The 144,179-nt window shown below is 42.9% G+C and overlaps 2 protein-coding genes and 2 long non-coding RNA genes across 6 annotated transcripts; 2 read left to right on the forward strand and 2 right to left on the reverse strand.

The window, feature by feature from the left end:
* The first annotated feature begins 24,655 nt into the window (after positions 1-24,655).
* On the forward strand, positions 24,656-57,400 carry FAM234B (family with sequence similarity 234 member B). 2 transcript variants are annotated; one of them, XM_023643147.2, is made up of 13 exons: positions 24,656-25,025; positions 33,825-34,223; positions 36,841-36,939; positions 40,045-40,233; positions 41,281-41,411; positions 45,237-45,384; positions 45,738-45,879; positions 46,907-47,050; positions 47,227-47,308; positions 49,811-49,966; positions 52,401-52,515; positions 54,073-54,293; positions 54,871-57,400. In XM_023643147.2, the coding sequence occupies exons 1-13, from the start codon at positions 24,989-24,991 to the stop codon at positions 54,874-54,876; spliced, it is 1,869 nt and encodes a 622-aa protein (XP_023498915.1). In that variant the 5' UTR covers positions 24,656-24,988; the 3' UTR covers positions 54,877-57,400. The 2 variants fall into 2 exon arrangements, with proteins under 2 accessions (XP_023498915.1, XP_070126031.1); XM_070269930.1 differs by lacking the exon at positions 24,656-25,025 and adding an exon at positions 25,202-25,530.
* Positions 57,401-58,066: 666 nt separating this feature from the next.
* On the reverse strand, positions 58,067-74,513 carry GSG1 (germ cell associated 1). Of its 2 annotated transcripts, none has more exons than XM_014740552.3 (6): positions 74,000-74,513; positions 63,773-64,091; positions 62,345-62,515; positions 61,522-61,674; positions 60,731-60,842; positions 58,067-58,556 (listed from the first exon to the last, which is right to left on the reverse strand). In XM_014740552.3, the coding sequence occupies exons 1-6, from the start codon at positions 74,045-74,047 to the stop codon at positions 58,211-58,213; spliced, it is 1,149 nt and encodes a 382-aa protein (XP_014596038.1). In that variant the 5' UTR covers positions 74,048-74,513; the 3' UTR covers positions 58,067-58,210. The 2 variants fall into 2 exon arrangements, with proteins under 2 accessions (XP_014596038.1, XP_001501583.2); XM_001501533.6 differs by having other exon boundaries at positions 62,468-62,515; positions 74,000-74,350.
* LOC102150077 (uncharacterized) lies at positions 71,889-102,558 on the forward strand. Its single transcript, XR_001380958.3, has 6 exons — positions 71,889-73,786; positions 76,453-76,684; positions 77,223-77,320; positions 77,752-77,876; positions 80,692-81,290; positions 98,527-102,558. It is a non-coding gene; the product is annotated as an uncharacterized lncRNA (long non-coding RNA).
* Positions 102,559-117,489: 14,931 nt separating this feature from the next.
* Positions 117,490-129,062, reverse strand: LOC111773927 (uncharacterized). The gene is made up of 3 exons (XR_002808649.2): positions 128,733-129,062; positions 124,305-124,352; positions 117,490-117,824 (listed from the first exon to the last, which is right to left on the reverse strand). It is a non-coding gene; the product is annotated as an uncharacterized lncRNA (long non-coding RNA).
* Positions 129,063-144,179: the final 15,117 nt, after the last annotated feature.

A 144,179-nucleotide genomic window follows, 5' to 3' on the forward strand; every position in this document is an offset into this window, starting at 1 on the left:
GACTAAGTATTCCAGATGGGAAGTGATCCATCTTTCTGAGGAGCCCCGGTTTCTTGTGAGAAATGGCATTTAGAGATTATAGTGTGAGCATTAGGGATCCTCATCAGCTTGGTCATTGCTTCCAGGCTTTTTCCCTGGGCGGAGCTAGAATATGTATTCTTGTGTGAAAAAGAAAGATACTTCATGAGTTAATACTCATATTTCCAATTCAAATAAAATATTATAGCTTTTTTTTGCCTAACTTCTTTGATTTTATATTTGTATTTCTTTACTCTTACTTATTAAGATAACTAATTTACTTTAACTTATTCTGTGTGTATATAATAATTTCAAAGCTTATTAACATATTAAATATTTGCTTTATCCTATTATATGCATGTGTATAATAGTTTCATACTTTTGTTATTAGCAATATGACCTGGAATAAGATTTAAGGTTTCTTTGCAATTCTATTTTTTCCTTTAGAATATATCCCACTGGGAAGTTACAGTCAAACTGCTGTATTTTGAAGCTATTGAATTAATATTTCCTATATAGTTAAGACATCAACTTGACATATTTGATATTTTGTTTTCAATTTTCAGGGAATTATATTTTCCCATCTTGATTTAATTTTGTTTTACAATTATGTAAACCGTTTACATGGTTTCTAAGTTAGAAATATAAAGCAAAGTAGGTTCGAGAAGTTCAGCTTCTCACCCTGTTCCCTCTAACCTGCTTCTTCTTTCCTCCTAAAAATAACCATTTTTCCATTGCATTTTAATTTATACTTCCATTTTTGAAAATATACGCATTTTAAAAATATTTCCTCCATTTTTAGGTAAAAGGTAGAATACTATACACTTTATCCTGGGCCCTACTTTTTTCACTTAACTGTACATCATAGAATTCACTCCATGGTGGTACACAGAAATGTTATTCCTTTCCACAGCTGCATAGTTCTCTATTGTGTGAATTTGCCCAGATGTAGATTGAAGGTGGCACCAATAGATTTGGAGTCAGTAACTAGAAGGATAGAATTATCACTTATTGCAGTGGGGAAAACTGCAAAAGGAACATGTTTTGGGGGGAACGTCAGGAGTTTGGGTGAGGACACATTTTGTTTGATGTGCCTGTTGGACATCCAAGAAGAGCTATGAGTAGATAGTTTTGTCTATATGAGTCTGGAGTTCAAGAGGGAGGTACTGTCTGGACATATGTATACCTTGGAAGCGAATAGCCAGGGAGTGTGGTGAAGGAGTGGAGGAGTAGTTGTTCCAGGCTGGTCCGTTCTCCTCTGTTTTCATTAACTCTTAACTCTAGCTGAGATTTTGATTGCCTGATTTTACCCCCTGGACCTCTATTTCACTGATTTTCCTGGTGAACAGGAAGGCCATCATTGCCTCAAAGCAGAGTAGGGAAGAGGCAAGAGGAAACGGCAACTTGTTTTCACTAACCTATTTCTCCTTGCCAGTCTTCCGCCCCAGCTGTAGCCAACCCCACCGCCTTCAGGTGCGCTCTTTCCAGCTCCCCGGAGGTTTCTACTGTCGCTGTCGTTAGTTCCTGGAATCATGCTCCCTTTAAGCTTTTCCTTGGCTGATTCTGGGGAAGGGTGCCAGCATCTGTGCCAGGTTTCCCTCTTTGCAGGAACTTGAAATTCGATTCGATTTTTAAAATTAAACAAGGGAGGGGCTGGCCCCGTGGCCGAGTGGTTAAGTGTTTCCTTGGTTTGAATCCTGGGCGCGGACGTGGCACTGCTCATCAAACCACGCTGAGGCAGCGTCCCACATGCCACAACTAGAAGGACCCACAATGAAGAATATACAACTATGTACCGGGGGAGCTTTGGGGAGAAAAAGGAAAAAATAAAATCTTTAAATAAAAAATTAAACAAGGGAAAGGAATATTTATTTTTTTAAGAGACGAAAGATGAGGAAACTCTGGTTTATCATCTCTTTCAAATATCCTGCGAAGACATCCCAAAGAGACTGAACCTGATTGGAGTCAAGCTGAGGGAAACAGGGATTCCATAAAGCCTGGAACTGCATCCTGGGTGAGAAAATAAAAAATTGACTGCTGCTAGGAAAAAAAGTAATCTTTGTGAGGGAATGTTATAATATAAACACTCTGAAATTTGACTGTGGGTCAGCCTGTGTAATGTCTCCTTAAGGGGTATTTCCCCAGTCTGTAGTAAGCAAGGAGGAAGCTAGCAGAGTTCATCACGAACAATTACATAGGAAAGTTATAATCAGTGTTAGATATAATCACCATTAAAATAAACAGAAGGGGGAGATTGTAAAATTAAACCAGATGACATAATTTGAGGTTAATAAAATTTAAATAGATATTATAAAAGTATTTCAATGGAAATTCATATCTACATTTTATATAATTTCTCTTGATGGACTATGTCCTTAATATGTTTTCTTTTTTCCTTTCTATTTCTGTTCTGGTGGCAACTTTAAATTTTTCTATGAGAAATGCACACATTATCCACTAATACAAGTGAATATGGAGTTGAAAGTGAACGTTCTCCTATAACAGCACTCTCCTTCCATGGAGACAACACAGCACACCTCCCAGAGATAACCGCTCTTGACGGTTTTGTATTTATCTTTCCTGTCTTAGCACTGGGTGGCTTATAAACAACAGAAATTTATTTATCACAGTTCTGGAGCCTGGGAAGTCCAAGATCAAGGTGCCAGCAGATTTGGTGTCTGGTGAGAACCTTCTTCCTGGTTCATAAATGGCTGTCTACTTGCTGTGTCCTCACATGGCAGAGGGGTAAGGGAGCTCTGTGAGGTCTCTTTTATTAGGGCACTAATCCCATTAGGCCCTCATGACCTAATCACCTCCAAATATCATCACATTGGGGATTAGGTTTCAACATGTGAATTTTGGGAGCACACAAACATTCAGTCCATTGCACCTTTTTATATACATTAAACATTTTTTACATGTACACAGATATACGGACATACACCCACAAGATTATACACACACACATCTCTCTCTGAAACTTTTGATAGGCATGTTCCCTTATTAGTACATTTAAGTCTATGTCATTATTTTAAGTAACTGAAATTCCTTTTTTACATATACTAATAAATTACATTTTTATTTCATTGAAATGACACAAAAAGATAAAGTTGAAAGAATCATACCTTATTTTATTCTTTTAAAATGAAAACATTATAAGGATGGTTCAACATCTGCAAATCAATCCATGTGATATACCATATTAACAAAATGAGGAAGAAAAACCACATGATCATCTCAATAGACACAGAGAAAGCATTTGACAAGATCCAACATCCATTTATGATAAAAATGCTCAATAAAATGGGTGCAGAAGGAAAGTACCTCAACATAATAAAGGCCATATATGACAAACACATAGACAGCAACATACTCAGTGGAGAAAAACTGAAAACCATCCCTCTGAGAACAGGAACAAGACAAGGTTGTGCACTCTCACCACTCTTATTCAACGTAGTACTGGAGGTTTTGGCCAGAGCAATTAGGCAGGAAAAAGAAATAAAAGAAATCCAAATAGGCAATGAAGAAGTGAAACTCTCACTGTTTGCAGACAACATGATTTTATATATACAAAACCCTAAAAAATCAATCAGAAAGCTACTAGAAATAATCAACAATTACAGCAAAGTTGCAGGGTATAAAATCAACTTACATAAAAATCAATTGCATTTCTATACTCTAATAATGAACTAACAGAAAGAGAACTCAAGAAAACAATCCCATTCACAGTTGCAACAAAAAGAATAAAATATCTTGGAATAAATTTAACCAAGGAAGTGAAAGACCTATACAATGAAAACTACAAGACTTTCCTAAAAGAAATTGCTGACAACAGAAAGAAATGGAAAGACATTCCATGCACATGGATTGGAAGAGTAAACATAGTTCAAATGTCCATACTACCCAAAGCATTCTACAGATTCAATGCAATCCCAATCAGAATCCCACTGACATTCTCCACAGAAATAGAACAAAGAATCCTAAAATTCATCTGGGGCAACAAAAGACTCCAAATTGCTAAAGCAATCCTGAGAAAAAAGAACACAGCTGGAAGCATCACAATCCCTGACTTCAAAACATACTACAAAGCTACAGTAATCAAAACAGTATGGTACCGATACAAAAACAGGCACACAGATCAATGGAACAGAAATAAAACCACACATCTACAGATAGCTAATTTTCGACAAAGGAGCTGAGAACATACAATGGAGAAAGGAAATTCTCTTCAACAAATGGTGTTGGGAAAACTGGACAGCCACATGTAAAAGAATGAAAGTAGCCCATTCTCTTACACCATTCACAAAAATAAACTCAAAATGGATCAAAGACAGAGGTAAGACCAGAAATCATGAATTCTAGAGGAAAATATAGGCAGTACACCCTTTGACATCAGTCTTAAAAGCATCTTTTCAGATACCATGTCTTCTCAGACAAGGGAAACAATAGAAAGAATAAACAAATGGTACTTCATCAGCCTGAAGAGCTTCTACAAGGCAAGGGAAAGTAGGATTGAAATGAAAAGACACCCACCAACAGGGAAAAAATATTTGCAAATCATATATCCAACAAAGTGTTAATCTCCATAATATATAAAGAGCTCACAAACTCAACAACAAAAAATCAAACAACCCGATCAAAAAGTGGGCAGAGGATATGAACAGACATTTTTCCAAAGAAGATATGCAGATGACCAATAGGCACATGAAAAGATGCTCATCATCACTGATCATCAGGGAAATGCAAATCAAAACTCCACTGAGATATCACCTTATGCCTGTTAGAATGGCTATAATAACCAAGACAAAAAATAACAAATGTTGGAGAGGTTGTGGAGAAAAAGGAACCCTCATACACTGCTGGTGGGAATGCAAACTGATCCAGCCACTATGGAAAACAGTATGTAGATTTCTCAAAAAATTAAAAATAGAGATACCATATTACCCAGCCATCCCACTACTGGGTATCTATCGAAAGAACTTGAAATCAGCAATTCCAAAAGTCCCATGCACTCCTGTGTTCATTGCAGCATTATTCACAGTAGCCAAGATGTGGAAGCAACCTAAGTGCCCACTGACTGATGACTGGATAAAGAAGACATGGTATATATATATAATGGAATACTACTCAGCCATAAAAAATGACAAAATCGTCCCATTCACAGCATGGATGGGCCTTGAGGGTATTACATTAAGTGAAATAAGCCAGATAGGGAAAGACAAACACTGTATGATTCCACTCATATGTGGAAGATAAACACATGGACAAAGAGAACAGATTAGTGGTTACCAGGGGAAAAGGGGGAGGGGGCAGGGGGTGGGCACAAAGGGTGAAGGGGCCCACCTATAAGATGACTGACAAATAATAATGTACAACTGAAATTTCACAATGTTGTAAACTATTGTAACCTCAATTAAAAAACATTGTTGGTGAAACATCTGTTCCCAGCAGGCTGAGAAGAGCAGATTGGTGAGCTCTGTCCGTGACTAAGGACAGCTGTAAACATACTTATAAACCCCAGATAATTTAGGGGGGAAAAAATCTCTTCTCTCTAAGGAATGTGAGGCTTGATTGCTGGAGAAATTAATGTTAAAGGAAACGCGTTGCATTGGGAGACAAAACTTCATGTACTTAAGGCAAAGGGAAGGGGGGAGAAAAGAAAACATATTTTTGATAGAAAAGAGGAAATAACTTCAAACAAGATGTCTTAAGAAGCCTGCCTGAGTATTTCCTGCATTTTAAGGATCACCGTGGGGAATGGGGATTAGGCCTTGTTCCCCAGGCTTCAGAAGGGAGAGTTAGAATTGCTGGGTGGTGGTCACGGGTCACCGTCACAAAGTTACCCAACAGTGGATTATCTGCTGCATGCCATGAGCTCTCAGGAGCCGATCAAGCCCAAGCAGAGATGAAACGACCGAGGATTACAGAAGCAATTCCCACTCGGTGGGGATTAGATTTGCAGACCTCTGAGAGACCTTCCAACAGTAAGATCCAATGTCATTACAAGAAACAACTACACACTCAAATTCCCTTCAGCAAGGCTGACACGTGACATGTGGGTGGGAGTGAGGTGGGGCGGCTCTGTGTGGTGGGGAGACTGTTGGCGGGCGTGGAGGGCCTGGGGGAATATTTCTATCAGGGCCTCACCAATATAAACAGTTTGATTGAAAATGTATTGCAAAATTCACGGGTGTTGGGGGGAGCGGGGTTGCAGAGCTCCCCTCAGGAGAGAAACAGGAGCTGGCAGGGGTATGTTTTGCCTGAATGGCACCTCACCCTACTTGGTCCTAGGTGCAGGAGGGGACTCAGAACATTGCAAGGAAGACACTTTAAAGCCTGGTGTGCCCTGAGGCATAAGGCCCAGAACAGGAGCTCCTTTTGCCCTCGTGTGAAGGCTGTGCTGCCCTTGAGTCTGAAATGGTCATTCTGGATTTACTTAGAAAGCACGAAATTAAAGTTGGTAGATGAATGATATCTGAGGCAAATACATTGAGTGTGATCAAGGTTAAAGAAGATTTTTTGTTTATTATTCCATTTTAAATTTTTGCCAAATTTTCCCCTTCATTTAAATTAAAACTTAAGAACATGTGGTTTACCATGTACCAGGAATGTAAAGAGATGATATACCATCAATGAAATTAATATTTTAAAACCTGGATAATGGTGTAATGGAAGAGAGATTGAAAATTAAATTGTTATTCCACTTGGAAAGAATTATATAATATTCTTCAGTATCTAATATTTCTAGCTCTAGTTTCAAGGTGAAAGAGAGATGTACACAGATTTTCTCAATAAGAGAACTCGATCGTAAAAAAGGCTGAGAAAAAAAGACGTTTGTATTATTAAAGAACAAGTTAATGTTATGTGAATGTCCTCTACCAGAAATTTATTTGTCTTAAAGACTATTAGTGAAGGAGAAAGTAGTTTTATGTTAATAAAAATCTCTGGAATAAGACAAAGGATTTCACGACTTTAAGGCCAAGGTATTAAAAGGAAACATAAAAATAAATGTCTTTCACAGGCATGGGAAAGTGGCTTTATGGACAATCTCCTGAATAAAAACATAAAATGTTACCCCTGGAGGGCAGTAGAATGAAAATAAAGTGTTTGTGATGGTAATAAGAAAATAGCTCTAAGAATCCTACCTAATAGTCTTTAACGCTATTGACAAGGCAAATGACAACAAAAAATTTCAGGTCTTCAACTCCAAGGTAAGAGAGAAGGAAGAATAAATACGTCTAATTTTATGGAAGAGTAGCCGCTTGCAATGTCATTTCTCTAAGAAATCTTCCTCGGTTTTGTTTTTAGGCTCTTCCAAAGTTTGGGCAAATGCCCTTTATCAGCTCTGACTGAACCTCGATGCTTTTGACCCTGAGAGAGAAATTTCAGACAGCAAGAGCTAGAGGCCAGTAGAAGATTTCCTATCATCTTTATGACCTTTCTAGCTCCTGTCCTCTGCCTGAGGATTTCTTTCTTTTTTTTAAAAAAAATTATTTTGTTGAGGTCATATTGGTTTATAACATTGGGTAATTTCAGATGTGTGTTATTATATATCAGTTTCTATATAGACTGCGTTGTGCTCACCACCAGTAGTCTAACTTTTATCCATCATTTGCCCAATCCCGACCCCCTTCCCCTCTGGTAGCCACTAATCTATTCTCTTTATCCATGTGTTTTTTATCTTCTACATATTACAGAAATCATACAGTGTTTGTCTTTCTCTGTCTGGCTTATTTCCTTAACATAGTACCCTCAAGGTCCATCCATGTCACAAATGGCACAATTTTTTTCCTTTTTATGGCTGAGTAGTATTCCATTGTATATATATATACCACATCTTCTTTATCCATTCTTCAACTGATGGGCACTTGGGTTGCTTCCACGTCTTGGTTATTGTGAATAATGCTGCAATGAACATAGGGGTGCATAAATCTCTTTGAATTATTGATTTCAAGTTCTTTGGGTAAATACCCAGTAGTAGAATAGCTGGGTCATATGGTATTTCTATTTTTAATTTTTTGAGAAATCTCCATACTGTTTTCCATAGTGGCTGCACGAGTTTGCATTTCCACCAGCAGTGTATGAGGGTTCCCTTTTCTCCATATCTTCTCCAACATTTGTTATTTTTTGTCTTGTTAACTATAGCCATTCTGACAAGTATAAGGCGATATCCCATTGTAGATTTGATTTGCATTCCCTAATAATTGTGAAGTTTAACATCTTTTCATTGGCTTGTTGGCCATCTGTGTATGTTCTTTGGAAAAATGTTCATATCCTCTGCCCATTTTTTGATTGGGTTGATTGTTTTTTTGTTGAGTTGTATGAGTTCTTTATATACTTTGGAAGTTAACCCCTCGTCAGATATATGAGTTGGAAATATTTTCTGTCAGTTGTTGGGTGGTCTTTTTGTTTTGTTCATGGTTTCCTTTGCCTTGCAGAAGCTTTTTAGTCTGATGTAGTCCCATTTGTTTATTTTTTCTTTTGTTTCTCTTGCCTGAATAGGCATGGTATTTGAGAAGATGCTACTAAGAATGATGTCAAAGAGCCTACTGCCTGTATTTTCTTCTAGAATTTTTATGGTTTCATGTCTTACCTTCAAGTCTTTAATCTATTTTGAGTTAATTTTTGTGTATGGTGTAAGATAATGGTCTACTTTCATTCTTTTGTATGTGGCTGTAACAATTTTCACAACACTATTTATTGAAGAGACTTTCCTTTTCTCCATTGTATGTTCTTGACTCCTTTGTCAAAGATTACCTGTCCCTAGATGTGTGGTTTTATTTCTGGGTTTTCAGTTCTGTTCCATTGATCCATGTGTCTGTTTTTGTGTAGTTCCATGCTGTTTTGATTCCTATAGCTTTGCAGTATGTCTTGAGTTCAGGGACTGTGATACCTCCAGCTTTGTTATGTCTTCTTGGTGGAAGGTCCCTTTTATCATTATATACTGCCCTTCTTTGTCTCTCAATGTCTTTTTTATCTTGAAGTCTATTTTGTCTCATATAATCATGGCAACACCCGCTTTCTTTTGCTTGTATCATCTTCCATCCATTCACTACGAACCTATGTTTATGGAGCTGAGATGTGCTTCCTGGAGGCAGCATATTGTCAGGTCTTGTTTTTTAATCCATCCAGCCATTCTGTGTCTTTTGATTGGAGAATTCAATCCATTTACTTTAGAGTGATTATTGGTATATGAAGGCTTAACATTGCCATTTTATCTCTTGTTTTCCAGTTGTTCTATATTCCATTGTTTCTTTTCCCTTGTATTTCTGACTGCCATTTCAGTTTGGTGGTTTGCTGTGATGGTTTTCTCAGTTTTCTCTTTATTTATGACTTGTGGCTCTGCTATGATTTTTTGTTTAGTGGTTACCATGATGTTTGTATAAAAGATCTCATAGATGAGGTAGTCTATTTTCTGATAACCTCTTATCTCCATTAGCCTAAGCAGGTTCCATCCCTTTCCTCTTCTCCTTCTGAGTTATCATCCCCCATCTGAGAATTGTCACAAATTCTTCTTTCTTGTGTTGTGAATTTGTGACTAAATTGAAGCATTTATAATTGCTTTTGATCCTTTCCTTCCCTTTATCTTTTATTTCATAATTAAGTATTTACTAACCTATTCTAATATAGAGCTGCAACTTTCTGATTCTATCTGCCTGTTTATCTCCTTGCTCAAGGGTTTGCAAGCCATTGCTTTTTAGTTTCAGATGGGAGGGCTCCTTTAAATGTTTCTTGTAAGGCAGGTCTAGTGGTGATGAACTCCCTTTTGCTTATCTGGGAAAGCCTTTACTTCTCCATCATATCTGAAGGATAGTTTTACTGGAATAGAGTATTCTTGACTGATAGTTTTGGTCTTTCAGTATTTTAAATATATCATTCCAGTCTCTCCTAGCCTGTAAGTTTTCTGCTGAGAAATCTGCTGAAAGCCTGATAGAGATTCCTCTGTAGGTTATTTTCTTCTACCTTGCTGCCCTTAATATTTTTTCTTTGTCATTGGCTTTTGCCAATTTTAATATTATATGACTTGGAGAAGGTCTTTTTCATTGATGTAATTAGGAGTTCTATTGGCTCATGTAAGTCCAGTTCTTTCCCCAGGTTTGGGAAGTTCTCAGCTATTATTTCTTTGAACAAGCTCTCTGCTCCTTCCTCCTTCCCTTCTCCCTCTTGAATACCTATAATGCTTATGTTGTTTTTCCTAATTGAGTTGGATATTTCTCAGAGAATTTCTTCTTTTTAAAAAAACTTAGTTCTTTGTCCTCCTCTACCTGAGCTTGTCTATATTTCTATCCCCTAAATCACTAATTCCTTCCTTCATAATATCAGCTCCATTTTTATGGTTTCTAGATTATTTTTTATCTCATTAATTGTGTTCTTCATATCCAGAATTTCTGTTTGGTTTGTTTTTTAGAGCTTCAATCTGTTTGGTGAAGTGTTCCATCTGCACATTAATTTTAATCCTGAGCTCATCGAACTGTCTTTCTGAGTTTTCTTGTAACTTGAGTTTCTTCATGACAACCATTTTGAATTCTCTGTCATTTAGATTGTAAATTTCTGTGACTTAAGGATTGGTTTCTGGAGACTTCTCATTTTCCTTCTGCTCTGAAGTGTTACTGTAGTTCTTCATGGTGTTTGATGAATTGATCCTTTGCTGGCACATTTGTGGTAGTATCAGATTGCAGATTCCACTTGCCACCACCGGAGGGGGGCAGGAGCTATTTTCTGATTCTGCCCCATCTGCTGGAAGTTGTGCCAGTAGGGCTGCTCTGCATTTGCATGGGCTGGCCTCAGCTGCTTGGTGCGTCATGCACACATACGCAGGCGAGGCCTCTGTGCTCCACTGACAGGGTGATTTTGTGCAAGCAGAACTGCTACACTCAGCAGGCGACTGGTGAGCTGCTGTGCTAGAGGGGAAGGGTGCTTCCTTTTTTGTGGCTGGCTCTGTGCTTGTGGGTGGCTTGCCCCAGCCACTGTGCTTGGTGAGTGTGGCTTCCTTGTGGGGGCTGCTGCTGCCGCTCAGCATGGAGTGTTCCTACAGGTGGGGCTACTGCCGCACAGTGGGTGCTCCCATGGGCTGGGCCGTCACTCCAAAAGTGTTCGTGATGTGCAGGCTTGGCTGCCCCCACCTCCTCTTACAGTTTCCTGGCTTCTGTGTGAGGACCTGTGACCTGGATCCCTGCCTCTGGGGAGAGGTAGGGGTCTGCTCACTCAGTTCCACTGCTTCCTGGGGGTCCGGTCCCCTTCCGATGTATGGCTGCGTGGATCTCTCAGGCATCCTGTTGTGCTGTTTAGGGAATCCTCTGTTGGTTAATGAATGTCCATTTAGTTGTAACTTAGAGGGGAGAGACAAAGAGGAACAACTCACTCTGCCATGATGCTGATGTCTGGATATCTTCCTTAAAGCTCCCAATGGCCCTCCGCCCAGACTCAGTGTGTCTCTGTCCAGACTTGGTATGTCTTTGTCCATCAGGATATGGATGAGAGAGGGCAATTGAGTGTCTGCTGGCATGACCTGGTGACTTTTCTAAGGAGTAGGATTGTTTTTGACTCCATATATGACTTTGCTCAGAGCAGATACTGTGGGCTCATGGAGATATTCCATCATAACCTCTACTTCATTTGGGTCACCAAGGGTCAAGTTTATTCCTGTCGCTTAGAAACATGAAAACATACAAGCATGGTTTCTCCATAACGAGAGACTTTTAATAGTAAAGCTATTAAAAATCCACCTTCTGCTCCCGTGCGTCAGATGTACAGCCTGGCTTCTGGGAAGAGGTTTATGCATCTTCAGTACCTTGTTTAAGAACAATAATTAGGAATGGTCTGTTAATCCCATCTGCTTCCCATGAGAAGAAAGAATCGCTACATGGCTGGATTAGGGTCTCTGATTCTATCCATGTTGAGATACATGCAACAACTAGGATAGGTGTTAACAGTTGGAGTAGAGAAGAAGAAAGTAGCTTGGGGGAGAATCTCTTTAAGACAAGGCAAAAATAAGACAAAATAATATCATTGGGAAAACCTGGTGTATAAGAGAACAGAACTTCACACCTATCAAGCAGAGACACACAAAAAGAATATCTATGATAGGTTGAAGGTTTAGGGGGCGAATCAATCAATACCCATCTTCCCTGCATACCTCTGACTGAACCGAGAATAAACTGAAGAGATGGGCGGATGGAGATAAAAATATCAGCTTCGTTATGGAAAGAAAGCTAGACTGAATGACATGGCTTAGATCTGTGGCCAAAAGGGCTTGCAAATTCTTTCTTTGAATTAGAGAGTTACTCAGTCTGCCATAGCAGGACAACTAAAAGCCCCTAAGCGACAGCAGAGAGTAGACCAAAATGCATGCTCTGAAGGTAGGCAGACCAGTCCTGGTCTTTTATTCCTTGATCTCTCTGCAGCATTTAAAACAATTGATAACACTGTCACCCTCAAACACTTTTTTCTTTTGGCTTCCAGGGTACCAAATTCTCTTGGTTAGCCTTTGATCTCACTAGCTACTCCTACTGGTTTCCTCTGCTGGTTCTTCCTCTCCTCCATGAACTGTGGGTGTTGAAATGCTGCAGCGCTCAATCTCCCGTCCCCTCTCCTCCTCTCCCCTATCACACTCACTCTTTTAGTGATCTCATTCAGATATGGTCTACATCCTCATGACTCCCAAATTTATATCTCCACCTAGGACTTCTCCCTGACCTCCCGATTCTTACATCCAACCACCTAATCACCATTTCCACTTACATGCCCAATTGGATGTCCAGTTTAGCACATCCCAGACAAACCTTGATCTTGCCTTGCTAGCCTGCTCCTCTCTGTCTCCCCTTCTCTAGTTTTCTAGTTGCTCGGGTCAAAAGCCTCAAAGTCTCCTTGATTCCTCTTTCTCTCACACTTCACAGCCAATTCATCAGCAAATCCTGTGCCTCTACCTTCAAAATAAATTAAGAATCTTACCACTTCTCCCCAACTCCACTGCCACAACCCTCATCTAAGCCACCATCAGTTCTCACCTGGAGTAGCCGAAGCTGTTCACCACCTCTACTACCCCATGGTGTAGTCTCAAAACAGCAAAGTTATCCAAAAGGATCCTTTTAAAATCCAAGTCAAATGTACAACTCTGTGCCCAAAAACTTTCAAAGGTTTCCTATTTAACATAGACTAAAAGCCAAAGTCTTTACTTATGCCTACAAAGTCTACATAACCTATTTCTGCTCTGGCCATATCTGACTTCATCTCTTGCTAGTCTCTCCCTAGAACCATCTTTTCCAGCCACATTCTTGCTAGTCCTCAAACAGACCAGGCGTGCTTCTACCTCAGAGGTATTCACTTGCTATTCAGGCTGCCTCGATGAATCTTTGTTCAAATGTCATCCTTTTACTGAGGGCTTCTCTAAGCACTCTATTTAAAATTGGACCCCCGCCCCCACACACACATCACCAGCAACTTCCACACTTCATTTCCCCTCCCTATTGTATTTTCCTCCATAATGTTTATCACCTTGTGACACAGCATATATATATATATAATTTTTTAAAGATTTTATTATTTCCTTTTTCTCCCCAAAGCCCCCCGGTACATAGTTGTATATTCTTCGTTGTGGGTCCTTCTAGTTGTAGCATGTGGGACGCTGCCTCAGCGTGGTCTGATGAGCAGTGCCATGTCCGCGCCCAGGATTCGAACCAACGAAACACTGGGCCGCCTGCAGCGGAGCGCGCGAACTTAACCACTCGGCCACGGGGCCAGCCCGACACAGCATATATTTTATTTACTTATCTACCTTCTCCTCTGCCTGGCTCCACTGCTCCCACAAACATATACACCACAAGGGAAGGGTTTTTGTCTGTTTTGTTTGATCTTACATCCACAGCATCTAGAATAGGTCCCGGAAGGTAGCAGTCACTCAAATGTTTGTTGAACGAATAATTTTAAAAAGGAGGAATGAATAAATGAGTCCCAAACGGAAAGAAGCTTTGCTAAGCATGTCCTCCTTCCTTCTTCTGAATACATCAGTCAGAAAACTCACTGCTTCCATGATGCTGTAGTGGGAATCCCTCCATATAGAAATCTGTGGACTGGGAAATAAGTGTTCCCCCAAAAAGTGATGGAGGGAAGTTAAAAACCCATTACAAAACGTCTCCTCAAATAAGACCAGTGCTGCTCTTCAAGACTGGGGAAGTGGAGGACAGATTAGCTTCATACAAAATTTCTTCCTACAAAAAAGGTGAAGAACAAAACTCAGATTTTCTTTATTAAGTCAGCAAAAGAAAGAAAATGAGACATTTGTGATAGAAAGGAGGCAACACCTTTATGCAAAATCTCATTTCTAACCCACCTTTGGTCTTTAAGACTAGGGCAAGAAAGTCAGTAGGAGGAAGGAAATAATAAAAATGAGAGCAGAAATAAATGAAATAGAGACTAAAAAAACAATGGAAAGGATAAATGAAATTAAGAGGTGATTCTTTGAGAAGATAAACAAAATTGGCAAACTCTTAGCAAGACTCATTAGGAAAAAAGAGAGAAGACAAATAAATAAAATTAGAAATGAAAGAGGAGAAATTACCATGGATACCACAAAAATACAAAGGATTATAAGAGAATACTATGAGAAGCTATATGCCAACAAGTTGGATAACCTAGAATAAACGGACAAATTCTTAGACTCGTACAACCTCCCAAAACTGAATCAAGAAGAAATAGAAAATCTGAATAGACCAATCACAAGTAAAGAGATTGAAACAATAATCAAAAACCTCCCAAAAAACAAAATTCCAGGACCAGATGGCTTCTCTGGTGAATTCCACTGAACATTCAAAGAAGATTTAATACCTATCCTTCTCAAACTATTCTGAAATATTGAATAAGATGGAATGCTGCCTACCTCATTCTACAAGGTCAACATTACCCTGATACCAAAACCAGACAAAGACTACACAAAAAAGGAAAATTACAGGTCGTTATCACTGATGAACATAGATGCAAAAATCCTCAACAAAATATTAGCAAATTGAATACAACAATACACTGAAAGGATCATACACCATGATCAAGTGAGATTTATTCCAGGGACATAGGATGGCTCAACACATGCAAATCAATCAATGTGACACATCACATTAACAAAATGAGGAATAAAAATCACACAATCATCTCAATAGATGCAGAGAAAGCATTTAACAAGATCCAACATCCATTTATGATAAAAACTCTCAATAAAATGGGTATGGAAGGAAAGTACCTCAATATAATAAAGGCCATATATGACAAACCCACAGCCAGCATCATACTTAATGGTAAAAAACTGAAAGCCATCCCTCTGAGAATAGGAACAAGGCAAGGGCGCCCACTGTCACCCCTCCTATTCAACATAGGACTGGAGGTAGTGGCCAAAGCAATTAGGCAAGAAAAAGAAATAATAGCCATCCAAATTGGAAAGGAAGAAGTAAAACTCTTGTTGTTTGTGGATGACATGATTATATATATAGAAAATTCTAAAGAATCCACCAGAAAACTATTAGAAATAATCAACTGCAGCAAAGTTGCAGGGTACAAAATCAACTTACAGAAATCAGTTGTACTTCTATACAGTAATAATAACAGAAAGAGAAGTCAAAAATACAATCCAATTTACAATTGCAACAAAAAGAACAAAATATCTAGCAGAAAATTTAACCAAGGAGGTGAAAGACCAACATACTGAAAACTATAAGACGTTATTGAAAGAAATTGAAGAAGACAAAAAGAAATGGAAAGATATTCCATGTTCATGGATTGGAAGAATAAACGTAGTTAAAATGTCCATATTACCCAAAGCAATCTACAGATTCAATGCAATCCCAATCAGAATTCCAACGACATTCTTCACAGATATAGAACAAAGAACACTAAAATTTATGTGGAACAACAAAAGACCCTTAATAACCAAAGCAATCCTGAGAAAAAAGAACAAACCTGGAGATATCATGATCCCTGACTTCAAAATATACTACAAAGCTATAATAATCAAAACAGCATGGCACTGGCAGAAAAAAGGACACAGATCAATGGAACAGAATTTAAAGCCCAGAAATAAAACCATACATCTAGCGACAGCTGATCTTTGACAAAGGAGCCAAGAACCTTCAGTAGAGAAAGGAAAGTCTCTTCAATAAACGGTGTTGGGAAAACTGGACAGCTGCCTGCAAAAGAATGAAAGTAGACCATTCTCTTATACCATACATAAAAATTAATTCAAACTTGATTAAAGACTTGAAGGTAAGACCTGAAACCATAAAAATTCTAGAAGGAAATGTAGGGAGTACACTCTATGACATCATTCTTAGCAGTATCTTTTCAAATACCATGCCTATTCAGGCAAGGGAAACAAAAGAAAAAATAAACAAATGGGACTACATCAGACTAAAAAGCTTCTGCAAGGCAAAGGAAACTATCAACAAAATGAAAAGACAACTCATAAGTGGAAGAAAATATTTCAAATCATATATCTGACCATGGGTTAGTTTCCAAAATATATAAAGAACTTTACAACTTAACAACAAAAAAAAACCCAATCAAAAAATGGACAGAGGATATGAACATTTTTCCAATGAAGACATACAGATGGCCAACAGGCACATGAAAAGACATTTAACGTCACTAATTATTAGAGAATGCAAATCAAAACTACAATGAGATTTCATCTCACACCCATCTGAATGGCTATAATTAACAAGACAAAAAATAACAAATGTTGGAGAGGATGTGGAGAAAAGGGAACCCACACGCTGCTGAGGGGAATGCAGACTGGTGCAGTCATTATAGAAAACAGTATGGAGATTTCTTCAAAAAATTAAAACTAGAAATACCATATGACCCAGCTCTCCCACTACTAGGTATTTATCTGAAGAACATGAAATCAACAATTCAGAGAGATTTATGCACCCCTATGCTCACTGCAGCACTATTCACAATAGCCAAGATGTGGAAGTAACCCAAGTGCCCATCAACAGATGAATGGATAAAGAAGATGTGGTATATATATATATACAATAGAATACTATTCAGCCATAAAAAAATATACAATAGTGCCATTTGTGACAGCCTAGATGGACCTTGAGGGCATTATGCTAAGTGAAATAAGCTTGGCAGAGAAAGACAAACACTGTATGATTTCCTTCATATGAGGAAGATAAACACGTGCATAAGGAGAACAGATTAGTGGTTACCAGAGGAGGAGGAGGTCAGGGGAGGGCAAAGAGGTAAAGGGGCACATATGTATGGCAATGCAAAAAACTAGACTATTGGTGGTGAGCACGATACAGTCTATATAGAAACTGAAAAATAATAATGTACACCCGAAATTTACACAATGTTATAAGCCAATATGTCCTCAATAAAATAATTTTAAAGAAAAGACTGGGGCAGAGAATAAAAAGTAACTACTCAGATGAAAGAATAAAATTTCCAAGTCTTGAAGACTAATATATAAAAGGAGAATATTCATGGTAAGAAAGAAAAAAGAAGAAATGAGTGGGATTTTCTGAACTGTATAAGTAAAAAGCAACTTTATACCTAATTTCTGGAAAAATGTCCTAGAGACTTTAGTTCTTTAAGGACAAGCTCTCGGAAGGAAAACAAAATAAAAGAAAAAATAATGAATGAAGATATTTAGTGGCAAAGGGAGAGTAGATTTATTTGTCTGACAACCTTTGCATGGTTTGTGGCTATTACATCCTTTCAGCTCTGCCATTGTGATTGCTCCTCTCAAAACCTCAAATAACACCCTAGACATGAATTAAGAATCACATCAAGTACTGTGTCATGTTTAACCCCAGGCTGATGAACCCAGCTCGTTGCCAAACCCAGAAATCCAGCCAGAAGTAAAGGGTGATCAGGTTTTATTAGATTACTTTAGAGGCAAGATTATAATGAAAAATCTTTAAGAAATAATTTTTTGGTTTAATGTAATTCATAAAATTACATTATAACAGTGTACTTCAAATAAGGAAAGCTGAAAGTATTAACTGTATAGGAATGAGAATAATGGATAGTATCTACTATAATTGTGTGTTAGGGAGAACTTACTTTTATTCAGTATATCTCATAAGATGGCCATTTACCTTCCCCTCATCACAGACCAATATAGAGGGAAAGAGTTCATTTCCATACATTGTGTGTTGGGCTGTCATTTAAGGTGCAGTTTCCACATAGCCCAGTGGCATCGCTCAAGATGGAGAGAGCCAGGGAGCCTCAGTGTCTGTGTAAGATTTGGTCCAGTCTTCTGATGAGATGCTGAGCTCTGGCTGCAGGGAGACTGGCTGCTGGAGGGGCAGGTATGCGTCAGGCCGGGCATAGGTAACTGTTCCACCTATGGTCAGGCTCACAGGAGAAGAAATATAAGTTCTGTAAGGTTTAGTCGTTCATATAATAAGAGGAAAATAAACAGCACCTGTATTTTTTTTCTTGCCAGAACAGGAAATCAGGTGAAAAGTCAGAATTTGTGCATTTATTGTGTCTGAGAGTCAAGGCATGAGCAACCTAACGCATCATGACCTCTTTGTTGTAACTGGTCTCCCTGTCTCCACTCTTGTTTTTCTCCAATTTATTCTCCACATAGCAGCCAATTAGATCACATCACTTTTTGATTAAAGTCCTTCAATATCATGGCCTTCCATGTGTCCGCATGATCTGGCTTCTGCCTACCTCTTACTTCTCAGCACCAGCTCTTTGCAACTATCCTCCAGGCACAGTGGTTTCCTCCATAGAACCAAAGTCTTTTCTGACTTGGGCCTTCACACACTCTGTTCTTCACTCTCTACACAGCCAACTTCTACCCATTCTTCGGGTCTCAGCTTGAGCATCGGTTTCTCACAGGGCCACTTCCTCGCCCACTAGCTAATCTATGTTCTTATCACACAGATTAGTGAACAGTGCTTATTACAATTTATAATGATATATTATTTACTACTTGCTTAATGTCCGACTCCCCGACTAGATTGCAAGGCCTTCGAAGGCAAGGATCTTGCTGGCTTTGTCCACTATTTTATATCCAGCTCTGCAGAAAGAATTGCCTAGGAGTGGCCCTTGAGAAGGACATAGCCAGTGGACTCCAGGAGCAGGGCACTTGATGTCAAGGGTCAACGTTTCTTATTCTGTGTTATGATTCCTTATGGAGATACAGAGATGAGATGACCAGAGGTAATTATCAGAAAAGTTGAGTCCACCTAACTGGAGGGGGAGGGGAGAAGTGCCAGCCATGAGGCATGTGTGGAATGTGTAAGCACCGTTAAGGGATAAACATGCAGAGGGCCTGGGTTTCCTGACGTCGTGCAGGCTGGGTGCTTGGACCATGGTGTGGGTGTGAAGAGCAGCAGTGAAAGAACTTGAGATCATTTGGATGACACGACTCAAGGAATGTGAACTTAGAAGAAAAGTTTTATTAATTATAAAAAGTCCCCCCTCCTTTTTTAAAAAACTATTTTTCTAAATTGATTTCATCTTCTCCCATAATGTGCTAGTCATTCATTCATGAATTCTCATTTATCCAATAAACATCTGCGGCAATGTGCTCTGCATTGTATAGAGCTGAAAAAGATACAGAAATCTCACTTCTACTCTTTAAGAACTCAACATTTAGATTTAGACATATATTCAAATCATTACAATACACAGCCATCTGTGATAAATACTCTAAGAAGGGCAGAAGAATGAAGTGTTCCAGTATGTCAGTTAGATGACCAGTGGTACCCTAATTTATTGACTTTTAGAACATTACTTACGACTTAACCAGTGAGCTAGAACTGCAGAACTAAAATGACTCAATAAAGGGTGTAGACTAAATATTAAAAAATCAGTTCTGCATAGGTCCTGCCCAATCAGAGCACTCTGACTAATCCGCTAGGACTCCTGGCCAATTAGAACAAATGTTGGCCAAATATCAGCTACATTCAACACTGAGCACCTTCCATGAATCAGGTACTGCCCTAAAGGGGTTTTTAGTCTGGTTACCATGCTATAAGTGAGGCAGGGGTTTCAAATAGTCTTCAATTTTTAGGCCAAATCAAACTGATAGGTGGCGGTACCTTGGATAGCTGAGGTGAGGACTCTAAAGCTGAGTGCAGGCTCACCGTGAAAGAGTGTGGTGACTGACCGTTGCCATGATGAAGAAAGGACAAATTGTAGCACACGTACCATATATTTGATGTCCTTGCTTGTGATGAAAAAAACAGACAAACCTGCATTCCTCCTTCAAGCATGTAGGAACTGTGTGACTTGAGGCAAGTGGCTTTATCTATCTAGTTTATATACCCTCGTTGTAAGATTGGGGTAGTAATACCTATTTCACAGGACTATTGTGAGAATTAAACAGGACAGTATTGGAAGGACAGTATGGCGAACATTCTGTGAGAATTCCATTGTATGAAGTGACAGCTTCAATGAAAAGATTCTGCCCACTGTAGGATGGAGGTGAGATTCCAGCCTCACAGTGAGGCTAACAACAGAAGGAGGAAAGAAAAGGAAGAGGAGAAAGCTTAAAAGTGAGGGAGACCCAAGAGGGTCCTGGTGGAGTAAGATGCAGTGATGGAGCCCAAGAGCAGAGAGCTGGGAGAAGAGATGTGTCCAACAGGTTTTTTTGGTGAAATGCTGTATGCCCTGTGACCCCTCCCCCCAACCCCTTGAATCTTCAGGAAAACTACACAAGTCACAATATGCTTGGTTCACTGGATTGTTTTTGGAAGTTGGTGAAGGGTTGAATTTTGGATTATGGTTGGCTAGGGTCCAAAACAGTGTCTTCTCTTGTGAGTGAAGGTGGTAGCTATGGCCACCCCCATTACAACCACAACTGCTTTCGTAGACACACAAACAAGCTATGATGAGAGCCTGGAGGAAGGAGAGCTGCGTTGTCCTGGGTGGGTCTGTCCTTAATTACACTCTCATTCTTAAACACATGTTCCAGCCAGAGACTTGTTAAGAAGAAGCCTTTGTTTAAATCTCAGGGCCCAGAAAGCATTTTATAGTCTAGACTCAAGAAAGTTCCATAATCTAAACTGGATGAGTCCTTATGCTTTATTAAAGGACGCTCTGGGAACACAAACCTGTTTGTCTTCCTCATAAGCTATGCAACTCCTGGCCAGAGAGTCAAGTTTTCTGTAAGGAGAAGTGAGTATGCCACTTGTAAAAGCCCTTTTCCATCTTCCTGATTCAAATGCAAGGCCGATTTCATGGGATCCTTGACATTTGCGTCTAACTCCAAAATAATCTTTGCTGAGCACTTCTTCTGCTTTTCTCAATCTCCCTGCTCTTGTTGCTATTTGCTACAGTACTTTCTTTTTGCTCTTTTGATCTCACACTTATTATTGCTTCCTGATTCTATCTCTTTGGCACCAGGGTAGCAGAGGGTACCACTCTGAGCCTGAGACGGGTCTGCCAGTGAGTGCAGCTTGTCCTATGCCCCACTGACAGATGTAGGAATGGCTCCAGAAATCTGTGGAAGGGCTGAGGACCCTCCAAGGAGAGCTTTACCTTACACATAGTGACAGGTCCTAACTCAGGACATCAAGCTTAATTCAGGAACAAAGCTTTAGTCTCTAGAGGAGAAAGGCAATTCTAAGACCAGTGCTGGAACCCCCTCCCACCACCAAGAACTCAGCTCTATGTCCCATAAATGTAGGGTGACTAGTATAGCAGAGACTGGCTAGATGCTCCCAAACTGTTTCCTTTTCTTCCTGGCACATACCTACCTGGCATACACACTCTGTGTCTGAGTTCTGGCCAAATCTATGTGGGCAGAAGTCACAGATACCACCTCCAGGCTTGGCCCGTAAAACTTCCTGCATGATCAGGAGATGCAAATGACCCAGTGGAGGACTCCAAGGCCCTAAGGATGAAGAAGCCTGGACGACAGGAGCCTGGGTCTTGAATGACTGGGAGGAATAGAGCCCCAGTGCTGCTTGTCTCTGTCCTCACCTTGACTGTGACACAAGCAGATATGAACTCTTATTCTCTAAAACCACTGAAATTGTGAAATTATTATAGCAATAACTTTGCTCTGATTGACTTACTAAGTAAAAATGGAAAGCTCTGTTTAATGAAAATACTGCATCTGACCTTGAAGAATAGGCAGCATTGTGTTGGTATTTTTCTAATAAAGAGTAACATAAAGAGAAGGGAGAGGCAGTCTTCTCTAGTCGCCATTCTCTGAACAGCTTTGACATTTTAACAGCACTAAAATATGAAGTGGCATTGACTAGTGGGAGATATAGGAAGAAGTCACAAGTTTTGAAAGGAGGCAGAAATGGCCACGAGGCCTGGCAGTCTCAGTGGTACCAAGAGGGGGAGGTGGCAGCTGCTGGTGGACACAGTGGTACTTGTTCCAAGAGGAAGCGGTGAAAGCTAGTAGCAGGGTCAGGAACAGCAGAAGTGGCCACGGTGTCCAGGGAATTGTAAGTATTAAATGACCAGACTTGATCATGAGCCCATGTGGGACGCTTAGAGATTTTAAGCAATACTTGAGATATCACAATGGTGGTAAGAACCAGCGAATATGGGATCCCTCTATAAGGTTCTGGAACGAGGGAAGGGTGGGGAAGAATACTCCCACTGCAGATCAATGTAGGAAGAATAGAAGGGGCTCTTCTGGTTTCAGCTGTGATTTTCGTAAACAGAATTTCTTCTCTTTATAGCAGTCAGGCAGGTTAGACTGTCCACAGGCGTCCCTCCCCAGCCACCCTTGTCTCACTTCTCAGGGAGGCAAGCCAAGCTGGGAAGCCAGGAAGCCCCGGGCATTTGCTTTTCCCACAGTGATCTCAGTAGGTGTTCGGGCAGTGAAGCCACTTGCATTCCACCAGGTAACTAGAGAGGAATCTGCAGATTTTCTTCATCTAAAGGGCAAAGTTCCCTATTCATTTGGTGGCTGCTTTGAAATTTCTCCTTTAATTGGAAGAAAAGATGTTAAATTTGAGAGACACTGTTCTAAGCTGTGGTTCCTGTGGTAAAATGGGAAAAAAATGTAGAAGGATGGGAGAGATTTCCAGAGGTGGCAAGGAAGACAAAGAGGAAGAAACCCAGGGAGGTGGGAGGGGGGGATTCCTCAGCAGCTGCTTCCTCCTGAAAATCGTCTGGGCGAAACTGGGGGGACTATGGGGAGAGTGGGAACGCCGTAAAGATTAGGCACGGAGAGCTGAGAGCTGCAGATGCCACATCTATGGGATGTGTATGCACTCACAGACGTTTATATGCATACACATAACCGTGTGTACACACACAGGTATTCTGGATGACTACACAGTCTGGAGCAAAGTTTTAATGAAACTTTAAACTGTACAATTTTATTTTACTTCTTCTGTGATTTTACAATCACATAAGAAGGGACTCTCCTAGAATATACCCTTTTACTAAGAAAAGTGGACATATTTTCTCCTTTTTCCCTATCCTGTGTAACCTGACTCTTCCGGTCCACCTGCACCCTCTCCTAGAAATGCAAGTTCCAGTTCTTCTGCAGCAAAAACAGACATGTCCTACATCCTGCTCGCCTTAAAGCTTATTTTTCTCGGTTTTCATATCTCAGGAATGTGTCCAGTTAGCTAATCTGATATCAGGCACGCCACTACTGGCTTATTGTGACTTGTAGTCCTTTTCCTCCTAGATGACCTACATAGATGTACAGTATGGTTTTTAACCATACCTCCAGAGAAGTGGCAAACAGTAGAAATTTTGGGTATTGTTGAATGCTGAAAGAATAAATAAATAAATTACGAACTCATCAAAATATTATAAAATTTATCTGTTATTAAGTGATTAAATTGTCAAAAATTAATAAATTATTAATATAAAGAAGAGCTAACACTTATAAAACACCAGGTGCCATGCGCTGTTCTAAGTACTTTGAATGTATGGACTTAATTCTCAGGACAACTCAGTGGAATTGGACCTATTTCATCCCCATTTTGCAAATGAGGGAACTGAGGTAGACAGAGATTAAGTAACTAGTCCTAGATCTGGAGGCTAGGAAATGGTGGAGCTGGGATTTGACCTCATGTGGCCTGGCTCCAGAATTTGTGCTCTGTCAGAATTGGTCACATTTTTTCGTGGGGAAAAGGGTGGTGGGGATGGCTGTTATAGACTCTCTGATTACACCCACGAGATAGTCCTATTGATGGGTTCTCATGGGAATGAGGCGGCATCCTAGCGAGAGGTATCTTAGAGTTTTTGTTTGACACTAAGTTGTCACATCACCTTTCTAGATCTCAGTTTTCTTTTCAATAAAACGAGGGTGGACTAGATGGCATCTAAGGTCCGTTCTAGTTCTAAGATAAATAACATCTTCAGCATAACTAAAATGCTGATCCCTTGGTGCCTGTGGGGAAGAGGCAGGTGAGTTCTTGCTTCCTAGACCCTTCACGCAAGAAGCTGAGGGGTAGGGTGCTGAGCAGACACCTGGAAAGAACTGGTAACAAGAGATGAGTGTTAGTGCTCCAGGAAACCTCCATCTTTGCCTAAGAAACATAAATTCTCACAGTAAGCTTGCGAAATAGGTAGTACAGTCTCCATTTTAAAAATGAAGCTGAAGCTTAGTCATACCAAGTGACTTGTCTAAGATGGCCCAATGAGTAAAAGATGCAGGCAAGATTCAAATCCCGTCTGTTTGACTCCAAAGCCCAAGCGCATTTCACAACCCGAGCCTCCGTTAATATCCGTCTCATTCCTTTCTCCCTGCAAGCCTAGGGGCTAGTTTTTATTTCCCCATTTCACTGAGGAGGAAAGCGAGACTCAGAGTGGCAAAGCTACCAGCCAAGCAAGGGGTCCGGCTCGGAGTGGGCGGGAGAAAAGGCTGCAGACGCTGGCACGTGGCTGCGGATGCCGCAGCCCGGCGCCTCCTCCCGGCCCTCCTCGGCTGCGCGGCTCCCACCTTTCCAGGTCCCAGACGCGCGCACGACCCGCGCCGAACTACACTTCCCGGCAGGACGCGGGCGCGCGCACGCGCACTGGGACCTCAGCCATGGCGACCGTGCTGTCCAGAGCGCTTAAGCTCCCGGGTAAGGAGGCGCAGCCTCGCGACCACCCGGCCCGCGCTGGGCCTGGGGAGACAGGGAGGCCAGGCTCTGGGGGCGAAGCCGGTTGGGGCCTGGCTCCAACCTGGGCGGAGCTGCAGAGGCGCGGAGGCGACGCGATGCAGCCCCCGCGGGCTAGGGTCCATGCGCCACCAGGGGGCGAGACGGGCGCCCGGCGAGTGGCGGGTCGCGGGCGTGGGGCGAGCCTGGGAGACTCGGGGCGAGGGGCCGCTGGAGGCGCGCGGGGCAGGTGACCGGGAGCGGGTGGGCGCGCTGGCGCCGGCGACTGTCAGAGCGCGAGTCGCCGCCGTCCCAAGGGGTGGGCTGGTGAAGGGAGCATCCTTTCCCGAGCGCCGCGAAGGATGTACCGCAGGGTCTCCAGCTCCCGCTGTCTTGGGCTGGACCTGGGCGGGGGCAGGGAGCGGCAGGGCGACAAGAGACCCTCGGGAGTAGCCTCTGCACTTAATAACTACATTGACGCAGCCATGAGGTAGGTGGGACAGGGACTTCTCCTTCTAGTTTACAGAAGAGGAAAATGAGAGTTATTTGGCTAATTGACTTGTCCAATTGGAAAAGCCTGGACTTGAACACAGAGGGTCTTTTGACTCTACATCCTGGGCTTTTGATTCCACTTGGTCAGCCTCTGGCTGTCGAGGCTAAGCACTTATGAGAGAAATGATTTGGCACCGCATGTTGCAGATACTGGACGGAATATTCTTTAAGGAGGCACTGGTGGTGATGACAGCTTCCAGAGCTAATTCAGGACTTTGGGCAGCAGCTCCAAGTTTTTTTTTTTTTTCCCTTTCTCTTAAACCTCCGGAATGGGACTGTGCTGCTAGAAACTTGCTATTTTAATAAAAGTATATGTATTCTGCCCAAATAAATTTTAAACGTTATGGCTTTAAAAAATGTTATGGTTCTACCTAAATAAATTTTAAACATTAAACTATAAACACTTGTTTGCTGATAACTTAAGATGTCAGTGGGAAAAGCAGTTCCTTTCACTGACATGTTAGAAAGGGCTCATTGGGTGTCTGGTGGAGGTCCAGTATAAGGCTGCCGAGATCGCAGCGTCCTTGTTCTCAAGGAGCGTCCAGGGTGCTGTATTGTGCCATGGATGACACTGGGTTGGATATGAATTTGATATGAATTTGCATTTCTGTCCCCAGACTTCATGACCTCAGACATTTTTTTTTTCACATGCACTCATGAGAACATTGGAAGGAACATTGATAATATCTATCTTGGAATGTGTATGTAACTTGCAATGAAATGTGGGACATGTCCCTTTACCTGAGGATTAATTAACTTTGAAGAGTGTAGTCCAGTGTATTCTAAGTAGGATGATCATGTTTAGCTTTATTTCTTTATTTCTTTTAGATTCCCAGTTTTTTTTTCAGCATACGGAATTGGTATTCTCTGAGGATGGGAATGCAGGAAAATCTTGCTTTTGAAACTCTTGAGCTCGTTTGCATTGTCAGATCCTGAGGCTGTGTGTTCTTACTCTCTGGAGTATTCAGTTGCAGTGACGTGGGCTGACAGACAGGGTAGGGAAAGCACAGTCTGGGCCTGGGGCCTGTGTGAGGACAGCAGCTTGGCCCTGAGCAGTCAGGTGTGTGTGATACTGTTTTTGGCCCAGATAGGACAGACAACCATATGTTCTTTTATGTAATGTGGTCGTTTTTTTTCCTTGTCTCCCTCTTGCCCTTTCTCTCCTCCACCCCAAATAAAATTTTTAGCTTTTCTATTAGGGAGAAGTTGTTGCTTTCTCATAGCTCTTTTTAGATATCTTGTCATTGGGACTGTGAGGCTGCTGTCCTGTTTGGCTACTGTGTTGTTACCTTAGTTAATCCTCACTGGTTTTTTTTCAAATTAAGGTATAATTGACATATAATATTACAGTATATTAGTTTCAGGGGTACAACATAATGATTTGACATTTGTGTATATTGAGAAATGATCACCACAGTGACATCCTCACTATTTTTATGTGTAAGGAAGCAGACTAGAATGGTGACTAAGAGCCTGAGACAGGCTTGGGTTCAAATGCATTCTTTACCAGATGAGTTACTTCATCTCATTCAGCTTTAGTTTCTTCATGTGTAATAATAATGTTTTTATGGAACATTCACTCTGTGCCACACACTCTTCTATGTATTTACCTCATAGGGTTATTTGGCATAGTGGGAGAGATGGATGTGCGTGAGAGGTTTGTTAACCTTTGGCTCGGTAATTATTCAGTAAGTGTTAGCTGTTGTTATTATCATCATTAGCACCGTGATCATTTGTGAATGTGATACCTGAAGGGAGGCCTGAGGTAACCGGGCTGATGACAGATGTTGTCAGCCTCATGAAGAAAGAACAGGTGCTGGGAATGTATTTCAGCCTTAGAGCCTTCCAGAAGCCCAGGATAGAAAGATGTTTGGCTCACATGCATAGAATGAGGTTAATTAGTAACAGAAGGACAATGTAACATTCATAAAGCAGCCTGTGGGACAGCTTATCTCTTAAGTATATATTTTTTTAGTCTCTTTTAAAGTTTGAAGGTCAAACACTGAAGGGAATATCAGAGCACAGTATTATTATAATGGTTTGTTTTATTATGTGTAACTTGGATCAACTAATCCATGATGTGAAATCTTTACCTTTAGTTGTGGTAAAGTGTATGGTATAGTCTGTGTATAGTATAATACTGTTATAGAATAGTATATCATAGTATATTTCCCTGGAGCCATTCGAGGGTGGCACACTTGCATCTCCTGCCTATTTATGTTTTCTTCTATATCATTTTGGGAATACTATTTAACCAGCATCTTTGGTCTTCCCAAGCGGAAAAGTGATAGCCATGGAAAGCTCATTTATATAGATGTATTATGAAATCGCTGTCCTCACTTTTATTCTTGAGAGCCTTTCATTGACTAAAAAATCTGAGTGGTGGTTGAAATCAGCAGAGAAGTGAGCTGTGAAGTGTGAATGTTTCCAGCTCCTCAGCTCAAGTATAACTTCAGGCCAGTCACTGTACTCTATACGTCACTCTCTCTTGCTGTCTTCTGTAAATAGATTGAAAAATTGTTGACTTAGGAGTTCTCTCATCAAAACTTGCAGTCCGTAATAATTAAGCTGAAGTTTGTCTTTGCACTATCTGAAAAACTATATATTAATCAGGTAACAGTAAATATCCTTCTCAAGAGTTAGGTCAAGAACTGGCCCTACTCTTCTATGATCTTTTAAGGAAAGACTCGAGAGCCTGGTAGTCTCTGAGTTCTCGCATGCTTGCCTTTATACTTCAAAGATGTCCTGTCTGGGTCAGAGGTCTTAAACTTTGTACCCTGTGTTCTTTCTCAGAGGACGTTTTACACATTGCTGCACTATATTTTGTAATGTATGTAACTGTGGAGAAGTCAGCCTGATATTTGTTCCTATCATTAGTGTCTCAATTCTTTTTCCCTTAGCTGGGCTGCTCATAGGATTCTTTCTCTGTTTTTGAAGTTCGGTGCCTTTACTAGGACATGTTTCAATAGTGATTACGATGCATCAGTTTTTCTTGGGACTCAGTGTACCCTTTATTCTACAGTTTTAGGTCTTGCTTTATTGCAGGAACTTTTTGGATGTATCTTTTAAATATTGTTTTTGGTTCCATTTTCTTTTCTGTTCTCTTCTTCGGTTATGCGTATATTGGGTCACCTTTGTGCTATCTGTCCCTTTCTTTTCATTCTTTTTAAATAAAGCCTTGATCTTTTCCAGAGGAGGCACATAGCTAGTCAGTTCAGACCTCGAAGCCAGGCTGCCTAGGTTTGAATCCTTGCAGTGTTACTTACTTGCTGTTTAACTATGGGCCAGTTACTTAAACTTCCAAACTTAAGTTTCCTCATCTTTATTTATTTATTTATTATTTATTTTTTTTCCTAAAGATTGGCACCTGAGCTAACATCTGTTGCCACTCTTTTTCCTTTTTTTTTTCCTTCTTCTTCTTCTCTCCAAAGCCCCCCAGTACATAATTGTATATTCTAGTTGTGAGTGCCTTTGGTTGTGCTATGTGGGACGCCACCTCAGCATGGCCTGACGAGCTGTGCCATGTCCGCACCCAGGATCCAAACCAGCGAAACCCTGGGCCACCAAAGCAGAGCATGGGAACTTATCCACGCAGCATGGGGCCGGTCCCCTCCTCATCTTTAAAATGGAGGTAACGATGTGTCTACCTCAAAGAGCTGTTATGAAGATGTACAAAGATGAGGCATTACCAGGGCTTGGAAGAGTACATAGTAAATGCTCAGAACTGCCAGCCATTGTTATTTCCGTTTCATTTTGCTTGATTTTCTCCAGTCCACCGTTTATGGCTCTGACTCTGTTTTCAGCCGTGTCTGTTATTTTTGCTGGTCCCGATGAGGATCAGCCCTGTCTGTTTACTTTTCATCTCTATTGAATTGTCATTCCTTCTTAGAAAGGTTATGCTTTTTCTTTGAGCCCTTATTTCAGAGAAGCCTATTTTCTTTAATTTCTTGGATCTCACCGGGAAGTATCTGTTCATTATTTCTTCCATTTCATGGTATGGTTTGTCCAGCACTTGTTCTTGAGCTGATTTTGTTTGCTATGTTTTGCTGTAAATTCTTTCTTGAATGTAGAACTGTTTAGTATCTTACAGAATGAGTTCTAGTGATGGCTCCTTTTTGATTATTAATCATATTTAAATGGGCAGTTGTTTCACAGCTAGCTGTTGGCTCAGATATGGGCTGAGCCTGGGGCCCGGGGAGTGCACCAGGGCAGCCGGAAGCTGGAATTTCATCTCCACCTGTTAACTCAGGTCCCTTTCCCACCAGTGCTCTCCCTCGTGGATGTCTCTATCCCGGCTAGTGGGGCTGCTGGTGTGTCACAGGGCCTGAGAGTGCTGATACAACATTTACTTCTCCTTGTTTCTTGTGCCGGTTTTCAGTTTATCACCCCTGAGCTCCACCTTCCCCTTTGTTGCCTGAGCTCTGAAAGTGGACCTGGGCCCTTTAAATACCAAGTTTCTCCTTCCTTGGATGCAGTCTATCTATCCTAGCTACCTGGTAGAGTTCCCTTGCCATCTATTTACTCTCCTATCATTGTTTAATGTTTGTTTATATTAAACCTGTCCTCGATGCTATCTAGTTTCTGTCTCCTGATTGGACCCAGGCTGTCAAAAAAAAAAAAAAAAAAATCCATCTCTTCAGAACTGATTGTGCTTCCAGTTGCTTTTCTAGCCCACTCTGCTGACCGCCTAGCTCACTTCTTGTAAAGAGAGAGGCTCATGCTTTTTCTCACTCAGTCTTAACCTCACTTTGACTCTCTGGTGTTGAATGGGGCTCATTGGTGCTTCTGGGACCCCACATTTTGACTTTCCAAGCAAGAGGTTACTGGTTTAGCTATATATCTGTGGAACAAACGTGGTAGTATAACTTAGTGGTTAGAACGGTGGACTCTGTAATTCAATTGCCTGAGTTTGGATCCTGGCTCTTATTTCTAGTTCTGTGATCTTAGGGCACTTACCTCTCTATATTTTCGAAAAATTTTCTTGTTGATAAAAGGGGGATAATAATAATACCTACCTCCTAGGGTTGTGAGGATTAAATGAATTAATACATGTAAGTACTTGAACCAGTGCCTGGAATGGTAGGCGCTCAGTGAATTTCCAGTTATCATCATTGTCATCATCGTTGTCGTCGTCATTGTTACTTCTGTGAACTCTGCTGTTGCTGGAGACCTGAGATATATGTGTCTATTCTTCCTGTGCTTTGTCAATTGGATACCAGTTTCACTGCACTTGGCAACAGTTTTTCATAAGTTGTAGTTTGGGAATGTGGCTGTTTTCTATTTTTTTCTATTTTAATCCCCTCCTCTTGGTTTTAGGGAGGGGACTGACAGAAATACCTTCCTTTGCCATCATGATGTAGAAGCATCTAATCTTTTTAAAGGACCAATTTAACAGCAGCTTTGTTTTTTAAAGAATGCTCTCAAATTATTTTTATAGGTTTATTAAAGATTTTATAATTTTCTGTAGCATATGCAGCCAGTTTTCTTCCTGCCTGTGATAGTCTTTGGTACAATAAAAATGCATTTCCTTTGAGCTGAGTGACTGCTTGGTGGGTGTTTGTAAGGAGTTGCGAGTTTGAAATAGGGGTGGGGGCGGATTATGTGATCCTCAAAATCTCTTCCGACCCTGAGGTTTGGGGCTGCTGGGTATGTGTGTTCCTCTTTGTCAGGTGTATTTATTTTTAAAATTTTTAAAATTGTGATAAAGTACGGATAACAAAATTTACTATCTTAAACATTTTTGAGTGTACGGTTCGGTATTGTTAATTATATTCACACTGTTGTGCAACTCATCTCCAGAATTCATTCATCTTGCAAAGCTGAAACTTTATATACCTTAAATAACAACTCCCCATTGACCTCTACCCCAGGGCCTGGAAACCACCATTCTACTTTCTGTTTCTATGAATTTGACTACAGATAAGCGGAGTCATACAGTGTCTGTCTTTTGTGACTGGCTTATTTCACTTAGCATAATGTACTCAGGATTCATCTGTGTTGTAGCGGGTGTCAGAATTTCCTTACTCTTTAAGGCTGAATGATATTCCATTGTATGTATATAGCACATTTGTTTTTATCCTGTCAGATGTATTCTTTTAGTTCAAAAAAAACAATTTGAAAAGTATTAGAGTTAATTTTATTACAACCACCTGTGGTTCTGTTTGCAAATTATTATAAATAAAGTTACCTGGGATGGGTAGGAAATGATATGCCCTAATTAATAAAATAATTTGGTTCATGAAGTAGGTGTATAAATTAGAGGTTATCTTGAATCTGTACTGACTCTGTGGCATGTCCTTGAAGTACTATTTTGAATTAAATTGCTAATAATTGGTTTATTTCTTACAATTTATGCCTTTAAAAATCAGGTCCTTGGGGCCGGCCCGGTGGTGCAGCAGTTAAGGTCGCACATTCTGCTTCTTGGCAGCCCCGGGTTCGCCGGTTCAGATCCTGGGTGCAGACATGGCACCACTTGGCAAAAGCCATGCTGTGGTAGGCATCCCATGTGTAAAGTAGAGTAAGATGGGCATGGATGTTAGCTCAGGGCCAGTCTTCCTCAGCAAAAAGAGGAGGATTGGCAGTAGTTAGCTCAGGGCTAATCTTCCTCAAAAAAAAAAAAAAAATCAAATCCAGTATTTATTGGACAAAATGAATAGCTTTGAAATTGAAAGTACATAGAAATTTCTAGTTAATAGAATGCTAGATTACTCAGTATCTTCTGTGTGTTTTTTGCATAGTACTTAATGTTTAAAATAATTCTCTGGAGTGTTCATTTTTTAATCAAACATTTATTGACTTTCTTTGTACCAAACGCTAAACTTCACACTAAAGATTTTAATTCCCATATTGATCTCAGTATAGTGTTTTATTGCTTCATTTTGTGTCTTAGAGCAAACTGAGACGTATGTATGGAGTGCCATCATTCCAGATCACAGTGAGCAGAGGAAGAGACTGAGCATCAAGAATTCTTTTTCCCTTTTCTTTAAAGTTTTTTTTTTTTTGAGGAAGATTAGCCCTGAGCTAACATCTGCTGCCAATCCTCCTCTTTTTGCCGAGGAAGCCTGGCCCTGAGCTCACATCCGTGCCCATCTTCCTCTACTTTATATGTGGGACGCCTACCACAGCATGGCCTGACAAGCGGTGCCATGTCCATACCTGGGATCCGAACCGGTGAACCCTGGGCCGCCGAGAAGCAGAACGTGCGAACTTAACTGCTGCACCACCAGGCCGGCCCCTTCTTTTTCCCTTTTTTATTAGCTGGGTTGTATATTCTTTTTTATATTTCTTCTTAACAAAAGATTTAACAATAGAGTTTACGTTAGTAACAGGTGACCAGATAATTTCAAAAAACAGAAACTTTTTCTTGGTTTTTACTTGGTTGTAGCATGAAATAAAGGCGTAAAATCATCCAGTCGTTGGCAGTGAGGGCCAAGGGGTGGCTAGGGCGGAGGCATGCTTAAGCCCTCGGGTAATTTCCACCTCTTCGCCACCCTAAATAAGCACAGGTCTAAGTAAAAACAGGGTGCCTGTTGTGTAAACCAGCTTCAATACAAGTCCTCTGCTTCTGCATCCCTGCTCCATCCCGCCCCTCCCAGAACACGTGGGCAGAAGGTAAACACCGGTGACCGGGACATGTACTAAAAGGGCACTAGAATCACAGGAGGGTTCTCAGAAGGGAGTTTCATTAAAGCATCTCCAGGTGACATTTAATGTTTGACGGTCTAAGTGTTTCCATAGAGACAATGGGGAAGCCACGCAAATATTGCGCTGTGAGCAGCAGTGTACAGAGAGCAATTGTTCTCAAAGTTTAGGAAATCCCAGGAAAGATTGGAACATCACAGATCCAAGAACATGGCAAGAAATATGCACAATATGCACATTAGGCACATGGAGGTTTGATACAAGAGCTGTGGTCTTTTTTGTTAGTGAGATGCAAACAAATTGAGAGGTTTTTTTTTTTAACTAAAAAGGTATTTGAAATTTGCTACTTTCTTTGTTTCTTTTCCAATTTTTTTACTCATTTGAAAGCAGTAATTCGAGAACACTGTGATTTTCTTTTTTCCCCCATTCTTCATCCCCTTTGCCGGCATCTGTTTTATAGGTAGCCATGCAGGTCCAGACTTGAAAACCTAGATTCGTTGTTTTCTCTGTTCTCCTAGGTGTTTGCAGTTGCCGTGTGTTTGGAGAGGGTTTCTCCTTCCTCATTCTCCTTGACTCTATCTGTCTTTTCAGGGAAGAAGAGCCCGGACCTGGGGGAGTATGATCCGCTCACACAGGCTGACAGCGACGAGAGTGAGGATGATCTTGTGCTTAACCTGCAGCAGAAAAATGGAGGGGTCAAAAATGGGAAGAGTCCTCTGGGAGAAGCACCAGAGCCCGACTCGGATGCTGAGGTTGCCGGGGCTGCAAAGCCACGTCATTTGGAGGTCACCGCAGAGGGCTACCCCTCGGACCCACTTGGGGGCCTGGAGCAGAAGGCAACCTCTTCCATTGTATCTTATGTGCGCACATCGGTCTTTCTGCTGACTCTGGTGATCTCAATGATCCTGGTGCTTGTGTGTGCTTTCCTGATCCCCTGTCCTCCCAGGGATCTGCATAGCACTTGGAGCCGCCACTTGGGCCCCCAGGGAGGTGAGTTGCAGGATTTTCTGGCCCAATTCCGTAAAACTTCATGATTACGCGTAATCCTGTAAGATTTCTGATTACACTGAAAATTTCCTCTGAGTCTTTAAAGATTAATGTGTGTCATACAGCATTTTTTCCCCCTGTGTGGGGAGGTAGCTAGAAGGTTAAGCTTTGAAATAAAACAAAAAGATGGATTGATCCAGCTTTCAAAACTTGGGAAGATCACTGCTTTGTTGTGTGTGTTAGCCTTGGTCTTAGTGAGATGCAGAGAGGGCAGAGCATTGGTTTGGTGGGTCCTGCTACGTAGCTGGCACTAGGGGAGAGCAGAGCTGTCGGAAGGGCTGTTGGCAGAGAAGGGTGAGGCTCCAGGCCTGGCCAGACCAGAGGCCAGTGCTCTTGTAGGACCCTCAGGCATTTGTTAATTATAGAGGCCTGACCTCATTTGAATTTTAACATAATTTCAAGTACATACAAGAGAGTTGCTTTCTTGCAGCAACTTTTCTGTCTTGCTGCTAATGGTTAGCGTGGTGCTACTCAAGTAATTCTAGCCATTTTGTCTCATTTTGGAGCAGGTTTCTTTAAAACAGCTTGCTCTGGGTCGGTCACGGGGACTAGGTCTAACCTGTCAGCGCTCAGCAGTCCTGTCTCTTGTGAACTGCATCAGGCTGAAGGGGTTCAGAACACATCACCCCGAAACATGTCACTTTGGCACGTTGATTATTTTGAGTTAAAGGCAGTTGAAAAAAGCAGATGCAAGAAGGGCACTCTGACCTTCAATTTGTCCTGAAAGCAGGAAATGAAACTGTCATGTGAAAGATGTCCTTCCTGTACCAGGAGGAAAGAAACATTCTTCTCACCAGAGACGGGGCGTTGAGGCCAAGGGAAGTCTGTGCAGACAGACCCCTTATCTTCCTGTCATCTCCTCATGTATTGTAGTTATTTTTCCACGGTGCCATTCTGTTCAACCTAGGATATAAGCGCTTAGGTCTAGACGCTTCCTTGGGTCTTCATTTTCCTGTGGGGACTCCCATGTGTATGTACGTATCAAACGAAATTTGAGTGCTTTTCTCTTGTTAATCTGTTTTACATCAGTCCCAACTAGAAACCCTAAGAGGGTAGAGGAAAGATTTTCCTTCCTCTACGATATTCCCAGACCCCTGTATCATCTCGGCCTAGAACTATTTTATCTCTGACACTTCTCTGATCTTAGTTGGATTGTCTTCTGATGAGTTCTCTGTTCTCGTTTTTGCTTTCTCTTAAGGCAAAACTGGGTGGATGTGGCTTATGATATGTTCCTACCACGCAGAATGTCTCTCCTTCTCTTCCTTTCTTTTTTGATTTTTCTAACTGAGCTCTTGTAATATATATATAGAGTGTAAAGACTAGTAACAAATTGTTGGCATATCCTCCACCCAGTTTAAGAAATAGGACGTTATAAAGGCCTCTGAAATCCCGTTTTCCTCCTTACCATATCCTCCTCTGTCCACCAAAGGATTCCACTCTCTTGAGTTTTTTGTCAATATTTCTTTACTTTTCTTTAAAATTTTACCACATAGATATATCTCCCTAAACTATATATTCTTTGATTTTGCCTGTTTTTGAACTTTACATAAATATAATCATATAGTCTTCTTTGACTTGCTGGTTCTTTATTCTTTGAGGCTCATCCGTATTGATGTATTGTAACCGGTTTATTCATTTTCACCAGTCTAATTTTCCATGGTGTGACCATCCCATGATATATCGATCCATTTTACTGTAGATGAGCATTTAGATGGCTTTTATTTTTTAAAAAATAGATAATGCTGCTGAGAAGATTCTTATGCATGTTTCCTGATACAACGTATAAGAATTTCTCTAGGGCATAAACCTAGGAGTGAAGCAGTCCTAGTGGTTTATGTTTAATTACTTTCTATAGCGTTTGTACCAGTTTACACTGCCACTGGTGAGTTCTCTCCACATTTGGCAGGCATCCTCTGACTCGCCACTGTTGGGGGTCGGGGTGGCACTACCTACCTTGTCACTGCCAGGTGGGGATGAAAGTCCTGGCTCCCCACCTGGCCTTCTCTGGGGTGGTGGGGAGGGTGCCTTGTTACAGGCAAGGGTGGAAGTCTAGGCTCCCACTTGGCCGTTGCTGTGGGGTAGGGGTGGGGCTGCCTCTTATCTGTGGTGTTCAGTTGGAGTAGAGCAGTTTTCATCTAACATTTTTCTGTCTTGCTGTGCTGTGCCCCTCCTGGTCCTTTGGCCAAGGGAGCCAGCTTTTCTTGGGGCTTTTGTCTGTACCTGTTGGCTTCTGCAGCATCCTGGCTGGGATATATGAGGCCAAAAGAAGACCCAGGGAATCATCACCTTGTCATTCCTTGGGTCTTGCAGTCCCTAGCTAGTCTGCCTTCTCTCCACCGAGTCTTCTCATGTTTGTTTTATATATAATGTCCAGGGATTTTAGCTGTACTTAGTGAGAGGAATAGGCAGAATTGTGTCTACTCTATCCTACCTGGGAAACAGAAGTCTGCCTGGTTTTTATGGAGGTGCTGGCAGCGCTCTGCATCCATTGCCTTTTTAACCTAGAGCAGAGAACTGGTTTGTGGTAACTTGCTAAGGGTTTTTTCAATGTGTTTCTCAGGTGGGGACCTGTCTCCATTGGAGTTGGCTGATGTGAATGGAGATGGCCTGCGGGATGTACTTCTCTCCTTTGTAGCTTCAAGGAATGGGAGTGCAGTCGGTAAGAGATGTGTCTTCCATAGGCTGCAGTGGGAGAAGCTCATTGTTGGGGGGTGGGGGGGGCTGTGAGCTAAGAAAAGGCATCAGGTTTGTCTCCTGAGGGGCATGTGGAAAAGGGTCTGCAGTGAATTGTCATCACAGATCTGCCATACACGATAAATCTCATCAGAAAACTCCTGCGTGTAAGTAAAGCTCCTTTCAAGAAATTGTGGAGAGCTCTAGCTGGAGGGAGCTTTTAGTGGTCACCCAATCCAGTGAAGAACTGGAGATCCAGAGAAGTGGCTTGTCCACACACCTGCCGTGAAGAGCATTAGTACTTAGGGTCTTGAGTTTTCTCCAAGTCAGTTTTCTGTTGCCTCTTAGATTGTAATAAATGTTGACTCTATCCTACCTTCCCATCCCTGGCAGGAAGCTTTTGTTCATGTTCTAGCATACCTTTACACACATACGTCTTGATGGGGTGTTTTCCTTTTACTCCTTCTGTTTACTCCTCTATCTCTTCTCTCTTTCCTGCTCTCTGCAGGATGGGAGGCTGGCCTGTATACATCACATCAGCAGGATCCCCTGCCTGCAGACTTCCAGTTTGGTTTGGCCAAGGGGAGCATAGGCAAGAAACTGGAGGCAAGGAGGAGAGTGAGGAGACAGTATGTATTCCCCTGGCTTCCTCCTTGCTGGGGTCACCTCAGGCTGGCTGCATCCTTCATCATAGATCACAGCCTCTCTCAAGGTGGTCCTCTTACAGGACTTTCTTTTTCTGGATTCCAGGAATTGCTTCCTCCACTGTCTCTTTGGGCCTGTGAGTGGTAACAGTTTTGAGGGACTGGACTCCCTTGTGGTTCCTCTACACCCTGACCACATCTTTGTAAAGGCTTATTATTGAACCTTCCACAACTTACCCTAACTGAGCCTGCTGTTTTCTGGAGCCCCAACTAATGTACATGTCAACTGCAGAAAAAAGTTGCATTTTGTGCATTTTGAGCTTAGGTACATAGGGGCTTTTGGTTTGTCCTGCAACCTCCGTTAAAGGGGATTCGAACTGCAGTCTGTAAACTGATACAGGAACTCTAGTTTGAGACGAGGCTGCCCTCGTAACTACTTTTTAATCATTCAGGCCCTGGAATAAACATCTAAGTATGTTTTAGAGAATTGTAGGCTGCGTGCCTCTCTGATGTTATCAGAAATACCTTTCTGGGGCTTGTGCAGTAGGTGGAAGCAGTTTGGGCATACATCTATTACAGAGAGAACCTCCAGCCAAGAAACTGACTTTTATAGGATGTTGAATCTTAATTAGATTTTTTTCCTGCCTATGACTCATTAGTCTTTGAAGTAAAAATTTCCCCCATCCACTTTCAGAATTAGAGATTTTTGTTTTAGTCATTTGGTATTTTGCATGGTTTGCTACACATCAGGACTCATAATGACAAGGTCATGGGTTTTTACTCAATATAGACTGGCCTGATTTGGCCACAGATTGTAAAAATAATAACATAGCTAACATACGGTACTTTCTATGTGCTATTTACCATTGTGAGTGCATGACATATGTGATGAATGAATTTATCCCTCAACACAATCCAATGAGGTAGTTTATATTTTATCCCATTTGCAGATGGGGAAACTGAGACATGGTGAGGTGAAGCAACTTGCCCAACATCCCACAGCTGGTAATTAGTAGAGCTGGGATCAAAATCCTGGGAGGCTGGTTCTGGAATTCCTGTCTTTGACCCTTATGCCAAACTGCTGTGCCCATAACCCCAGCCAGTGGGTTCAAAGACCTGTGCCACTGAGCATAAGAAGGATTTAGTTTTTTAATTTGTTCATTTGTTCATCTCTTCATTCAACAACTGTGTGTTGAATGTCTGCTGTGCATCTTATATAGAACTGTGGTGTTTATATTGAGTTGAACAAGATGAGCATGGTTTCTGCCTCAAGGAGTCATGGTCTAGTGGGGAGGGGATAAGCTATCACCACCTGGAGAAAGATGAGTCTGAGAATTGAAAGGGAGTAAGCAGTGTCATTAAGTAGGAAGAACAGCACAGTATATTAATCACAGCATTCCTGGGAAGTCTGGAAGTTAACATCTATGACTGATTTGTCATATGTGTCACTGCGTCTCGCAACAAGCTCTGAAACGGTGAGCCACAGTTTGTCACTTGTTTTTAGGTTGTATATTTAGATGAGAGTACTGAGGAGTAAGTACAGTGACGCTCTAAGGCTCACATTTTCTTATCTGTATTAGTTGTTGCTGGAAGTAGAAATTGTGTGAGATGGGTCATTATCCCTCTTCGGAAAGTGAATGTAAAACTGGCAAGAGAGAAAGTCATTACTCTGATGTGTTAATTAAGTGACATAAAGGATTATTTATTAGAGAGCTGAGCTGCTCTAATCCTTTACCAGCTGTCCTTGGACCTGGGTATGAAGTTTTCCCAAGTATTCTTTCCTGACTGAGACCAAATCAGCTGATTCCATGGAACTCTAGACCAGGAAGACCTGCTGATCATTGCTAAGTGTAATCTTCGGATTTATTTTTAAAAAATATTTTTTTCTGCTCTCAGGCAGCATTTGCTAGTGGTGATTAGAATCTAGGTATTTTATGTGTTCGGCACATATTCTAGATCAGTGTCACTTTGCTGAACATACCTTTCCCTCCTGATTCTTTTGTTCTCAACAACTGCTTTCCCATATTCTTGATTTTGCTCCTGTCTTTATTCAGCAGACAGTTGGTTGCTGTATGTGCTAGGCACTTTGCAAGGCACCAAGGATACAGAAATTAATGTGACAGTCTTTATCCTTAAGGATATCACTCTAGTGGCGGCTGAGGGGACAGAATGTGGACAAGTGTGTTGGCAAGGTGCAAGAGTGGAGATGCATACAAGGCAGCCTGGCAGAGGCCCACAACCTCTCGTCTTACATGACGATGTGTTGAGCAGCTGTGACAAGTGCTCTGCTTTCAGACCTTGTTGCCAGAAATATGGGACGGAGCTGAATACACAGGTGTGGGTTGCTGCCTTCCACCATTTACTTTTGGTTTCCTGGCTGCCTGCTCATCTCTCCCTCCTATCTCTTCTGCCTCCTTTCCTCTCTCATCTCTCTTGTGTGCTTTTAGGTGTCTCAAGGCCAGCTGCTGTTCTTGTGTGCCTTTCGGGGATGAATGGCAGCACGCTCTGGTCTACTCCCCTCCCTGAGGAGGCCCGAGATGTTACATGTATGGATCTGATGCCAGGAAGCGTGGCTGAAACCATCTGCCTCGTAACAGGGACACACAAGATGCTCAGTGTATTCAATGCGACATCAGGTAAAGATCATTTGCCGCAGAAGATCTCTGCTCTAAGGAGCCATAATCTCAGACCAGAACAATCTGGTGGGGAAGGGACCTTTCCAGTCTCCTGTGGTGGAAAGTCTGAGTTCCTTCTCTGGAAGGTGGATATTAAGGGAAGCAAGAGAAATGGTTTGAGGAGATTGAGTAATAGATCCACGGCTCAACCTGTTTGGTGATAGGATGGGGCTGACCTGAGTTACCCAAACAGAAACTGCCCTGAGGCCTTTGGTTTCCAAAGAGTTTCCCGACCCTGTTCTTTGTACCAAAGACAGCTGAGCTCTCTCTCTTCATATTGGATATGCATGGGGGCCATGTGTAAACTTGGGCATTAATACGTAAAAGCATGTCAGTGAAGAAACCAAGGTTTGTTGAGGCGTGTTGATTTAGCCTTTTAACTTCTTATTGCATTCAGACACACATGGCAAAAGGAGGGAAAAAGAGTTGAATGCAATGTTCCTACAGAACCATAAATATACTGTCAGTATGCTTGTTAACACCTTGGACTCGAGTGCAGTTGAATAAATAGCGTCCTTCCCAGTTTGAGAGGTTGGAGTTTGGTGGTGGGGTACTTCTGAGTGAAAAAAATTGGAATACAAGTTAACTCTAGAACTGAAGTCATTTTGGAAACCTATGATTTCTTTGCTCTTGTGAACATATGGTAGAAGGAGAGAGGGTTGGTCGCCTGTGGATGGTTCCTTAATAATTGGAATAATCTCTAACAGATCAGTTCCTCTGCCCCAGACAAATAAGCTCCTCTTTCTTGAAGAGACTTCAGCACCTCCATTTTATCTAAAAACTCTAGGTGTGAAATTATTACATGGATTTGTTAGCCAGATACTTGAGGATTTCAGCTCATACTCCCTGCTTCCTTCCTCCCCATTGAGATAAAAACTAAAGGAAAGAAGTAAATGAGAGCTGCCATCTGTCTTTCAGCTCACTGAGTTTCTCTTTTCTGGCCTTGGAGCATTGTGTCTGCCTTCTCCGGAGGCCATAACTGTGACCATCCTGTTTGTCCTTCCCTAGGGAAAGCCATTTGGACTTTAAAACCAGACTACTTATCCAACGGTACCCTGGCCGCCCCAGGCGTGGTGCTGCCGGACTTGGACGGAGATGGCGTTAGAGATCTTGTGGTTCTGGCCATTGGAGATTCGCAGGTACGCTCCACGTTAAATGGTCCTCGTTTCTTATAAGGAATGCTTCAACTTTAGTTGTCCCACTTCCTAGGATTGTTATTATAAATGCTGCTTGAAACTTTCTTTTTATGAGGGCTTAGGTTTAAATAAATTCTCCTTGTGAGAGTAAGTGAGTAAATTACCATTCTGAACCCATTTTCCAGGGGGTCTCATTATGTTTCTGTTGACTGTGGTATAGTTGGGCTTTGGAGCCTGATAGGCCTGTGTTTGAATTCCTGCTCTGCTGCCTGTAGCTCCGTGGCCTTGGGCCAGCCGCACAACCTGCCCGGGCCCTGGTGTCTTCATATGTGACGTGGGAATGTTATATCTCCTTGCACGATTGTTATGAAAGTTAGACCAACGTATTTAAAGGGCCTTGAGTAGGGCCTAGTTTTCACCATGTGTATGTATTATTGGTTTTATTATATTACATGTATTTAACTTTTATTTCAACAGTAAACCAGAAAGACAGACTGATAGAAAGTTCATAAAATACATATAGAAAAAGTTATAAGTTGGACAAGAAATAACAACAATGACCAAAGAAAGGAGAGTTGCAGTTTAGGCTGTGACAATACAGACTTTGACTCTAATACAGTGGTCCTTGAATTACGCTTCTCAATTTTGCTTTGCTTGAACTACAGTATACTGGAACTAGTTATCCTCTGCACAGATAAAATAGTAGTAGGTTTTTCCTTGAATCACAGGAAAGAATACATTAATGAACAGAACTATCTCAATTTTGTTTTTATTCCTGAAGCGTTTCTCGGAGCTTATGTCAAAGGTTCTCTAAAACTTTTTCTCAGACTTCGCAGCGTGAGTCTGCCAGGAAATCCTTGTAGACAAAAGAATTGAAGAGTTGGCAAAGAATGTTTGTGGAAAAATGTGAATAAGGTTATCTTGCCTCATTTGATAGCTTATTTTCATTTTTATGGACCATGTGTTTGCTATGGTGATTTTTGTAGTGCATATATAGAGGGGAGTTATAAAATCTACCAGTAACATTCCTTAGGATAGAATTAAATCTATCAGTATTTTATGGTTTTCTGCCCAAGAGCATCGTAAACCAATTCAGAGTGCTCCACCCATCCCGAGTTTTGAGAAGCTCTGCTCTAGTGCACCAGGCCGTACTTTCTGTTCATGAGATGAGAGGAAAGAAGGTAGACGCTGAGGTAAATTTCTGAAGGCTACTCAGTTTTCAGGGTTGTTTCTGTTAGTTTTTCTTCAGCCAGCCAGTTGGTCTCGAAGTAGACTGAACCAAAAATTCAGGAACTATTCACATAATCTTTTTTTTTTTTTAATGAGGTAACCTTGGTTTCTAACATTATATAAATTTCAGGTGTACATCGCTGTATTTCAACTTCTGTGTAGATTTGTGACAACATGGATGGACCTTGAGGGTATTATGCTAAGTGAAATAAGTCAGAGAAAGACAAATACTGTATGGTTTCACTCACATATCTTTTTTATCCCAGTCACTGTGAATAAACAGACGGGGTCCAGGGAAAATGTCAATGATTATATCCATCAGGGAGTGATCCAAAGTGGAAAGTAAGGGACTTGCTTTTTAATGGAGGTATGGTTAGCAGAGGCATAGCAAGACATTGAACAAGTTTATATATCCCGAACACGTTTAAAAATCTTGGTCTTCATACCCCTGCTGGCTGCGGCTTAGCCAGCGGTGGTTGATGGGAGGGAGGGCCAGGCCTTCAGGGACTCTCTATGGTGGGAAGTCTCTATTAGAGGAGTTGGCTTCTTGCCTGCTCCTACTCTGTCTTTTTTTTTGTCTCTACCAAAAACCAAAAAACCGTTTATTGCCAACTTGCCTCACAGAATGTGCTCATTTGCATAACAGTGTACAGACATGGAATAGTCTCTGTTCTGCCTGAAAAGTGATAGACAGTAGTAGAAACACCTAGAGAAGCAATGGGTTTAGAGCAGTAGCTTCACATTTATACATCTTTTGACCTCTATACCAGCAACAGACAACCTGAGGAACCTGTTTCCTCTGAGCCACAGGTATGGAAGGCTCTCTCCTCACAAGGAATGAAACGTCTTAGGTCTCTGAGTTAGAGTGATTGCATTCTTAGATCTGGGTTTAGAGTGAGGTGGGCTTGGGAGAATGGGACCTGGTTTGGGGTTAGAGAACTGATCTGGTCTAGAACATTAGTGGGAGGGGAAAAGCCATGTGGCTGACGCTTTCCCACCAAGCAGTAATCTCTGTTTCAGTATTCCAGACACATTGGCACCCACACTCTCCTTCAGTACTCAGGCTGATGGGAATAATGTGTGAGACAGTTCATTTCATTTTTGGTCAGCTCTAGAAACTTCTGTCATATTGGTGAGAAATCTGCTTTCTCATAGCTTCCATTCATTGTGCCGGCCTCAGCCCCATAGTGCTACTCTGAATGAATCTAATCCTTTTTCTACATGAAAGCCCTTTAGCCATTAGCCTGGACCCTCCAAGCCTGCTGCTCTCAAGGCTAAATATCCCCAATTTCTCCTCCCGTTTCTCCTGCAACATGAACGCCAGACCCCTGTCTTTCTTGATTTCTTTCCCTTTGTACTCCTGTTTGTCCCATGTCTCTTTTAAAATGTAGTACCCCTATCTGAAAACTGTATTCCGTTTGTAATATAACCAGTTACATCAACATAAGGAAATTGTTACTTCTTTTGATATATAGACTCTGTATTTCTATAAATGCAGCCAAAGATTGTGATAGCCTTTCTAAGATTCAGTTTTGTTTATAATCAAACACCCACATCTTTTAATTAATCAATTAATTAATGGCCCAACTTCTTCCAGAGTTTGACCCATCTTTCAGCCTAAGACTTTTTTGAATTTTGAGTTTGTCCTACAGCATATTAGTTATCTTTCAGCTTTGTGATGAGCCTGAATTCCATTCATTCGAGTCTTTGATAAGAATGGTTATAGGCGTGGAGCAATAGCAGAATGCTGTGACATTCCACTGAAAACTTCCTTCTGGGTTGGCATTGACCCTTTCTCTGGGTTCGCTGAAAACCACGTCTCTTTATCTTATCCATGAATTTTGTCAAACTCTTTACTGAAGTCAAGATATCAGTACAGACCTTATATTTCCCAACTGGTGACTCTATTCCCAAAAGAAAATCTTGTAGAGCACAGGTTGGCATCTGTGGCCTGTAGGCCAAATTTGGCCCACTGCTTATTTTTGTAATTAAAGTTTTATTGGGACACAGTTATGCCTATTCATTTGTGTATTATCTATGGCTGCCTTCATGCTATAGCGGCAGAGTAGAGTAGTTGCTGCAGAAGCCATCTGGCTCACAAAACCTAAAATATTACTGTCTGGCCCTTCACGGAAAGTTTGCTGGTCTCCGCTTGAGAGTAAGGTTGACAGTAGCCAGGCCAGACAGGTATGTTACCATGGGAGAGCGCTGCCTGCATTGGTTCTTGTTGGGACCAAATATGCCTGGGGATTTCGGGGTATGAGAGTAGAGAGCCGGGGGTCAGCTGTCTATATTTAGCTCTTGGCTAGAATTCTGTGCCTCAGGGGACTGTTCATCAGCAACAACTATGTTTCAGAGAAATTGCCTGCGCCACCATCGAGATGCCCTTTGCACGTATCTAACAGGAGAATGGGAACTTCGCCTCACTTTGTTACTTCTAGGGAAATAAGTGAAGCAGGTTTGGCTTTGTGCTTTCCAACTTGGGGACGTGTTTCTGAACCTTTAGTTAGTGAGGAAGCAATGACTGTCTGGAAAAACTATTTGATTAGGAAAAGATAGGGCTTCTCTTGACCTGACCCGCTTCTTTCACTTCTTCAGCCAGATCTGTGCTTTCTGCTGGTGTCTGGCCGGACGGGGCATCCAGTGGGCCGACCTGTGAAGTACAACATCGTGGGAGTGGGGAATCTGATTGGTCCTCAGGTTTACATCACTGCAAATGGGGCTGTCTACATCCTGTTTGGCTTTGGTAAGAAGCAAGGCTTGTTTTTGCTAGTATTCCCTGTTGATGTAGGTAATTAGGCCTCCTTTGTGAGACAGTGTGAAGGCTCAGGAATTGCTGACATCAGGTCTCTCATCACCTCCTATTGCAGGGGCCTCTCATTCTCCCCCACCTATTGCTTTACCAGCTGCCTTCTCCAAAGAGAAGACTCTTTGTCCAGCATCTGCTTAATCACTTCCCTGTTCGCTCCATGTTGGACCGGTCTGGGCGGGCTGTATTAGAGGCATCTGATCAGGCTCTGTGTCTCTCACTCAGATCCTCACCCTGGGAGAGTTCTATTAAATTCCACTTCTTGGTGTTGGTTCTTCCTGTGGTGCTAGGAAATATCCAGGCTGTCGCCCTGAGGGACATTTTTGTTCAGGCCCAAAATCGAGACAGCTCACCGCCTTCTCTGCAGATAGAAGAGCCAGAGTGGGAGAAGCGAAGAGCCATCAACCTGTCTGAGCTCATTGACATTTACAGGTAGGGTACACGTCTGACCTCGTCACAGTGAGAGCTCCTGAGATGTCAGGTGCTGTGGCATCTCTGAGTTTGGTTGGGCTGCTGAATGTGTTGGCAGAGGTTTGGGGAAAACAGTGTTCGCCTTAATATGCCATCTTCCTATCTGGTTAACGTGAGTGAGGAATTTTCTTCTCTTGGTAACATAATGTGTTGAGATCTATGTGTTGGTGACCATGATGTGTGATCACTTTGCACAAGGAAGGGTATTTGTCTAGGGTTCCGAGTCAGGGTGGGGTAGGGTGAAGCTGGGGAACTTTCAGGTAGAGAGAGAGAGATTTTTAAAAAACAACTGTTTATAAAACTGTACGGAAGTGTCTGCCCTACTCTTCTGCTGTATTTTTCTCTTAGTTGAAGAATCATTTTGGCAGAAGCAAGGATGGCATCCATGAAATCTTATTTTTTATTCTTGTTTATTTCTTAACTAAAAGCATGCAGTTTGTCATATGTGGTGGATTTTATGCATTTAACTCCAGGCCTGGGTAATAATTGTCTTCATTCTTTTCTACCAGAAGTTTCCAATTATTTTCTAGCATTTTCTTAGGCAATCTCATGTTATTTCAGTGAATCTGATAGATGTTAAATAGAGTGGTCCCAGGTGTACAGAGAAAGAAATAATTTGAGGAGGTGTCTACCAAGAGTTGCTGTCCAAGCTTAATGAGAGTTTCAAGCTCCTGTGCAGATCTCCATCTGCATTCCCTGCCGCTCTGCTTGGCTCTGGTATCTTCCCCAGAGGATCCAGCGTGAGAGATGTGGCTCTGCGGCACTTCTCCTGTGAGCCGCTTTAGAACCTGCTTGAATGTTCTAGGGATCTTGGTTTCTAAAGGTCAAGAAAATGAGATTCATCTGGAATGACAGAGTGCCCCACTGGATAAGATAGTGGTGGGAGGTGAATTATACAAACATGTACATTGAAAGAAAAAGCCAAAATAAGTGAGTCAAGAATCCTGTCCAAGCCGGAGACTAACTGTTGGGGTCTTGTTTAATTCAGTGACGGTGTTGAGCTACTCCAGATGGTGAAGGCACCGGACGCCAACTGCAGCAACCTCCTGATTACCACCGGACAAGGCCTCGTCCTGCTTCGGGGGCAGAATCTTACACCGTACTGGACAGTGAGCCTTCAAGGCCTGCGCAGGTTCGCGGTGTGCTCCTCCTCACGTTTGCTGTTTTGATCCACTTTCTCACGTTTAAAAGTTGCCCAGAGTCCTTGTTTGATATCTGCGGCCAATGCTGGAGGAGCGGGGGAAGGAGGTCCTTGTTTTCCTATTTTTCTTCTTCACTGTTCACTGCCTTCTTTGTTCTGATCTGTAGCCAGCCTACTCCTGGGTATTTCACTGACGATGAGACGTTAGACTTCCTTCTGCAGATCGAGGATGGAGTTGGGATGAGAAAGGTAAAACTTTGGGACTCAAATCAATCAAAACATATATAGAGTATATACTTTGTATCCAGCCCTGCACTAGGCATTGTGAGAAATGAAAAGAACCTAAACTATGGTCCCTTCCTTCAAAGAACTCAAAGTCTGGCTTAGTGGAGAAAATGAAAACTCACAATTCAGATTTAAAATCTATAGCATTGGAAGCTTTTCTACCTAACCTCCTTCCTGTGCAAGAGTTCCTTCTTCTGGATGCTTAACTTACAATTAGGCAGTAGGAGCCTTCTGAAGTCTCTTGGTGGGGAAAGGCAGGTGTAAATCAGTTTAATGCTTCAATACGTATATTCCTAGATTCAGGGAAGGTGGGATTCTGGGGCGGCTGGGTTGTTATGGAGGACTTAGGGAAGCAGGGAAAGACGAGTTGTATTTCTGTGAGGAGGGGTGGGTGGGAAGGCCTCCCAGGTCAGGAACACCAAGATCAGGGGCCCAGACGCAGAGTGTTCCAAGGACCCTGAATAGGTCTTTCTGATCTTACGTGAGGTTGCAAATTGTGAGGCTATGATGATCAGATAGACAATTTTCATTCCTTTAACGTTACAGGCAGAATTAGAGTTTTTAAAATTTCTTTTTTATGATTGACCAAGCTTTTTGGTTAGTCTTCACTGTAAAATATGTGTTTATATATTGCACACTGTTCCCTGAGAGCGAATCCAACAAACACTTAATCATCACCTCTGATGTGTGCCAAGCTGTGTGCTCGATGCACAGATGATGTCTTTGGGGACACAACGCTAACGAAGACAAGACCACTGTCTTGTGTAGCTCGTAGCCGTTGGGGTTCCTGTACACACGCAGCTCTACCGCATCGTGGTAAGTGCTGTAATGGAGGTTCACACAGTGCCGCAGGGATGCAGGGAGCCGAGAGAGTGACGGGAGTCAAGAGGTGCTTCGTGTTGGTTGGGGTTAGTTGTGCAGAATCGTGAGAGCAGAGAAGAGGTTTGCTGGATGGATAGACAAGGATGGGCTGACGGGCATTCCCGCCGGAGAGATCTGAATGAGCTCAGCTGGCGGAGGGCCCCGAAAGGCTGCAGGATTTGGATGAGGGACTGGAGGCAGCAGGGTTATTGTTCACGAGCAGAGGACAGAGCCGGTGACACAAGCTCACTGCAGGGAGAGTCTTCCAGCAGTGCCATCCAGGACAAAAGCAATGTCTGATTGCATTTCAAAGAAAATTCAGCTAGAGTTGGAAATTTTCATTGGCATTCCTAGCAGGATTAAGGGAGAAGGGTAGAGTATACAGGTTGGTTAAGAGCTGAGGTGCTGAGGGTTCAGACCTGGGTTTTAATCCTGGCTCCACTACTTCTTGGTGACCTTGGTCAAGTTTCATAATCTCTCCTAGCTGCAGTTTCTGTATCTATAAAACGGGAATAATAATACTGCCTACCATCATAGGGTTATTGTGGCAGTTAAATGAAATAATGTGTGACTGGATAAAACTATTTAGTGCAGTGTCTCTAGACTTCTTTTCTTCCCAAGACTACCTACCAAAGGGAATCCTGAACTGCCAGCCTGTTTTCCCCCCTGCTTGGTCAGAGGAGTTTTTCTCTCCAGCTGGTTCCAAGGCCTTTTGTGAGGCAGAGTCTGAGTGTGGACAGAGAAGGGTGGGACCCGAGAGAGTGGAAGAATAGGGACGTGATGGTCTGAAGAGGTGCAGTCCTGCCACTTAGCGCAGAACAGAGACACTGAGGAGAGAAGCTGTAAAGACACTGCAGCTGGAGGTAGACAGGGGAGGTCCTTGATTTTGGCAAATGAGAGGCTCTAGAACTGCGAGGTATTTGGGATAAGAAGGAGATATAAGTGCTGCAAGGGGTTATGAATTCAGTCCCCTTAATTATCCTTTGAGAGATGCACCCAAGGAGTGAATTTTCTCCTAATTTATTTTTTTGCCTGTTTCAACTATGCTTTTAAATTTGAGACTACCCGCGGGCTGAGCTGTATCTGTCATGACATCAGTAGAGTCAAACACATAAAGCTTTTAGCACAGGGCATAGGACAGAGTATTCGCTTAGTCACCGTTCCCTGAGTGGTTGCTGCAGTTGTCAGCGTGAAGGAGCAGGAATGAGGCGCTGTTGGCAACTGGCTTCAGCACCACAGCTTCTGAGGGGCGGCTCTCTCTGTCCGAGGACTGTCATAGACACAGAGCAGTCTAAGTCACTTCCTGTCCCTGAGCCTCCATTTTCTCATCCGTAAAATGAGCGGTCGACTAGATGATTTATTCCCACTTGAGAATTCTACAGTCCTGTAAACTCTACGGATTGGGAGCAAGGGCCGCAGAGAATTGGGTCCTGGGCCCTCGTTGGTATTTAGTGCTCTTGGACACCCAATTTGTTCACCTCTAGGAAGCTCAACCTGTCAACGTACGTATCATTTGCATGTCTGTGGGGTTTTGTTCTGTGCTGTGTTGTCTCGGCCTGCTGCCTTTCTGAGGATGGGCTCTACTCACTGTCTTCTCTCTTGCAGATGGTGGTGGTGGATGGGGACTCCGGCTCCATCACATGGAGTTACAGTGCTCCGTGTCACATGAGAGAAACACCAACCACCTCAGCAGTTACCTCAGACCAGAAGTCTGTCTTCCTCTTCTGGGCTGAAGCGCTGTCAGCCGCACCTCCCAATTCAGTGAGTGAGCCTGGGAGGGTCCTTTTGTCGCTTTGCAGATGGCAGCTGCTCCGCAGGGCTGGCTCGGTCTGGAGGTATTGTTGGACCAGCCACGCTCCTGAGTTGTCATGGGTAGAACAAAACAGCGGGCCAAACAGGAACCTGTGTCATCCTGAGCTGTGCTTCCTGCCTTTGCCTTTCAGCTAGGCGACCGCAAGCTGGCAACAGCATCTGGCTCCCGGTTGCTGATGCTGGGGGCTGGATAGAGGATAAAAAGCCCTCTCAAGACCCTAGGTCCACATTTACAGATAGTTCACACGTGCTGCGGTTGTTGAAGAGAAATAATTAGGACTGGCCTGGAGTGGGCAGGGAAAGCTTCATGGAGCGAGACTCTGGGCTTTGAGGTGAATCAGCTGAGACTGCAGAAATGGGTGTGGGGGCAGGAATGGCAGAGCAGTTGGAGAAGGACACTGACTACACTGAAGTTCAAAGTTCAAAGTTCACCCAGGGAAATTCGGGGAGAGAGGGTCAAACACACAGAAGGCAGATTTTAGAAGGTCTTACATGCTGTCCTGCAGTATTGTAACGGGGTTGGTGAGGCAGGGTGCCAGCCATAATAGATACCTGGGAGTTTTCAGTTAGACCCACCCTGATTTAGTTCAGTTAGATACATGTTGAGCAGCACCTGCTGTGTGCCAGGCTCCGTGTCCTCTGTAGGGCCCTACGGATGAACTGGAAACAGTGCTGGCCCTCTGGAGGAGAAGACAGATGGCCCCACGTGATGGGGCAGCCCGAAGGAGAAGAACCCTGAATTCATCAACTGTGCGCTCTGGGACAGGTCGCTTCCCTTTCCTGAGCCTTGTGCTCTTTATCCATTAATGAAAACGCTAATATATTCCCTCCCTTTGAGGATCAGATTCACTCAAAATCTAGATTGTAGTCCTCACTCTGCCATGCCCTCACATGTGACCATGGGCAGTTGACCTAACATTTTAGCTTTCTGGTCTCCTCATTTAATAAAATGAGGGGATGGGACCAGATGACTCTTAAAAGTAAGCGTCTATAAATAGCCACTGAACAAAGGCCTGTTACGGGTGCTCTGACAGGGCTACAGATAGGAAGTTTAGATGGAGGCACAAAAGGAGGGGGAGATTAATTTTGTCTAGGGCAATTAGGGAGCTTTTCACGAAAGAGGTGGCATTCAAGTTGGGGACCCAGGGACGAGAAGTGTTTTAATGTGTGGAAATGGGCTAGAGAGGATGGTTAGACAGTGTAAGGGGGAAATAAGATTGGCAGAGGTTAGAGACAGCAAAGAGAAGCATGTGTTAGGTAATAATCAGACATTTTTGAAGCATGGGATGGGCAAGTAAATAATTTTAGGCTGGAGAAGGCTGGAAAGGGCAGATTTGGGCTAAATGGTGTAAGACCTTGGTTTCCATGCAAAGGGATTTGGGCTTCATCCTGCAGGCATCGAGGAAGGAATGTGGCTATTTTCTTGTCATGTTAGCTGAGCCAGAGATCTGTCCCGTCATGCCTGGGGTCCTCAGGGCGTGTGGACAAAGCCGTCTTCTGCTTTGTGGGCATGTGGTAGGGGTGCGGCTACAAGCTTCCTGCCCATGTCTCGCCTCCCTTAGTGAACTTCTTCCCATGCTAAGGACATAGAAGGAAGCAGGGGTGATATTCATCTCTTGGGATTCCATTCCCTTCAGTAGGGGAGGCCCAGGGTGGTCCCAGGGAAGGGGAGGTGTTCGGGAGCTCAGTAGAGCTGTCGTTTACTAACCCGTATATGCTATTTCTGTGCTTGAACTGTACAGCCGCACACGTGTGCCAGGTATCACCCTTGCACAGAAGTCATGCTGATAAAGTTCCAGTGTGCATTTCGTCTTCTGTAGGGACATTGGAGACTGACACTCAGGCCTTGGAATTTTTTGTTTTATAATTAATGACTTGTTTCTGTCTAGTTAATGTTCTGTTTATTTTAAGAACTGATAAGGTTTTCGTAATTTTTCGCTTGAGACTTGCAACTGGCTTTAATATCCAGTGAGAGGAGGTGTCTTTGGCTGTGTTTTCCTCCATAGACTTTTTCCTGACAAAGCCCCCTCTACTGCAGAGGATGAACCAGTGTTCTAGTACGCCCTAGGCGGAAGACTGGGAGCTCTCTACATCAAATTTCTCTCCTAGGACATGCACATTTTTTCTCTTCCCTTTTTTTTTTTTCTTATAAGAGAGAAAGCGTTTTCTAGCTACAGTGGTTTGAAGAAGTTAGTGATTAGTCAGCATTTTGAGCTCTTTGAAATATGTCTCTTGTATATGGGAGTTTCCCTCAAACACATGGGTCGTAGCGTCTGAGAGGAGTGGGTGATCGCCACTGTCCCCTCTGCCCTTTTCATCAGAGGACCATCTATGTGGGCGTGTAGAGTTACCTCTGCCCTTCCTTTTTGCTTCTCATTGTCAGGATGTCCAAGGAACTGAGCCACCCAGCCTTCACCACCTTTATCTCCTGCATCCAGCATTCCCCTCGATTCTTCTGGATCTGGCCAATGCCACGGGCACAGTGACAGCTTCAGAGGGTACGTCCCAGTGACGGTGGGGGTCTGTGCACACAAATGAGGGGAGAGGATGGCCGGCTGTGTGTGAGGATACCGTTGTCCTACCAAGGGAAGGATGTTTGCTTTCAAACGACAGTGGGACGTGTGTGTGAGCCACTCTCCAGCATTTTCCCTGGTGTCCCTGGTCCCTGGGGCCATTGCCGTGGTGCTCCCTCTGGGAGGAGCGCCAGGCTCACAGGTGAGGACCCATACCTCTGAATATGCAAAAAGCTGAGGGGACAGTGCCATCTCGTTCCTTAAGCATTCTAAGGTGGCAATGATTCGGGCAGCCTCTCATTCAGCAGACATTTATTGAGCATCAGTTGTATGCCAGGCACTGCGCCGGGGCTGGGAATACAAAAAGACTAGTTTCTTCACGCTATGGGAGCTTAGGACTTGGAATTTACTGCAAGGTGTATGATGGAGGTGGGATGTTTTCTCAAGGCATTGGTTAGGGTCAATGGAGACTCTCTGGACTAGAAAAAGTAAACATGCATAGGAATTGGAGCCAGAAGAAAAATTGAAAAAAGAGAAATCGCCCATAGTCTGACCACTCCTCACCAGTGTTAACATTTTGGAAGTATTCTTCTACTTTGTGTATGTATCTAAATAAGATCATATAATAAAATTAGGATATTAGGAATCCTTGATTCAGGAAACCAGAGTCCTGGAAACTCAGCCACTGCCACCTGCTTGTCCGAAGGTGTCTGGGGGGGTCTCCTCCTCAGGGACCCCTTGCCTCAGGCTGGCCTAAGGGAATCGGCTCTTCCTGCTGGGGGAAGAGGGGGAGAGGGAAGACGAGACTGGCCACTTTTCTTTTCTTCTTTCCATATCCTCTTGCCATTCAAAGACTTGCTCTTTCCTTACAAACTCATTTGCCCTGAAATTGAAGCTAGTGCTCATGACTCTAATTTATTGGGATACGTTGGGAAGAATTGCTCATCTGGAATTTGCAAGTACACCTGTCCACTGGCTTTGTGTGTGGTGGGGGCCGGGGTGGGGGAGGTATCACCTTGCAGAATCCTGTGATTGGATCTAGATGAGCTATTTTTCAATATTAGCATAACATATTACTTGGTGAACGTTAAATAATGGTAATTAAGAATTGAGACCATTTTTATTGCAACATTTATTTTAAAGATGAAGCAAAATAAACATTGACTAGGTCAATAGCTTATGTGACCATGTAGTGACAGTTTAGGAATTCTTAGAATTTCTAGTTTTTCGTGCTCACTTTTCTACTGAATTGTTACCATAGTTGGCATATCCTCTCATTTCTTGATTTAGGGCTTTCTTAGAAGTGGCTTCAAGAAGGAAAGTTAGAAAGACCGAGAAGGACGTGCTGCTTCGTCAGCATCCATTCGTTCACCACTATGCACCACTGTCTAGCTCAGTGCCTTGCATTCATTAGGTGCTCACTAAACTTCTTAATGAATTAGTGAATGAGTTAATGAATGAATTTAATTGCTGAACCAGATCCCTCTCCTGTTACTGGAAGTTTTCTGTCCTTAATTGCTCTTTTTTTTTGTCCTTCCTCAGTTGGAATTAACGACCTCTGGAAAGATGCCTTTTATGTTACCAGGACAACAGGACCAAGTTCCGAAGGCCACCCAGCACCGCTGGTGGTCAGCAAGCTTAGTCTACGGTGGGCAATGATGGAGGGCCAAGTGGTCCAGCTAAAGGAGTCCACCCCCAAAATTGGCCGTGGGGAGCTGCGAAGATTCTTCTCTAGGATAAAGTTTGTTGATTCCCCCTACCAGGTGAATAGCTTCTGAAAGAAATATTGGGTCACTGTTGAGGGTTTAGGACAAGTACTACCAACTCCAGCTTTGCTCTATAGAAATTAGGGAGAGTGGAGCCTTCTCGAGTAGCTGGGTATCAAGAACCAGTTGTTTGAGACCAGCGCTGTTTTCTAAGGGTGCTTCATGACCATTAAGAAATGGTAGCATTTCCCTTGGTACCTACTTCCTAGCGGACATTTGGAAATGTGGGGTCATGGTTTTTATTGTCCCAGTGACTGAGGAGGGTGGATGCACTGGATTTTCTGGGTAGGGGCTAGTGATGCTAACGTCATGCAGGGCTTGTGGCAGTTACATCTTACAAAGAATTATCTTGCTCAGAATGCTAACCCTCCCTGCCCCCTAAACACTAGGGTCTAGTTCAAGAGATTATCATGGAAAAAGATAAGTCTCTGGATCTTTCTGGAGGGACACTTACAAACTGGTGGGGCTAGATAAAGGACAAGAAAATAAAGGAATATTCTGACCTTTAGGTTTCCTCCATGTGTCTACCATGAAGAACACTGAAGTCACTGATACTTGCTCCTTTTCCCCCTAGCTCTAGCCTGATGGGATCCTCAGTCTCAGAAGTGAACAGAATGGTACTGTCTCTCTCCTGTGTAAAATCTGTTCTTTGGAGAGAAGACTTCTTCAACCTCACCTCGCCACCTCTGCGTGATGGTTGCACAGCACTTTGGAAGGCATGCTGGACTTGATGACGGCACGATCCCCTTGGCGGGGATGTCTTACCTGCCTTTTCAATCCCTGCATTAACACCCCCTAAGCACTCTGTATGGATAGTTTGGAAATGTGAATCTTATAAGGGTTTTATTTTTTTGTGTCTAATTTATAAACTCTTGCTGGGAAATTCCAGTGGAGTTCACTGGAACATTTTGTTTTGCAATATGCCATGTGTGTGTATTTTTTAGTGTCTTGATGAGAAATATTTTCTAGATATGTCCTAAGCTCCAGGGACCCAGTTTCTTGTCCTTCTGAAATATATCTGCTTTGTTTGGTCATCTTGATTCTTCCAGATGGCCTTCCTTGGATTTTGAGGGCCAGCCGTCATTTCTCTCCTTATCCTCTGCCCACCTGTCCCTTGGCTTCTTGCCAACCAGAGCAGCAGTGAGAGAGACTGATAGTGGGGGCCAAGTTCGCCCTCCCAGCGTCTTCATCTTTCTTGTCTTATGCATCCTGTCTTTTCACACCTTCCATCTCTATGTATTTAGTGACCATAGATATTCCTATGAGAAGGGGACGAGCAAGAGAAATATAATTTATATGACCCACCTGTGACAAGGTTGTATGTTATCATGTGTTTTGATTGTTCTGCCTTTTTACTGCAGTAACTTCAGAAGTGCTTATGTGTGTGCCCTCCTCAACTTGGAGAACTGGGAGTCAGGACCGTTGAGGCAGCTGTCCGTATCCTGCTTCGTCTCTGCTCTGCTTTCTTAGCGTCTTATCCTATGGGGCATCCTCCTTACCTAAGCCTCTCATTTTGCTCTCTTATTCAGGGATATTTTTGCTTTGCTTGCATGAGAGCAGAGCTGTTTCTGGATTTTACTCTTGCTCCTTAAGTCCAGTATGCAGCCATTTTGCCCTGGTAGAGCCTTTGAAGCATTGTATTTTGAGAAAATTCCTCTGTAACTACTATAACTTTTACAATTGGTTGAGTTCTTTAGAATGATCTCCAATGCTTACTTCTTCTGTATAAATATGTTACTTCTATTAAGTTCTCTCCTAAACTTCCAAGTCATTGTAGCAGAAAATCCCACGTTAGCTGGTGGAGAACTGCTTTTCTTCTTGAATAATTTTGATATGTCATCTCTGAGTGCAACTCAGGTTCTCTCTTTACTTGAGCCTGTATCTTTTTAGCTTGTGTTAAGTAAAGGAATCCAGGAAATTTCAAGATTACAGAAAATTAGGGATCCCAAATTGAAAGGGCTATAGTTGAATTGCCCACTGGAAGGCTTCACCACATAGTGAAAGGTTGGCAGCAATAGCTCCTCGCAAGCCTGTTGCCTGGCCTGCAGGTGGGCCTTCCAGGTTTCTGGGCACCCCCGCCTTAAGTCCCTGAAAACAAATTTGGTTTCAACACCTTGGAAGGCATGTGTGGGTCCAGCTCATTGTAAACTTGGGGGGAAAATTAGAGGATGCCCGAGTGTGGGCATGGTTCCAGTTTCACTTCTAGATTTGAAGCTCCCTGGGCAGAAGAGCCTAGGATCTAGTTTGCTCTAGTAGAGAATTCTAAGGACTAATTTGTAGTTGAGTGAATACCTGAAATGTGGCTGCTGGTGCTGCGGCCTGGGCTGAGCCATCTAGGCTTAAAGCTGGTTCTCTGCCACGTTGAGGCTTTCTGGGAAGCCAGTTACTTTCGGCAGGAATAAAATGCACAGTAAAACAATGCCTGGTTTCGGGGGATTGTTTTGGGCAGAAGACTGTGTTTATGCTGAGTCCCAGAATACCTAAGAAGCTGCTAGAAAAATATAGTGTCCCTGAATTCTTCATGGTGCGTTTGCAAACTAAACAACATAGATTGTTTTGACTATGGTAAATTTGAGTCGCTCCTTCCTAGACACGGTACACGCTCTGGGTTTCTTCTCCCTCTTGCAGGCAGTACAGAGGGTGTAAGTGGTGGCTGGGGACTGCGGAAGCTTCGTCTGACTAGTGTGGGTGCTGCGGTCTCTTGTCAAAAGTGTCCCTAAACTTCCTTCCCTTCTCAGGCAACCGCTCAACCAGATGTCTGAGGTAGGAAGTGCTCCTTTCTTCCCACTCCCAACATGGGTTGCCAGCAAAGCCAATATGACCACTACTTAGAAATAGTCATGGCTTCTGCAAATGCAAGGGTCATCCTCCTCCCCTCTCTCCTCTCTCCTCCCCTTAGAAACTCCTCTGCCCTAGACAGCATCTGCCCCCTCCCCCAGATGGTCTCTCCTCACCCTTCTAGTGTGGTATGGGGATACCAACCCCCTTGAATGTGAATTGCTGTCCTTACTGCCCATATTAAAGAAGAGCCTGCTGGTATATTGTCAGGAAGCACTATTTAAAATGTGAATTGTTACAGAACAAATAAATACTACACACAGGAACATGCTTGTGCCATTCTCATTCTTCTTAGTCATCTGGGATGGCTTGTTTTCCCTTATGGAGCAGAGAAAGGGCGAGTGGATGGATGAGAAGGTGGGGACCCAGAAAGGAGTGCGTGACGCAGCCTTGTTCCCTGGGGAGTCTCTGGTATGGTTCTCCACCGGGGAACCCCAGTCCCGTCTGAGTAGCCTCGGTGGGCCATTTCTGGACGTGGACCTGTCCCTGCGTGCTCTAGGGGCCATCTCATGTACAGTAGCCTCCTAGTGGCTTCTAGGATCATATTTAATTAAACTTGCATCAGGTACCTACTGTGTGGATGCAGGACACTAACAGGCAGTGTGGAGGACATCTGTCCTCCGTGTCAAAGCTCCTACTGGTAGTGCCTTCATCTTTCATTCTGTGACTTCCAGGAAAATTCAGGTACACCATGGAAAGCTGAACCACAGTCAACTACCATTGATTTGCCCACCTCCATTCCTCCCGATCCCAGACAGGTGACCAGACTGAGAAGCCCCTGAAGGGCAGAGACTGTATTTTACTCCTCTTTTTATCTCCATTGCTTATCCCAGAACCCGGCTCACAACAAGCAATCCATAAAGGAGGGAGAGGATTTTGAACGTGTGAGATATGGGGGATGGCGAAATGACACAGCCGTGGGGCAACAATGGTGCCAGGCACACACCCCTTTACCGTAAGATACCCTTGTTCTTAGCCTCTAAACACCATGCTCAAGAAACAGACTTCGGCTTAAGCACATGTTGATAACACACACGTAAGGTTGGGCTCAGCCTGCTCTCCAAACACACTTACTCCTAACACTGTTCTTCCTCTACAGATGACCCAGGCACCTCTTCTTTTAGTTCCTGGCTGGTCCCTTGTCGAAATCCCTTGTTGTGTAGCTCTGAGTAGAAGTCAACGCCTTCAGAGACAGAGCGGATGGGCTGATTGTGATACTGGTGGTAGCCGGTCAAAGGCCCCCCCGGGTGGGCTGCACTTGACAGTTGCTGAAGGCAACACTGGTGGTGATGTGGGAGGGCGCTCAGGTTTCCTTTGAGGCTCTTACTGTGCTTGCACTTGAACTCCAGCACCAGCCTGGTGTATGTGTTGAAGGTGGTGACAGCCGATGCCATGCAGCAGGTGAAGGAAAGCCAGGCCATGCTAAGGACAAATGCACACACACACAAAACGCGCAGTAAGAATCTGACTTTCTCACAGGTTTGAAAGAAGAATACCACGATCCCTTCTGACTAGTAAACTAGGCTGATTCTCTTACGGATTTAGGACTTGAGTGTGCTCTTGTCTACCATGTTGCAGGTAAAGAACTGTGGACAAGAGGACTTAGTTTGGTCTGTCTCAGGTTCCATTTGGAACGTTCCAGAGTAAAAGAGAGTGACTCGTGTAGTGTTAGTCAGACTAGGAGTTTAACGGATTTGTTTTCACTGAATTGATTAATTATCAGTGCTGTGTGCTCTTTGATCCCTGGTGTGCGTGCACACAATTCTTTGGACCACTGTTTCCCAAGCTGCAGTTGCCCAGTGTAATCCCCAAGATTCCAAGACCTGTAGCTCAGCCGTGAACAGTGGACACAGCCCAGTGTACTATCATCTCCCTCCCCCCTCTTCAAGGTTATTCTCCTTTGCTCAGGTGCAAGGAGTGAAAATCCCTCTTCCATCTTTGTTTTAGGGTTAGCAGTCTTAGGGTCCACAAAGCTGAGCCCGAGAGTCGTTCAGGAAACATTTACTACAAATATGAAGGTATAGTTTGTCCAAGTAGAATTTGCCTATTATGAAAACAATGTGGGCGGCCAGCCCGGTGGCGCAGTGGTTAAGTGTGCACATTCCGCTTTGGCGGCCTGGGTTCGCCAGTTCGGATCCTGGGTGCGGACATGGTACCACTTGGCACGCCATGCTGTGGTAGGCGTCCCACATATAAAGTAGAGGAAGATGGGCACGGATGTTAGCTCAGGGCTAGTCGTCCTCAGCGAAAAGAGGAGGATTGGCAGCAGTTAGCTCAGGGCTAATCTTCCTCAAAAAAAACAAAAACAAAAACGAAAAACAATGTGGTTCTTGGCTTCAGGGAGTTTATAATGGATGGAAGAGAAGCCGGAGATTAAAGAGACACTGGATGGATTCAATCAAGAAAACAAACACATTCCTAAACACTTGGAAAGTCAAAGCCCTAAATCTCCCCATGATTCTGGGAAGCCCAGGAAACAGGAAGTGGTGTGAGGTTAGTGAGGGATTTCATGAGGCCGAGTGATGGTTAAAGCCAGGCCACAGGCTGGTACTGCGTGTTCCTATCTGCTGCCTCTGACAGACTACGTAGGCGCAGGCTGAGGAGACTTCTGAGGAGAGTTTTATGGTCTGAGCGTTGCAGTTGCAATGCCAAGAAGGGCCTGAAGATAGATAAAAGGTGAGAAATGATGAGTCTGGAAAATGAGCTCAACTGATACAGTGGCTGGTGGAGGAGATCAAAGGCCCCTGAATCAAACAGCACATATTATACCATGAGAAAAGGGGATGGGGTCTCAAAACTGCCGTGTATTGCCTCTGTTAGCATGGAGACTCCAGGCCAGCACTGTCTTTTCTGCACGTCAAAGTACTTAGCACTTATCCCAGGCAGTTAATATAAGTCCAAGTTGGCACCTATGCGGTGGAGGGAGTGGGGCCCTCAAGGGAGCAAGTGAGGAACTCTTAAAGGGCGTGTCTATCTTGAATGTGTTTGTTTTGTCATGGTTGTCGCTTCTGTCTTTTTAAGAGAAAATATAAAATAACTGGTCCCTTAGTTCTTGAAGGGTTAGAGAATGACTGGTAGGGGAGGTTTTATTTCTAAGTTTATTTCTTATTTCAGTGGAATGAGAATGGAAGTAGGTGGAAGTTACTCTTTGTTACAGGGGAAGAGTAAGACATTCACAGGCAATAGAAGTCAGTCCAAATTTCAAGGCTAATTCTCCATTTCTCTGTCCTCCAATACCTTGAACCATAAAATCTATAAAATAGAGAGCATCATTTTAAGCCAAACAAAATCAGTCTTGTTTCCTGACAGCAACTACATAGCAGGTGAAGAAGCAGTTGCTACAGCTGTATCAGCAGAAAAACTGGAGACAACCTCCTCACAAAACAAGCCAAAGGCATCCTCTCTGCACCTCCTCAGAAGGTGGGGAAAGAGTGGTGGTGGCCTGATGGCCCAGCCCGCTGACTGACTGACAGACTCCTGAGATGAGGGGTGAAGAGAAGGCAGAAGAACACAGAGCCAGCATCTAGAGAGTACCAGATCTAATGAAGGTTGGCTGGGGAAGGGGCGAAAAGGTTCAGGAGATGGCAAGCACTTACTAGAAGGCCCAGCCATAATTCCAAGAGTGTGGCCTCCAGTCTTCTGGACCCAAGTTGGCAGTTGCCTGGAATACTTGTGAATACATCATATGGGCCACCATTCCCAGAAGACCTAAGGAGGGAACAGGAAGGCAGTGCCCTTAGAGAGAGGCTGGCATTGCCATTGACAGGGAGGATGATTTTGGAGCAACCTCCTCATTTTGCCTCAGGTACAGGCTGCGTTGAGGCGTCTCATGACCCATATGCCACCATTCCCAGGGAGACAAATCTGCAGTGGGGGCTTCTCCTTGACTCCAGAGCTTTGCAATAGGGTCCCCCAGACTCCAGGTTTAGAGCGATGGAGCAAGTTCCTGAGTCAATGCTGCACCCAGGGCTGCTGCTCCCTCTGACTTCTTCCCACCCGTACCCACGGTGTGAGCCTTATTCTTGATCTTTCATATGTATCATACTTTATCCAACAGTGTGTTGAAAAGCTGTGGGTGTGTCACAACTGACAAGTAAAACTGTATTTTACCTAGGGCGAAAACTTGCAAATAAAAGGAACCTAGAGATAATTTTTTTGCAAAGTACATAGTATACTTTGCAAAATATATATATATATATGATCTAATATAAAGTTTTCCATGTTACTTCAATTTAAAATTAAAGATGCTATAATGTACTTCTACCTCCATTCATTTTACTGCCTCTCGGCTTCTCCTTCCTCCCCTGGGGACAGAGGCTCAAGCCATCCCGCTTGGGCTTCAAAGGCAGCCGAGGAAAGCCACTCTCTACAGCTCGAAGGTGCTCACCTGACAGGACAGAGGAGATGGCCGCAAAGGCGCTCAGCTTGAGGCCGCAGCCAGGGTTCCTTGTGAACAGCAAGTCCGTTAGTAGGAGGAGGAAGCTGATGAATTCAAGTCCAATGTAGGTGAACTGGGCTCCCAGTGATAACCATAGGATCTCTGTCAGAAACCAGAGGAAGAAGAACCCGCACCCTGACAGTTAACAAACGGGGAACAAATGATGGCTGTGAGAAGTGAAAAGCCTTCTGAGCCAGAGAAGGGGAGAATGAGACAGAGCTGAAAGCGGCTGGGGGCGTTCCTTAATTTGGGCTTCTTTCTTCTCACCCCACAGCTCCCACTCTGCTCAGTATCCAATATATCATCAAGTAACCTCGGTGGACTATAAATACTCTTAGGGAGACTTGAGAAGAAATCATCCAATTGTCATAAAATCTGGCAGGGATGTAACTTTGCTATTTATCATTTTTGTTTCTCTTTTTCCTTATTTAACTTTGGAACAATCAGTGTTGTTTCCTTTCTCCCTCCCTCCCTCCCTTCTATTTTACAGAAAAAAAAAAAATTATTGGAGAAAAAAAAGGAAAAACTAAGCTTTCAACATGGTTCCTTGGCAACAAGAGGAGGTTAGAGCTGTCGGTGGTTTTCTGTTTGTGAACTGTATTTGTCCCTGCTGTTCCTTTTTTGCATCCCTGCGTATGAATGAAAGTCAGCTCTGGAGGGAGTTTGTGTCACCCTGTGGGGCTCAGAAGAGAAAAGCAGGAGATCACAGTACAGTTTAGATCCAGAGAGGCCCAAGTCAACAGTAATGAAATTTGTTATCAAGCCCACATACTTGCCACAAGCCCCAAGGGAGGGTGGGGGAGGAAAGCCTTCTCCATCAACCGCTTCCCTCCAAATCGGAGAGCGGCGTGACGTAGGCCTTGCAACGTGGCAAATTCCAGTAGTCCCTTCTCACCTCTCTCGGTTGGTGGTGTGAGTTCATTGAAACTTCGGCACCTCTCCCCTGAAACACAGACAAGGTACCACTTCATGAAGGCGCTTCCTGGGACAACGGGGATGAAGACTTTCCCCGATCCCATACCTGGCGCGGCTCCGTTTGTTGTGACACAGTGCCTGCCCAGCATATAGCAGGCAGACAATAAATGGGTCTTTGAAAGCAGGAAAGAATGCGTGGATGAATGAGTGGCATCAGCAAGAGTCATCCAAGATTAATTTCTCTCTCCTCAATTCCTGATAACGAAGGAGATCCCGTTGTCCTGAGTGTGCCTACACAGGGAAACCTTCCAGTTCCTGTGTCGGGAGGCGGTAACGGTCTTAGTGATCACCAATACCTTCTGCTGCCCGCACCACTGCTCTGAATGGCTCGGAAATGGTTTCCGGGACTGGGGTTGGAGCCATGCTAAGTGGCACAGTAATAACTTAAATCTGAATCTAAATACACACGCATTTATATTCCTTTTCCTCCTTTTCCCCTAAGCCCAAATGGGCAGAAGTAGCAGATCACAAATGGTACATGATTCTGGGCTGCAGAAAACCCTTACTACCAGGTGACCTTTGAAGGCTTTGAGCAGGGAGGGGTTGTCCTCAGTCCAGTTGCTCCTAACCTGAGGACTGCACGGTAACTAAGGCACACTGACCCAGTGCAGGAGAGCTGGGAGGGTCTGTCTTAAGCTCCTGGAAGACGTCCTCACCGATCTAGTCGCCCTCTCTGGGCTTCAGTTCCCCTCCCTTTGAAAGTGTAACAATAATACTTTGAATGAGAAAACCCTTTTTATGGGAGGGGGAGGGGGAAGAAGGGTGATCTGCTCTGATCCTTTCATCTCACAGATGAGAACCCAAGGCCTGTAGAAATGAAGTTCAAGGTCACAGCTGGGCGGAAACAGGGCTTTTTCTCTCATATTCATCTCTCCTTGTTTTGTCTCTAAACAGTAATGCTAGCTCACTAGAATGCAAATTCTCCTAAGGTGAAAAGTCTAAATGAACCCCTTTAAGGATAATGCTATTTTAAACCAGTGAGTCTACTACACAGTCAGGAGGTGAAAAGCCATGGAGACTTTCGACTTGTTAAAAGGGAATCCTATGGAAAAGAACGCAGTGCAGAGGCAGGAGGAATCCTATGGGAAAGGACACGATGCAGAGGCAGGAGGTGCTGAGCCTCGGGAGAGGCCCCGTGGGCTGTGCAGGAGGGCTGTACTCCCCTCTGGTTCTTTGCCTGCATCAGATCCCTTGGGGAAAAATAAATCAGGAGTGAGGCGGCTACCTGGTTCTTCCACGATTTCCTCACAGGATAGCCACATGCCACTGCGGAAGGTACGGAAGGAGAAGCGGTCATCCCCAGCCTCCCAGCTGTATTGCACCACCTCCTGGGATGATGCGTTGGTGTTGCCTCCATCCAAGGGCAGTGGCAGGTCAAGGCACCTGGCTGCCAGACCTTTCCCGCACAGGGGCTTGGGCACCTTCTGTGTGCCCACAAACCAGTAGTTGCTGAGCAGGGATGTTGTGGAGAGGCTGAGTGATAGCATGTTGAGGATGGCAGATAGGAATGTCCGTTGGCCAGAGAAGCCCTTCGGGAGCTCCATCTGTAACAGACAAACACAGGGGGACAGCCTGATTTCAGTGTCTTCTGGGACGTCTGGACACCCTTCCCTGAGGCTCCCTAAGCTCAAGCCACTTTCCTCCAATATGACGGGCACGACCAGCCGCTGGGTGTTTTCTCCCAGGAGGCCTGAGGAAGCTTGGCTTCAGGAGTGGCCTGGAGTAGGCATGAGAGCAATGATGTTTATTTAAGCTGGACCCTATTATACTAAAATGCTTACTGAGGATGATCTGAGTAAGCATCAGATAATAACTTCAGTCAGAATGTGATGAAGCCACCGAGGCTAAGATACGTCAGGCTGAGAAAAAGAATTAGGAGTAGTCCAAATGCTCCTGCTGGTGATTATTTATGGTTTTGTCTATATTGGAAGGTAGTAGCACTGACTGACTGAGGTATTTGTTAGTGTAACAATGTGAGTTTTTGATGTCACCTTCAGTAAAGGGGGATAGGTCCTATCAACGAATGTTAAACTAGATCACCCAGGGAGGGTGGTGCAGATAAAGGCTTTGGGGCCCTGAAGATAAAAGAGGGCAGTGGACTAACTGGGATGTGGGGCTATTGAAATCCCTGGGGAGGAGATGGGCTGAGTTCTGAGAGAGGTGGTGATCAGGTCCAGCTTCCATCCACTGCCACTGAGATGTTAGAATCTCAAATGGGAGGCGGCTGCATGGTGCCCACAGAGGCTGGACACCAAGTGTCGAGGCCATGGAGCCATGGGGAGGGTGCTCTTGGCTGGTGGAGAGGAATGTGGAGGGACATCTCCACAGCTTGATACCGCAGTGGTGCTTGTCATAGTGGGGGGACAGTGTATGGCAACAGAAAGCTTTGTGGCCCATGTGGCTCTGGTTTGAGCCCCTGACCTTCTTGTCATTTTTAGCCTAAGAGACAAGGAGCGTGAGCTGAAAAATAACTCCTATTAGATGTTTCAACTTTGATGAGTGATGGCTTGGAGCCAGATTTAATTCGATTTAGAAAAATAAAGAAATCTGACAGGTCTTGCACTGTGTGTTATAGAGAAGTTTATACTGTTATATTAATACGTGCTGAACGGAAAAGAGGCCCATACTTAGTTGCTGACAGACGCTTCTTAAAGTAAACCATCTTGAGCTTTCCGGGGGATCTCTTATATCAGAATTAATCAGACCTAAATCTGCTTAGCTTAAGAGATGTAAATAAAGCCACAGCTAAATGGGACAGGCCCATAAATCTGCCTCTCTCATCATCTCCGGCTTAACATTTCTACATTTAACAGAGAACTTTATCTTAGAAATATAACAGTTTGTTCTTCAGAATTTCCAGAGATGAAAAGCATGCATACCACAGACAAAGCACAGATTATTTATGGCAATAAGAAATATACAAGGTTCATATGTATATAAAAACCAATATACAAAACATATGCTAAAACAGCTTCTGGAAAGCAATCTGCTAATACGACTTTTTTTTAAAGCACTCAAGAAATTAACTCCACCAAGAATTGTCAGTCCGTGCAAGACTCTGGGTGACCTTGCTAAGGACTGAAAAACCACAGCATCTGGAAGGAGGAAAGATCTTATATTGCCAGATATGGGAGTCTTCTGTTGCCCCTGTCCCCAAAAAAGAATGTTTTCACCTTGAAAATCCTACTGGTTTTAGTTATTACCACATAGTTCTGTTACTCTGAGTTATCCTTTCTAATTATTTTTACATCGATTGCCTGAATAGGGAATGGACTTCAGGTAAAACACCTTCACTAATCATTATAAAGATTAAACTAAGGCTTTAGGTAATTCTACACGTTCAATAATTTTATTTTCAATCTTACATGGCTTGGAAATTTGTCTGCTATCACATCACATCACATCACATCATCACATCACATCACATCACATCATCACATCACATCACATCACATCATCACATCACATCACATCACATCACATCACATCACATCACATCACATCACATCACATCATCACATCACATCACATCGGATTTTCACTTTACTCTCAATCCATTTCCAATTACACATGTTCATAAGTTACTCTTCAGAAATAAGAATAATGAACCCAAAACCATGTACAACCACTTTGTGGTGGCATCAAGGTGACAACCAACTTAAGGAGAGGTGATCTGAGAAACAAAGGGTGAAAAAGAGCTTGAAATGAAGCACAATGAGGCTGTTTCCTGGAGGAGTGTGTACCAAGGAGAGACTCAAGGAGCCTCATTCAAGAATTATCTTGATAATTGAATGAGAATCCATTCAAGAGCCTTCTCAAGAATTACCTTCAACACATATAGTGCCATGCCTTTCATTATCCACTGCCCCGCCCAAAAATATGCCTTTTCTCTCAGGATCCAGATACTTCTGGAATTGGAAGAAAAAATCTAAATTTGCAATGGTTTCCTTAAGGTGATCATGAAGAAGTAGCAGCCATAAGAGAAGTTCTATCTTTGCGTATGCTGACAAGCTGCTCGCCTAAGTGGCTCTTTATAGAGAAGGGACAAAGTGAGGCTTCCCTGACACTCGGCTCACATCATTAGGAAGTGCATAGGTGCCAAAATGTCAGTAATTCTTCTATCAACAAAGGCTAACAGAAAAACTTGGAATTAACATAGGCAAGTAAGGACAACAAGTTGATGAGACAGGCACATCTCTTAAAAGAATCAGGTGCAACACAGCTATGGGATGTATGTTCTGAGCAATAAAGGGGGAAGCTGGTTACCTTGGCCATGGTCAGCGTCTTGCAGTTTGTCCCGGAGGACCGCAGGATGCCATCTGTGCACCAAATCCCTTTGGTTTAGTGTTGAAAGAATGCAAACTGCCTTCCTGCCCTCCTCTTTCCCCTCCCAACCCTCCCCTTCTGTCTTCTGTTTTGGAGGGCCTCGTGATTAAATGCCGCTCTGCGGGGAACTTGGGCATTTAATAATTGACAATGCAATCCTGGCCCAGCTGTTCTGGGAGATTAAACAGGAGAGTTTGCCAATAGGGATAGGGGATTAAGCACAGAGAAGTAAGGACTTGCCTTTGCAGAGAGAAGTTTCTTTAAAAAGTAAATGATGATTTCGTTTCCATCTAACTGCCCTTCCCTAGGTAACTGGTGTGAATGGATTGGGCTTGATTTTACGGCAGACACAGAAAATATGAGAGGGTCACCACTACTACAAAAGTTCCCATTCCCTTGAGTAGGGTTTCCATCCCTTTTATAAGCTCTTCTCTCTGCAGTGTCAAGGCCTCCGAGCCACGGGTATAGCTTCTTTGTGCCCTGGTGGTCTCCACCTTCCAGTTAGCATCATTAGTAAGGATTATTAAGTACCCCCCTCCACATGGAACACTGCAACACAGTGAGACAGTGTGGAGTGGGGATGCGGGTAAGGATACAGATGGAGAAGAATGGGAGAGGAATAGATTCCAGGGTCAGCAATGCTATGGCTCTATCCCATTTCTCTCCCAATCTTCCGGCAAAGGAATGAAAATTTTTTTTAAAAAAGGTTTTCTAAAACTTAAAGTAATCTGACAGATCAATGAGGGGTTGATTGCATATCTTCTTGCCGCCAGTCACTTAGAAGGACAAGTTGTTCTTTCTGTCCTCAAAAATCGTACCAATTAATTGGGGTGACAAGGCGGGGAGCCATTCTGCAGCTGCTGTGGTTCCCTAAACACCTCATGGATCATCCCCCAGGCCTTCACGGACGCTCTTCCTTCTGCCTGGACAATCTCTTATTGCCTAGTGATCCGCCTCTCATCAAGATCAGTGGGAAAAGTCACGCATCCTTTGAAAATGTTTTTCTCCCCAAGACAAAACAGTTCCCTCCTCTCTGTGCTTGTCAGACTGTACCCCTCTCATAACACGTTCTGTATTCCATTAGAATTATTTGTCTTGATTTTAAAGTCCTCAAAGTCCTCTCCTTGATTGGAGAGCAGTTCTCAGTTCTGACTGAGTGTCAGAACAATTTTTGGAAATTTGGAAAATGTGCAGATTCGTGGGTCCCCACCCTGAGATTCCATAGTAGTTCTGGGGTGAGGCCCAGGAATCTGTAATTCTAGAAAGCTCTTTGTATATACCCAGGCATGGACTTCTGGTTTCCGGTTCTGCATATAACGAGCTTGGAAGTCGCCACTCTGTCCTGACAGGTAAAATATATAGCCAGAGAATGAATAGACCATAAAATGACATCTGTTTGACTCATCTGGGGCTTACATTTAACGAAACCTTCTGTACCCTACCCTGCCCTTCCCCCACCTCTCCCAGATTTGCCACCAAATCATGTTTTCCCCATTCTCTATTTGTGCAGTTAGTTTAGAGAATCAAAGGCAGGCTCCCCTAACTTCAGATTGTTTGAATTAATCCACATTTTAGCCAAATGAGTCTCTTTGGATCTTGCTTCTGTCACCCAGTATTTCTACCCTTCTTAGCCTGATGTTAACAGCAAATTTGATACAAACGTGTGTCTGTCCAAGCTTGATTTCCATATCACCCAAAGACCCTTTATGCATTGGGATAGAACTCCCCCGCCTTTGGGAAAAGGAGAGCAGAAATTTCTGGTCGCTTTTCCTGTTGAATGGGCTGTTGGTTTCCTGGCTACATCATTTTCAGCGCAAACGCTGGGTGGCACCATCTCCTCATCTTTTTCTCTTCAGTCCCAGGCTTCCCCCACCAGTCAGCAAGCGTGGGCGGAGGTAGGGCTCCTCCCGTAGGATTGTTCTCTTTTTTCTTCATTTGGCCTCCTCCCCACATACTAATCTATAGAACACCATGTGTCAGCCTAATGGAATTCAGGACTCCGAGTGAACTCGGGGACACCGGCCACTCCCTCGAGGACGTCTTGTAGGATTGTTTCCTGTAGCACATTTTTTGTGGCCCATTCCAGTTTTCAGTGACTCAATAGATCCTCAAATACTTCCCATGGGAAATACGAGTCCACAGTATCAGAAAATACAGTCAGCCAATATTTCCTGATGAGTTTTGCGTACATTTTTCTTTACTTAATCGTATCCTCGTTCCCTTTCCACCCGAGAACAGTGAACAATTCTTTTCCCTTCTCTCTGCTTACACCCTTCAAATACTTGCAGACACTTCTCATATCCCGCTTGAGTCACTGTTTGGCATAGCTTGTGTCTTGGGTTTTTATTGCCTCTGCTCATAAACCACACCCCCGATGCCTTAATAGCCTGAAATTTGCCTTTTCCAGGGAAAAGGGGATGGGAGCGGCAGAGTCTTGAGTGGGTTACATGAGGAGGCTTGGAGGTAGATTTAGAAGTGAAGCTCATGAAACTTCAGCTTTGTGGTCCCCCTGGTACTCGGGCCCCTTCCAAGACCCTGTCACCTAATTTGTACTTGTCATTTTGTATTACTTTTCTTAAAGAGGGCCTCCAAAATTATATTATTTTAGGCCTCCCCAACGCCTGAATCTACCCCTTAGGTGGCTATGCTTTCTGTGTGGGTGCTCGGCTGGGGTACAAGCTGTGACCAATCTTGAGACCCACCTCGCTCCCCAAGGACCCTGAGCCACAAGGTCTAATTTCCTCTTTTTGACAAAACATGAGTTTCTCTGACTGGTCACAAATATCAGAGCCCAGCATCCCACTCACTTCCTTTCATTGTAATTTGGGCATGTTAATATTTTTTTCCTTCTCTTTCCCTTCTTACAACAGGAAAAGTGATGGCTAGTCAACGCAATATAAATATAACTAGGTTAGGCTCAGAAGCTCATGAGTTAGCACAGACTGAAGATTGCACATGTCAAAACAGTTTTTCACTTTGGTGTGTTGGACTGTTACCATTTCAGGATGACCCCACAGGGATAAACCTGCAACTCAACATTTATGACATTTATGACATCACAAAGCCAATGGGTGGGACTACTCCATATTTACTAAGGTCCTCACTCACTGTTTCCTATACTACAAAACTACATTTACTAGGTATGAATAAAGAGAAACTGGTCTTGGGACATCCACACATACTTTGAAAACAGCAATTTAATTTATTGTTTGGGGAGTACACTGTAGATGAGAGGTGAGTCAAACAATGGTCAGAACGCTGAGCCAGAGAAGACGGTATAGAACACCACTTCCCTAATGTCAAAGCCTGGGGGTAAGGCATCAGTGGGGTTTTTTCCACGTATGCCTACTGGCATCTTCTCCCAAGAAAGGTCTGTTTGCCCTCCCTGGCAGAAGTATCTCTCCTTCTCCCAGGAGTCAGATTTCTGACCCATGTCCCATTAACTAACTCCTTTCTGTGACTCAGTAGACAGAAGGCTGGAATGGAGTGTTAATGTTTCCACGTCTCTGGCTCTGATCTACATGCCCCTGTTCCTGCATGTTCTATGTGTGCCTCTCTCATGCAACTCATCACACGGGTTCCTTGTCGTTTATGCTCACTTGACTTTAAGTTGCTAGATACAGAAGGAGCTATGTTTTATTCATTGTTGAGTCTCAGAGCCTAGCACTGTCTAACATCCATGAATGAATGAATGAAGTTTGTAATGGAAATGAGGCTCATGAATATAATTAGGAAGCCTATGAGTGAAGATGTGAATAAAGTGTCCAAACAGCCTTCTATTAGTAAAGGAGACAGGAATCCTTCTGATTCTCATACATGAGAGCAGCGAGAAGCTAAAAAGAGGGTCCACAAGTCCACAGAACACCCTACGCCTCTCTACACAGATGTACCCATAGTTTCATCAAACAGATCCTCTGCCAATCCATTTCCTCCCACCTGTGGAAACATTCCTGCTTTCTGATGAGCTAAGGCCAGAAAACAGCAATGATCTCATAAACGAGCATTATCTTTAGTTCACAGAGACCAGGGTACAAACAGATTGCTCAAAACCCAGTGACAGATTGGAAATGTTATGTCCTTTCCCAAGCTACGTGATTCCCTACTAATTTAGGGCCCTTTTGGATGATGGATCTTGAACCATAGAGGATTTTGCAGCTCTAATTACATTTTTTACTTCAATGGCTCACATTTGACTCATTCACTGATGAAGAAAATTAAAGTCTTCACACAGAATATTTTGACATTGGCCTCCCAGCCCAGAAAGGAAGAGTAAAGACACCAAAATGCCCAGGCTGAGCGTCCAAAATATGAACATCTCTATAAGACACACAGCTTTGGCATTTCCCAGCTTCAGGTTAATCTCAATTCTAACTGTGTTTAATGTCCACATGGCTCCAAACGCTCACAGAATATAAAGGACTCCTGTCTTCCTAACATGGGTCCTGAGTTCTGGGAACACTTCTACTTAGGTTCAATGGAAAAGACCAAAGAAAAGTATTTTGGGGCCTCTCCTCTCTGTCGCCTTTCCCTTTCCGCTTGTTAAAGGGATTGTTAGAGGGCTTTGGCGAATGCAGTCATTTCCAGGAGAGGAAGCGGCCTTTCTTCCATGCCCCAAGCAGCTGGAGTGAATCAGAGGGGCAGCCACATCTGCACATCCTGTGGGGCAATCGCTCACGCGCGGGTGACGGGGCCCTCGGGCCCGCTGGGGCTCTTGGGGACCCCGGGCGGGGCGGGATGGAGGCCTAGCGGGAGTGGCCCCTCAGGGGTGCTTAGGGCGCGGCCACCGGGGAGCAGAGCTGGGCCGCCCCCTTTACATTCCGCGTGCGCCCCTCGTTCCTTCTTTTCCTGCTCTCTCTCTTTCTCCCCCTCCCCCTGCAGTGGCGGTACCCGTGCCCAGCCTAGTGCCCCCGGCTGCCCTCGGCCCCCCTTGGTCGATGAGTAACCACCCCCCTCCTGGTTTACTACGGCGCCCCCGGTTGCCTAGCAGCGGGCGTGCGTTGCCATGGCGACACGCCGGGAGCGTGTTTTGAATTGTTTGGCGCGGCCCCGCCCTAGCGGCCGCGCGTCTCCCACTTCCCGAGCGGGTGGGGCTGAGGCCGGACCTTTTGTTCCTCTCCATCTTCCTCCCACTGATGAGAACCGCGTCCCGGGTGCCCCCCTAGAGAAGAGGAGCCGGGAGAGCAGGACGCAGGGAGGGCGAGCCGCGGGGTCGGGGACCCCAAGGAGCGCGGCAGCCACGTGGCCCCGAGCTGGGCCCAATGGGGCAGCGGCCGGCTGCTCTGCTTCCCTCGCGAGGCGTGGCAGAAGCGGGTGCAGAGACCGGGTCGTCGGATAAATTCCTCACCCCAAGGCCTGTAGGCCCAGGGGCAGGAGGTGCCTGTTGCTGTGGGACTCTAAGTCTGGCATTTCCCAGCCCCCTGCCCTTCCGGTAAAGGTACCGGTCCCTGGCCCTAGTTATAAAGTCAGGCTCTGTCTTTGCCTCACTTCGTGGATCTGAGAGATGAGACTTCGGTGCCTTGAACCCTGAGCAGATGTGAGTTCTAGTTGCTGTTCCACGTGCGCCTGGACTAATGATTTTGGCCGAGTTACATAGCCTCTCTGAGCGACTGTTTCTTCAGAGAGAAATTAGGAGAAAGAGTTGTCCTTCACATTTCTGCTGTGAAGATCTAAAGAGGTAGAGTGAACATGGAAAGGAGGGGGAAGGGAACCCGAGCCGGGTACCACACACCTCACTAGACTCTTCACAAACATCTCATTTAATCCTCACAACCAGCCTGAAGCAGAGGTGGCCACTCCCTTCCAGACCTGGGGAATCAGACTCGGAGCATTTGATTTGCTCAAGGCCACCACGCTAGGAAAGGGTGGAGTCATTATTCGACACCTCCTGACTCATGGCCAGGCTGCCGCTCAGTAAAGGGGAGGCACAGTCGCCTCAAAACGCCAGAAGATGGAAACTCACACAGAAGGAGACAATGGATTAAGTGTAGTTTATACTTCACAGATACATACTGATGCCCAGACTCATTGCCTCCCATATTGCCTCTGTGATTCTCCTCACAGACCAATTTAAAAAAATTTACTATGGCTGGCTTTTTCTGTCATGTTCCTATCAACTTCTGAGGATTCTCCTATTTATGATCTATTCACTTCCAGGTGCTTCTGAACTAGAGAAGCCGGCTGAGTCCATACTGAGGGCTCTTCAGAACCACTAGCTCTTCTCTGCAGTCCCAGAAGTGTCCCTTTCTTAGGTCCTATCCTGTTCTTCTGAGATCTTAACTTCCGATCCATGAACAGCACACCACATTACTCTATGTGCGTGCGTGTGTGTCTTTTGTTTCTCTGGCTAATTCTAAGCTTCATTTTTTTCCTCTCGTGAGAGAGGCATGATATGAGAAAGAACTTTTGCTTTTTTAGTAACCCTTTGAGCTGAAAGTTGGAAGATCCCAACTTTCTCAAATGGGAGGCAAGTCACTTCCAGATGTGCATTTTACCCTAAACAAGCCAAGACATCTTGCTGGCTGTGAAGGTCTTCTTGGGTCTGGAAGGATCCCTGCAGATTCTCCCAGATTCTCTGAGACCAGAAAGAGCCGAAGGTTGTGTTCTCCTCCTTAGTTCCAGATCAGAGCTGGCTTTCAACAGGACCATGGGGATGCCTCACCACTCTCTGGCAGAGAACTTACCATCTGCTCTTTCAGTTCACTAGAATGATATACATCTCTATCGTTGCTACCACCACTGGGCCTTTTACCAGGGACCAGATTTTGGCAACAGGAATCAGACAGATGGAGGGGAAAAAGACGTGCTAGAGGGCTCCTAGCAGTCCTGGGAGCAGAGAGGAAAAGTGAGATGAAGAGGCAAAGGAGGAAGAAATGGAAGTTTTAATGGAAGAATATGGAAACAGCAAGAGGCCAAGGTATGGACATTGCCAGGTTTATCAATAAAAACTGGGCTTGAGTAACCACTTTTTATTCCATTTTGTATAATCCTACAGTGTATTCCCAAGCTCCTTACCATGAGCAAGTAAAATAAATTAAATTGATGAATTTGTATAACCTGCGTTACAAATCCAACATTAAGGGTACTACATGTGAGATATTCATGAGACTTCAAAAATCCAGGCACCTACCTTCTGGGTGAGACAAACATTTTGAGTCAATTTGGAGGGATTGCTCATTCACTTTTGAAGTCCAAGGCAAAGATGTTTCAGTTGCTCTTCTGCTCTCTTAATCGGTTGTGTGGAATGAGTATCTAGCCTGAAGATGAATCAGGTCCCCTCTTGCCAGCAGAGGGGTCAGGTGGTGTGAGGTGCGCTGGAGAGGATGGAAAGGATGTCCTGCAGCCAGGACACCAGTCTGGGTGGGGCTGGCTGACATATGAAGTTTTCTCTGTGACATCACAGTGGCAGGCCAGGATCTCCTGCTGCTCCCCTGCCTCTTGCCCCCGCCCCCAGAAGGACAGGGGCCACTCTGGGGTATCTGCCAGAGGCCCAGCTGTCTTCTGAGTCATCCACATCAGTGCTTCTGTTACTGCACATAAGAATCACCTGGGCATCTTAGTAAGCTATCAGGTTCTGAAGGCCTGGGGTGGCTCCCACATGATGCAAATCAGACCACGCTGGGTTGTAAGACTCTAGACCAGCGCTGTGAAAGAGAAATACTAAATGAGCCACATTTGTAATCTAAAATTTTCTGGTAGCCACATTAAAAAAAGTGAAATAGACACACACACTGCAACATACCACGATATGTTATGCAGTAAAAATAATGTAATCTTCCCCCAAATGAATAAAGTTGGGTTCAATGGAAAAATATTTTACATGGCTTCTATTTTAAAAATTTAGAATGAAATAAAATTAGAAATTTACTTCCTTGGTTGCGCTAGCCACATTATAAGGGCTCAGTAGCCATCCATGTTTGGTAGCTACAGTATTGGATAACACAGCTCTAGACCATTCCCAGAAAAGGTAATGATGTGTGGAAATTACTATTCTAAAGGACTACTAACTGGAAACCTAGTAGATGTTTACTCCCGTAGTTTTATCATGTACATAATGAGGATTTGGGTGCTATTGACAGTGAGACATAACTTAGACTTGAAGAGAAGGATGGCGTCTTCCCCAGTATTCCAGCTAAGAGCCTGGCTGGGGGCTTTCTGCCCAGGGAGACATGTCACGCTCGGTCCATCTCTGAGCTTTTACCTGGGTGCCCCTCACTGGGATTCCTTCCTCTTCCTTGCCACCCCATCTAATTCCCACACAAGCTTCAGGGCACATGATTTCAGTCTCAATTCAACCCAAAGTCTTCCCTTGTTATTCTAGCCCTCATTTCTCTCCCTTTCCTCTGAACTTGGGTAGCGTGTATGGTCTGGCTTACAGTGGGGAGCTTCTTTACATGGGATCCTGAACTGCTGGCTTTGCTTTAAGGTATGAGCCTGTTTCTCTCATGAATTCTAAGCTGCTTGAGGACAGAACCTATTTCTTTACTTTTATTGTGCTTAATATAGTGCTGAGGGCATCATAGCTGCTTAATAAATATGTATTATTTTATTTAATAAGCTAAAATACCAAGTAAATGTCTAAGAAAGAGCATCAGATCTAAAAGTATCAATAAGTTAAAAGGAAGAATGTGCCTTGTTCTCAGATCGTCTCAACTTGATCAAGGTGTCAGTTCTCCTTAAGTTAATTTATAAATTTAGTATAATCCTAATACAAATACCAATGAGTATTTTGAAAGAGCAAGACAAGTTGATATTAAAGTTTATATGGGAAAACAAATGTGCAAGACTAACTAGGAAAACACTGGATAAAAAGAGTTCTGGGGGGGGGGGGGGCTAGCCCTAACAGATATTGAAACATGCTGCAAAGCCTGTGTAATTAAAACTGTGTGATATTGGTGCGTGACTAGACAAACAGACCAATGAAATAGAAGAGATGATCCAGAAATAAACACAGCTACATATAGACATCCAGGACATGACAAAAGTGAGATCTATAGTCAATGGGGCAAAGATGATCTTTTTAACAAATGGCATTGGGACAAACTGGATAGCCATTTAGAAAAATATAAATTATATGCATTTTTTAATACCATATACCAGAATAAGCTTCAAATGGACTAGATATCTAAAGGTAAAAAATGAAATTATACAAGTACAGGAAGAAAGCAAGGGTGAATTCCTCTACAACCTGGGCGTAAGTAAAAGTTTTTAACTATGACTAAAGATCTAGATACTAGATAAGAAGAGGCTGATAAATTTGACTACATTAAAAAAAAACAAGACTTCTTCATGGCAAAAATCACCATAAACAGAATAGAAAACAAGTCACAAACTGGGAGAAAGTATTTGTAATGCATATAACACATAAAAGGCCAATGTCCCTAATGTACAAAGAAATTGTTAAAAATTAACAGCGAAAAAAGACCAAAATTGCTATAGAAAAAAGGGCAAAATTCAGGAAAAGGTAAGTTACAAAAACAGACATGTAAGTGGCCCTAAATATGTGGAAAGCTGTTCAACTTCACTTATAGTAAAAGTAATGCAAATTAAACCTACAATGAGGTATCATTTCTTATCCGTCAGATTGGCAAAATTCAAAAGCTTGACGATTATCCTCTGTTGATGAGGCTACGGGGAAACAGCCACTTCCATTCATTGCTGGTGGGACTTCAACATGTCCCAGCCCTACGGAGGAGAATTTGGCAGGATTTAACAAAGCTACGTACGCTTTTATCCCTTGACCGCAGAAATCCTAATTCTAGGAATTTACCCTGAAGATGCGCCTCTGTCAATATCAGGATACGTATGCACAAAGGTATTCATTGCGGCACTATTTGTAATTGTAAAATATTGCAAACTACCTGAATCTCCAAGCACAGGAAAGTAGGTGAATAAAATATGGTACATACACACAATGGAGTACTGTGCAACTGTGTAAAAAAACCCCGAAAAGACAAAACGAGGGAGATTTCTATGAACTGACGTGAAATGATTTTCAGGAAATATTAACTGAAAAAAATGGAAAGTGCTAAAGAGGGTATATAGTATGCTATTTTTGGTGTAAGAAAGAAGGGGAAATAAAACATACATATATCTGCTTATTGTTACCGAAAGAAACACAGGAAAGACAAACCAGAATACAATAAGGCTGATTCCTTACTAGAGGAAGAGGATGGCAGTGATTCAGGAGGGAGTGACGCTTGTCTGAGAATAATATTTTTTGTATAGTTTTGACTTTTGGAAGCACATTAATGTTGTACGTATTTGAAAGTAAAATTAAAACAAGATGGAAAGGGAAAGAAAAACCTTAAACTGAAAACAAATTGAAACAAATGAACCTAATTGTTTTTCAGATAAATACTACAACTACACTGAAGGGGAAAAAGCAAAAGAAAGAGCAAATTCAAGGAACTCATGAACATAGCGTTTGACCATTTACCTTCTGTCTTGGGTGAGGTTGAGTGAGGGAGAATTGCACCCAACTCCTGAGCTCTTTTTAGTATATAGACCTTATTCATCTTGTGGTGATGTGCCATGCAGTATTGGAACTATTTTAGATGCATTGTGACACTGGGCAAATGCAAATGTGTTAATGCTGTTGGGAGCTAGAATTCCCATATGGGAAAGGGACATCAGAATGTGGAATGGGGGAAGGCAAGAAGGGACTCTATGGGGGTGGATTGGAATTAGAGGCATCAGTGTGAACTCATGACTTCATATATGTGTGTATGTGTGTGTGTGTATATATATATATGCACAATATGTATACATATATATACATTTGTGCCCATGTATATATATTTGTGTGTATGTATATGTATACTATGTAGGTGTGTATTAAATTTATCTGTATATGTATAAATACATGTATATTTTTTCTAGCTTTGTCTACTGAAAGGGCCTAGAAGCAAAGACTCCCCAGTAGCAATGAGCACCTAGCGCTCAAATCTTGTCCTGTAATACTAAGAGCTCCTCAAAGAAATGGCCAATTCCAGAACTGGGACAAGGTAGGTACAAGATGAACTTGGAACATTATGCCAGAAAGTAAAGAAATGCTTGAAAAAAATATGATGAGGGGCATTTTACAAGGATACATGAACCACCTGGAAGGGATTTCTGCTGGTTAGTACAGCATTGAATGATAAACCATTGGAGAAAACAGGAATTAATGAGCTCATATTGATAAACACATAGGCAGATAGAGTAAACAAACAAACAAGGGAGAAAGGAAGGCTCTTGTTTACTGCACAAAGCAAGGAGTGGACTAGGAAATGGGGAAGGCACGCTGGAGTTGGGAAATCATCATTTTGCAACTATTATAGTAAAGACAGGTTTACACAATCATTGCAATCATGAATGACACTGCATATAGGGAAAACTTTTGATGAGACGCAGACTATTCTGATGGTCTTAAAGTGTCTTCCCATAGATTGCCTATTAATTACAAGGGGAAAAGTAACTGTACAGTAAAGAAATCAGATGACGCTTTGACCAGGTGGTTAAAATTGGCATGACCAATGAAGGGCAGATGGACATTGTGTGTCACTAGATGTGAAACCCTGAGCAGGGCATAGCGTCGCTTGTGTGGTGTTCAGGTGGAGACTGTGTAACCTGAATCTAAACACAAGAAAACACTGAGCAAATCCAAAATGGTCACTTTATATTAAAAAAAAGTTGGACTGTATTCTTCGAAAATGTCAATGTCACAAAAGGCAAGGAGAAGCTAGGGAAATATTCCAGATTAAGGAAATTAACGAGACAAGACAACTACATGCAATATCAGATCCTAGTCTGGATTCTGTGCTGGAGAAGGAATGAAAATAAAAAGAAAGGACTTTACTGAGTCAATTGACAGAATTGGAAACCTGACGCTTGATTAGGTAAAAGTATTGCATCAATGCTAAATTTAGTAAAGTTGATAACTGCATTATGGTTACGTAAGAAAATATCCTTAATCTTAAAAAATACACAATAAAGTATTTAAGGAATTTATTATCAGAAGCTTTAGAAAAGTTTATCTATGAGAGAGAGAATGAGAGAGTGCAAATGATAAAGCAAATGAGGTAAAATTGTAACAATAGGTAAATTTGGGAAAAGGGTAGATGGCTATTCTTTGTATTATTCTTATTCTTGCAATTTTTCCATGAATTTTAAATTATTTCTGACATCCCTCCCCCAAAATATTAAAAGTGTCTAGAGACCCCTAAACAGTCCCTGACTATGTTTTGAGAGTAGATGTGGATATGTCTGGAGCTGGCGTTAGATCTTTTTGGGACCAGGGCTTTTGTCCCATTGTGGCTTCTGGTCTTCATTACAATTGATCTCTCGTTTGTTCTGTTATTGTTCACAAAGTGGGACCACTGTGTCCACTGGTTGCACCTGGTTCATTCCCGGGGGCAAAAGGTCTACTTTCCTCATCTCTGAAATTCCTGCGGTGTCTGAAACACAGGTGCTTGCTCAGTTCTCATTTACTGACTCGAAATGGATCGAATGAGCGCAGATTGTTCTGGTGTCTGAAGCTTTTGGGTGGTGCTCTGGAGAAAAACCTCTTGAAAGTCAAGGAGAGTAGCCGTCTCAGCAGCATCTCCAAGATCTCCCCTTCTGGGTCTGGTGGAAGTTGTATAATAAACAGAACTGGGTGCAGAGTTTAGCAGAAAAAATGGTTGTGGTAGGCTCAAAATGCACCCCCAACCCCCAAAGATATCCACGTCCTAATCTCAGGAACCTGTGAATGTCACCTTATATGCCAAAAAACGACTTTGCAGATATGATGAAATTAAGGGCTTTGGGTTGTGGAGATTATCCTGGATCATCAGGGTGGGCCCTAAATGCAGCCACGTGCATCCTTATCGGAGGGAGGCAGAGCGAGATTTGACACACAGAGAAGAGGAGAAGACAATGTGGCCATGGAGGCACAGACTGGAGTGATGTGGCCACAAGCCAAGGAATGCTGGCAGCCACCAGAAGTTGGAAGAGGCAAGGAAGTATTCGCTCCTGAGCCTCCAGAGGGAGTGCAGCCCTGCTAACACCTTGATTTGGGCCAATGAAACAGCTTGCAGACTTGAGCCTCTAGAAATCCGAGAGTGTAAATTTCTGCTATTTTAAGCCATCAAGTTTATGTTAATTTGTTACAGCAGCCTTAGGAAACTAATACAGTGATAGAAATGGAAATTGCTTCAACTCACATCCTCACCCTCAGCTCATACACACACTTTCAGGAAGGCATGTTCTCTCTGAGCCTTATTGCTTTTAATTTTTGACATGGAAGAACTGGCTATGTAGGGATTCTGTGAGTAAAGGAGCAAAGGTCTGAAAAATACAACCTCTTCATGCAAGCCTTCCTTTCTCTAACACACAAAGGTAGGTGGCTCCCAACCTTGCCTTCTTTCCCCCATCCATTCAGACATCACAGGCGCAACATGATGCAAACTGACTGTATGAATAATTCCACCTCTCGTCTTTTTCTTTCTTAAGTCACTGCTTGGCTGAGAAATGATCCAATTCAGAGTTAAAAAAAATCCAATTGCATACTGATTAGTCATACTCTCCTTAATTAAATTCAACGTACTTAAGTTCCTCATCAGTAGTAATAATAATAATAAATAGTATTATATTATTATTTATAATATAATGTAATGTATAACATAATATTGGCTAGCTAATATTCATTGACCTACTTACAAGGTACTGTGCTATGGGCTTTTTGTTCATTGCCTCATTTAATCCCTATAATGCAGTTAGGTGGATTTATTAATACTGTTTTACCCACGAGGAACCTGAGGATGTGACTATATAGCTTGTGACATGTGACTTTCTGATAAGTTACAGCAGGACCGCAGTTCTCTGGGGAGTTCTGTGCAAGCAGGAGTACCGTGGCCTGGACGCACGTTTCGCTGACCTTGCTAGGATGATTAACAAATATGGCAGAAGTTCAGAGACGGTGAATCTCCATGGAGGCAAACTGAGAGTGGACAGGGCTGGTGGAGAGGAATTCCAGTGGGGTTTGGAGCCTGCTGAGTCATCATTGATTCCAACATAACTGCCAGTGTTAAGTGGATCAGTGCTCATGGGAGTCTGCTCAAGGTTCCATCCATCTCTGGCATCATGTGGCTTGAGAGAGTTCCAGGGCAGGAGTTTTCTCAAACGTGGGTCATTTCCAGCTTGACTTTGAAGATTCCAAGCCATCTGCCTGCTCTGCTGGGTAAAGCGTACTATTTCTAACATTTGGATGTGATACTAACCGTGTAGCAAAGAATGGTTCAAAAATGCGTGGATGGCACTTCTGCTTACACTTCAGCCTCAAGACTGGTTGTAATATTCTGGCCTTCCCTCTTGATGTAAGGAGTTGCTGCTACTGTAGGAAGATGAGGGGATGGATTGTAAGGAGAATGGAGTGGCAGGGTTGGTGCGGAAACTCTCAGGTAAGTCATTGAAACAGTGAATAATCTGTTTCCTCATCTTTAAAAGGTTTCATAAACCCTTTCCTACTTCCTTCATAAGGATGTCATAAAGCTAAAATGAGGAAATGTCAGCTTCTTAAGAGTTTTAGATTTAGACAGGCCTTGGGTCAAATCTACTTTTTCTACTTATAAGCTACATGACTTTGAGCCAGTTTATTCAAAATCTCTCTAGTTCTCAGTTTCCTTATCTGAACAGCGGAGATAATGACAGCTACTTCACAGGGTCCTTGAGGGAATTAAATGAGATAATAAATATAGAGTATTTTATAGTGCCGGGCACAGAGTAAACATCTCATTGATAGAACTTATTATTATTAATAGTCATAATTGACAGAGAAGGAATTAAAAAGGTTAAAAGGAATTGTGCAGTATATTACTTGTAGTCATAGTAAATGCAAGGCTCACAAAATCTAAGCCTGCCTTTGAAAATATGCAAATACGTTTTTTTATTTCCTAATGGCAGTGAGCAAGACAAATATACTTGTTCAAGCAATTAGCTTTAGAAATAGAGGTATGACCAAACCCTAACGATTTTCCCCTGGCCGAGACGTTGTCCACCTATATTTAGATTTCATGGACTCCTATTAATCCTGGCATCTTGTGGAGCATGCGATGCCATGTGTAACCTGATACGCATCTTCTCCTAATTCCTCTGAAGACTGTAAATTCCCTGAGAATAAAGACAGCATTTTCTCTGTGGCCATAAAGCCCTGCAGGGCTTGCGAGGACTGCGTGGGTGTGCAATACTTGCAGGACTAATTGGTGCCTGGGTGCAGCGGGAGTTGTTATTAACTTTTCCACCCGTGTGAGCCCGGGGAGTGGGGTTGCGCGAGCGTGGGGTGGGAGCAGGGGAGAGGTGAGGGATTTGCTGGGGATTTGGAGCCTCTCACGAAGGAGAGCACGCCCTTCTCTCCCTGGGCATTCTATCTGCAGTGGGAGGAGTGAAAACAGATTCTGAAGCAAATCAAAGAGGATTGGTTAGACCTCCTTTCTTTCTTCTTTGAAGTACTGGCTTTCGTTCGGTTAGACACCAAAGTCTATGCTCTGACACTCGCCAGCCCTGGGAGCTGGAATCTGTCCTTAGGTCACTTTGAGTCTCAGTTTTCTTATTTTTAAAATGGACCTGATAGTATCATTTCTGTTTACTTCCCGGGCTTGTCATAAGCATCCGCTGAGACAGCGTACATAAAAGCGAGGCCGTTGGAGAGCCGGATACACAGGCTTCAGTACACACAAGTCCCGTCACGATGTCACTCTCCTAAGGGCGTGGGTCTTTATTGAAGGTTTCTTGCCCAGAGATAGGAATCAGTTACCTTCAGAGCATCATGTACTTTGCTGGCTTCCAGGAAGGATTGCTGTACAGAGCACTTTCGGGGACATGCCCCCTCCATGGCCCTAGGGCTGCAGCTCACAGACTGTGCTGTCAATCGTTCCAAAGCAACACAGACTCAAACCTGCTCTTCGGAAGCAAGAGGAGATGTGCATGAATGTGGCCCTCTCACTCTACACTTCTGTGTTTGCACTGACCAGTCACTGTTTTGCCAGATCCCCTATGGCTCCTGGCAGGCATTTAGGTGGCAACTGGCAGTGTTTGTGGTGCTGTTGGGGACCCCAGAACAGAATTTCCCTGGGGGAAGATAACCAGTCCCCAACTATTTTGGCTTCCTGGTGCTTTCAGGGTCTTCTATGAATATTTCTACCTGGACACCTCCCCTGTCCATTCCATGTTTTGCCAGATTTCCCCGTCTACAGAACTCGTGGTGTTGGGTAACCCTCTTGTACACCTGGTCCATGGAGCTTGAAGCCTGACCCGGCTAATGACAAAATCAGCTGATGACATGTAGGTCTCCTATCTGTGCCTCCTTCGGTCCTTCAGGAGAAGGGACACTACCAGTTGTCACCATTACCACCCATCATTTTTTTTTTTTTTGGTGAGGAAGATTCGTCCTGAGCTAACATCTGTTGCCAATCTTTCCTATTTTTTTTGCTTGAGGAAGATTAGCCCTGAGCTAAGATCTGCACCAATCTTCCTCCACTTTATATGTGGGTCACCACCACAGCATGGTTGACAAGTGGTATAGGTCTGCACTGGGCATCTGAACCCGAGAACCTGGGCTGACGAAGAAGAGTGCACTGAACTTAACCACTATGCCATGGCGCCGGCCCCCATTGCATCATTTTTTTTTTTTTTTTGAGGAAGATTGGCCCTCAGCTAACATCCACCATCAATTCTAATCTTTTTGCTGAGGAAGATTGGCCCTGAGCTAACATCCATGCCCATCTTCCTCTACTTTATATATGGGAAGCCTGCCACAGCATGGCTTGATAAGTAGTGTGTAGGTCTGCACCCAGGATCAGAACTTGCAAACCCTGGGCCACTGAAGCAGAGTGCATGAACCTAACGGCTATGCCACCAGGCCGGCGCCCCATCATGTCATTTTTTGAGGCAATTTCCAGAACACAGGGGCCGTCTGAGGCTGCTTTTGCCCCCCTCATTGGTAATCACAAGATATGGAGTGGGACAGAGGTAACTGATCCCCTGGAAAAGTCTGGGGGCTTCCTTGCTTACATTTCTCATCAGCTCTGTTCCTTTTCACAAACACTTCAAGACGTTCATGGGCAAATTCCCTTCCTGCCATTCTCCCCATTTCATTACTTCACCTGGAGGAAGGCATTTCCAGGGCAATTTCAAGCTCCTTTAGACTTTAATCCCCCAATCACTGAACTTCACAGTTAGAAAGGACCTTGGGAACATCTGTCCTAAAGGTTTCATGTGGACCCTGAGGCTCCAAGAGGGGAGGTGATTAAGTTACGGTCCCAAATCCAAGCAGGGGACAAGGCGACTCCCAGCCGAGCGGCCCCTGTTCTGTCACACTGCATGGACCCAAGTTCCTCTTTGCTAGAATCGCAGCTTCATAAACTAGGAGGAAACTTTAGAGAGCCTGGCCCTCTGATTGAGGCGGCATTCTCTGGCACCAGAGACTGCATGAGGATCTAGTTATTTCATCTTCCTGTATGACTTTCTTTGACTGTGGTCTCCTAAGAGGCTCTCTCTCGTTTTTTTTGGTTTGCTTTTTCTCTTAATTCCTCCCTCCCTATAAACTGTAATTAAAAATTACTATTTAACCCTAGGCTTGTGATACATTTTCTTACAAAAAAAAAAAAAAAAAAAAAGCACCAAGCAAAACAAAGTAACAACAACAAGAAGAAGCTGGAAAAGGAAAGGACAGCAGCATCCCTGAGCCTGTTTTCCACCAGCACACAGAGGCTCCAGGCCTGGTCCTCACTTGCTCCTTCTGCCTTCCCTCTCATTTGTTTTGAACTCGATTCTTTCACCAAGTTCCCTAGGCCCCGAAGAACACCCTGCTCACAGAGCTCAGTCCCTCTCCACCCTGCCTGTCACAGGCCCTGGAATTCCAAGTCAAACAGAGCTCTCCTGCCTTTTCCATTGAGAACAACATTCCTTGGCTTCTTTCCTCTGCTGGTTGGAGCTCACAGATAGAGCAACATGGAGCAAGCTTAGGAAGGAATATGTTCAATTACCACATTTGAAATGATGTAAAAGTAGATAAAAAGTATAATCCTTTTACTGACAAGGCATTAACAGGATTATTATCTCAAAAAGTCTTGTATATGCAAATTTGAAAATTACATGCTTGGAGATGCTTTGAAACCTACACAAGTTATCCAAGGAGCTGAGGGGCTGTGTTCCCTCTATCTAGTGACCAGTAATTTAGATCCAAACCAGGATTCTTTTAGAAGTGAAAGGATGTCTTACTAACAAGGATGCTGTTGGTCTTCTAGTTGGTGCTTAGATACCTTTACTCAGCCTAGGCAGTCCAGGAGTCTTTGGACCACTCTGAGCATTAGCTGAAATTAGCTTCTTTGCCTTTGTGAAAATTCTTGCCCCTGGGGTCACCAGGCAGGGCCTCATCCTTCTTCCCATGAAAACAGATCAGATCTTTGAATTTAGCTCTTGTGTCTTCTGAGTCTTTTCTTTTCCAGGCTATCTCTAGTCCCTTCACAATTCCCTATTTGCTGGAGTCTCCTGATCTTTCACCATCCTGTTGCTCCTGTAAATGAGCTCCACTTTGTCTGTATTTGCAAGTTTACACCCCGAGCTAAATGCAGTCCTCCTTCAGCCTCTAGCTGTTAGATCTTTCAATCTGACCTGACACAGCAGCTTCTTAGACAGACTCGAGGAACAGATGCCCAGCAGATCCCCTGATTTTCCTGAGCTTCCTTTCGCATGCTTTCTTGGGCACAGTGGAGAGGACTGGCATTCATCAATGACAAGACCAGGGGTACTGATGGAGGAACGAGCTCGGGAGTCTGGGGGCTCTATTCCCGCCTTGGTCAAGAGTTGGTCAAGTCTTATGAAATGGACAGGATTAAATAGCTTTGTCTCTCTTTCTGTCATGCGCTTAGTTTCCAAAATCAGCCTGCTTGGATTGAAATCCTGTCTTGTACCACTTCTAAGATGTTTAAATTTGAGCAAGTTACTTAACCTCCGTGTGCCTCCGTGTCCTCGTCTGGAACATGGAAAATCATACTGTTGTCAGGATGAAGTGAAAGGTACTGAGAACACCATCTGGCAACGTGGTCAGTCTCCCCCATGCTACGCTTGTTCTGAGTGTTATTGGTCTCCCTGCCCTCCTCTTTTCTTGGTGCTGTTGGTCATTCCTGGGGAGGTTTTCTGAAGCAGCAAAAACTGCAGGTCACCTGAGTGCCTCAGGCTGAAAACTCACCTCTGCCCTCTAGATTGCAGGTGGCTCAGTGGGAGGATAATCACACCCAAAGCCTGTCATTAATCCCTTTCAGGCTCCTGGGGCCTTTCATCCTAAAGCATTCCAGGGCCCTTGAATAAAAGAAGCAAAAACACTCATTAAAACATCAACATTTGTGTGGCAGGTACCACAAGTCGCTCTCATACTTCCAGTCACAAAATTGCTCCTTATCTGAAGTTTTGGTTTTAAGAGGTTAATTTCTTCCAAGTCATCTTTAAACTTCGGTGACTTAAATTCAGAGCTGCACTCAGAGTCTCGTTTTCGTCTTTCCTTCCCTCCTGGCAAACCAGAGACGCCGGCCCTGAGCACTCGCTCCAGCTCTCTTTCCTCTGATGGAGGAAGAGGAAGACACAGGAAAAAAGAGGAAGGCAGGAACCGAGGATTTCTGCAAAATAACATCACAAACAGCGAAGAGAACTGGGCTTTTCATCTTAAGCTCTCAAAGCTATTTATACTTGACATTATCTGCTATCTGCTGTCAGGCAAAATTGTACTTAATTTATAGAGAGAGCATTTTGACTTGCCCAAGTTTAGAATTTCACCTTTTAGGCATAAAAAACAACAACAATATATTGGTTTGTGAGAAGATCAGTCCCATTGTTTCTGATTTTTAATTAACTCTGAAGTGTTCATCAATCAAGGGTGTGTCAGAGGTCTGCTCTGGTCCCAGCCGGGCGGCGGTGGCATGGTTGGCCTGGCTGCCTGCATGGGAGTGACCGCATAGAGGGTGATTTGGAGGTTGTCAATGTGTTACTGAGCCCTAAGGGGCCGGCGACCTGCAAGTGGGTCCTTTTGCCCGGAGCCGCTGGCGCCAATAGAACGAGACTGGGTTTGGGTTTGGAATAGCAGAGTAGAAAGTTTATTCATTGATTAATGAATGGAGGAGGCAGAGCTCGTGCTCTAAAATAATTTTTCCCCAAAGGGAAAGTGAGCACAGTTCTTATGAGACGTGAAGGGGCAGGGTCTCCACGACATTGCTTGGGGCAGCGGCATTTGGCGCATGCTCAGATCTTCCCTTCGTGCGCACAGCACCTTTCGCATTTTTCCTTTTGCGCCTGGCACCCGATCGCCATCCTGGATTTTTCTGGCTTGGACCGATTCTGCTGTGTGGCCATCTGGCATCGTTCTGCCTTGGCTCCTCTAAGCAAACGCAGCTTAGAAACAAAGTATTGGACGTGGAGAGTGTTTTAGGAATGTCTCTGGGTGACAAGTGTACAACTATGAATGGTCAAGGCTGGCTGTCAGTCTAGCTCACTAGCATTCAATCGCATTGCAGATCCCTTATACCTTGGTGAAAGAAAGAGATGGCGACATTCCAGTTCTTGACGGCCCGAGTGAACACTCTCAATAGGATGTGTCATCTCCCTAGAGAGAACCTGAACCTATCAGGAAGATTAGGATCTATCAATCTGAGTGGATCTTTTCACAACTCAGGTTTTTAAAGAATACATTTTCCCATCTCTAGTGGTAACAGATGCCTAGGTTTCCCCCTTGGCCTCTGTCCCACACGTGGCTGGCTGGGATGGAGGCAGCATATGATGAAGTGGACTATAGTCTCTCACTGTCACTGCCCTCTTGGGTTTGGTGGCACTTTCTTATCCTTAATTTCTAGTTTCTTTAGGCAGAAGGAAAGAGAGAAGTGAATTAACATTCAGTGAATACTTATAATGCACCAGACACATTATGTTCATGATTTCACTTAATTTCACAGGTTGAATGTTACCCTAGAGCCCTGTTTTTTTTTGAAAATCCAAGGTAAGGAACATGGGGAATGATAAGTACAGAGCATAGGAGATAAGGGGACCGGAAAATTCTCTCTGTAGTGTGTAAGGGAGGAAGAATTATTCCTTTACCCTTTAGGTCCTCCTGGCAGGTCTCAGAATTAAGTTGACATTAGATGGAGTAACAGGAGAAAATAAAACAAAGCTTAAAACATGTATAGATAGGAGAAACCCAGGAAATCTGAATAACTTACCAAAATGGCTGAAGCCATTGCCTTAAATACCATCTCTTGCTAAAGACAAAGGAGGGTGTTGGGTGTAGTGGTTTGGGACTTCAAAGGGGCAGAAGGAAATTTACATAAAAAAAGAAAAGCAAATGTTTGATAAACAAATGTTGACCATGCATTGCAAAGATAATGAGAGATGGAGAGGACTTTGATTAAATCGCCCTTGTTAGGTTCCTCCCTGTCTATCACACCTAGTTTATATTATACTATAGTACCTTGCTGGAACAGGCCTTCTGTCTTAAATTCCTTTAGGCAGTTAGGAAGAAGGTCAAAGTTTCTTTCAGAGTCTTTTGTTTTTTTAAAAATAATCAAGCCAAGGAGACACATTTTGGGGTGGCAAATTCTGATCCCCCACAGTACCCTCCTCTATTCTCTCTACTCACAGGAGATGAAGTGCTGAAATGTGGCCAGATTCTAACACAGAGAGATTTCCACATTTAGGCACTTTCTGAGAATGCAAATGCTCATTTGCAGGTTTGTGAAATGACAGATTCTTATTACTTTGTGGACTATGTTACTGAATGACAGTAGCGTTTTGGATTTGTGCTGGGGCTCTGTAGAAACAGTTTAGTATCTTTGGTATAACTCACTGAGAGAGCGTTCCCAGCTCTTAGTTAACCATGTGTCTATGGTGCATAGCTGTTAGACCGTGAGGCCATGAGCAAGGCACCACTACCCACCTTGCAGGACAAGTGCCTTGGAGGGAATAAACTGCCTGGATACTCCAAATGTGTATGATGATGGCACTAATATAATAACTGTTTGTAGTATCAGCTTAATTTTGGCTCTTATTGCTTTAGTTTTGCTTTGGCTCATAAAAGCTATTGCTTGCTGACCATAATAGCTCAGAACTTAATACTATAATATCTTTTAGGACTAGAAGACATGTTTTGTGGTTCAGAGATCCCAGGAACAGAGCAAAGATGTGGCTTCTGAGGTTTGACCCTGACTGTTTCCTGTAGGTGGCCAGATGGTCTGTTCCACACGCTGAGTTGCTGGAAAGAACTTATACGAATTATTGCAGTTTACTTTGCATATATAAATACTTAGGTTTGTGCTTAATAATACACTTGATGCAAATATCCTATGAACACATTAACTGCTAAATCAGCCTTTCAGATAAGTTCAATGGGCTTGCCATCCCACAAACAGCTTTTACCAAGCTGCCCTTTCTCCAGACTATAAAGCCTGTATCACGGAGACAGTAAAACTGATTAGAAACAATTAACATTCTTTCCTATTGACTTTTCTTGAGCTTCTCTTGGTAATAGGTATGTAGAATGGTGACATATGAGACTTAGTCAATTTACCAGTGTTGACTGGGCATCTTTGCCATAAAGCTAAGTGTAGATGCCTGATCCAGCAGAGGAGGCAGATCTGATCCCTTCCCTCGACCACTAATCATCAAGTCAGGAGCTAAAAATAACACTCAAGAAGTAAGCATCAAAATTTTTGATGATATGTGTAAAGTATGTGACTAACCTCTGTCGTGGAGTATTTGAAAAGGTCATCATGGAGATAAAGAAATGAGCTGGGTCTTGAAGAAGGTGTAGAGTTTGTATTGCTAATAATAATTATTTATAATGGAGCACATTAGCATTTATAGTAAGCCCTTTTTATGATCCCCATACCATGTCTCTGAGATGAGATGGTGGAAGGAAAGAATAGAATTTGTTGAGTAAATATCCAAAGTGGACAAGATGACACCTGCACATGAGGTGGATTTCATTACAGAAGAGGAATCCTGAGCTTAGTGAACCCAAGTCTTTTATAATGGGCAGTAAGCCTTCTTGATTTTTGTTCCAAAGGGAAACTATCTTCAAGGCTGTTTATTATCCAAGTGTCCTTGAAAAGATAAATCTGGAACAAAGGGTAGTCTGTGCCTCTCTCACAAGACATGAAAACTTGTGAGAGACCCCTGGAGAATTGCCTCCCAACAACTTGTTCAAGGTTACCCAGCTAGTAAGCATCAGGGCTAGGATTAGAACCAAAGTAGCCAAGATAAATGTAATGATCTCACTTGTTCCCCGTCCCAGACATCAGACTTAAATTGTCCCAACACCTGGGACAACTCTTCCTATTTGGGATGTTTTCTGGTTAGGCTGGCTCATATAAGGCATCCTTCATCAATAAATTGGGCTCCTTCTTTGTCCCTTGGGGCCAAGCTCCAATCTTGGGCTCTATTCTTGGGGTGTTTCTTGCCTTGTTAGTCAGGGCTGAAGTGCTTAGTTGTCAACCCAGTTTCACAGTCCTAGGAATTCCACTGCCATATCCTGGGCCACTTTTGGCCAGCATCATGCCTGGATCTTTGTGTCTTCTACTGCAGGTGTGCCACTGTACTTGCTCCAGTTGCCACACTTGCAGAAGCTCCTTGATGCTGACCTGCCCACCAAGACCTTTATCTTGTCCCTCCCTCTACTATTCCAAGGCTGCTCCATAGGCCCAGTGGAACTTCAAATATATACTCCCGTGTGCTTGTCTGACCATGCTCAGTGTGTTTTGTTTCTGGGTCATTGTCTAGTTGCTTATTTGATTTCGTTCTAGTGGGAGAAGGAGGCGGTGATGGGGAGATCAAGGATGAACAGCATAAGCAGAGTACTGCACGGGGATGAGTATAGTGGACCAGCCAGGAGGCCAGTCTGATTAGAGCCAAGGAGAAGACTGGCACAGAAGACACTCTGAGTGGCAGGCTGAAGAATACCAGTGGAACACCATGACTGAATCATAGAACATCATGCGACTTCATGGTGGTGTGCACAGACTGATGGAGAGAACGTGGATTTTGGAATCAGACAGAACTGGGTTTGAATCCTGGATCTGCTACGTACTAGTGTGTGACCTTGGAACTTCTGCTCTGTGTCTCAGGGTTTCTCATCTAGAAATGGTGGCAATAGTACCTCCCTTGTGGGGCTGTGATGGACATTGTTGATGATACAGATACAAAATCTAGCGCAGTGGCTTCAAATTTTAAATGCTCAATAAATGGTAGCTGTTATACATTTATCATTATGGGATGTTTGCCCCAGAAGAGGCCTTGGAGCTTATTTAATCTAAGCCCCTTATTCTAGACGTGAGAAAAACGAAGCACAGAGCAGTCAGCAAAGTCATCTGTTTGCCCAACCTTGCCAGCTAGTGACAGAATCTTACTCATTGGACACTTACTATTTATCAAAAAGTGCTTGGTAGTGTACAGTCAGACACGTGTTAGCTGGTGACTTTGCTGCAAGGAGTCAGGAGCACCCTCTGGAGACACAGACTAGGAGTCTAATTCTCGCTTACTCTGTGCTGGGGGAACTTTCCTATTTAGCCAGAGACTAGATGTAAACCAGTAAAGCGCTCCCGTGACGTAGCTACCACCTTTCTTCTATTCCCCAAGCCTCCCTCACTCTTTGCTGCCACTTAGGGCCACTTCATCCAGCAAATTCCTACTCATCCTGTAGGTTTTGACTTAAGTGCCATTTTCTCAATGAAATCTTCCCAGATCCTCCCAGCAAGGTGAGGTTGTCTGCCATATGCTCCTGTATCACCCTGTGCTTCTCTCTACAGTGTTCCTTGAGCTCCTTATGACATCATCAGTACCCATCTTTCCTGCTAGGTAACCTCTGTAAGAGCAGCAGTTGGCTGATCTTATTCTCTGGGGCACCCCTAGAGCCTGGCAAAGAGTAGATGCTTAATGAATTTGGTTAAATGATTAAATAAGATCTACTAAATGCAATAGTTGTTCCAGAATTTTGGAGTTGCTGCTTGGAATGTAAAAAATACTCTAAAGATGAGAAGATAGCCTCAGAATAAAGGAAAGTTCTTCCCAAGAACGGCAATTAGAAAAGTTATACTGATATGTACATATTTATGTAATATGCATCATACCTACACAGACACAAGTGTATTGCATTACCCTTATTTTTCTCATTTCGCTTTGCAGCGACACTTCATCAGGGACTTACTTGGCCCAAGGACTGGCATTTGGAAACTGCTATGCTAAAAGTCATAGCCATTAATTAACTGTAGCAATTGCTATTACTCCACATTGCTGAGGAAAGCAAATTTCAGAGTCCCAAAGGTTCTCATGAAAAATGTACCAAATGTACATCCATCTTTTATTTCCTCTTGGTCCGGTTTTCACCCCTAGTTCTACTTTTTTTTTTTAATGAAAACCCTACCTCATCATGATGGCTCATTTAGTTCCCAGGGCATACTGTCCAGGCAAAGGAGGGAGCAGCACGTGCAGAAAAGGACCATTCCTCTGGGAAGTGTCATTTAGCCAAACTGGAGCATGACTCCTTATAGTGGGACCCGGGGACACCATGTACAGTTGTGCAGACTGCACCCTGCCCAGGGTCCCCAGCTGAGAGGAGTGGGCTCTCTCACCAAGCTATGCATCCAGATGGGGACTGCCTCTGCAAGGAGGATAAGGTCACATGTTTCTAAGTCACACAAAGGAGAAAGGGCTGGAGGTGGTGGCGATTCAATGAGTCCATAGAGTGTGTTGGTTTAGAGAACGTGGGCTTTGCAGTCAGAGAGAATAGGTTTGGATCTCTGCGCCACCACTTACTATGTGACCTTGGGCAAGTTTGTAAGCCTCAGTTTCCTCGACTGTAAAACAAGAATAGCACAATATTTATTTCATAAGGTTGTTGGGAGGATTCAATGAGATAATGTAGGCAGAAGGCTCAGCAGAGTGGCAGGGCCGTATTTAGTCTTCATCATGCTGCCGATGTTGATCATTGATGGTGCCATGACGCCTGTGGCCATCCTCTGCTTAGAGACAGAGAACTCACACGCCCTTTGCTCTCCTCTCCTTACCTCACTGCCTTGGCCCAACTTGTGGTTTCCCTTAATGTGCCCACCATTCTTGTTTACTAAAATCACAAATCCAAATACCACCCTAGACCTCTCTCTCTTCTTCTCCCTCAACTCCAATATCTAAGCGGTCACTAAAGTCTATCAATTCTACCAGCTCCATCTCCATTTCACCGCTATTGCCCCTGCTACTTGGTCCAGAACAGTGTAATTCCTCTCTTGGACAACAGCACCGGCTTCCAGGCTGGCTCCCATCCCCAATCTTTCAGAAATGCAATTCTGATTGCATGTATTCTCTTGCTTATGATTATCTCTGTTTGCCTGCAGATAAAGACCAAAGTTCTTTGGGAGTCATTATGGTTCTGCAAGACCTGGCCTTCCCCCTCACTGCTCCTACCTCAATTCCTGTGTTCCAGAGACACGACACGCTCTATGAACTCTCAACAGCTTTATTGTCTCTGTGCTTTAGACATGTTGCTCTCCCTTCCTGGAATGCTGTTAATAATGGTGATGATGAAGTGGAGGAGGATGATAATAAGGATAACAGCCTCCATGTATTGGGAGTTTACAGCATACCGTTTTTGGTGCTTAGTGTTCACATTCATAATCTGACTTTCCCCAACCTCGGTCCCCTGGTGAACTCATCAAATATGATTATGATATTTTAAAATATATCTCTGTATTTATTCACATGAGTGCTTCACTTGTAGTCCAGAGGGCGTGACTTTGCCTGTCTCTTACCTACAGGGGGAGCCTGTGTTGACGTGTATGATAGCTGGAGCTGCACCTCCTACTCTTTATTTCCCCCTCTTTTAAATAGTCTTGAATTTATAGAGAAGTTTTAGGTTCACAGCAAAATTGAATGGAAAGCCCAAAGAGTTCCCTCATACTTTCTACCTCCCCCTCGCAGCCTCACCCAGTATCCCCCGAGTGGTCCATTTATTACAATTGATGATGAACCAACATTGATATGTCATCACCACCCAAAGTCCATAGTTCACCTTAGGGTTCATTCTTGGTGTTGCACGTTCTATGAGTTTTGACAAAGATATGATAACACTTATCCACCATTGTAGGATTATGCAGTACAGTTTCACTGCCCTAAAAATCCTCTGTGTTCCACCTATTCATCCTTCCCACCCGTCAACCCCTGGCAACCACTGATCTTTTGACTGTCACCATAATTTTGGCCAGAACGTCATATAGTTGAATCATACAGTATGTAGCATTTTCAGACTGGCTTCTTTCATTTCGTAATATGTCTTAAGTTTCCTTCATGTCTCTTCACGGCCTGATAGCTCATTTCTTTCTGCACTGAATAATATTCCATTGTCTGGATGCACCACAGTTTGTTTGTCTGCTCACTTCCTGAAGGACATCTTGGTTGCTTCCAAGTTCTGGCAGTTACAAATAAAGCAGCCATAAACATCCGTGTGCAGGTTTCTGTGTGGACACACTTTCCAACTGCTTTGTGTAAATACCAAGGAACATGATTGCTGGGTCATTTGGTAACAGTATATTTAGTTTTGTAATGAACTGCCAAAATGTCATCCAAAGTGGCCGTACCATTTTGCATTCCCATCAGTAAATGAATGAGAGTTCCTGTTATTTCACGTCCTCACTAGCATTTGGTGTTGTCAGTGTTCTGGATTTGGCCATTCTAATTGGTGTGTAGTTGTATCTCATTGTTATTTTAATGTGCAATTCCTTAATGATAAATGATGTTGAGCATCTTTTCACATGCTTCGTTTCCATCTGCGTATTTTCTTTGGTGAGGTGTCTGATCAGATCTTTTGGCCACTTTTTAATCTGGTTGTTTCTTATTGTTGAATTTTAAGCATTCTTTGTATATTTTGGATGACAATCCTTTATCAGATGTGTCTTTTGCAAATATTTTCTCCCAGTCTTTGGCTTATCGTCTCATTCTCTTGAGCTCCTACTCATCTTTAAAGCACAGCTCAGAGCTCACCTTCTGTGACACTGGGCCTGTCTCTTCCTCTCCCCAGCAGTTGAGCTCTGTTGACTTTGTGCTGTCGCTGTACCTTTCACAAACATCCATCGTATTGTAAATATTTACCCACCAGACTGTGAGATTCTTGGGAAGAGGGTCATGCCACTCGTTTTTGCATTTCCAGAAAAAAGCACAGTGTCTGGTACCAATTAGGTACCCAATGCATGTGTGTTGAATGAACTGAGGTGTAAAATGAGGACATGTGAACAGGATTCCCATGACTCCGTCCTAAGCACAGAGTGAGTTTTTCTTCAGCAGAGGTAGTGAGAAACATGCCCTGCGAATGGCATTCTGGTCTTGGCCACATTACCTCTTCACCTCGACACAGGTATTTTTGCCAGATTGTGGATGCAAGCCATCCAATCCCCACCAGAGAAGCCACAAGAAGCTGAATGCTCCCCTACTCATGACAAGGATGTCTGTAAGGGGCTTGCTGGTGGCCCAGTGGTTAAGTTCGCACAATCTCCTTCTGCGGCCTGGGGCTCAATGATTTTGGATCCTGGGTGCGGACCTATGCACAGCTCATCGAACCGTGCTGTGGCGACATTCCACATAGAAGAACTAGAATGACCTACAACTAGGATATACAACTATGTGCTGGGGCTTTGGGGAGAAAAAAAAGAAAAGACGAAGATTGGCAACAGATGTTAGTCAGGGCCAATCTTCCTCACCAAATAAAAGAAAGCATACTTAAACCAAAAAAAAAAAAATCTGTAAAATGTCCCTAGGCTCTCCATGGACAGGGAACCTGTTCATTGCTGGCAGGCAATCTTTCAGAGACTGTACCCCAACTCAGCTCTTCCTGTTCCTTTCTCCGTGTCTGCGTATCTAGAACCTTCACTTTGAAGGCATATTTTACTCTTCTGTCTGCCTCTTCTGGTTTCCTGAACTGAGCTGTACTCGCAAGAATATGTGCGTGCCTAGGTGGCGAAATTCCTTCTGCATTCTTTCATGGGTCAGAGTGTTGCAAACTTTAAATCAAAACCCTTTCCTTACTCTTCTCCCTCTGCCTCAGCTTTCCTTCTGCTTTTTCTTCCTATCTTTGCCTCTCTTCCCTTTGGCTAGCAGTGTTTTTGTAAAATCCTCCCTCCCTGACCCATCTAATTTTTAGCATTTAGCTCCGAATACATTCCATTCTGTTTCAGGACACTTTTCCCTCAATAGGGCTTCTATTGGGACCAGACTCTACATCCAGAGTTGGGTTAAGCCCTAGGGGGATGCAGTTGGGAGAAGAAAGAACTTTCACATGATTTACAGGCTTGTGACTACTTGGCTTAATAGATGTGAATGCTGAGACATTCAGATGAAAAGTCAGGAAAAATCCTGTAAAAGATCCCCAGATGTTTTGTCTACAAGACTTCAGGCCTTTGAAGTTAGGCAGGAAAAACATGTGGATTCTTGACTGAATTTCGCAATTTTCACAGGGTGTTTTAGGGCTATTTAGATAATAGGCATTATTCGCATCTTGGATCAATTTAGGTAATTTAAAACGTTGCTGAAGTATTACATGCCTGTTGTAAAAAATTCAAATAATATTGAAGTCTACAGGTTAGAATCTTAAATGCCCTTTTACTCTCCCTCTAATTTTACTGTTTGCTAAAATGAATTCACAGATCAAATATGTATGCTTTGGGACCTTTTGTCTGTGTGTTGGCGTACACTCATAGTTCCATTATTATTTTTTATGTAAATGGTGTAGAGAAGGAAGACAATTCCTCTACCCACTCTAGGTCCTTCTGGCTGGCTTATGAATTAAATTGACATGGAACAGAATAAGAGGAGAAAATCCAACAAAGCTTTATAACATGTATACATGGCAGAAACCCAGGAAAACTGGGTAACTCACCAGAACGGCAGAGGTGCCAGCTTAAATATCATCTTCAGCTAAAGACAGGGCAGGGTTTTGGGGGTAATAGTTTGGGACTTTAAAGAGGAGGAGGGCAATTCACATGGACGTGGACAAGCAAATGTTTGGTAAAGTGAACTTTGATAAGAATGGGCTTAGCAAGGACCCTTGAAGTCTACCAATACCCAGAGTTGTCTGTGGTTATCTTAAATTTCTCTTAGGCAGTTGTGGGGAGGTCAAAGTTTCTGTCAGAGTCTTCCGTTCTTGAAAATAATCCAGGCAAAGAGATACATTTTGGGGTGGCCAATTCTGACCCCCCACCATGGTCATTTCATACTACTCATTCTGTGCTGCTCATTTCCTCAATGAACCAGTAAACCCTGGAAATCGTTCATGTCATACATACAGAACGACTTCACTCTATTTTGATCTGTATAGGGTTCTGTATCATGGGTATGCTGATATCTAACCACTTCCCCAGAGAGGGATGTTTGGGTTGTTTCTTTTCTTTTTTTCCTTTCCTTTCTTTTTCTACGTTAAACGAAAAAAGCAGAAAATATCCTTACACATGTTTTTCCCTGTGTGTGTATTTCTGTTGGATGTTGTCAAGCTTTACAAATTTTTGCTGATTCCAAGTGAGATTGAACATTCTCTTTTATTTTTGGCAGTTTGTTTTCCTTTACTTCAAATTGTCTGTTAATTTGCTTTGTTTACTGTTCTTAAGAGTTATATGTATTATTCATTTTAGGGGGCCTTTCCTCAACATTTTATTATGAAAATTTTCAAGCATACAGAAAAGTTGAAGAAATTGTATAGTAAACATCTATATACCTACCTTCTAGAACTGATAATTAATGTTTTGCTATATTTACTTTATCAGATATGTTTCCATCTATCTATCCCTTTATTTGTTTATCAATCTACCGTTTGTACATTTCAAAGTAAGTTACAGATATCAGTACACTAAATCCTTCTGATGGTTATAACAGAATTTAATATTTGTTTACGGTCCTTTTTATTTTTTTAGGTAAAATTTACATACAGCAAAATACAAAAATCTAGAGGGTAAAATTCAATGTAGAAAGCTTTTTATATATTGAGAGTAGTAATCTTTCCCATTTTATATATATGGCAAGTATTTTCTCCAAATCTGCCTCTGACTTTTTAACTTTGTTATAATATCTTTCACATTTAGAAATGGAAAATTTGCATAATCAATTTATCAATCCATTTTCTTTATGCATTCTAGGTTTTGTATCTTACTTAGGAAGACTTTTCCCATCCTAATATTATTTTTTAAAATTCCATCTTTTTCTCATTGCTTTTGTAGTTCTATTTTAATTTTTAAAATCCATGTTAAATTATACTTTTGCATAGGGTGGGATATAACCTAATTTTTGCAATGGGAAACCAATTGTCCCAAAGCCAAATGCTCTTTTTAGAATTATCTCCTGCAGTCTTTGACTGGCAGCTCTCTCTAAAACTGAGAAGAAATTGGAAGAGTGAAGAGAGGAGAAGGCAGGGAAGCAGGGACGGAGACAGGATGAGATTTTTAGAGTAAAGATTCTAGAGGTCTCCTTAAAATTTGTCTTCAACCATTGAATAAAGTTATTCCTGGCATAAAAGAGTGAAAATGCAAGTTTAGTTTTCAACAGTGTCTACCAAATAGTATTATTTTCTCACTTAACATGGTGAGATGATTCAGAGTTTGAGAATTATATAACAAAGTTTCTGTGTCTTTTCAGTGGAACTTATCTGTGAAGAAGTCGGAGTCAAGCTATGAAGCTCGTAAGATATAAACTGCAGCGTTACTGACTGGTGAGTCCGTAGACATGTGAAATGAGAGAGAGAAAGACAGCGGCCCAGAGCAGACAAATGGAGGATCTGATCTACACTCTGCTGATTACTTTGAGGTAGAGACAATGCAGCCTTTGGGAAGGGAGTATGATCTATGGTAAGCGTTGCCCTTTGAGAAATGAGGGAGCAAAAGAAATGTGGATAGTAGTTCTTTTGAGAACACATCTACAATACTTCCTTAGTCTTGGAGATGTTACTGCTGTGTCAGAAGACAATCAGTTGGACTGCACCAGAGAAAAGAAGAAATTCCGTGTAAGGATATGTTAAGATAATATATTCAAAAGCATTTTATAAAATGCACTGTGCATCATAAAGGCAAATTCTGTTATTATCATGATATAAGGAAAGAAGAAGAAAGTATATGGTTTTTTTTTTGCCTCTATGATAAACACTTGCAGGTGTCAAGAGAATTATATGTAGGAGTTCACATGTATCATGTTTTTCTCCAAACACAATATCCAGTTATTCAAGATTGCCTCAGAAAATAGTATTGTACCATAGGACTTAGCCATTCCACACCAAGAGAAATGAAGGGATATATTCATGCAAAGACTTGTACACAAATGTCCATAGCAGCTTTGTTTGTAATAGCCCCCAACTGGAAACAACCCAAACATCCATCAACAAGTGAAGAAGTAAACAAATGAGCTATATCCATACAATGGAATACTATTCAGCCATGAAAAAGAAGTGAAGCATGATACACCCAACAACATGGAATAAATCTCAAAATGATTATACTGACTGAAAAAATTTGGACAAAAGAGAGCACTTGCTTTTTGATTCTCTTTATATAAATTTCTAGCAAGCTTTAGGGGAAAGAAAGACAGAGATTACAAAAGGGCATAAGGAAAGTTTGGGCATGTTCATTATCTTGATTGTGGCAATGGTTTTATGAATGCATATGTACGTCAAAACTTTTCAAATTGTACAGTCTAAACAGCGTATTTTATTGTATGTCAATTATACCTCAATATAGCTGTTCAAAAAGATAATATCAAAAGATAGCTATTCACTTTGAAAAACATAATGTTTTCCGAAAAATCCAAAGTTAAATTTTTTAAGCAAGCAAGATTTACCACTGCATTCAATCCACAATTTGATTTAGAAAAATCCAGTTATACCACATATTTTTAGAATTCAAATTTTTAAAAGAATTTTTCTTAGAGTTGAAGGAGTCCATGTTGAAATGGAAAATGAGTCAGAGGGAAACATAAGAGGTTTATAAAGGCATTGTTTCACCACAACACTCTTAGGGTTATAGAATTAGTTCTCCAAAGGGAAATTATAGAAGCCCCATGGCCGTAGTCAAGAAAATCCAACTGTACTAGGACTCAGCTAAGAACAGAGCTCAAAAGTTGTAAAGGATTTCATTTGAAGATGCAAGCTTTTCCAAACACCAATTAACAGAGTCTCACACCGCGCTGGGAGCAGAGGGTACAGTCATCACTTAGGTTTCAGACCGAGAAGGAATCTGAAAGACAGCCTGTCCGAGGTCACCTGGCGAGGTGCTGACTCAGGGGTGAGGCTTGAGTTCTGCCTCCTGGCCCTTCCCTTACTCCAACCAACAAAGAATTCTCTGGCCCTACCCAAGACTGTGTAGGGGGAAGAAATCTCTTGGCTTAACCACTCTGCTTTGGAATGAGATGGCATTAGAGACCTCACCAAGGGTGCGATTCAAGGGGTCCGAGGCTAATCTCATCTCCTCACTTCCTCCCTCACTGTTTTGGACCAGTTCATTGCTATGTTCATTGAACTCTTTGTGAGTGACAGAATATGTTATTGAAGTCGAAATGATTTCTCAGTACATTCAAAATCAGGATTTTCACCCTTTTGCTTTTCATCTGTTTTCAGAGAGCCATTTAGCACAAAGCAGAGATTCTTTCAACTCCATGGAAACTCTGGGAAACTCTCAATCCTGTTGGATTGATTATGCAATGCATTTGGAGTCTCCTGGACCCATGGAGGGAAAGACTCTTAGACACAAAGTATCAGCAAGTGGAACATTGGGCATATCCTGGGAGAGGTTTACTCCTGAATTTTGAGGAATATTGTAGTCTATCAGAGGTTCCCCCTTGTCTGGAGTGTGACCCTTCTTGGGTTTGGCTCACAAATGTGGAAGAACCAGTTAATTTAGATGTCAGATCCTATGATCAGAAGCAATCTTTTCCTGGATGACATACGGCACGATGTTCTAACCAATGTGAGACTCATTTATTGCAAGTTTCTGTTGTGGCTCTTATGGTAACGCTTGACTTATCTGGGAGTTGCTCACACAGCATGCGCAGCCATCTGAAACACAGCTGAGAAGCCAGAAGGAAGCAGAAAAGGCCTTGGGGTGGCCATCATGGGCATCAAAAATTCACAGAGCTGCTCCTCCTCTCTTAGAGACTATTTACTTTTATTTCAGGCATGACCTAATAAACTTAATTCTGTTCTACAGCAGATTAGCATCAGTGCATTAATGGGGCAGGGAGAAACTTCTAGAAACAGAAGCAAGAAGCTGGCAGCTTCATGGTGAGGGAAGAGACAGCAGAATATAAAAGCACAATAAGAATGCAAAAAACATCATCTGAGTAAGGGCAGACAGCGTTTCATAATTCCAAAGCCCAAGAGTTCGTTATTTTTCCACATCAAAGTTCAATATTGGAGGTTATAATTATTTATTATTTGTTCTACAAACATGTATTGGGAGCCTGAGTACTCCACCGGCTACTGAATATGTGATGACAGACGTGGTTCTGTCCTTATTGAGGGTAATAAATGATGGTGGGTGAGCTTTATTTATAAAAATAGAGAATAATACAAGATATTTAGAAAGGTTTTCATAACAACGAAAAATGTTTAAGTGATTTGATTCTCCAAATTTTAAGCTCAAGCAATCTTGGAGAATCAATTATGTAAAACAGCTCATTCCCCACTAGACCTAATGAATGAGGCATTAATTATATTAGCATGACATTGTTAGTTTTAAATCAAGAACAGTGTGCATATGTGTTATTTTCTGAAGACACAGGTGTCTGCGTTATCCTGTAATTATTGCTGACTCCTGTGACATTGTCTATTTCAGCTCAATGAAGGCGGTCTCCCACTCCTTGGGTGAGGAGACTGGGCCCAAGCTCGAGTGTTTGATGTTCGGAGGTGACAGATTTGAGGAAGGAGAAAGTAAAGGGACAGCCAGGGATAAAAGGGACCCTTAATTTTCATCTGTTTATGGAGGACTCTCATTTTATCAACCTTGCTCTTTACTTCTCTCCCAGTCCCCCTTTCTAATGCACGAAAATAAAGATCTAAAAGAAAGAGACTTAATGGAATTAGAACAGAGGGTGGGGCTGCCTGGGGATGTACTGTGCTTTTAAAACAAAGCGAAACAAAATGCCTCTTGATTGCCAAGGCAAGAAATTTCTGCCCAACTGGAAGGGCTGGTTGCTGGAATGCAGGAATCCTTGAGGGGACTTTCTGGAAAGGCTGGAGGAGGTGTGGCTGTGGGAGAACTCCTCTGGGCATCTACACCCGCCTGCAGCCTGGTTGGGGGAGTGAGTCAGGTCTACCAGCGGTGTCAGGGCAGTGAGATGAGTCTGACCCAGCAGAGGGATCTGGTCAGAATGTGACTACATTCCGTGAAGGTCATCTCTGTGTCAAGGAACACTGTGGGCCCAGCAAGCCAAAGAGGATTGAATTGAGCAGCGAGTCTGGAGCCAGAATCAGAACCAGAGCCAGCATCAATCCATGGATGAGACCTCTCCTCACTCAGCTTACTTCAGCTGCAGTCTTCTCTGGGTGTTTTTCTCGTCATTGTACCCTTAGTACCTAGCACAGCTCTTAGCATGAAGTAAGTGTTCAGTAACGTTGAATGAATGAATGGACTTAGGGAACTTCTCTGCCAGCCTCTTACCATATAATAAACTGTATTCCTGAAACTACTTGCCATCGCTGATTTAAAACACACACACACACACACACACACACACACCCCAAGAAACCAAACAGTCCCCTAGGAAATCCAGGGAGTCAGATCCAAGGAAATTAATCAGATGCTAAAATTGGGAGAAATTGGGCAAATAACCCCGACACATTATTATTGCCTACTACTTCACAAAAGTTTCCATAGAGTAGAAATAAATATTTATTTTTTCCTAGTAAAGAGTTTGGTGGTTTCCTGTTATTACTTTATTTACTCTTAGAGATGGAATGTGCACTCAGAAGTGTTTGGTTAGACAAGCTTTAACCTGAGGAGCGAGCAGTCTAATTATAATAAAGACAAACAAGCATAAATACACACAAGTGCTTCTCTCATCAAGATAACCTCCAGGCTGGGCCTCTGTTCTGTGGCTTCTGAACACTCATAACTTTTTTTTTTTTGAGGAAGATTAGCCCTGAGCTAACTACTGCCAATCTGCCTCTTTTTGCTGAGGAAAACTGGCCCTGAGCTAACATCCATGCCCATCTTCCTCTACTTTATATGTGGGACACATACCGCAGCATGGGTTTTTGCCAAGTGGTGCCATGTCTGCACCTGGGATCCGAACCGGCAAACCCTGGGCTGCCAAGAAGCTAAATGTGAACTTAACCGCTGTGCCACCGGGCCAGCCCCCGACCTGTAACTTTTAAATATGGCGTCCAGGATGTCAGTGCATTCCAGGTATCTGAATTTATGGAGGTAGATTGGTGGCTCTGTCTCCCTGAAGCCTAACCTTTGAACCCACAGGTAAGCAATAGCTGTCCTTCCCCACTGCTCTATGGATAGCACTACTCAGTGACCCCAGAAGCCACTATACAAATTGTTACCAGTCCACCACCAGTGAAGGAGCTCGCGCCCAATTGTAAACCCACTGTGTCACTAAGCACACTGTTAGGTTCTATTGACTTTTTAGAATAAGACCTTCTAGATCAGAGGTTGGTGAGCTTTTTCTAGAAAGGGCCAGATAGTAAATATTTTAGACTTTGTAAGACATTTCTGTCACAACTACTCAACGCTGCCATTGAGCAGTGTAAAGCAGCCACAGACAATGCATACATGAATGCGTGTGGCTGAGTTCCAACACAACTTTTTTCCCCCAAAAGTGGCACAGGCAAAATGCCTACTTGGTTAGATGTGGCTTGGGGGGTGGGGGAGGGACTATAGTTTGCCATCTTCTGTTCTGGATGAAGGGTGATGTTCATGATTACATCTGGTGAAAGTTCCCTATCTTGAGTACCACTGGACTAGACAACCTATGAAGGGCCATGTCAGGCAGGATCCTAAGGCCCGTCTGTCTGCTACTGGTGAGACCACCAACACCAATGTTACAGGGATGGTTATAGTTTCTTTTCACAGATAATGATTTTATAAGAGTAAAGATCCACCCCTTGGTCACATTGCCTTTCCTTGCAAACTCACCAATGTCTTTGCCACCATTGCCAACCTTATAATTTCATTTAGTAAATGCCCACCCTCCTTTTGCCCTATCTCCTTCCCAATCTTCTTCTATACTGCTACTTACCTTCTTGCCTCTCTCTCACTTCTAGTTCTCTGCTCTGGTTAATCTGGTTTTTGGCAGGTCACCCCAGCTTCCACTTGCTACCACGAATAGTGCTTCTTCCACTGATGTCTCCTGAGGCAGATGCTCCTTTCTCATTTGTAGTCACAAAATGGTCAGGGCCAGGGTTTTGTTGTTGTTGCTGTCTTTCTTCCTATTTAGGTGTCCAGATCCTGCCTCCGGAGGTCTGCACTATTTAGGTCTTCTGCCTCTTACATCTCTGGGCTCCATTTCTTAAAGACTTCCCTGCGTTTGCCACCAAAAAGACCCTAACCTCCAGGAGTAACTTTCCATGCTGTGCTTCTTGTTGCTGAATGTTTCTCTCCCTTTCGATCGAGTTTCCACCTGAGCTCACCTCTACCATTTCCTAAATTGCTTCCCTGACCTCTTGACCTCTTCTGGGTTGCCGTCAAGAAGCATCAATGTTTTCTCTGTATGAAAAGTTACCCAATTGATCCTTCTTGTCTCTATTTTTCTTGTTTCATTCAGGTTCTTTGGCATTGAGTCTTTGATTTGTACTCTCACAGTCAATATAATGAACCATAGTTTTTTCCAGGAGTCAACCTCCCTCACTGAATTGTATAATCTTTCTTTATGTATCTTCTTGTGAGGCTGTGAGCTTTTCCTTCATTGAACCCAAATGATCAGCATAGTGCATGACACAGAGAGAGATGTTCAGAAAACGTTTCTTGAATTAATGGATGAACAAAAACTGAGGATTTTTCATCTCCCATAAAATGAAGTGGAAGGAAGAGATAAGAGGAGAAAGAAATTGAAAAAACAAAACCTTTAAGATGACCTTATTCGTCTCCTTACCAAAGATACGCATGTGTCCTCTGTGCCACCAGCAATGGGAACTCCTTTTCTTCTTGGCTCAGCCAAGCAGTCATCAGCTGTCACCTTCAGGTCCTCATCTCTCTTTGATCTATTATTATGGGTGATCAAGAGTTGATTTATCTACTAAAAAGTTTTTCCTCTTGTACTCCACTGTTATTTCCAGGTTCTCAGCCTTTCTGAGGATTCCAGAAGGCTGATCTCTGGATAACTGAAGTGTTCTAGGCAGTTCTCAGGATCCTTGTCAAGAATAGAATGGATCCTCAATTCTCAAGCCCTGATAACAGGAAGCCAGTCCTATTAATCCAACAGCATAAAGCTTCTCATTCCTGTAGTAAATTTTATTGGCAGTGGTGCCAGCAGCAGAATTCATTTAATTAAGCTCCTTATTGCTCATGTTGTCATGATAAGCACTGTGGACAGTTCTCATTTTCTTTTTTTTTTTTTTTTAAAGGATTTTTTATTTTTTTTAATTTTTTTTTATTTTTTAAAGATTTTATTTTTTCCTTTTTCTCCCCGAAGCCCCTCCAGTACATAGTTGTATATTCTTCGTTGTGGGTCCTTCTAGTTGTGGTATGTGGGACGCTGCCTCAGCGTGGTTTGATGAGCAGTGTCATGTCCGCGCCCAGGATTCGAACCAACGAAACACTGGACCGCTTGCAGCGGAGCGCGCGAACTTAACCACTCGGCCACGGGGCCAGCCCCGACAGTTCTCATTTTCTAACGATTGCACTTTGTCAGATATCTTCTAATGAAGCCGTGATGTGTGCTGCTTTGGAAAGTGAATAATAGCTCACGTTTAGGTGTCTTCTAAGAAGGGATCGGATAGCAGTTTGAAAAGGATGTTGAAGAAGGGAGCGGGCTGAGAGTTTCCCTCCGCCCCTGACTGTGGCGTAGGCAGTGGGAAACACTGGCATCGTTCAACTTTTCTTTTAACAAACGTTGACTGAGCACCGGTTTCTACTAGACCCTGTCCCAGGCCGAGAAGACCCCGAAACAAATAACACAAGTTGCTGCCCTTCAGAAGCTCACAGCCAGGAACAGTCCTTCTGGGGACAGTCAGAGAAGTCACCACAGGGTGCTGTGCAGAAGTCACATGGTATTCAGAGATTCAGTCCACTGTCAGCATCAAAGTGAAATGACAAATAGTCCAGAAAACCACTCCCTCAAAAATCCCTGAAATCAACTCTAAGAAACTTCCTTCATCTTTCTTTGCATTTCAGCTAAAGCTTCCCTTTTTTTTTCTAAAGGAGGCTAAGGTGTATTTTATAGGGGGTGGGGAATAAAAAGATGTCTTTCTCTTTCTTTTCTCCTTCTTTCAGTTTGCTGAGCATGTATGGTTAAGCCCATGCAAGTTAAGTGTACCTGTGCTGCATCCCTTTGGTTATCCTGAAAATAGAAGTTTGCGTGAATACAAAAGTGCTCTGAAAGCACAGAGGAAAGTGTTCTAACTTTGCCTGTGGAAATCTAGGAAGGCTTTACTGAGGAGGTGCCATTTGAACTAATGGAGGCTTAAGAGCTTTCAAAACACAGGGAATAGTGTGAACAGAAGCCCATAGCTATGGAAGAACATGGTTTCTTCAGGGAATGCTCTAGCGTTTATGTTTGGGGCAGGGATGATGGTAGTGGAGAAGGTGGGGAGTGGTGAGAGAAGAGAAGCTCGTCCGGGCATGACCCTGAAGGAACCAGAACACACCACATGGCTAGCACAGCTGGAGGAAAGAGTGAGTGGGAACACTGTGTCCAGCCCCTGGCAGCCCGCCATGCTCTGCCCTCCCTCTTCTTCGCTTGCCACTTCCCTCCACTGCTCAGTACTTCCGGAAATGACCAAATGCGCTATTTTCTGCCTCTGTCCTGGTGTGCTGGCTCTGACTCACAGAGTATCGTTTTTTGGCTGAAGACAAGGGTGCATTTCTACTTCCTAAGCCTCTTTTTATCTCAGGATCACCAAGTCATTTGGAGACGTTGAATCACTACTGATCTCTGTGATGGTCCTAACGTTAGGTGGTTTCATGTGTTTACTTAATAGTTAGACTGTGGCACAGCTGCTCTCAGGGAACCCATGAACCAGAGTTTGGCCTGGATGGGAACTTAGGTGATATTCTGCTTTCTGCTTTGTCTTTCAGACCATGAGATGGAAATCTTCAGGAACCACGGAAGTATTGCCTTCTTCACTTCCCTGGAAAGAAAGGGAGAGTGAGTTCCATAGTTAGATACCTTTCAAGAAATTAAAGAAATGAGTATGGAATTTCCAAACTAGAATTTGCTCAAGATAACTTAGGTATTATAGTGAAAGCCTGGAGGGATTTTTATCAATTAGAATCAGATCAGGTCACGTATAACACAGAAACCAAAATAACAATGTTGTAAACAAAATAGAAATTTATTTTTCTTCTAAATGTAAGAAACCTAGAGGTAAGTACTGTCTATGATCATGGACAGCACCAGCGACTCAAACTTCTGTCTTAATACTCTGTTATCCTGTGCATGTGGCTTCCACCTCATGGTCCTAGGTGGCTGCTCAAGCTCCAGCCATCACATTCACACTGGAAGCAGCGGAAGGAAGGAAGGGGGAATGATGGGAGTGGGGTATGGCACTTGACACCTGTCCTATAAAGAGATTTCCTGGAAGCTGCCACACATCACTTCTGCGTATAACACATTGGCCAGAACTTAGTGGAGGCTGGGAAGTGTGTCATTTCTCCAGTTGATAAGATGAGAATAGATACTGTAGTAGGCAGCTAGCAGTCTCTGCCACAAATCCCATGAGCAAGAGCCCAGCACTGTACATGTGATCAGAGATTTGACGCACTCTCGCCTATCCTTGGTAACAAAGAGGCCTGCGCCTCAGAGATTCAGATAACAGTGGCAGGGGCCCCTCCAGAGGGTCATTAACCCCCACACTTCATACTCATAAAGTCTGATCTGTGTGACAGGATCAGCACTGGTCTTATTGAAATGCTGAGGAAGCGAGGGCTGACACCATCTGCTACCACACTAGCCCCCAGATTTCTTGAGAACAACAACATAGACAAATCCTGCCTGTTGACATTTCCTCCACATAATGTCCACTCATTCCGGGCAGTCTTACGTGCCAGGGCCCTCATGGAACCACTTTCTCAGATTCCCTACCTTTTCCCCAGACCCTCAGCGATTTGAATGCTCCACAAGAGGTACCTGGCATCTTTTTAGCAATCATGAACATGAATTTCCTCTGTTCCCTGGACAATACCTATAAGAGTGGTGACCAAGGGCACAGGAGGTGAAGAGGAGGAAGAGGAAGAAGTAGTTTAAGGAGGGAATTAATGGTGGGTGGAGAGAAGGAGGAAGGAAATGGGTGGGGCCAGCCTGCCCTATCTAAATAGGTGAATAAATCTAGTTTCTTTTCAGGATCCTTTCCTATCTTTGAACACAATCCCCTTCACTTGTTCTCCGTGTCCTCACACCCCTCTGTCACCCATGTCAGGGTCCTCCTTAGCACCACCATGGCCAATCTTTCCTTCTGGTTGTCCCAGTCAAAAGCAACCTCTACAATACTGTGTCTTTAGGGATTCCCATAAGCGATAACCCTTAAACAATGGCTAATAAATCATGGGATCTCAAAACATGTTCTGTTTATCCACTCTCCTCAATAAGCGTGATAAGCTTATTCAATTCCACAATGATCAAGATAAGAACGCGTTCCTCCCAAAAGCCATATTTACATTGTAAGAGCAATTTCTAAGCCTAAACCCAAAGATATATTAATCACCTGCAGTAGACTCCTGGCAAAGGGAAAAGAACTAGGTAGGAGGTGTGCCTGTTGGGCTAGGGCTGGGGTTCCAGGGCCCTAGCAAGAAGGAGGGAGAGGTGAAATAGGGCTCACTTTCAGCACCAAACTGCTGTGTGCCCAGCACAATGTCAACTCCATACTAAGTGACTGATTCATAATGAATAAAAGTGTGAATGAAGGTTTAATGAATGGATAATTTACAAAGCTGTGGGGTCAGGTGGAGAGAACCAGGAAGGGATGGTGCAACATGCAGGATGAACGTGGTAGAAAAGCCATACTACATCTCAGCCCGAAGGCTCAGGGGAAAGAGCGGCTATCAGCCCTGGAGAGAGCCATGGCTTTCGGAGTTTGACAGGAGTTGTGGCATTTGGTAGAACACGGCCACTGCCCAAACGTGGCCTGACAGGAGAGAATAAACCCCAGACCTTTCTCTCTTCCCACCCTCCAGGCTTTCATGTGTGCCTCCTGTTGCCCAAACCCCCTGGAAGCCAAAGATGCAAGGGAGCCTAGGTAGTAGTCTTAAGAGTTCAGCCTCACCAGGGCAGGACTAAGGTGGAAAGCAGACCTGGAGGGGCAAATAGCACATTAGCCTTAAGAAGCGTATTCTTGAGTGCAGGAGACAGACTAGCATGCCCAGAATTCTAATAAAGGGCAGTGAGATAAGACAAGGAGAAGACTGGACTGGGGGACTTTGCTGAGGGAGAGGCTCCCCCTTAGGGGCTGAGGGAGACAAAGTTGGGTACTTATTAGGACCACTTGGCAGAGAATTTCAAGACTTAGGGCTGACAAAACAAAACAATACAGAGAAGCCATCAAGGTCCTTAATAGAATATATCATCTGAGTCTTTTTATAAAAAAATTTCAGTGGCTGTTGGCAGGCCCTGAGTATGGGCTAGACGTCTCCAAATTCTCGGATCAGCTATAACTATCAATCAGAGTAACTCTTCTTCCCTTCCTCCCTCCCTTCCTCCCTTCCTCCCTTCCTCCCTTCCTCCCTTCCTCCCTCCCTCCCTCCCTCCCTTCCTTCCTCCCTTCCTTCCTTCCTTCCTTCCTTCCTTCTTTCTCCCTCTCTCCCTCCCTCCTTCCTTTCCTTCCAGCAAATATTACTGGAGTCCTTTGCACGTGGCAGGCATTGTGCCTGCCACCTGCTTCTGCTTGGTTTCAGTCCTGGGGTGGCTCTTCCTCACCATTGCCCCTTTCTCTCTGCCCTGCAGACTAGCCTTTCCAGATCCTTTTTGAGGGACAGCGAAACTTCCTCGTTTCTTGGCAGGCAACCATTGTTGTCTAGGGTGGAAAGAGGGGACATGCGAAGGCTGTTCAAAAGGAGTAAGCCATGTGGAATATGTAATCTAAAGTGTGGACAGAGGAGTGGAAGGAAAGATCGAGATTCTGGAAATTCCGGACTAGAAGGTAAAGGCTGTGAGGTGACATGGAAGAGGCATCTCTGAGAGATTTAGTTCAATGTTATAGGGGAAATGGAATAAAATGATAGCTCCTGTCCCTTTTCTTTCACTCCTTCTACAAGCCATCAGCACAAATATGGCGGAAAAGCCACCTCAGCAGGGAAGGCAGAGCCCTCTCTTAGCTCTCTTGACACAGAACTGACCCTTTTTAGGTCTAAACCAGGGATTCAGTAGCGTACAAGGTGCACTAGTCCTAGAACCCTTAAGCAATGCAGACAGGCTTGTGGACACTTGCGACAAATTTCTGGCAGTTCCCTCTGCCAATATGCCTCCCTCACCCTGTCTGTAGGGACCTGCCTGTTTATCTTTCCCTCCTTCCGCCAATGATCAGTGACCTGATTGCATCATTTCTTTGGAGAACTACTTTCCAGTCTGTCTCTCCTCTGTCCCTTGGAGCCACCGCTCCTTAATAGCTCAGTATGTCTGGCCAACCTATTCGGAAGTATCTCTGAGGCGTCCCCCCAGATTCCAATTTTAATTGAGTAGCTACCTGTTTGCTGACAATGTATTTCATCACTTTTACAACTTCTCCCTTCCCTCATGAGCATCAAATGTCAATAGGGTCTCCGTCTTGGTCTCTACTTTGAGCAGCACAGTGGTGAAGAGCGTTGACATCAGACTGTCGGGGCGTTGGAGTCTGCTTCTTCTATTAGCAGCAATGTGATCTTGGAGAAGTCACTTAACCTCTTTGAGCCTGTTACCTCTTGTGTAAAATGGGAATGGTAATAGTTCCAATTTTGTAGGACTGTTATTGGGATTAAAGGAGTCAATATGTATAAAATGCTGGACCCTCTGTCTGACCCACTGTGAGTTCTCGGTAACAGTATTTGTTTATTAGTATCATTGTTGTGGTTGTTGTTATGGCCCAGGGCACAGCATGGTCCACTGTAGAGTGCAGTGTGCTGATTTTATCTCTAAATTGCATTCTGCGCTCAGTGACAGTGCTCTTCTAAGCACAGGGATGACTTAGTTCTCAGGTTTATCTCCATGTAAAACTCATCTTCTCAAGAGGAGACAAGGGTGAGGTTCAAGATCTAGTCATTAAAGGCAGCTGTAAGCTTCTTTCAGCATTTCCTTACAATCAGAGAATCAACTTATGTTGGAGCTAACGGTGCTTAGAGAACTTTTAGCCTACACTGGGCAATTATCAGTTGAAAAAAAATGCTTAAAGTTATGATCTGGGGCAGCCTAGACTAGAAGAGAGGGTCTCTTAATACTCAATGTAGTGTTCTTTCTACACCACTAGGGTTTTTCATGTTTTATATCTTTTCTCTCTCTCTATCTCATCTATTTGAATCTTTTTCTCTCAAATTAAGTCTTTCCCAGAGCCCCCGTTTCTGAAGAGGGAAAGCTGTGCTGCTCGCGTTGAAGGGAGATGCAGGACCTGGACCCCTGCACACTGGCCTTTGCTTTGCCCTCTGCAGGGCCCTTGAGACTGCCCACATCACTGTCTTGTCAGGACTTGTGCATCTGTTTCTTTAACATGCTGTCAAATTCCGTTTTCCTAACCAGTTTGTCTGGTATATGGAGTTTTGGAACCTATTCTCTTTTAAAAGGGGGTTGTCAGCTAATACGCTCCTATAATACATTGAAAACGGACAAGTTTTTGGACAGATCACCTTGAACTTTGGTCTTTGCAAGGAGCCTGGAAGCCAGCCTGACTCTCTAAGATCGGCCAAGTTCTGGAGGATGGGAAGGACCCTAAAGCAAACAAGCCTACACCCCGCTTTCATCAACCCACATATTTCTGTCCTCAGCTTGCAGCACACCCAGGGTTGAGTTCCAGAAATTCCATTTAATTTCCTTGGCTTCTATATTTACTCAGTTACAACTTGACCAGAAGGAGTCTTGGCACTAAAAACCTGCAAGTAAAAGGCTATTTCTTTGAACTTTGTTGCCCAATTTTGTAGACATTTTAGGTTTAGATAAGGTTTTGGGTGGCCAGTCTATTCTTTCTACATGTTGTTCTGAAAATGAACCCAAACTCTGCCACCTTCTGAGATTTCCTGGTCATATTGTGGCAGTAACAAGCTAGCATTCCTGATTCTAAAGCCAAGTTTTTCTGAGGGTTGTTTCTCCTCTCTGCTCCTTCCCCCAGCCATGCAACTCTCCTTACCTTCGGATCGGGGGTGCGGGGAGAGTGAGGGGTGTGTGTGTGAAGTCTGAGCATCCTCCCCAGGACCCATGAATGGCTGCTTAGAGGCATCTGTGTGTCTGCTCACCTTGTTCACTTGAGAAGATAGGCAGATTTTTTGGAAGCATCGTATCAGCTTTCTCAGCTAGTGTTTGTTTTTCGTGACCAAGATCTGCTCTAGTCAATTGAGCCTTCCACTGTATGGGTTGAAATGAGAGCTAAATGTGTAGTTTCTCTCCTACTCAGATAGCTGCGTATGCGTGTGTATGCACGTGTGTGAGTGTGAGAGCGAAAAGGGCAGGTTTAAGGAGTCCCATTATCTTCTAAGCTCCGTGACATGATAGACATATAGATCAGTGCAATAGAACTGAGAGTCCAGAAATAAATCCATGTGTCTGTAGTCAACTGATTTTTGACAAGGGTGCCAAGACCCTTCAGTGGGGGAAAGAATAGTCTTTCCAACAAACGGTGCTGGGATGACTGGATATCCACACACAAAAGAGTGAAGTTGGGCCCTTATCTCACACCATATGCAAAAATTATCTCAAAATAGATCCAAGATTTAATTGTAAGAGGTAAAACTCTTAGAAGAAAGCATAGGGGTAAATCTTCATGATCTTGAATTTGGCAATGAATTTTTAGATATGACACCAAAAGCATGAGCCATAAAAGAAAAATTAGGTAAACTAGACTTCATCAAAATTAAAATATTTTGCGCTTCAAAGGACACTATCCAGAAAATGTAAGGACAACCTGCAGAATAGCAGAAAATATTTGCAAATGATGTATCTGTTAAGAGACTTGCATCTACAATATACAAAGACCTCTTACAACTCAATAATAAAAAGACAAATAACCCAACTAAAAAAATCGCAAAGTATCTAAAAGATGTTTTTCCAAAGAAGATATACAAATGGGCACTAAACACATGAAAAGATGCTCAACATTATTAGTCATCAGGGAAATGCAAATCAAATCCACAATGAAATGCTACTTCATACCTGCTAGGATATAGAATCAAAAAGTCAGAAATAACAAGTTTTGGTGATATGTGGAGAAATCAGAACTCACATATTCTGTTGATGGGGATATAAAATGGTACGGCCACTTTGGAAAATAGTCTGGCAGCTCCTCAAATGGTTAAATAAAGAGTTAACACATGACCCAACAATTTCACTGTTAGGTAAATACCCAAAAGAAGTGAAAACATATGTCCACAAAAGAAGTTGCGTATGAATATTTATAGCAGCATTATTTGTAATAGAAAAAAGTTGAAAACAACCCGATGTCCATGAACTGATGAATGGATAACAAAATGTGGTGTATCCATACAATGGAATATTGTTTTTCCATAAAAATGAATACAGTCCTGATCCACGCTACAACATAGATGAACCTTGAAAGCATGCTAAGTACAGCAAGCCAGTCACAACAGACCACATACTGTATGGTTCCATTTATATAAAATGTCCAGAAGAGGCAAGTCTATAGAAAAAGGAAAGTAGATTAGTATTTGCTTAAGGCTGGGGAGTATAGGGAGGCTGACAGCTAAAAGGTGTGGGATTTCTTCTTGAGATGATTAAAATGTTTTAAAATTGACTGTGGTGATGGCTACACATATATGTAACATGCGAAAAACCACTGAAATGTACACTTTTAGCCGGAGAACTGTAGAGTGTATGAATTATATTTCAATAAAGCCGTTAATTGAAAAACAGATTTTGGGAGGAGCTATAATGATCTGAATTCTTCATGGGGACTGGAGGATTCACTTTCAAGTTGCTCCTGGCTGTTGTCAGGAGGCCTTTCTTCCTCAAAATGTGAACTTCTCCACTGGGCTGCTGTATTAGTCAATGTTCTTCAGAGAAACAGAACCAATAGGATATCTATCGATCTACCTATCTATTATAAGAATTGGCTTATGCAGTTATGGCGGTTGAGAAGTCCCATGATCTGCTGTCTGCAAGCTGGAGACCCAGGAAAGTTGGTGGTGTAATTTAGTCAGAGTCCAAAGGCCTGAGAATCGGGGGCACCTTGGGTGTAAATCTCAGTCTGAGCCTGAAAGCCTGAAAAGCAGGAGTGCCAGTGTCCAAGGATAGGAGAAGATGGATGGCTCAGCTCAAGCAGAGAGAGCAAATTCGCCTTTCCTCTATCTTCTTTGTTCTATTGGGGCCCTCAATGGATTGGATGATGCCTAACTGCACTGGGGAGGGTGATCTCTTTACTCAGCCTAATTATTCGAGTGCTAATCTCTTCCAGAGACACTCTTACAGACACACCCAGAAATAATGTTTTACCAGTTATCTGGGCATTCCTTAGCCAAGTCAAGTTGACAATACAAAATTTACCATCACAGCTGCTGAGTGCTCTCATGTGATGGCAGCTGACTTCTCCCAGAGAGAGTGACCCAAGAGGGAATAAGACGAAGCTGCAATGTCTTTATGACCTGACTTGGAGGTCACATCCATCTTTTTGGTAATATTCTATTGGCTGTCCAGGTCAGCACTATTTGGTGTGGGGGTGGCCACAGAGGGGCATGAATACCAGAGGTGAGAATTATTTGGTATCATCTTGGAGGCTGCCTACCACAAATATCTGCCTCACAGCGTAGCTCTCATCATCAAATGAGGTAACGGGTCTGAAACACTGTAAACTTTAGCCTACTGTATAAATATTGGGTATTATTTTATCATTGACTTGGATTTGTTGTCCAAAGCTAATTAAAGTTTACTTATTCATGGTTCCTGCTTTAATTGCTCAAAATTCTTACAGTGTCTTGGATTCTACAACTGTCTGTAAAATAGAGGCACGTTTTTGAGACTATGTTCCTCGTTGGCATTTAGTTGCCAGGAGGAAACAGATAAAAGGGAGAAGCTGGCAGTTCTAGGATTACCAGGAGTGAGAGCCAAAGGACCATTTTAGCTCAATTCTGTTGCCCTGCTTGTCAACTCAGCATTTGTCTCCTCACAGCTTTATTACGTGGGCTGAAAAGATGCAACAGAGAAAATTGCAAAATTTGCAACGAGAAGGGGAAAAGAACCTAGGACTGGGACCCAAGAAGAAACACTGAGTGTCCTCGGGTGATTGGCCAGGGAACGGCGCTTATCTGGAATCTGGTCCAGCTTCAGGCTGGCCCCAGGAGAGCGGGTTCAGACAGGATGGAGATGAGGGTGTGGTAGGACCGTAGCCAGATGGCTGTAAGTGGCCCGTTCCCTCCCTGCCTCCTCCCGTGTTTACGGCTTCTGGAACACAGCGCTCCCTGGCCTCTAAAGCCCTTGACGGTGGTGGATTTCAGGCTGCCTTCTGCTGTTCTTGGGTTATGATTCTATCACAGACAACACATGGACTTTAGGCTCCATACGATGATAAAATCTAACCCCACGTTCACCAGAGCAGAATCTGATGATTTGGGTAGTTACTATCATGACCTGGATGTTTCCTTTCAACTTTCTGAGTCCAGTCCTGTATCTTCAGCAGCTCTCTTAGGAGTCTAGTCTCTCATGTTTACTCCCTCGAATGTCAAAGAAATCTGTTTTCTCACCTATCCAGAAAACTCTGTCATAATTTTATAAATATTAACATCTGTGTTAGACATTTCCAGAATGTTCAGGTATCTTATTTCATTTAATCATCAGTGTGACCCTGTGACATAGGTAATATTACTTTCATTCGAAGGCTGAGAGAAAGGAAACATGAAAGATCGAGCAATTGGTTTAGTAGGGCACAGCTAGTAACTGACTCCCAAACGCAGCTCTCCAGGCCTTCTGCTGACCGCATCCCAGATAGGAGGGGTTCTCTTAACTTACAGCACCTCTGCTCTTTCTTGGGGGAAGAGAGTGACCTACTGAAGTAACCCATTACACATAAATAACGCTTTATACAGGCTGTGGAAGCCATTCTCCCTACACACTCTGTTCAGGGTCGGGGCATTACCCAGGAGCTCCCATCCAGCTAGTTTAGAAGTTAATGAGAAGACTGAGCGATCCTGGGAGTGGCCAGAGACCACGTATAGACGAGTTGACAATAACTCAAGGTTAAGGTCAGCTCTGCAAACCCCAGATAAATTCTGGAATCATTCCTATCTTCTGAGGCTCCTCCAGATTGGACGTGCTCAGAGGAGGCATGGCACTGGTTTGGGCTCCATCCTAGTGTGGATTCCTGCTTGGGATGGGGCAAAAACTGCACTGACCTCCGTGGGTGTGTGGTGGCGGGAGGGAGCACACAGTTTTGCCTTACGCAGAGATCTGATCACCCTGGTCATCTTGTGACACTCCTTAGCATCTAGCAAGCACAAGTTAGCACAGAGCACGTACTCAAACGTTTTTTGAATTTAACCAAATGATAAGCAATATTTTGTCTTGTTTTTTTCCCCCTCCAGGAAACCTATTGTACAAATGAAATACACTTAACTGAAATTTCTCTCTCTCCTTCCATTCTCCCCCTTTCTTTCTTTTTTTTCTTGCCTCCCATACATTCATTTATATAGGATGTTAACATTTTCAGTGTCTTGCAGTCTCCTCAAGCCCTACACAGAGAAGGGCAGAATACAAACAAATAAGGAGCCTCCCAAAATAATCTCATTTGATCTGTTCATCATTTTTACTCAGAATGCACATCAAATATAATTTGCCATTAACTGATTCTACCTCAAATCCGGGTGTTTGTTCTATTTTATTTTTCTGCTTCCTGCATTAAGAAGCTATTATCCTTTGTCCTCCACTCCCACCCCTGGAGAGAGAAAAAAAAAATCCTCTTGTTTTCTGTGGGTGGCCTGTGTGGGTTCCTGAGCAGATGTTCAAGGAGTTAGATTTCAGCATCTGTAAATTTGGGCGTGAGTCCCTTTGGTCAGCCGTTAGTATTCACTAAACTGCTACCTGAGTACCTCCCTCCCCACCTCTATTACTTTTTTCACTTTATTTTCAACTCCATTATTTAAATGAACTCTTCCACTTTCTGAGTGTGTAGTTTCTTACAGTAATAAGTACCAGTGGCCTAATATCCAGGGCAGATTTCAAAATTATTTAGGTCATACGAATACTGACAATTCTTTTCTCAGCTGATTCAGGGACTTCAAGGACATCAGAAAAGTGATATTTAGCAATTAGCCTCAAGAAAATGATACCAAGCTCTTGACCAAGCTCCACAGTTTTCTTTGAACAACTTAACCGAAGTTTTTCAATACAGAATGCTGCAGTGCAGCCCAACATTTTCTGTGTTTATCTTCTTTGAAGGAGACAGCGTGGAAGCGATGCGGAGGAAGTTCTGAAGCTCCCTTAGGAGAAACGGCCCTTTCTGGCAGGTGGTGGAGAAATCAAATCACCAGATTGAAAAACACAGCCCTTGATGTGATAATCACTTTCAGGGAATACGTATTCGAAAATTTAAATTTAGCAACCTGATTGAAAGTGACCATACATTTCTACATTATAAAACGTATGATTCTGAAAGACGGATGGGAGAAAACCTGTAGGAGAAGAGGAATGAAAATCAATTAACTGGATTCCAAGAACTGAAAGTGTCCCCTGGGAAGGGTTTTTAAAAGACAAAGAAGTCCAAGAGAACTGCTTGTTTCATAAGAAAACAATACGGTTTTAATAACATAAGGAAAAACAATCTTGATCCATGAGAAAGCAGGGAAGGGGAGAAAGCAATTAACTTGGCAGGGCCAAGCGTTGCTTGAAAATGATCTCAGAGGTGGAAGTTCGCCAGGCTACCAGTGAAAAGGATGGAAAAAAAATGGAAACAATTTGCTGAGAAAACCAGAAAAGCCAAAGCAGGAAATGAAATGCAACTAGCAAAGGACACAAAGAGAAATAGGGAAAAAATGTATTATTTAAATACTTAAGCCATAAGTGAGAGAGAGAGAGAAAAATGTTACTCTTCATAAATGAAAAAAGAAAGCTAAAAATATGGAAAGTTTAAAAAGTTTTAAATTATGGAAGTGATATTTCACGTCTAATCCCTCCATTCATGCACAACCATTTTGTGTGCATTTTGAAAAACATTTTGGTACATTTTCTTCTAGACCTGAGCTATAGAATACTTGAAATGTGGCAAGCTCAAATTGAGATGTGCTGTGTCAAATACACACTGGATTTTGAAGATTTAGTAAAAAAAATTACGTTAATTATTTTTATATTGATTACATGTTGAAATTATTATATTTTGAACAATAGTGTTAAATACAATATATTATTAAAATTAATTTCACCTAAATTACACAAATGGGTCACATTATATTTCTACTGGACAGTGCTGTTCTACTCTTTATTTTCTACACAAGATAATCAGGAATTCTTTGTTAACCTAGAATCATCTGAAGTTAATCAATTAAAATAGAAATCAAAATTTTATAAAAAGTACTTAAAAAGATTAATTATGATTTTTACCTTGAAAATGTAGTAAAAATTGTACAAATAGCTTTATTATAAACCCTTAAAATAAAATTTAGGTTATACTTGGAATTATACATCAATTCTTAGAAGAAAATATTAATAAATAAAATGGTGGGGGAGGGGATCGTGGGATAATTTTTCCAGAGAAAATGAAAGCTAGCTTAATGCTACATTTTTCACTTCACATTTGATTATTTTGTAACACAATCATAAAGAAGCCAATATTGCAAAAATGTTTGAAGAGTTCATCAATTTCCTCAATGGCCTCTCATAATACTTTAACAGTCAAATTACTCTCTTTTGCATGGAATGTCTTGTTACCATTCTTCTTCACTTTCTCTTCAATTTTTTATTGATCTAACTTTCCAGATCCTTATTTGTTAGTGGCTTTGCATGTGATTTGGGCGGGCTCTCTAAACGCCTTCTCCTCATTTCATTAAATCTTGCAACTACGGAGACTCAGATAATGAATATGCGGATAATGAGGACCCCGTGTATATTTACATAGCTGGGGGAACACTGTCATACGGGTCTATACCCTATATCCACTTGACACTACAGCACAGTTGTTTCCCAATAGCTTTAAGAGTTCTTAACAAACACCATCGTAAGTGAATGACTACATAATGGTCCATCTTACGGGTAAACCATAATCTGTAATTTATTGAATCATTTCCTTAATTTGGATTGTTTATGTTGGTTAATTATTTTGCTATTATAAACAATGAAAAAAATAACTTCTCTGAACCTAAATTTTTATTACATTCCTGTTTTTTTTTTTTTTTCTGATAGATACCTAGAAATGTAACCACAAGGTAGAAAATTATAGACATTTTTATCCAAACTCTGGAATAGTTTTTCCAAATGTTAGTTGTAATTTATACTTTTGAGTGTTCACGGAATCATAGCTTTGCCAACAATGAGTAATACCAAGAAAAATATTTTTGTTAATCTAATATGTGAAAATGATACCTATTTACTTTTTATTTGAATTTCTTTGATAGTGGGTTTAAGATGTTTCTTAACTATTTATATTTTATTATTCGGAAGTTCTCTGTTCATGTTATTTTTTTCATTTATCTAGGGTGGATGTTTTTGTACTTTACCTATTTCCAAGAAGTTTGATATATTAAAGATATTAACCTTTTGTCTAGTACATTTGTAAAAACCTAGGTTTTTACTTTTTATTATTATTGAAGATTTCAAACATATAGCAATGAACAGAGAATATTTATAAGAATTCTTTATGGTCACCACTAGTTTTAAAATCTTAAATTTTGCCATATTTGGCAAAGCCTTACAGAAACAATTGAATCCCCCGTGGGACTCCACCCAAGTTGTCACCCTCCGCCTGTTCCAGGAGCCTTTTCTTTATGCTTCTCATTGTCATTTCTGTGCATGTTCTTATATTTACTACACATTTTTGTGTCCATAAATTATACAGAGTTTTGTTTTTCAAGTTCTAAAAATGTGTATAAACGGTGTGATGTGTCATTCAAGAGGTGGTTTCTTTTTTTCTTGCTCAAATGAATTTTTTGGGATTTATCCATGTTAATACACTAACTTCTATAGATATTTAATCGTAACTATTCATTCTTCTGTTTAGACTTTTTTTTTTTTACTATTACAGATAATGCAAAAGAAATTTAAAACAAGCCTCCTGGGGCTGGCCCGGTGGCACAGTGGTTAAGTGCGCACATTCTCGTTCGTGGTCCTGGGGTTCGCTGGTTCAGATCCCGGGTGTGGACATGGCACCACTTGGCAAGCCATGCTGTGGCAGGTGTCCCACGTATAAAGTAGAGGAAGATGGGCATGGATGTTAGCTCAGGGCCAGTCTTCCTCAGCAAAAAAAAAAAAAAAAAAAGAGGATGCTTGGTACCAGATGTTAGCTCAGGGCTGATCTTCCTCAAAAAAATAAATAAACGAATAAATAAAACAAGCCTCTGCATGCATTTGTGCTATAGTTTTTTGAAGGTTCCTCTAAGGAGAATTCCCTGGTCCTAGAGATGCATGTCCTTAATTTTACTACATTGTGCCATATTTTCATCCATAGTGGGCTGTACCGATTTACATTCTCACCAGCAGTTGTAAGAATTCCTATTTCTCTGCATCCATGAAACAATTTGGTATTGACAAGCTTTAATTTTTTTTCAAACTTCCATTTTCTTGATTCTAGTGAGGTTGAACATCTTTTCATAAAGATGTTGGCCATTTGGATTTCTCTTTCTGTATATTTCCTATTTGTATCCTTTGACCATTTTTCTGTTGGGTTGTTTGTTCTGTCATGTTGAATTGTGTAAGCATTTCCTGTTCTCTGGACATTAATCCTTTTTTGATTATATGCAATGAAAATTTCATCTCTCAGTCTGTGACCTGTCTTTATGCTTCACTTTTATAGTAAAGAATTTTAGAAAATCCAATTTAATCAAATTAATTCATTTTTCTCATATAAAGTTACTACTTTTTTGTCTTGTTTAAGAAAATCTCAGGGCCGGCCCTGTGGCTGAGTGATTAAGTTCATGCACTCTGCTTTGGCAGCCTGGGGTTCACCAGTTCTGATCCTAGGCATGGACCTACACACCACTCATCAAGCCATGCTGTGGAGGCATCCCACATAGAAGGACTAGAATGACTTACAACTAGGATATATACCTATGTACTGGGGCTTTGGGGAGAAAAAAAAGGAGGAAGTCTGGCAACAGATGTTAGCTCAGGGCCAATCTTCCTCAAAAAAAAAAAGGAGAATCTCTACTGTGAGACCATGGAGATATTCTCCCGTTTTTCCTCTAAAAGGTATGAGGCTTTCTTTTCAGATTTATGCTTTAATCCATTTGGAATTTATTTCTGGTTGGTGGGAGGGGGAGATACAATTTTGTGGGGAATCAGTTGTATCAGGATCATTTATTAAATATCCCATCTTTTCTTAAAAAAAATCTCCATTTATGTATTTATTTCTTTATTTGCTGAGAAAGATTAGCTCTGAGCTAACATCTGTGCCAATCTTCCTCCACTTTATCTGTGGGCTGCCACCACAGCATGGCTGACAAGTAGTGTAGGTCCTCACCTGGGATCTGAACCCACGAACCCAGGCTGCCGAAGCGGAGTGTGCCGAACTTAACCACTATGCCACAGGGCTGACCCCTCCATTGACTTTTTAAGGTCATTTCACTCATATACCAAGTTTGAATTTGTATGAGAGTCTGTTTCTGAACTCTCTATTCTGTTCTGTTGGCTTATTTGTCCATCCTTTGCTAACACACTCTGTCAATAAATCTTCTTTTTTTTTTTTTGAGGAAGATTAGCCCTGAGCTAACATCTGCTGCCAATCCTCCTCTTTTTGCTGAGGGAGACTGGTCCTGAGCTACATTGCACCCATCTTCCTCTACTTTATAAATGGAATGCCTACCACAGCACAGCTTTCCAAGTGGTGCCATGTCCTGACCCAGGATCCAAACCAGCGAAGCCTGGGCTGCTGAAGTGGAAAGTGCGCACTTAACCGCTGTGCCACTGGGCTGGCCTCTCTCAACAAATCTTCTTTATAATGAGTCTTGATCCCTGGGAGGGCAAGCCTTGCCTCTCACTTTATTTATCTACTTCAGGGATGTCTTGGATATTTTAGCCCTTTTCCCTTACATGTGAATTTTAGTATTAAATAAATATTTGAATGGAATCATAGTTCTTTTATAGATTTGTTTAGGGAGAATTGATGTCTTTTCAATATTGAGTCTTCCATTCACGGACATGTTTTATTTCTCCGTTCATTCAGGTCTTTTTTTATGTACTTCAATACAGTACTTTTCTTAACAAAGATTTTATACAATATTTATTAGTTTTATAGGTGTCTTACAGATTTTGTTGATTTTGTGAATGAGATTTTTCCATAAAGTTTTCTAATTGATTAGTACTTATTTAGAGACATCTGTTGACTTTTTAACAGCTTTATTGAGATGTAATTCACATATCACACAATTTATCCATTTAAAGTATACAATTTAATGCTTTTTAATGTATTCAAAGATATACGCAACCATCACCACAGTCCCTTTTAGAATATTTTCATTATCTCAAGAAGAAACTCGCTGTCTTTCAGCTAACCTCCTGTTCTCCCATCCCCCCCCTCCTCCAGCCCCAAGCAACCACTAATCTGCTTTCTGTCGCTATAGATTTCCCCATTCTGGACTTTCATATGAGTGGAATAACATAATATGTGGTCTTTGTGACTGTCTTCTTTCACTTAGCACATGTTTTAAGGTTTATCTCTGTTGCGGCATGTATCCGTACTTGATTACCTTCTAAGGTTGAATAGTACTTCATTGTATATACATATTCTATTGATTTCTATATATTGATTTTGTTTCTAATAACTGCTGATGCTTTTATTAATTTTATTGATATTAATTTTCTATGTAGATTTTCTATAGATAATCCTATCCTCTGCCAATAGGGGTAGTTTTGTAAAACAGATAGTCCCTTTCTTCAAAAAGCCTAACATTTCCTTAGAAAAGTACGAGAAGCTGAAGGCGGGAACATGAATAACAAGTATTCAGCATTGTCTATGTGCTAAGTACACTTTTAGATACTTTAGAAGTGTATTCTGATTTAATAAGTACAATAATTTTTATCCATTTTATAGATTAGATGTCTGAGGCTTCTAGAATTAAGTGATTAGCTCAAAACCAGGATTCAAACCAAGACTTTCTAGCTCTAAAGTCCAGGCTTTTGTGATATGTAAGTGGCATATGTCATGGTTGTCAAGAGCATTTTAAGTTAAGGTGGCCAGGATATTAATGGTTTCCAGAAAAGAATGGATTTAAATGATCCCCTCAATGGTGCGTAGGCATGAGGTAGAGAGGAGCAGTAGATGATAATTGAAGCAGGGGTGGAGGAGGTGAGCAAAGGCACAGAGTCAGGAAAGCACTAAATAGCCTGGAGATCAAAGGGTAGACCAGTTGGTTGTAATGTACTAGTTGTGTAAGCTGGTCTTGAGAAATAAATCTAGATAGGTTGGAGGATTATCTAATGAACACTCTTATCATGACACGCAGCACAGATTGAAGTAGGAAAAGTCAGAATCTCAGGCAGGACGCCATTGCTGTAGTTAAAGTGAGTAATAATAAAGACTCTGCATCAATCTTAGGATGGAGTCCAACCAAAGAACTTACCCTGGTTGACCACGCCTGACATGGTCTTTCCCCTCCCTTTTCTCTAGCCTCATTTTTGTCCCTGGCTGTCTCAGCTCCAGCCTCACTGACCTCTCTCAGTTTCTTGAAGTTACTGTGTTCTTTCTGACCAAATGGTCTTTGAATAAATTATTCCATCAGTAAGTAACTTTCTTCCTTCTCGCCACAAGCCATGTCCACTTTTCTAGTCAACTTCTACTCACACATCATGTCTCAAGCCTTAATTGTGTCCTTGTCTTTCAGAATATTCATTTCAATTTGTAGGTACTATATATTCATTAATATTTTCTTGAGGAACATTAGCTTCTTCCACCAGCTTATAAATATCATTGCTGGACTAGGGAGCAGTCTGTGTCTATTTTTACTTACCTAGTTCCTAGCACAAAGCCTGGTGCAGAATAGGCATTCCAGACATATCTGTTAAATGAATGAATAAAAGAATGAATTACTTGAATTAGGAAGGATGAAGTCAGTAAGAATACAATGGGCAAGAAGGAAAGGAGGTTGCAAAAGTTTTTAAGAAGAACTGACTTGACTTGGTGATTAAATAGAGGAATGAGAGAGGTGGAGGAATTAGGAATGGTTTTCAAGTTTAGCCCCTAAGTGATTAATTAAGAGAGAAGTTATAATATTAACAAAAATGCAGAAGCCAGAAAGATGATGAATTTAATTTTAGATATCAAATCACTATGAAAGCCCCAAGGAAGACAACATCGAATAGGCATTTTTGGGTAAAAATAGTCTTATATGTAGATACAGATGTTGGACACATTTTCAGAATGAAGCAAACATCCATCCCAGAGAGTGGGTGAAATTAACAAGGGAAAGAGAACACACAGAATAGCAGAGCCCCAGGGAACTGAATCTTGACAAACGTCCATGGTAAGGAGGCAGTAAAAGGAAGAGGCGTTGACAAAGGGGACATGGGAGCAGGCAGAGAGCAGAAACATGAGGGTTGTGTGCTGCCACAGGAGCCACAGGAGGACAGAATCCCATTGAGTGGAACATCAATATTACACAGGAAGAATGAGGACCAAAAATTAGTCATTGACCTTTTGACAATTCCTTGGTGACCTTTGGGAGTAAAGCTTCTACAGAGCATGAGGTGAGGCAAAAATACTGATTTCAGAAAGAGACTACTTGTCCAGATCACTGATTTAAAAAGTGTGGCAATGGAAAGAAAATGCAAATAGGATTGTAAATAGTGGAAGAAACATCAAGGAACATGCCTCACCTTACTAGAAATCTCAATGTGCCCACAGACAGAGGAGAAAAAGTCTGGGGAGAGGAGAAACTGAAGGGGCTGTGGGATGGGGTCAGCCATGCTTATGGAGGGAAGACAGTTCAGGAAGAAGTGATGAAGCAGGTGGTGTAGCTAACTTGAGTAAAAGAGGATGCTCCTTCTGGAAGGAACAAAGTCTTTGAGGTGGAGAAAGAGGACAAGGCATCAATCTTAGTCAGATAGGAGATTATCATTTCTTGTCAAGACTGCTGAAGACAACAACAAAAGATCCTATATAACCAAAGAAATCTTGAGAAAAAAGCACAAAACTGGAGGTCTCACATTCCCTTATTTCAAAATATGCTAAACAGCTACAGTAATCAAAACAGCATGATACTGGCAGAAAAAGAGACACGCAGATCAAGGGAACAGAATTGAGCACCCAGAAATAAACCCACATATCTATGGACAGCTAATTTTGATAAAGGATCCAAGAACGTACAATGGAGAAAGGAAAGTCTCTTCAGTAAACGATGTTGGGAAACTGGACAGCCACATGCAAAAGAATGAAAGTAGACTATTATCTTACACCATTCACAAAAATTAACTCAAAATCGATTAAAGACTTGAATGTAAGAGGTGAAACCATTAAACTCCTAGAAGAAAACACAGGCCGTAAGCTCTTTGACATCGGTCTTAGCAATATCTTTTTGAATATCATCTCTCCTCAGGCAAGAGAAACAAAAGGAAAAATAAACAAATGGGACTACATCAAACTAAAAAGCTTCTGCACAGCAAAGGAAACCTCATAAAATGAAAAGACAATCTACCAATTTGTGCAAGTAGAAGATAATTGCAAATCATATATCCAATAAGGGATTAACATCCAAAATATGTAAAGAGCTTGTACAATTCAACAACAACAAAAAATCCAATTAAAAAATGTTCAAAGGATATGAACAGACATTTTTCTAAAGAATATATACAGATGGCCAACGGGCACATAAAAAGATGTTCAACATCACTAATTATTAGGGCAATGCCAATCAAGACCACAATGAGATATCACCTCAAGCCCATCAGAATGACTATTATTGAAAAGACAGGAAATAATGAGTGTTAGAGAGGATGTGGAGAAAAGGAAACACTCATACGCTGCTAGTGGGAATATAAACTGGTGCAGCCACTATGGAAAACAATATGGATGTTCCTCAAAATATTAAAAATAGAAATACCATATGATCCAGCTTCTGAGCATTTATCCAAAAAACACAAAAACACTAGTGCAAAAAGATACATGCATCTCTATGTTCATTGTAGCATTATTCCCAATAGCCAAGAGCTGGAAGCAACCTAAGTGCCCCTCAGCAGATGAACAGATAAAGAAGATGTGGTGTATGTATAGATGGAATACTACTTAGCCATTGAAAAGATGAAATCTTGCCATTTGTGACAACATGGATGGACCTTGAGGGTATTATGCTAAGGGAAACAAGTCAGACGGAGTAAGCCAAATACCCTATGATTTCACTCATTTGTGGAAGATAAAACAAAAACAACAACAAACAAACACATAGACACAGAGAATAGATCGGTGGTTACCAGAGGGGAAGTAGGGAGGAGGGGAGGTCGAAGGGAGTAAAGGGGCACATGTGTACAGCGACAGACGGCAACTAGACTTTTGGTGGTGAACATGATGTAGTCTACACAGAAGTTGAAATATAACGATGTATACTTGAAATTTATAGTGTTATAAACCAGTGTTACCTCAACAAAAAATTAATTAAAAAAAAAGACCGCTGAGGGGCCTGCCAGGTGGCACAGTGGTTAAGTTCGAATGTTCTGCTTCAGTGGCCTGGGATTTGCTGGTTCGGATCCCAAGTGTGGACCTACGCACTGCTTGTCAAGCCATGCTGTGGCAGGCGTCCCACATATAAAGTAGAGGAAGATGGGCACGGATGTTAGCTCAGGGTCAGTCTTCCTCAGCGAAAAAGAGGAGGATTGGTGGCAGTTGTTAGCTTAGGGCTAATCTTCCTCAAAAAAAAAAAAAAAAAAGACTGCTGAAGATACTGGAGTGGGAGGGGAAAGCTGAGTGCTTGAAGGATGTGGAGCAATTGGGACTAGGCATCCACATCCCCAATATTCTCCACTTGCACAAACTCAGGCTGAGAAAAAAAGTGTTCTTGCCCTAGAGCAAGCTGCCTGTTTGCCAGACCAGTAGTGACACAGCCTCTTTAAAATGCCCCAGAAGCCATGAGAACTAAAAACAGAAAAAAAAAAAAAGCAGCTTCAAGGGCTGACAGGGAGTAGCAGCCACAGTGCATTCTGGGATGGTGCTCACAGCTGGCCCCAGCCGCACCACACGTGCCCCTGCCGTGCTCCCTCTGAGGACTGTGGGAAGGGCGCTTTCCTGTGTACACAGGTGGAGGAGAACACGTTTCCCATCTCCAGCCCTGCCTCTGGCCCAGCCCAGCTGCCAACACCCTTCCTCTGGGCTGTGAACTCTAACGCATGGTCAGGCATAGGGCGCCTTGGAGGCAGTAATGAAAATCCCTTAGATTTCCTCTCCATAGTTTCAAAAGGGCTTTCCCAAAATATGATCTCATTGCATTCTCATGGGACCTTGGCATTATCATACTCAATTTAAAGATGCCAATCGTTAAATGTCTTGAGTAAGGCCATGCAGCTAATATGCAGCTAGGCCTTTTGATTTGAAAAACCTGGCTCTTTCAAACACCCACATTGTCTACACCTGACTGATCTACTTTCCAGGTGAGGAGGTGGGTTCTGGGAATTGGGAGGCAAGAACGGAAAGAACAAGAAAAGGTGGATGATAGACCTGGGTGGGTGTTTGCCACCCAGCCTGAGCTTGCTGCGGGCACCCCTTTCCTTCTGTGGGTCGGGAAGCCATTCTCATTTCTGCTAGAGGGAACTGATGGTGCCTATAAATTTAAAGTTGTCTCATGGAAATAAAAGGCTTAGTGAGTTCCTAGAAGCAGCAGAACAGGCAATTTACATGTGAGTTTGGTGATGATGGAGGTTCTTGGGACATTGATAGGAGGGAGAAACGTCTGAATCTATACTTGTCAATCTTAGGCAAACCCCATCACTGGAAATACAAGAGGGAAACGGCCTATTTCCTCCTCCTTCACCTTGGATGTGTGCTGGTCCACTCCTAGGTGAAGGGCACGGACCAGATGTGTGACCCTGGGCGAATCGCTCCATCTCTCTGGGCTTGGGCTTCCTTTCCTGGAAAACGATGAAGTCGCGCTAGATGATGATTCCTAAGGTCTGACTAACTTGAATAGTCTTTGAGTCCAGGATTCTTAGGAAAATGGAAATCATTAGAGCAGGAGGAGAAAAGTTTCTTCATGTGGGCTTCCTGTTCAGGGCCTTTTCTGATTTCCCACAGGGGCTATGAAATCTTTAACGAGCCCGTGAAACAACATCATGTTCTTGGAGGTGGGTTGTGCCCTTGTGCTATTTGCAAAACTAACTATCCAAACTAATCAATTAACCAACTAACATCCAACTAATCAACTGACTGACTGACTGACTGACTGACTAACACATACCTGAACAGCAGCCAGAGAGCAGGGGAGGAGCCATTGCAAACATCCTCTTCTGTGGAGAACAGTGATTGGCGTCTACAGCAGGGAGTGGCGCTGAGGCCTCCCCTCAGCAATCCTGGAGCTGCAGTGTCCAGCAGACCCCCAATGTGAACAACGTGGCCAACTGAACCCGTCTTATGGCCAGGCCATTGTGCCTCGGAATGAATCATTTCTAAGTAAGAAGTTTCTCAAAAGCTTGAATGGCTGGACGGCAGCCCCGGGATGTTTCCTGAGACAAACCTGCAACTGCTTGGTGCTCTTAGCTTGCAGGGCACGGCGATTTGGGTTTCATCTGGCCGTGCCAAGTGTGGAGAGGCCCCGTGTGCACTTTCAGTCACATGACCTGGTGACTCAGGCCCTTTCTGGTTCATGCTTGTTGGATATGGGAACAGGGAGGAAAGGTGAGAAAACCCTTCGCTGTGGCTCTCTGGGAGGGTCCGGGGTTGAGTAATAGTCTGTTGTTATATGGGTTGCCCTGAGCTCTTTTTACGTGAGCATAATAAAGTTATCTTATAGCCACAGAATTGCCATTTTCAGACGAGGTTTCCGGAGCTCATGTATTCCATCTCCCGTTTCCAACAGGAGTAAGCTAAAGTCATCCGAGGGAAAAGAAAATCTACATTTCACCACTTCCTTTAGGGAAATAGTTTGGTATTTAACCACCTCATCACCAGAAATATTTTTTGTGCTATTTAACCTGAATCCACCCTGCCACGTTTCAGCCGGATTCCTCTCACTCTGGGAGACACGGTGGAAAATTCTTTCCACGACAGTAGGAATGTCTAAGTAACCTCAAGAGAAGATGCTTATTCCAAATTTATTCTCTCTTGCCTGCCAATCTATAGCTCTCTGTTCTTTCAAACTAGGTTTTAATGGTTACCCCCTTTAGGAACCTTTCCTTCTTGAACCATTCTTTTCCACGAAACAGACCAGGACACACAAGCTCAGGGTTTATCGTGCGTGTGCTCTTCTTGACGTGCTATTCTGAAAATACTTCGAGTCTATTTCAGGGCACGGTGCTCTGTATTTCCAAGGAGGACAGGCTCTCTTTATGGCAACCATGGTGTGTGACAGATGCCTGGGCTTGGAGTCAGAAGTCCTGCACTGTCACTTACCAGCTGTTACTTGAGGCAGCTTCCTCAGTCTCTGAGAGGTTCGGGTTACTCACCTGGAAAACAGGGAAAATGGGGCTTTAACTTCTGGGGTCATTGTGAAGATAAATAAAGGAATGGATGTACAATGATGAGGATAACGGTTTACACTTACCAGGGGACCCACAGACACTAATTCACATCCTGAAAGGGCACGTCTACCACTTCTGTTCCTGCAGTTTTTCTTGATAAGGCCTCAGTACACTGCTTTGCCCGCAGAACAAGCTTAATGAGTACTGCTGACTGACTATCTGGTGGCTGAGGACAAGCAAACTGGAAAGGATTTAAGGCCATTCTGCGGTCTGGTGAAGTCTGGAGAAGTCCAAGATTGAGGGCCCCCAACTCCCAGTGGGGAGGAGATGGGGAAGATGAGGCAGGGTGTTTGTCTGAGCTGGGCAACGAGGCAGGGCAAGATCTGTGGAAGAGGAACCGAAGGGGGATACAAAAACTGAGGCTTTAGTCCTAGAAGAGAAGTCTGGTGCAGGCCTGTGTGGGAGAAAAAAGGGGCTAGTAACATTCTCATTTAAAAAATCTGTGTAAATTGACCCGCTCTTGGAATTCACCTTTGTGCTGCATTCTCTCTATGACTGTGTCACTTCAATAAATCCATTCTGATTCTTATCTGCGGGAGGCGGGGCTTCTCTATCCAGGTGTACAGTTTGATTACCTAGGAAGGCGCAGAAGTAACTGCGGCGGAAATAATTTATGTTCCCCAGAAAACACAGGATCTTGCCTCCCTCTGGCTCCTTAGCCCTTCTTCCGCCCCAGGTCTGAGGCCATGAGAGGGCCGCAGCCATGCGCTGGGGAGTACAGGGCACGAATGTCCCCGCTGCTCTAATGTGAGGGCTTGAGCAATCCGGGGGGTTCTGTCGAAGGAAATGAGATTTGGGGAGGAAACACTAATCCTGGAGATTACTGAAGGCCAGGGAGAGGTTTGTTTCTAGAGGGTGAGGCCGGCCCTTTTTTCTCTCTAGGACAGATGAATGGGGGGGGGGGGGGGGTGGGTGGGAGGGGAGAGATGCTGTCCGAAGGTCAAGGAAAACTCACCTCTTGGCTCAAAGCAAGGGAAGCCATCTGGCAGCAGGTGCTCCTTTGTTTTTCTGTGCTTAGCGCCTCGACCCACGGTCTGGTACCAGGTGGTGAGGAGATGCGCGTGCGTGGCGCTGTCTGTTTTGCGCGATCTCAGGCGCAGAGAGCCCAGTGAAACACATTCCGCAGTTCATTAACAGGCGGTGCAAGGTCGCATTCTGGTTTTATTTTGGTTATTTGTTTTTCCCTTTCATCCCCAGTCTTCACTCTCATTCCCTTTCTGCCCCCCCTCCCTCATTTGCCACTCCCCCCAAATGCCAACCGCTGACTCAAACGTGACAGTCTCTAATGACAGGATGGGTACCCTTGTGCATGGGCTCCTAGGGACCTCTGTGAAAACTTCTCTGGACACACACCCAGCATGGGGGGTTGCTGGGCATAGGTATATGAATGCTTGATTTCACTAAGTACTGCCTGGTGGTTTTCCAGAATGGCTGTGCCGGTTTAATGCTGCTCCAGAAATACATGGATAAGTCTATTTCCCTGAATCTTCTCCAGCACTTGGTATTACCTAGCTTTCTAATCTTTGTATATTGGATGTGTATAAAGTAGTGTACCACTGTTTTAAAATTTGTATTTCTCTGATTTCTAGGCCTTCCTAGAAATACATATCTCATCTCATACTTGGCATCCACTCTCTAAATTGTGTATTACACGTTTTGCTAATTTTTCTTTTGAGTTTCTGATCTTTTTCATGTTGATTTGCAAGTTTCTCGTATATGTTAGACATATAAATATCTATGTATGTTGATACCATAATCTTTTCTTATGTTGTTCTTAATTAGTTTTGGAATCAAGGTTATATTTATTAGCCTTATAATGTATTTACTATTTTAATTTCTATAATGGTTATTTATTTATGCAAGCTTTTAATTTACTCTTCACCAATTTTGGCACTTTATAAATTCACTATAATGTCTAGGTATGGATTACCCCTTATCTATGTTATATAATGCTCCATAAGTCTTTTTGATTCTGCTTCTCTACTCCATATCTTAATATTCATTTGGTTTTTTTTGAAAAAAATTAAAATTTATGTGTTGTCTATTTTTTCTTAAGTAACATAAGCTTCACAGTGTTCTCTTGTATTTATTTCTCTTCTTAAAGGAGTACTTTTTCCAAGAGAATATTTAAAGAGCTTTTACATATGCCTGAGATATCATTAATTTGCCCCCAATTTTAAAGATAGTTTCATTGGAGTTAAAATTCTACATTGGAGATTCTTGTCTTTCAACACTGAAAAAATTATTCTGTTGCCTAGCATCCAATATTGATATTAAGGATTCCTGTTCCTTTTCAGGGTATCTACACCTTTTCTCTGGAAACTTTTAGAATTGTCATTTTGTTTTTGGATTCCTGAAACACAACTTTATTTGCTTTATCTTCTGAGCTCTCATGACATGACAGCAAAGGAGTAAAAATGGGTGTAAACTTCCAACAACGAAGAGAATATGGACAGCAAGAGGGAGATATGAGCTGAGAGAACCCCTACTTCTCCACCCTTAGGTCGAGAGGAATGACCATTCCTCTCTAAAGAAACTGAACAAACTATTCTTAGTGTGGGAGCCAATGCCACACCTGGGCTCCGTTTCCACTCACCCTGAAATGGAGCCCAGCAGTCAACAAGGCCTGCTGGTCACAGCAAGCTCAGAGTCACCTTTGCTAGAACTGCCAATGACTGGTATTTGAGGGAAGTGTGATCCATGAAAAAGAAACATTGTGAAATACAGAAATGACACCGTTGGAAACAAGAGATAATTTAGGGTAAATAAGGACCTTGAAAGAAACTACTTTGTATCCTCAGAGACATTTATGAAGACACTGCATCAATTAAACAAGATGATGATGCTATGAAAATGCTAATAAAAAGTTGGAGGATAAAATGGAGGAAAAGTAAAAGAAAAAGACAGAGAGTATAAAAAGAGCAACAACAAAATAATATTTAAAATAACCCAGAATGACAGTTAGAATCAACAGCTAACTGATAGGAGATCCAAAAAGAAAAATATGAGAGAAGAAATCACAAAGAAACATTACAAGAGAATTTCTCAGAGTTGAAAGATACAAAAGTTAAGACAGAGTTATTTACCTGGTATCCACTCTAATGAATAAAAGACAGCAAATGCAACATTTAAAAATTCATAACATTAACAATACAAGAGAGACCTTAAATAGTTCCAGAGAGAGAAAAATGAAGAAAAATGACAACTTGTAAATAAATGGGCATCAAAGACTTGTAAGAGCAATACTAGATGCTAGAAGACAATAAAGAAATGCTTCAACTTATGAAGGAAAATGATTTTCAACTAGAATTCTATATCCAGCAAAAATAGTTGTGAATTTTGAAGGCGGAAGAAATGAGATTTTCAGACAGATGAGGTGTTGCAAAGGCTTAATTCCATGCGCCTTTTAAGGGAAGTCATTTGAGGACACACTCCAGCAAAATGAGGGCGTAAAGCAAGCCAGGGAGAGACACAGGATTCTGGAAACAGTATCTCCAACCTTGGAAAATAGTGAAGAGAAATGCAGATGGCAGTTTTGCTATAGTTCTAGAGAGATCTGTACAGATTTTACAGATGAAGGAAACACTATGTTGTATCCTCCACCATTTATGAAGATAGCATAAGGACAGAAAATTAAGTCGACTGACCAAGATCACATATGTGGTAAGTAGTAAGTTAGCAATCTGGACCCAGCCAGACTGACTTCGGCGTCTGAATTCTTACTTGTCTTATGTTGTTTCTTCTTGAACTTAAAGTGATTAAAGTTTCCACTGGGAAAATGAAAATTGTAGTATGTTCCATGTGTGCTAAACACTCATTTATTAGAGTCAGAATGCAAAAAAAAAAAAAGCCTATGTAAAATTGCCAAATTAAGAAATAATTTTATAGAAATCAAGAAATAGTTCCTAGAGAAATGAAGGTAACCACCAGGGGAGAAAATTTAAAAAAGAGCGAAGGGGGATTTAATTGAGGGAGAGGCGATAGGGAGGAGGAAGAGGAAGACAATAGGTTGTTTCTTTGATTTTAAGTCTTCTGCACCATTTAAATATGTAAATCGTGTGCACATATTACTTTGGAAAATTTTCAATTTTGTTTCTGTGTGTTTTAAAAAGAGTAAATAGGGGTTGTTTGGAAGATAAGCCAAATGAGGAATTATAGCAATATGCAAAGGCACAGAAGAGTAGGAGTTGATGGCTTGGTGGAGAATGGTATGGTTTATGATGGCTGGACTGTAGGGTGGTTGGGGGTTGGTAGGAGAAGCTGGAGATGACTCTGGAAAAGCAGACTGGGGCAAGGCTGTGGAAAGCATCGAATGCCATGCTAAGAAGTTTGGAATTTCCTTTGTTGGCACTGGGGAACTAGGCGAAGTTTTGAGCAGCATGATTCCATCTGTTTTAGAAGGCTCATCGTACGGCAATATGGAGTACGGCTTGGAGTGTGGGAATGGCAGGAAGCCGGAGGGCCAGAGCAGGGGCTGTCACAAGCATCTGAAGAGACTCTTACAGGCCGGAATGAAGGCTTTCGACCTGTGAGAAAACTGAAGCTCCATAACTGTGACTGGAATGCAAAATGTTCCTGCCACTTTCTTTAGCTGCCTCCCTGGACTGCAGTCTGCTGTCCAGCATCCTCCTGTTGCCTGGGTGACCCCTGCACAGGGACACACTGAAAGGGCAGCAGGTGGGGGCTGTGGGTGGGCCACGTGGAATCGCCCCACCTCTCCTCATTCAGCAGCCACTAGGAGCCCATGCCTGGGCGGCTTCTCATTTCAGCTTTTCAGACCTTACCATAAACTTTTTGGCCACTTCTCAAGACACGTTTTAGTTTTTAGCACAGGATTTTTACCAACTTCGCCTCACCCCCGTCCACACCGTTTAATGATTCCCTCGGTTTTTATAAGAGTTTTTTAGTTTTTTCCTCCTGCCTTGCCAAATCATCTAAGAAGTAGAATTCTTTTCCTCTTCCTTTTATTATTAGCATCTTTAAAATAATCAAATGGAAAAAATGAATGCTGGTAAACTTCTGGCCCCCTGCTTTCTAGGTTCACACCCAGTGGCATCCTCCCTCTGAGGCTTATTAACATTCTCTCCTACTAAGTGTGTGTGTCTGTGTGACCAGGAGCTTCAGCCCTGTCTCTCCTGTTCCATTATTTCCTCCCTGCCTTCTCACCTGCTTCCATCCCTCCCCTTCCCCTGCCCTCTGGTTGCCAGGCAACATGGCTCAGGGGCAAGAGAAGCTGAGGGAAGTGCCCAGCCCAGCTAAATAGCACTGATGTTTCTCTCTCTTGTAGCAGCCTGGCTGGGAGTTGGGCAACGTGCTGAAGGTCAAAGGTGTGGCAGTCTATAGCTGGGGCAGTCCCTCCTCTAGGCGCCAACGTGACTCAGGAGGGGAAATACTTGAAGGCAGGGCATGGGGTGAAGTAAGGAAGTTAGTTTTCCCTTCACATCCAAGAGGACAGGTGCAGGAGAGGGTCAAAGTTGAGCTGAACAGGTCTTGATGCATTTCCAGAAGGTGAATTCCATTTCTCTCCGTGCCTCTCCTTCCACGGACTGCACTTGAGATTTAGATTTGACACCGCAAAAATGACGAACTTGCTTGTTAGCTGAGGTTGCATTTTTGGGTTGGGGATCTACTTCCCCAGTACCATGTTATTCAAAATAGGGTCCTGGGACTAGCAGCATAGGTATCGCCTGGGAGCTTGTTAGAAATGCAAACCTCAATCTCACCTCAGACCTGCTGAACAAGAATCTGCATTTTGTCAGAATGGCCAGGTAATGTGTGCGCACATTAAATTTGGGAACCACTGATCAGATGCTCTACTGTCAACCTGATTAGAATGAGAGCATGTGGCTGACAGTGGGATTCTGTTCCGGAGACTTCTGCCTTTCCCCTACCCAGTGGGGTATCATAGAGCCATAGCCTTGGGGTCTTCTATGGATTCATGGAGAGGGATGTGCAAATGCAGAGACTGTCAACCTGACAGGAGCCTCTCCCTCTTTTTTTTTTTTTAGATTTTTTAATTTTATTCCTTTTTCTCCCCAAAGCCCCCCGGTACATAGTTGTATATTCTTCGTTGTGGGTCCTTCTAGTTGTGGCATGTGGGACGCTGCCTCAGCGTGGTTTGATGAGCAGTGCCATGTCCGCGCCCAGGATTCGAACCAACGAAACACTGGACCACCTGCGCGTGGCCCACCTCCCCCTCTTTTTTCATCAATCCTTATCTTATCTAAATGTGAGACCAGATATGTTCAGATAGGTTATCTCACTGTGTCCTAAACAATCCTACGGGATAACAAAGCAGGGTTATTGATCTAATTTTAAACAATGAACCCCAATTTTATTGATGAGGAAATGACTGTCATGTTCAAGGTCACGGAGCTAGGAACTGGACTTACCTTGTGATTATTGACCATCTCACTTTCCATCTTCCTTTTGTATGTGACCTAGGCTAGAACTTCCAGTCCATTTCAACATGAAGCTCAGAAAATAATTTATTACCAAAAAAAAAGCAATCAGAAACATAATGTTCGGTTTGGTTTGAGTCATAAATTCCACCATGTCGGGATGAAACTGAGGACTTTTTTCTGAGCCTCTGCAAATGATTCTAGTAGTTCGGAGGCCCTTTTCAACAAGAGAATGGATTGAGTTTCAAAGAAAAGAATGTCGAAAGACATCTTCCAGATGAGAATGGCCTCCAGATGTGAACATTGCTCTTCCAGATGTGTGGAAGCATGGGGTGGGGAACACGGGGAGCGAGATGCCTCACATGTCTGCAAAATGAAATGGAAAAACCACTCTCAGCCACAGGGGAAAGTAGGACAGGGGAAGACAAATGAAATGAGAGAAAGGAATCCAAGTTAAACTCTTCGATGTGGGGCCAGACAAACTCGAAGGAATCATTCCCACGGGGGCTGACATTTAGATACGCCGTAGGCATAGAGGCTGCGCCTCCAACTGTCCTCTGGAGAAAACTCGAAAGGTGTTGTGCCTGCAGGAGCTCACTCTCCTTAGACCTGAGCGGATCTGATTCAGCCACTTGGATGAGTTTCCCCTCCGAGGTTGCAGAGCAGGCAGGGCAGGCTTTGCGTCTTCCTCCGGGGAGAAGAGCACTGAGGCCAGAATGCGGAAGGAGAAGGAGCCAAGAATGGCACAGTCCTTTCTTTCTTCAGCTTCTGGATCAGCAGCTCATTCTCGGGGGGACGGCCTGGCTCCTTCCTTTATGATGGCTAGGAGGGCCCATGTTCCCAGATGAGTAAATCCGAAGCCACAGAAAACTGAGGCCTTCTGGCCAAGTCATCATGGTTTGCCACATTTCTGAAAATTTGAGCCATTGTCAAGCTCCTGGCTGCATGGAATCAAACCCCTTTATTTCCCTCGGCCAGCATCTTCGCCTTCGCCAGGAAGATCTGCCAAATTACTGCTTCAGGTGTACCTCTTCCCACCACCCACATTCCCAAAGCTTCCTCTTCTTCCATGGACAGGCTCTCCCTGAGCCCCAGTTTCCATGTCGCTCTGGAATTCTGACGTTGATTCCTTCTGACCTCAGCAACACGAATAACTCACTCTGTGCTGGTCTCGCTGGTAGGGGTCCACATTTTTATTTCCCTCTAAGGGTCCTCAGAATGTAAAGAACGCATTCCTACAAAACGAGTAAATTTAAGTGGCTAATTGTTTATATTATTAAGATATGCACATGTGAAAAGGCCTAAATATTGATCACATGCAAGCACACACACACACTGGCATAATCTCTGACCAAGATGCTAATAGTACAATTAATAACTACTAAGCTGAAGACGTTAATTAGCCATCTTCTGTTTTCCTATGAGGGACCTAACCTTCCCCTGTGTTCTGCAGCCCAACACATTTCTCAAAGGCCACACCAGTCAAGAAGGAAGAGTATCCAGTTGGAAGATACTGAGGTCATTGCAGAGGGGAACCCACAATCAATGCACCCTGGGTACACAGATATGTGCCATCACTCTGAGAATCAAATACCAGGGAGTACAGTATCATCATATCATCATCATCACTATTGGCTAATTGTGAGTTCATTTCCTTTTGTTTCAATCTAATTGGAGTTGAATTCTCAAGCTACTCTTTGTTTTAAGTTTGAGTCTAAGCATATTTTAATATTCCAATTAGTACCTAATTCAGTTTTATAAAATTGATTCTGCCCTGGCTCACTAGGATATATGTCTTTAATTTTTTTTGTTGTTGTTGTTGAGGAAGATTAGCCCTGAGCTAACATCTGCTGCCAATCCTCCTCTTTTTGCTGAGGAAGACTGGCTCTCAGCTAACATCCATGCCCATCTTCCTCTACTTTATATATGGGACGCCTGTCATGGCATGGCTTGCCAGGTGGTGCCATGTCTGCACCTGGGATCCAAATTGGTGAACCCTGGGCCACCAAAGCAGAACATGAGAACTTAACCGCTGCACCACTGGACCGGCCCCTACATCTTTAAATTTTTATACTTAAACTCAGAATTGGTTTAAGGCTTAGGAAAATAAATAAGTTAGGTTTAGTCCAGTATGTGGTTTGGAAAATGTATACACTTCATTCTTGCTTTTAACTATAAACAGCGTATTTCATGCCTCCGAATTGCATAGGTTTCTGTTTGGCATTTGTGGTGCAAAGGTCTCTTTTGTTCTTGTAAGTTGTTTGTATTCATGGTTGTTTTTAGAAGATTCCAGAGAGCCTGGTGTTGCATTCAGCCTACCTTGCCCCCAGATGCTGCACTGTAATCACTGCATTTTGCTCAAGCATCAGGATTATAAAGGTTCTCCTCTGCCTTTTATTTCTAGGCTTTTCCCACACCTCCCAGCCCAGAGTCACACATCTGTTCCAGGAGAGAGGGCATTTTGGTTCACTTGCTTCCCTGGTACAAGCAGACCCATCCAGAGAGGAGGGACACGGCCTTTCTCCTGTCACAAATTCTGCACGAAATTCCTGCCCGAGAGATGATCCCAACCATTCACTCGCCATCTCATTACTCCTCAGCAGTGACTAAAACTCAAAAACCTAGCCCTTGTCTCTGGATTCCAAGGGTGTAATTTCATCTGAAATGTTTCCTTCCACTGACTAGTTCTCTATCTTTCTTTTCGCCTGTCTGTTTTGCTCAGCTCTACCCTCTTGCACATGTTAAATCTAATCCTTTGGTGACCTAAACTAGAAAAAATGCCTCGAGAATGAGCTGTTCTCCATCTATGAGTTTTTATCTAGCATACTATAGCATCTATTCCTTTAATATTAGTATCTTAGATTAAATCTACCATTTATTGTATGCCTATGGGCCAAGCAATTTACTGATATTCATCACATTTATTGTTACTAACAACTTAATCAGCTAGATGGTGTTATCCCATTTTACAGATGAGGAAACTGAGTCTCAGAGAGGCTGAATGCTGTGCCCAAGGCCCTGCAGCCAGAATCAGATTAGAACGGGTCCATCTGACCCACGGGCCTCTTCTCCAAGGACTTCCAGTGCTGGGTCAGGTTATCCCAGGAGGCCCTCTATGATTTCAAGAACTTCTCAGATGTCCAAATCAAACGATTTTAATCCATTTTATTAATAAAAATAATAATGCCTCTATGTCTCATAGGCGATGTAATGAAGTGAGAGGCAGGAGAAAAGAGTGTTGTAGCTGGAAAGATTGGAACTCACTCCCTCTGCACTGAGAGGAAGATTGCGGGTTACCAATTAGGTGTTTCCCTCAGAAGGACTTTGTCATAGGTGTGTGAACCTGCCACAACCCTTGTCACTTGGTGGATTGATTTAACTGGGTAGCTGAACCTGATTGAAGAGATTCCTTCCTGGGTCATGACCCTGCTCTTGGAAATGCAGAATCTTTAGCCTGTAGGCCCCGAGTGATGGAATGAAGAGCTGGAGGTATCAGAGTGAGATAGACCAGATCAAGGACTTGATGCTCCTTTTATCAGACAATTGAAGGGACAGATATTCATTCTAGAACTTGTAACAAGATAGTGTTTCTATTAAAAGGAAATATAAACCATTTCCTCTCATACGCCTTGACACCTTCGAGAACAACCTCTCTTAGCCACCAGAGGACAAGCCTAGGAAGTATGGAGTAGCAGCATGATCGAGTATAGATTTATACCCTCATTCTGCCTCCTTCCATCGAGCACTTGAGACAGCACGAACAGTAATGTGAGACACTAGCATTGCCATTTTTTCCAGTGGACAATCAATATCTTTGCTGTGCTCTTGGAGCTCTACAGACAATCCTGAGGGGATCAAAGAAGTCCTCTGACAGAAGCCCTAAAGCTGAAAGTCACAGTATAACTCTGTAGTCTTATTACGAGAAATGATATTTCTGGAGGATGCACACAGAACTTTTCTTACGGCATCAAGAAGACTTGAATCCAAAAAGACTGCAGAGAAAAGCGTTTAATTCTGAGCCCTCAAAACAAACTTTCAGGAAAGTGCCTTTTCATCCTTTGTTAACTTCAAATAAAGGAGAGAAGGTCATCCCCTCCCCAGGTTCTCCCTCCTGAACAGTTTTGTCAATGATGGAGGTGGTATGAGGGGAGGGAGACCAATGCCCCTTGTTCCTTAGGTTATATGTGATGTTTGCTCCAGAAATATGAGCAAACATCTTGGAATCCTTATCATTATGTATCAGCTACCTTACTGGTTGACTCTACAGAGACTCTCATATTAAAAAAAAATAAAATGATACCTCTGTGAAGAGTCTTTCATCATAGGATTTCTTGGTCTAGTCATCCCACCCCTAATTTGCAGAGATGAGAGTAAAAATCAAGAGAGGTCACTAGTTGAAGAACAAGCCATCAGCAGAACATGCTGACAGCTCAACCTTCTTCAACCTTGAGCCAAGCCATGGGCTCAGCAGCTGAGCCTCGTCTGCACTCCTGGCCCTTGATAGGTACCCTCCCTGCAATGGGCACATGGAGTTAGTGGGATGGAGTAAGTCCAGTTGCTGTTGAACTAGTTGCAGACTTGAGCTCTGTTAGTTTCCTTAATTATTACCGATCATCCAACAACAATATTGAGCAGCTATATGCCCCGCACTGCATTGGACACCAACAAGAGGAAGCAGAGGCTGTGGCATTTCAACAGTTAAGGGAAGAAAGGGCAGGCACAATCTTGTACTTTTCCTTAGAGAGGGAGTCAATAAGTAAGCATGAAGCCTCTAAAGAAAAGATGAGAGTATGAAGGGAGCACGAGAAGGAATGAATGTCAGTCTCCTGGCAGTGTAGCCAGGCAAAAGTATAAAGGAAGGATGGACAAAGACTGGTTCAGAGAGGAGGGGCAGTCACATAGAAATGTTACTGTTAGGGCAAACGGGTGGGAATCTTCAAGGTGAATGGAAGGCTGGATAAGAAATGAGTGTGACTGGAGCCATAGGTCATGTTGTGCTGTAGCAGGTGAGGATGCGGTTGAAGGAGGCAGTGGGGTGGGAAAGGGCCGACCATATACAGCTCCTGAATCAGATGTGAAATTGTCTTTGAAACTAGTTATTCTGAGCAGCGACATGTGGTATCACTTAGCATAAAACATAATTGAAACCAAAGAAATCCCTAAGAAGACAGCTCTAATAGTCTAGCACTGAGGAGCTTAAAAGATCAACTATGTCGATGCTTTTGGAATGGAGAGAAAGACCTCAAAATAGGAAGTAAGGCAGAGGAACAATTAGCAGGACTCAGCAAAAAAAAGAAAGACCATGGGATTGGAGGAGTGATACTGAATGTATTTTGGTTGAATCTTGGAATTTTTGAGCTGGAAAAGCCCTTAGCGCAATATCCTTATTTTACAAATGAGCGCAAGGCCAAGCCAGGTCAGTAAAGAAAGATGTGCATATAGACATACATGTGGGCCAGTGAAATTCAATTAGGTTCCTCTTTTATTTAGAAAATAACATGAATATATTTTAGGGTTTGCAATCTAACTTGGAGATCAGAGGAAACAGAATATTGGGTTTGGGCTCATGATTTCTGATTCCAGAAATCTTGACCTCTAATAAGCCCTGATCCTCGGTGGCCTTTGGTGGACAGAGAGTTACTTTGAATTGGGACTAACAGGGTTGGAGAGAAGCAGGTCATCACAACGCCATTGGGAAACACGACAGGCAGAGGACTGTGGGATCCTGGGGCCACACCCTGCTTGAGGGGGCTTCAAGATGTGGGGACAGTCAGGCTAGTTCAAGTGACTGGATCTTTCCCAAGGTGCCGCATGCTGGTTTGGGTCACCCGGCTCCCACCCAGACTCACATCAGCTTCACACCATATTATCCACTTTGTGTGATTCTCTGTGACGCTGCGGCCAGCACCATCTCTCCACACCATATTATAGCCAAAAAAAAAAAAAAAAAAAAATTAAGAACTTTTCCCATGGACTAGGAATGCATTTCATTTAGCTTCATTTAAAATACATTGTTAGAGGTGTGTTCTGCAAATCTGCCAAATTCTATAAATATGTATGAAGTCACAGTGGCCTCCTCCACCCCTGGATAGGCCAGTTTTGGGATGGATAAGAGACAGGGAGAATTTTAAGTACATCCTGTTCTCCTGAGGTTTACTTTTTTCCATTCTGCTCTCTCTCCTTCTTTTGCTCCCTCCTGCTCATCAACCCCTACCCTCCAATAGAAAAAAATAATTGCCATGAGGGCTGAGCCTGGGCAGAGCTGAAGGTTTCTTGTCTCTTTTGTAGAGTGCTGCAAACCCTTAAAACTGTCAGACAATAACAGCCTTCTCCCAACACACAAGCACAGCTCTCCTCTCACAAACAGGAAACCATCCCAGGGCTGTGGGCTCCTGAGCCAGGAAATTGGTCTATGCTGCTTTGGCTACCTTCCCCTCAGGTTCTTCCTGGCCATTCAACACGGTTAAAAATAGTAGCCACCAAAACCAGAAGAAAAGATGATTTCATTGTCTGACCACTGTAACTTGTGGCCTGATTTGGGTGGTGGCATTTGGAGCAATCCCCTGACTTGGCATCTTCAGAATTCTTTTAGGGTCAAGACTGGATTTCAACACCCGGGTGCTCCCTGAGAAGCCAGCTCATCTCAGGAGAGCAGCGAATCAGGCAGAGCTGGCTGGCCATCCACAGGCTTGGGCACACATGTGTGTGCTCACGTGCACACACAGACACACTGAGGGTGAGACAGTCATGGAAATCCACCATGTCCCCTGGGCACAGCCTGTGTGCAGTGCAGGCAGCACATGCCCGTCCTGGCTTGTGACAGTAAGGCCAGGACAAAATCTCTCTGCCATCTGAGCCACTCACTCCTGCTATGGTCTGGGGAGTGTGCGTCCTCACCCCAACTTGGAAGGCATGAGAATTTGTACAACATGCTGATTCCACTCTTAGCAATAGGGAGCAGTCAGAGTGACAGATACAGAAGAGACCCAATGGGCTTGTAAAGCTAGGAGAAGAGATAACTAGTTTGAGAAGGTACAAAGGCTCACTAACAGTTAATCTTGAGGAGTAAGGAGAAATCAATTTTTACCATGAAGCACCCCGCCTCCACCTGCTGCCACAGATTAAAATCCTCCAGAGGTAAATTCACAACGACGAAAAGATCCACGTCCCTCAAGACAGGGCTTAAGGCCCTCACTTTTGCTTAATTTGCTACTGAATTAATCAGGCTAGTGGGTTTTAAAATAACTTCTATGTGACTGGCACCTCCTAAGGCGTGCTGTGGGCATACAGAAGCTGCATAAGATGTTTATGTGCTATCTTGGAGAGTTTTAGAGCTATTTAAAGAGGAAGAACAAACTCAGCTGAAGTAAACTGGAAACCAAACATGTCCAGCATTCGACGAGTAAGTACTGAGCCCCTCCCAGGCACTGCTGTGGGGAATGCAGCCACGAGAAAATTTTAAAGAAATGCCTGCCCTCAGGGGGCATATGCTTGAATGGGGGAGGCAGGTGATAACTTGGAGAAATAAGTATGATATATAGTGTAAGTGCTTAGGAGAAAAATAAAGCAGCAAAGGGGGATAGGAAGTGTTGGGGAGAGGCAGCAATCTCAGAAGAGGTGACCAGAAAAGTTCTTACTGAGAAGATGACATTTGATTAAAAACGTGAAAGATGCAAGTTCTGAAACTGCACGGTGCAGGCTGGATGCGTACTTTATTAGATGGTGGATCAGTGAGCAGCCAGGGGAATTCATGTAAGAGGGGAGGCT

This window comes from Equus caballus, chromosome 6 (genome assembly GCF_041296265.1).
Source record: "Equus caballus isolate H_3958 breed thoroughbred chromosome 6, TB-T2T, whole genome shotgun sequence".
Classification (NCBI taxonomy): domain Eukaryota; kingdom Metazoa; phylum Chordata; class Mammalia; order Perissodactyla; family Equidae; genus Equus; species Equus caballus.

Bases quoted from the DNA above. Each gene is read 5' to 3' on its own strand.
- FAM234B (XM_023643147.2), top strand. From the start codon at position 24,989: ATGGCGACCGTGCTGTCCAGAGCGCTTAAGCTCCCGG. The intron at 34,224-36,840 runs GTGAGTTGCAGG...TGTGTTTCTCAG, and splicing joins CCACTTGGGCCCCCAGGGAG to GTGGGGACCTGTCTCCATTG. The intron at 45,880-46,906 runs GTAGGGTACACG...TGTTTAATTCAG, and splicing joins GAGCTCATTGACATTTACAG to TGACGGTGTTGAGCTACTCC.
- GSG1 (XM_014740552.3), bottom strand. From the start codon at position 74,047: ATGAGCAATCCCTCCAAATTGACTCAAAATGTTTGTCTCACCCAGAAG. The intron at 64,092-73,999 runs GTAGGTGCCTGG...TGTCTGTTACAG, and splicing joins ATGTTTGTCTCACCCAGAAG to ATGGAGCTCCCGAAGGGCTT. The intron at 60,843-61,521 runs GTGAGCACCTTC...TTCCCTCCTTAG, and splicing joins CATCTCCTCTGTCCTGTCAG to GTCTTCTGGGAATGGTGGCC.